This window comes from Diadema antillarum, unplaced genomic scaffold (genome assembly GCF_040938485.1).
Source record: "Diadema antillarum isolate AM-2024a unplaced genomic scaffold, OU_Dant_1.0 seq00000686_RagTag, whole genome shotgun sequence".
Lineage (NCBI taxonomy): Eukaryota > Metazoa > Echinodermata > Echinoidea > Diadematoida > Diadematidae > Diadema > Diadema antillarum.
The window spans coordinates 44,191-188,369 of NW_027271591.1; the positions used below are offsets into that span (position 1 = coordinate 44,191).

The following is a 144,179-nucleotide window of genomic DNA, read 5'->3' on the forward strand; positions in this document are numbered from 1 at the left end:
TCACTTATGACAATTGATCTCACTCACAGTATAATTACAACTGTAACTCAAGGAATTGAATTTGAAAATGAATTCAATTTGTTGTTGAAAGAAATTGATTGCCCCATCCGGGTTGGAAATTCTGTATCTTTTTTATATATCATATGTGTTAACCCCCTAGTAATTTGAAAGTGGTCCAAGATGGGATGAAAAATGCTACGTGGTTCTATGGACTGAATGGGTTTTAGTCTGACTAGGAAATGATGACAAAGAAATGAAAAGAATACCAGAATGCAAGATAGACAAACATATACAGTGGCTGATCCAGAGAGGGGCGCACCGGGCATGTGCCCCCTCTTTATTTTTTGTTTTAAACATAAGAAATAAAAAGTAAAAAATGGGGGGCATGTGCCCCCCTTTAATTCTATAAAGGCGCCTCCCTTTAGGGAATTCCTGGATTTGCCCCTGCACATACAATTGTACATGTATGTAGTATACACTTGTAGTAAAAGAATGTTTGAAATCTGAATTTGTGTTTTCCCCTTATCAAACTCTTTAAATGTAAATAATGCATTTAATATCACAAACTTCCATCAGAATTGAGAAATATTAAAGAACCCTTTTTGAGGCTGTCATTCATACAAATTACAATTGTATATTATCATGAAAAGGCAGACCGTTCAAGAAAACAAAAAATGTCAGTGTACAGTATATAATGCACATCATACAAATGCAGAGACATTTTATTTTTTCCACTGAAGCGCTACGACACATATTTGGATAGAATCTAATAGTTTCTTATACAGACCAGTTTACCATTTCATATACAGTATATTACATTATATATCTGCACTCATCAAGGAGCCTGATGAAATGACATAAGACTGCATTGTAAGAGCTACTCCATTTCCATTGATCTAGATCTATATCAACTACGTTTGTACAGTGTAGAGGTGACTGGTTTCTACATAGCTGCAGTCGTACACTGAGAACTTAAGATGCTGGACATCCTTATTCATCAATCATCATTAGTAGGGCCTACACAATGTATTTCAACTGTGTTGCTTAATCATGATTTTTTTTTTTTTTTTTTAATCATGAAGTTTTAAGGCAATGTGAGTAGAACATATCGATACAGAAACCAGGTCCACCTTTTCATTCAAAACAAATGGCAGGTTAAAACACGTACATGAGATACAAAATAATTGTATCTCATGTACGTTTATACATTACCCCAACACAGAATACATAATCATTGATCACACACAAACTGTCAAGTATTAATTAATCAATCAATCAAATATCAATGAGATCACTTCATTACAACGGCAATGATAATTACAATCGTCTTCTGCAGTATCAATACAATAATTCTCATATAAAAAGTGATGATGAAATTACAAAAACATATACAGTATAATATATAAACCTATTATCATCATCATCATCAATATCATCTCATCTCATTTTCACAATCTTAAATTTTCATTTGACAATGTCCCATATTGTCAAATTTTTGAAAATTTGAATATTTACTTAATTTTATTATCATCATTAATATTATGATGAGTAGTAGGTTCATACATGTATATGGTATGATGGTTGTTGTTCTTTGGGGTTGGATTTTTTTTTCCCCCTTTTCTGTTGCAGCAACACCGGATGATCCACATATGGGAATTCAGAGAATGACAAAGTATCAAGTGGTGGGCCCCCAGATGTCGTGGTCTGAATATTTTACAACTCAACAAGTAGTAGGATCTACCCTGTTATAAAACGAGAATTGTATGCATAACTACGATTTTCTGCAGGTTCTACATAAACTATTTAAGTACGATACGAATTGAATTGTCTAATCACGTTTTCCCATCTTGAAATGATGATGGGGTTGGTTTTGTACCGCGGCATTGGAGTTTCGCATAAGCAGCAGCACACTCGAACTCCTCCATCGGCCTACAGTGCGCATAGGGCTGCCCTGCCTGTGTCTGAGACACCGGGCCATCACCACAAACCTCTTCACACACACACACACACGATCACATACGGTAAGCAATCAGCCACCTGCACCTACGCAGAAAGGGAAGGAGAGACCGTTCCACCCACCTTGCATACGTTGAAGTGTTCGGGAGTGAGCGATTCTACTACATCTGAATCGCCTTTGGCCGAAGAACTGGACCCGACACTGGCTGTAAGCCCGTCGAGCACCCTCACAAGTCGCTTCATTTTGCTAAATTTCTCCATGAAATTTCCTCAAGAAATTGCCATAGCTCCACGATATACATTCCACCTATCCATTCCCCCGTTGAAATCGCCAGGAAAACACCGCAAAATCCACGGGAGGCTAGGGCGCTCGAGCTGCTAGCCTACGTACAGTCACTTTCGTGTGTATGCGCACTAATGCTGAGCAGGGTTCGTGTGGAAGTCTATGCAGGCAGAAGTGAGACACATCAACATAATGTGAAGGTTGAGGCTGGGTTTAACCTTCAACGCAAATCCCGGATGTGAATAGGAGCGAAGCTGCACTCGGGAGACGGCGCGAACGCAGAAGGATGGTGAAGTAATATTCCATATTATTAGCAAACTACATGTAATTAACCTTCATGTCAATAGGATAAGAAATTTGAAGGGAATCGTGAGTCATCTCTTCGTTTGTGGTAAAATATTGTTCGTCAGAATAAACGTGTCGTGCCTTCCTAAAATAAGTAGTAAGTAATGTTTACATCGGAAGTGCATCCCCACATGTGTCTTGACGCGCGTATTTTGAACGGTATCCTTTATAACAGTCCCATGTATTGAAAATTTTGTTACGAGCGCTGCTATGGGGCTAGATCAGGGAAAAGAAAATATACTTTCATCATTAGTAATTTTATACGGAGTAGTAGGTGATCATGTGTCAAAACTTTCGGTTATTCGATTGCATGTACTTTATTTTCTTTCACAGTTCCCGTCATGTTTTGTGGCTTTAACAAAAATGCAATCGTTTTAACTTAATTTAAAATAAAGCCTAAAGTAAAATGTAAATTTAATTTTACTTGTCTACAACTAAGTTAGTAAATTTACTAGTTGTTGATTGATAGGTCATTATTTCTTATATAGGAGTGTGTATGTTGTTTACTTCCTTGCATGAGCTGGGTGACAAGATGCTTACTTGAGAGTTCTGACCTTGATGTTTCACCACAAAAACAGTGCTAGGCCTAGATTCTATACACAGTTAAGTACCTTTAGTATTAGTAGAATTTTTTTAAATGATGAATAAAATACTGCATGATTCATGGCATGTGGAAATGCAATGTATGGCTGGTCAATGAGTGTATTTAAATATTATCAGGCTAACGTAGTGTGCGTAGGATCTGCTACTGTCTATGAAAATAATCAGTGAGGATTTCCTTATCCATACTTACAAATGTACCTGAGCTTAAGTTCAGCAGCTGAACACTAACCATGATTAACAGGCTTAATGAGAATGCCTTCCTGCAGGTTTACAACTGTACTTGTAGACTTTCCATTCATAAGATATTATCTTTTCTTTTTTTTTTCTTTTCTTTTTTCTTGTAGATAGATTAAGATGTTATCTTTGCCGGTTACAGTGTTTCATTTGAGAGATTTTCAACACGAACAGACTTGAGAAGTTGAAGTGTATTCAGGAATTGAAGTATTCGACTAAAATATGTCAAACAAAGTTTTTGCTGTCCCTTGCATCATATGCTACTCCCCACAGATACCTGGCCAGAGGAGTGTAGAGTGAGCCAGACTGGTACTGATTTATTTGCTACGGCAGGTCAATATGGCGGGGACCATCAGGAAGCTGGACGAGACAGTGGTCAACAGGATAGCCGCTGGAGAGGTCATTCAGCGGCCAGCAAACGCCCTGAAGGAAATGATGGAGAACAGGTGAAATCTAGCACTGATTTCAGTGCATTGTTTTTTCTTGTGGTTTCAGCAGGCTGATCTGGGCCCTGTTTTATGAAGAGTTAAAATTGATTATATAGTCGATTTCTGTCATAAGTCTATGGCAGTCTGTGTGTTAAGGAAATTCAAAATTGATTATATCTTTTGATAAAACAGGGCCCAGAACTCTTTTGGTTCATGGTGACATATATGTATCAAATGAGTGTTTCATGTGGAAAAAAAAGATTGCATGTTAATGTACTATCACAACTTATACATCAATCATTATTCACATTTGTATGTTATCAATAATTCAGATTGATTAATCTGCATACATTTATGTGTTACAAATTCAGACGTTGATGAATGATTTCATTTTGGTATTTAAATCTGATATTGAAAAAGAAATAAGTGAAATATTCTGAACCAGTCTTTTCGACAAATAGCTGATTGTTGTAAATGACCTTACTCATGATTAATCAAAACTTTCCAATCACGCAAACAAGACTGGGTGGATACATAACATAGTAAAAGGCTGAAGGACGTTTAAAACAGCCATACTGTAAAGATATGAATCTCTGACTACAGTTTGATCTCACTTTTAATAGGGTAACACATTTTCTGAACTTTTGTCCACAATTTTCCACTCCATGCTGCAGCTTGGATGCCAAGTCCACCTCAATCCAAGTCACTGTCAAGTCGGGAGGGATGAAGCTCCTGCAGATTCAAGACAATGGGACTGGTATCCGGGTAAGATAGCCTCCAGTCAATCTGATCATTTGAGAGAACTATACTTAAACCTTCCATGATGGGGTATTGAAAAATGCAGCGAAATTGCTAATCATTCCAAGTACAGGTGGGATTTTGATTTCAGTGAATTAAAGTGGATTTTAGAGTAAAAGAGACACAGCAGATATTTAAAGAGATGAGGAATACTCGCATTGCTCTCTGCATCATCTGAGAGGCCCACCAGTCTTGATCCTTTCTAACCAATCCATGCTCCCTTTTGTACAGAAAGATGACATGGACATAGTGTGTGAAAGGTTTACAACCAGTAAGCTTCGGGAGTTCAATGACCTCACCAGTATCAGCACCTATGGCTTCAGAGGAGAGGTAAGCCTATGTGTAGTAGGTAATGTAAAAGCGGTAATGTTTGTGTATTTTCGAACAACATGCACTTCGCACGAAAATAAAAGGATGCAAACATTTTTGTTTCCCATATGCAATACTAGTACATACTTTGATTAAAGCGGAATGAAAAACTGGTAAAATTCACTTTACCTGGTGGAGCACGAGATATTATTAAAGTTCTTGAAAATATCCACTTTTGCAGTAATAGAAAGACATTGTGGTCCAGTGGTTTCTCTGGCGGGCTTGTCATGGGATGGCCTAGGGTTTGAAGCTCTGTTCGTGACACCAGTGTCGCTGAAGAAGATATTCATTGATATGATTTTCTCCTCTGATCAGTGGCACATATTAGATTGGGGTCAAGGCTCATATAGAATTATGTCTATCTTAATGTATTGTTAATCCTGTAGTCTTCTTAGTTTAGTTCTATATTTTGGTATAATTTGACATATATGTTTTATTCAAAACTGTGATTTTAAACTATATTGTAAAGAAAATGTCCACTTCTAAACCCCTTGCTTTTGCATGATTTCCTCCTTTGACTAACACATCACTGTAAATATTTTGAATGTTATTTTATGGAATAAATGAATTGAATTGAATTGAATTATCTAGCCTCACTTTAGCAAGCAAAAAGTGGAGATGGTGCGCATCCATGAGCACTTTTAGGTGTACTTAATGACAAGGCTGAGAGAGGGATTAGCTATAGGAGTAAAAAGAGAAGAAGGAGATGAAGTGTAAGGATGTTGTTACACAATTTGATAGAATAGTGGCTACTACCCCAAGAATATCCCATATGTCATTGACCTTGTAAGGATCCTTGTCTGTTTTTTGTTTGTTTGTTTGTTTTTTCTCCAAAAACTTTCTTCTCTGGAAAGGACGTTGATCACCAGATACTTGCTGCATGTATGCTTTGTCAAATATTGAGTGCAAAAATTTCAGCCATTTACTACCATAGTGTTTAATTTTATCTTTGATTTGAACTTTAAAGGAATGAATATAGTATTGGTTGAGATGAGGATTAGGCTTTTAACTTTTTGCGAGATACCAAGAAACCACTTATGAAACGATACAGATCATACCATTCTAAAGAGGGATTCAAAGTTTATTAGATGAAAATCGTTTTTGGATTTAGAATGGCTGAGACATCCAAAAACAAAGTAAAATAAAGCAATCCCAATAAAAGGTGGGTCTCACCTTTTATTAGGTTTGCTCTGTTTTGGATATCTCAGACATTTCAAAACCAGTTTTCATCAGATAAATGTTGAATCCCCCTTGGAATTGCATGCTCTTTCATATTTCATATTTCATATTTCATGGGAGGTTTCTCATTATCTCACCAAAGAAATGTTAGAAATGTGAAGTTAGGTCTCAACCAGTGTTTACGATCCCTTTAATTATTGTCTTTCTTGTTCATCATGTGAATGTTAGAAGTCATCATGCACATTATATACAAACCGAACGTGTACGTATGTAAAACTCGTGTGTTTTGTGATCAACAGTGGTTGTACCATGATTGTAGGATATTTTGGGTTTGCAAGACCAATCAGGCTTCATGGTCAGGCATCTACAGATGTACTGATTCCGATTAATTGATTTACTCTTTTCACTGGACAACAGGCTCTGGCCAGCATCAGTCATGTCGCCCACGTAACAATCATCACGAGGACGGAGGACTCCAAATGTGCCTTCAAGTAAGTTGATAATGTCCTTTCTTCAGAAATCATGTTACGGCTTGCCAGGTCTGAACAATTACTGTAAAACCATAAATGTTTCGCATGCATTTGAATTTCTTCAGTTTGGCGAGAGATCCAAGATTCGCTAAGTTAAAAGTCATGCAAAAGTTTATATTTCTGCTACGTTATTCTTTAGTTTGGGACTATAAAACTAATGGGAAATTGAGTGTTTTGCTGTTTTTTTAGAACACTTTTTTTTAATTTTTAGAAGTGAAGTCTTAGAGGCCCCTTTTCATTTTTATGAAAGCCCTTTACACTCTTCACTTTCAACTCTAGTAATTTTTGATAGGATGTTGTTACTGCATTTAAAATTGGTGTTCATCATGAATGGAATGTGCTTTTAGAGTGTGCACAATTTCAGCTTAATATGATTATCCTGTGTTATGGAGTTTTGCTTCCTGTTTTTTGTTCCATTCCCAGCACAGAACCCAGCATGGTGCAAGATTAGCCACTTGAATAGACCCTAAACTTCAGAGACTATTCAATAAACTCTTCTCCAGAGTGTGTACTTTCTTTCTAGTTTTTATATAGGTTGGGAAAGTCCATTTGTATTGAATTATAATTCTAAAGCTTAGAGTCTACTCTTTCAGAATTCACCCTCAACTTAAAATCCGTACCTGGCTACTTTCTGTTGGCTTTGTGATGCAGGGTCACATATGAAAACTTTATGAACAAATGGTTTGCTTTCAGAGAGTGCTTTGGATTATATTATAAACTAGAAAAGATCACTACCAAATCACTACTAAGATTTAGTCATCTGTCCCTTGTGTCATTATCAACTTTTCCTGCAAGTTTCATTCAAATCCGTATACAACTTTTTGAGTCTTTTTGCAAACAGACAAGCAAAGCAACGCCGATGAAAACATAACCTCCTTCTTCCTTGGCGGAGGTAATTACATACCAATGCTGAGAGTTTTTTTCAGCACATTTGACCGCCCCTACAGTGTGTCTGTCATCGTCATCTCCGCCCCCCTTTTTTTTTGTCTTTCAGAGGCATGTATGCAGATGGCAAACTCAAGGCCCCAGCCAAACCGTGTGCTGGAAACAAGGGCACTCAGATTACTGTAAGTTATAGGCAGCTGTCAATCAAGGCTGTCAAAATCACTGGTGTCAGAAACAAAGAAGATTTGTTTTGTTTTGTTTTGTTTTGTTTTTGACAACTGACAAGATTTAATCAATATTGTGATATCTTTTCCGTAGGTCATGTGGCCACAAATGAACTACTGTAAAAGTGGTTTCTTTTGCGTACAGAAACTTTCACGGTTTCCATCGTTGCCGACTTTTTCGCCCGTGTTCAAATTCGTGGTCGATAATGATAGCATTGTAACAACCGACGAGTTCAAAACATTTTCGCGTGATGTTAAATTCGTGGTTCAACCTCAAATCGCGAAAAGCGCGAAAATAAAACCACCGCGAAAGAAACCACTTTTACAGTATGGTAATCAGTCGTCATCCAGTGCTTTTCATGCTTATGACATGGATAACGTCTCTTTCCAATCGTACAGGTGGTTTTGATGGCTTCTGATATTGATATCTATATTTCATGGCTACTGTTCACCTTCGAAGTAGAATTTATTACTACAGTCTGTTTCACAAGTTACTAGCTTTGCAGTCTTGTCGTATAGTGTATCAATTTGTTTGTTTCATTTCCATCTGAGAAGATGGCTGGGATAGCCCATTTTCAGCTGCAATAGCTGGTCTTCCATGGGGTTCAGTTGGATGTGAGGCTAGACTACTTCACCGGGTTAAACCTACTGCTCATTGCGATGAATAAATGAAGCAGGATTTTTTTTTTGTCCAAGGGACAGAGTGTTTTGCCTCTTTAATAACTAAAGGGGACGGTATGATTACACACAACATTACTCAGTAGGACTCTGGAATCGAACCCAGGTGCTATTGATCGGAGGCAGACGCACAAACGACTGAGCTAACTCACCACTAAGCTAACTCAGTGATGATACATCTCTAGAGATGAGTGGAAAACGGAGGAGCTGCCGTGTATGCATGAACTCGCCGTGCCTACAGCGTATTGACCTTGAGAAAAAAATGACAAATCTTGGGCATTACTAACCCCAAAAGCATCAAAATGGTCAAATACAATTGCTGTAAAGAGAGAGAGAGTAGATAAATAGATAGAGTAGACAGATATATACTGTAGATGTAGATAGATACATAGATAGGTAGATACATTAGATAGATGTAGATAGATAGATAGATAGATAGATAGATAGATAGATAGATAGATAGATAGATAGATAGATAGATAGAATAGATAGATAGATAGAAAGAGAAAAAAGGAGAGACCATTATGCTTTGTTTTAAATCTAATGTCATTACAGGAGGAAGCCTATTATCTGGAAAGGAATTGCAGAATATCATTGTTGAACCTTCTTCTTCTTCTGTTATGTGTAATCGTACCGTCCCCTCTACTATGAGGCAAAACACTGTGTCCCTCGGAAGGGACATGAAATGGAGTTCCCATGTGTGAGGGAATCATGACTCATGCAAGAAAAGAACTCACTGCACTCATTCCTTGCAAAGAACAGCATGCTATACCCGATGATCTAGGTGGTCCACCCACATACCTTTTGTACCCGCACCTGAAAACGGGCGAATGATGCCGACCCCTCGTGGTTTGCCCCAGGTGATTGGCAATAGTCAGCAAATGGTATCAACCAGGTACTTTTATATTGCACCATACAAAGAAGAAGAAGAAGAAGAAGAATTCTTGGACCATCCCCACCCCGAGAGTTGGGACGTGAAAAACAAAAAGTGTAGAATGAAAAGAAAAAAATGTATTGTAAGAATGTTTTTAGATAATTTGCTTATTGTTGTTGTTGTTGTTGTTTTTTTTTTTGCTTGCTTTTTGTTTTATATTTTGGTCCATTCACAAGCACAACAAAGGTACAGGGCACAAATTTGAAGCCGAGATCCTGCCACTGAAGCATATGGCACCACCACAAGTTCTTCATTCCAGTGTAATAAAGACAGAGAGAGGGAGAGTACTGGATGATTCATTATACAGTGTGATTGTTTTTACATCCCTTTTGACATGAGTCCAATGATTACGGATTGACACAATTAAATGGGCTTTCATTTTGAGAGCCTGTATGTTTTTTTTCACACATCAGGTGGAAGACTTATTCTACAATGTTGCCACTCGGCGGAAAGCGCTCAAGAGTGCCAGTGAGGAACATGGGAAAGTGGCAGAAGTGGTCAGCAGATATGCCATTCACAACTCTGGAGTTGCCTTTACTCTGAAAAAGGTATTATATGATTACTTTCAGGTGGTGATTTGCAGAGATTCCGTGTTGAACTCGAAGGGTTTTATTAAAGGTTCTTGTTGTGGGCTTGTATATGTCCCTCCTTCGTTTGTTCAGTCTTGTGTGTGTGTGTGTGTGTGTGTGTGTGTGTGTGTTTGTGTGTGTGTGTGTGTGTGTGACATCAGTTTTTACCGAGAAAGAGAGACGAGACATGCTTTAAACCTGTCAATCACTGGTTTGAAGTAAATGCTTAATCAATACACTTCTGCATTCTGCTGAAGTAATGTCTATGTGTTTTTTCGCTGATAGAAAAGGAATACACAGGACATGTATAGAAGTAATGAAGCTATATTTGGTAAATTTCACATTTTCTGTGGAAAGTGAGGCAATTTTTATTCTCTTTCATCAAAAAAGAAGAAGATAAAAAATCAGGTTCTCTCTGTTTTACGCCCTAAGGCAAGACCAATATTTGTAATTACAAATAGAAAATATCAAATGTTGCCTTGAATATAATCTTCATCTCCACAAGGAAAGGAAGAAATAATTTCTTCCTCTCTACCTGAGGATAGGCGGTGCAATGCACAATCTCTCCAAAAGATATCAGCTGGTTTTGCCATCTGTTTGGGATTAAAATCTCATAACAATCCTACCAGGGATATAGCAGTGAGCCATGCACGAAATTGGAGGGGGTATGGTTTTAGACAAATGTCAACGTCCCCGAAGATTATCCCCTGACGTTTAGGAGGCAGTGTACGTTTCAGGCCAGGGGGAGAAAAAACAGAAAGAAAGAAAATGCTTGCTGATTTCATGCTGTAGATTTGCCAAAGGGCCAGTCAATACGAGAATTTGATTACCTTCGATTCCTGGTCCGTTTCAGAGGTTTTGTTACCTTTATAGGAGGCAACCTCACTCGAGATCATGTTATTGAGGGCTGCAGATGGAAGAACTTCTTCGCCTTTGTCTTTGTTTTGATTTGTTTTGTTTTTCATTAGTAGGTAATTATTTACAGAATTCTTTAATATTTGACTAGTCAGTGGCATGCACATTGTGATGTAATCTTTCCATTTGGAGCTTGTTTTTATCCTTCAACAGCAAAACAAAACATCCAAGTGACCATCCAAACAAGCAAATAAATCTTGTTACATTCATTATGGACTCTACAAGTATCACAGACATTAGTGGCTTCAGTGAATAGTGTGTTATGATATATAACTGAAAGTAGATGCTTTGTTGAATTTAAATAGATGGGTTCTTAAATTTGATGTGGTTTATAGTATTGTGACACCTGGTCGGTTGATTAGTCCATCACAGTGTGGAAGTGTGGTTTGTTAGCTACGCCATGATGATTATTACCTCCGCCAAGGGAGGAGGTTATGTTTTCATTACCGTTGGTTTTTTTGTTTGTTTGTTTGTTAGTTTGTTTGTTTGTCCGTGTGCAAAATAACTCAACAAGTTGTGTTCGAATTTGAATGAAACTTGCAGGAAAGGTTTAGAATTACACAAGTAACAAATAACTGGATTTTGGTAGTGATCCAATAATTTTTTTGAAGTATGTGAAGGATTTTTTACATTTTGACAAGTAGGGTCAATGAACTTGGGAGTTCAAGCTGCGCATTTTTGAGGTTTTCAAACGCGCACTAAAGTGCGTGCTCTAGTTTCTGCTAGGGCAAAGCGCGCCGTGCAGCTGAGGGTTTATGACGTAACAAAGGCTTCTATATTGGGAAATCGGGCGATTTTTCAGCCATGTGTACCTATTGGTGGAAATCACTGATCTCTATAGAAGAGCCCAAGGAACTTTTCCCCAGTGGTGGAGAGGAGAAAAATCTCTTTGGGAAGAGCACGATCATCAGTGGAAAGTAGCTGCGTGGCGGAGGTCTGTGCTCTCAGAGTGCCTTTCTAGTTTATGCTAATATTAGTGGAACAAGATAAGAAAAAAAAAAACAGTATGTGTTCTATTCTGTTACCACTGTATTGAACTTATTATGGAAATTTTTACTAATGAAATCAGTCAATCAATCAATTAATCAGTTGGGAAATCTTTTCTCTTTATTGTAGTTTATTTGATAACTGGTGAAAGTCACCCTCTGTAAGGTCAAAGCAAGTGGAATGAGATGAAAAAAAAGGCTTTTGCAAACAAGAATAACTCAATGATAATGAGAAGTTCAATTCGTCGGGTGCCCGTGCATTGGCCGCTAACGCAATACAAATTGTATTGCGTTAGCGGCCAATGCACGGGCACCCGACGAATTTATCTATTCCAGTGTGTCATATCATAAAAATTACCTCTTTTTAATTTAATAACATCTCTTTCCTTTTCTCCCGCAGCAAGGAGAGAGTACTGCGGACGTCCGCACCTCGCAGAACGCAACAACCGTTGACAACATCAGAACGGTATTTGGTCCCACAGTTGCGAGGTAATGCAGGCATGGCCCAGGGGTGTACCTAACCTTCTATCACCAGTCACCCCCCCCCCCCCCCCCTTCACCCAACCTAAACCAGGAACATGGCAATGCAGATTGGCTTTATCCTCTGTAGGGAGAGCTGTAGAATTTGAAGTCATTCATGCATAGTACACTCATAAAACTTTAATCTCACTCTTCATGTGGCGGAATATTATTGTGAGAAACTTTTTAGCTTGCCAACTCTTCAAGTCTTAATTTTTTTTCATCACATTTTTGTGTCGTCCTATTGCTGCTGGAATGTCTGCATGATCAGAATATGGGAAAAATCAGATTTAATTGTAGAGCTCATGCTTTTTTTTTTGGGGGGGGGAGAGGGGCTTGGGGGAGAAGATGGGGAGGTGGGGAGAGTGATGTGAATCAAACATATTCTATTATCAGCTTCACGCTGAACTCCTGGATACTATTAACTATTAAACTTGCTGTGATCATATATTTCCCCTGAAATCAACATTTGAATGGGATTTATGAGAAATTTAATCAATTTAATCAGTATAAAAAAATTGCTTATAATGACTTGACACTTTAAACTTTTTCTTGCTCTTTCTTGTCAATGTCTGACAGGACAAATAGGCACCACACATGCATTTCTTCTTTCCCCCTCATGTTCCCATGCTCTCTTTGTAAATACTCCCCCCCCCCCCCCCCCAACTCCAATCAAGTATCATTTAAACTATTTGCAAGCATATATAGATTGTGTGCACGGGGGTTGCAACGATTTTCAAGCTTTAAGCTTGTATGTTGCAATTCCTTTGCGTGTTCGTTACCTTGAATAATGTAGCTCTCTTAGTGGAGTTGTATACTATCTTGTAACTGCTTCTTATCAATGTATACTTATTGTATATATTCTGTCTTGGCTATATGAGATGTACTTGCATACATTTGTATGCATTCCTATTTTGTGAACACGTATGAAATCTTGAATAAATAAATAAATAAATAAAATACAGCATCAAACTACCAATCCTTGCCATATTAAGGTTCCACTTCAAATATTTGATCCTAGTCTCTAGTCCAATTTTCAATTTCACAACTTCTTCCCTCAACCATTGCACATAATTTATTGTCTTTTGGGGCATTTTCTTTGTTCTCCCTTTGTGTTTGTGTGTGTTTCACCGATGAGCCTCAGAAGGGCCCTGGTTTCACACAAGTATTTAAATGTTTTTCATTTTATGTCAATGTAGGACTCCACCGCATGAATTGTTCTATGTTGCTTTGTATTTTTTATCTTTGTTTCTGCCACAAAACACTTGTGTATAAGCAGTGCTATACATCTCTGAATCAAAATACCCAGCTTTGAAAGAAAACGAATTCTGTAAAAGTGGAAATTTTTTGTGCATTTTGCATGACATGCAACTGGTGTGAAAGTATATACACTCGAAGATTTTTGTTTCCTTTATGTAATACTAGTTCATATTTTGATTCCGTGGAATTGAAAACACCCGATATTCACCTTACCAGGCTGAGGGCAAAAAATCACTCACATGAAACTTTCCACTTTTACAGTAGCTAAATATGAAAGATATGAGCCATATTGCTTCCAATGTGTTCAATTTTTCATATCTTTGGTAAAAAAAACCAATGCTAAACATACAAAGGCAATTACCAATTGTACTTTGCATTTGCAGGGAATTGATAGAGGTCAACCATGAGAATAAGAGGCTATCCTTTAAGATGTCCGGCCAGATCTCTAATGCCAACTACTCTGTCAAGAAGTTGGTCTTTCTACTTTTCATCAACCGTGAGTCACACAAGAGATCTTGATAACCAGTGTATGTTGGCAGTCATCATTATGCACCAGTGGGACACAGTAGTGCGAATGGACGATATTTAGTTTGGGATATTTGTTTTACATTATCTAATTTGATAAAATATGGTTGTCTTGATGCTAGCCCATGGCATGCTCTCAGTTTTACTTTCATTGCTTGCAAGCTTTGCAACAGTTCCTGCTCCCACCCATCCTTGTTTCTGTGTAGCAGAGAAATAACGTGTGTGTCCAGCACAACGTGTGTCAATAAACCTTCAGGAGGCAACCTCTTTTTTTACTTTTTTATTAGATATGACAAGCATACAGCTCCTCAAATTGTGTATGTGTAAGTCCTAGTTTTTAACATGACCGTGCATATGCATCTCGGAGTAATGACATAAAGATAGGTAATTCCTTGTAATTCGTGCTGTTTCAGAAGTGACAATACCTGAAAGCAGACTACATCTATACTGTAAAATGATAAATTTTCATGTGCATGAAACTTTTGCGAATTTTGCAAGGAGCCAAGATTCATGAAAGTCAAATTCATACAAAAGTTTTTCATTTACACAATGAATTGCGTGCGAATATAGTACATAACGTGGTCAGTCATTCGCAAAAGTTTCGTGCCGTGAAAAAGGCTGTCGGCTCCGACTTGCAGAAGTTTCATGTCGCGAATGATTCTAGTTTCACAGCATCTCTTTAATGTATTGGGTATTTCTTTGTTTCTGTTGTAATTTGTCCATGTATACAACCCACAATGAAACTCTTTGATGCTTGTCTACTGATGCTCTCTATCCTCAGATCGGTTAGTTGATTCCAGCAGCTTGAGGAAAGCCATTGAGGCTGTCTACAGTACTTACCTACCAAAAAATATGCATCCCTTCCTGTATCTCAGGTAAAGATGCCCTCATTGCAGTTCTTCAGTCCCACCTTACTGTTTGTGTGTTGGAACTATACAAAAGCCCCCCAATATTGATTTTTAATAGTGTCTGAACTGTATTACCCTCAGACACTGGCTAAATCTAGGGTTTGAGTTGTTGAACATAGATGTACGCATTGTGTTCTTGATTTATTTTACTGTAAGAAAGTTGTAGTAGAAGTCATGAATAAGCTTAAGACTTTGCATGCCAAATGAATATCACCAGAGATAAAGGACTCTTACTCTTGATGAATTTTATAGATAAATAAAATCAACCATTTGATTGTCAAAATCTCCCGCTGGTGATTCTGTACTCCAATGCATATGTTTCCTATTTGTTTATGCATGATTTGCTTTATGGCTTCTTGTTTTTAACACTTGAAAGTAAAAGGGAAATTGGGATTTTTTTTTTATTTTATTTTATTTATTTATTTATTTTTTTTTTGGGGGGGGGGGGGGGGTAGTTTCTATGAGCTGTGCAGACTCATGAAATTTGAAAGTCACCATGCTTTTAACCAGTAGGTTCTTGTAAGTTTTTCCCCTCAGATTTTGTTTCATGATTAGCTATTTCTCTCAGTTTTCTGTATGCATCCTACATTGTATGCTTGATAAGAATACAAAATGAATCATTGAACATATTGTACATATGTCATATTGATCAATACGTTTGTTAAATTTTTTGATGATATAACGGTATCGCTGTAGAGAAATGCAGAAAATGAATCAAATCAAACCATTGATTATATCAAGTGACATTAGAATGCTTTGATTTCTTTCTTTGTTATTATAATTTTTTTTGTATCATCGTTCTGATATGAGCATCTGAGGTTGAAGTAGATTGTCTCTTTTCGATCATCCACCACTAGACCAGTCAATTATCATTTTCCATCCCTCCAGCTTGGAGATTGCCCCCCAGAACATCGACGTCAACGTGCATCCGACGAAGCACGAGGTCCATTTCCTCCATGAGGAGGCCATCATCGAGGACATCCAGCAGTGTCTGGAGCAGAAACTCCTCGGGTGCAACACGTCCAGGACTTACTTCACACAGGTCAGACACCGCTGCAGAGATTGACAATGTCCAAGACACATTTCTTTGACTGCTGCATACAGAGAAATTAGTTCTCATTCTTTCTTTAACCCATTGAGGACGAGTCCCGAGTATACTCGTGCAGGTGTCTATGGGTAATGCGTGCTATAGCAAAATCAGCGCCCGTTCTCAACGGGTTAATACATTTGGTCTCTTTTTTCTGTAGCAAGGACTATTTAGATAGTGATGGGCTTATCACTATTAAAAGAGAGGTGATGTGGATAGAAAGTATTTGATAAAGATATTTGCAGACAGAAGCAAGCAAAGGAAACGTGCACTCACCAAAGGGCTACGTATGGCTACTATTAACCCTTGAAGACGAGTCCTGAGTATACTCGGGCAAGTGTCTATGGGAAATATGTGTTGTAGCAAAATCAGCCCATCCTCAACGGGTTATTAAAACCGGCTACCAGTGCAGCATGCGTGGTCGCAGGCGGATATTAAATATTATAAAATGGGTTCAAGAATGTAGCCAATAGGAAGCGCTGAAATGAGACACACCTCCTTCCTTTACTTCAGTACAATTGCACTGCCTGTAATCCTATGGTAGATTGCCGATCGTCTGTGCGCGCGGCGGCTCCTTTGATGAATTGCATGCATACGCGCTGTCAATCCTGTAAACAACTTCTAGTTCGGGCTGCCGGCCGGCCGGCCTGTCTTCCTTTGTGCATAACATGTGTGGCGTACGTACGTACGTATACTCTACTATACGTACACTTTGTACAGTACAGTAGACCAAGCGTTATGGGACCGGACGCGTACATGGAGTCACTTTGAAGAGCAAATCCAACGATTTAGCAGGTTAATTCTCACGCCGTTTTCAGAGTATGTTGTCTAGTAGGCCTAGGAGTCTACATCAAGTCTTTAAGGTAAAGGGTGCATATTCTATGTAAAATAAGTAAGTTTTCATGCGGGAACTTAAGTGTCCGGAAACCCAACCCCCCATTATACTTATACTGTATGTGCGGACTTCCGCGAGTGCGACGTGCGTAAATGTTTGGGACGAACATCTTCGGACGTCTTGACCCACAAAGGTACGTGAAAAACGCTGAAAAATGATGTTAGTTTTCGAATTTTCGACCCATTTTATAAAACAAATGATGCACAGGATTATTTCGTGGCGTTAGTGGAGGCGTAGCTCACTCTCGGGTATTTACAATGTAGTGCAACATGCACTCGGCTTCGCCTCGTGCATGTTTCACAATTGTAAATACCCTCGAGTGCACCACGCCTACACTAACACACTCTATCCTGTGCATCATTTGTATATTGATATATCTCAGTTATTGGCGCTCTTTGTGATGAGCAAGAAATTTCTCGGGTACTAAGGACAAGTTCTAATACCTCAAATCTAAATTTCAAGATACAGATACACTTGATAGCATCAGTCGCCTACTGAGAGGGTTAGAGCGCAGGAATGGTTGTTGAGGGAAAAGTTCCTGTACATTCCATCAAGCTTTAGATAAGAAAAGTCATTGATTCTGCTCTCTGTGGATGTTATGGAAAAAAAAATTCTGGACCGGGAAAAAGAAGTGTGCAATTATATATTTTCAGGGTCATTCAGTTAGTTTTGGCATATAAATAGAGGTTTGTGAATTTTTTTAAATAGTTCCTCTTTCTGTAAGCATGTTGATATGGATTCATATTATATCTGAGAAGCCTGCTGATTTTAAATGTTGAATAAGTGTACTCACATGAAGACAGTAACAACACAAATTTCTTTTATATCAGGTACAAATCAATCACAGTTTGGGTAGAACACTTGTGAGTCCTGGTGATGCAGTCTGTTTATTGCATTTCTTTTAATACACGTCCAGGCACTTCTTCCTGGGGCTCAAGTGTCTGTAACAGAGGTCAGCGATGGTTCCAAGGGTCAAAGGTCGGGGTCATCGGGTCAGGTGTACGCGCACCACATGGTGAGAACTGACTCCCGCGACCAGAAGCTGGAGGCTTTTTTCCAGAAGAATCCTGCCACGTCCGTTGCCCTTAGTAACCAGCAATCAGATGAAGCGCCCTCTGTGTCGGGAGAAGGGAGTGTCGATAGGGGTCAGAGGTCAAGTGAAGGAGATGGTGGTGCTGCGCTCATGGAGGGCGTACAAGATAGTGCGACATCGAGTAGCGCGTCAAGGTTTGTGTACGAAGTGTCTCATACATGTACACTGTATGTCCGGGGAAAATTATTCTTGTGCTAGGAGCAATGTTTTCTTCATGCTTTGCAATGTGCCTTGGAATAGCTGTACTAGATGGCGCAAAGTGAATGCATGGTACAATTGTACATGTATTGTTATCTTTATCACTATGCACAGATGCCCAATGCAGTCTACTTTAGGGATTTGTTGTTGGCGTCCATATTTAAACATCTTATGTCTACATTTCTACATGTACAATATGCATTATAGAGTACATTGATATTTTCACTAGTCTTGTTTGCTCCTATTTCATATCTTTGTTTATTGTAATCACTGATACCGATGCATTTAAAAGAGGAGGGGAGGATTTTGAACTTGCTTTTATCAAAGTTTTGCTTGGTCTGATCATGTGATGCAATATCTCAGTGATTACTTGAAAGAAGTACTGACACGATCAACGTAAGCTTCTTAAAGTACAGCTTGTTGGAAGGGAATATTTTTTAATGTCTTGTGAAAGCCAGAGAAGAAACTTCTTTAACAGGTGGGTCATAGAATATTAGGGAATATCTATATTTTCCCCAATTGATTTCAATTACAGCCTTGTTATCATCCATATTCCCCCTTCTACCTAACCTTCAAAGGATCGCTGAGACGTTTTGGAGCTATGCAATATTTGTCCTCTTGTTTTCCCAGGAAACGACCGATCCAAGAAGTAGAGATGGGGTCACACAATGTCCTTGCTGGGCCATCTTCTGCCAACGAGGAAGCTTCCGTGGTTCTGAGGAAATCTCACCACCGAGAGGTCCGTCTTACGAGTGTCCTCTCGCTGCAAGAAGACATAGAGAATTCCATGCACGAAGGTGATACAAGTCTTTGCAGAGCTTTTCAGTTTTTATTTCCCAAAAGTTGCTTTCCTAAATCTCCAATGTAGTGGACGAGATGAGGCTTTAATTTATGACTTTATCTGAGATAAGCAAGATGTAAACTGAAGCAAAAGTTGTGTAAATATTTTCACATTTGAAATTTGATAGTGACATATTTCAATACACAGGTTTAATGTTGCTTGCAAGCATAAAACTTTTCTAAGACTTGCCCGACAGAGCAACAACTAATACATGCAAACAGGATTGACATTGTTTGAAGAGTATAATAGTATGATGGAACACTTGACTTGCATAGCTTATCATTAGGGCCTATAAGGGGTTTGCCAGAGTTGTCAACTAGTACAAAAATGTTTGTGCAATATTTAGTATAATTTTCTGAATAAAAAATGACACAATTTTTTTTTTTAATGAAAAAAAAAAATGGGGAGGGGGGTCTAAGATTTGATATATCGTGCAAACTATGTGCAGTTTCCCATTTTTCAAACAGAATGTGATTTTGCCTCTGAAGCATGTTTAGTGTTTTGTTTTGTTTTTAGTTGTTCTTGTTTTCTACTCTGTATCAATATGTGCATCTGTACGCGGATGTGATGCTTCCTCCAAAATAAACTGCAGACAGAATCTAGGATGAATGTGGAAAATCTGTGTAACATTACTCCATAATGCGTACAATACTCATGCATTGTGAAATCGATGCCCTTTCCTATGGGAGGATACAGGATCTGCGACTGTAGTTTCGCTTTTTGAACTTTGAAAGATGTCAGAGAGTTGTGAAATATATACCTGCCTATGTGTATTTGCTTTCACACTCTGACTATTGTTGCAGGCTGATTTATAGCTATGACTGATGGTGTCATGTGGAATGCCATGCTAAGTAGTCCTGTATTGTCCTCGCGCTCATTATTGTGAGACTGTTTTTTATTTGGTTGTTGCTCTTAAAAATACATTTTGATGCAATATTGTATGACAGCTCAGGGAAGATTTTTATCATCTGCAGTTGCACAATGTTTTCATACTTAATGCTTTTGTCTTGTTAAAGGGCTGAGAGATCTCTTTAAGCAGCACACGTTTGTTGGCATTGTGAATGCCCAGTATGCGCTCGTTCAGCACCAGACGAAACTCTACCTCGTCAATACCACCAAGTTGAGGTTAGAGTTAAGCTTCATTTCTATCATACACATCGGTCAGTGACAGCCTAAATGATTTTGCTCAATATTCTATATGATATGCACTCAGCTAAAAAAGAAACTAAACACTTTTTCAAGTTCACATTTCTCATTTAATATTTGGCTATAAGTTAATGTATTATATACCATATTGAAGGCGATTTAATTGGCTATCAGCCTAGTAGGTCAATAAAAAGGGAAACTTTACGCATGAGTGAACACCTTTGTTTTTCTCTTCCAAGGCCCAAAGGAAAAAATTGCAAAAATGACCAAGTTGTCATTCATACGCAAGTGCTCTTCCATATAACAATAAGAACAAAAGACAAATTTAACACAATTAGATACATGAATTAAGTTGCAAAAATAAACCTTTGATCTCTATGATATCTTTGAAGCCCAAAATACTAATGAAAGCCAAAAATAAGGGAGAAAAATGAAGAATCTTGGGTCAAACCCAAATTCAAATGAAATAAGAGAAGAAGCAATATTAACAAAAATGTTAGAAATTTCAATTTGTTTTCAAATTAGGAAAATTCTAAATGATATGTGGTTCTTGAATCTATCTCAGTGGTTCTTAAATCTATCTCATGAATTCTTAAATTACTAAATGAAAAGGGTAAAATAAAGAAATTATGTTTATCATCTTTATGCCATTACTCCCTATGTCGTTTGAAGTTTAAGCTGACAGAAAATTCTAATTTCCCCCTGTAGTTTCCCATTTTGTTTTCATTTGAAGTTGTAAAGAGGTAAAGGAAACAAAAACGGGTTTTTGCTATTTCATTCATGTCTCTCATTGTGTTAAACTAGCTTTTTGTTGTCATTGTTATCTTGAAGGGCATTGCTAAGTAAAAGACAACTTGTCAATTTTTGCAATTTTTACTTTTATGCCTTGGAGGGCAAATATGAATGTGTTCACTCATGTGTAAAGTTTCCTTTTGTCTTAACCTACTACCTTGATAGCCAATAAAATTCCCTTTAGTATGGTACATGATACATCGGTTTTCATCAAAATCTTCTATGAGAAATATGAACCCAAAAGAGTGCTTACTTTCTTTTTTTGCTGAGTGTATATATATTTTTTTTTTTTGCGCTTGTGTGTGTAGAAGTTTCTGTCATATTTTTTTCCAAAGTAGATGATGACATAAATGCATTTGCTGTATTTCATGCCGTTAAACAAACTTATGTGCCTTGATAAGAAGGATTAGTTGTCATTCATACGAGTGCTATTTCTACCCTCTGATTTCTGTGTAATTTGTTTCTGTTTGGGACAATTTTGCATATTATCTCAGTTTTAATTGTGTCCTTTTTTCTTTTTTTTTACCCTTAATTAGCATGTTCTATGCCTGGATATGTACTCTCAGCATATGCCAGGGCCAGCGCAACTGTGGGGCTCAGCCCCTCCCCCACTTTTTGTCCCCGCCGAACGAGTTCGAGCAGGGGACTATGAAATGGGCTCCTTACGTGTGTGTGTCCGTGTGTCTGTCCGTCCGTGCGTCCGTGTGTCCGTGTGTCCGTGTGTCCGTCCGTGCGTCCGTGTGTGATCAAAATGTTCAAAATGCTACTCCTTCGCCATTTCTAACCCGATTTTGATTCTGTTTGCTTTATATGATAGCACTACATGGGAGCTTCAAAACTTCTACACAGAATTTCAGTTGTGACCTTTGACCTTGACCTTTGACCTATATTGTACATTTTGCTTCAAAATGCTACTCCTTCGCCATTTCTAACCCGATTTTGATTCTGTTGCTTTATATGATAGCACTACATGGGAGCTTCAAAACTTCTACACAGAATTTCAGTTGTGACCTTTGACCTTGACCTTTGACCTATATTGTACATTTTGCTTCAAAATGCTACTCCTTCGCCATTTCTAACCCGATTTTGATTCTGTTTGCTTTATATGATAGCACTACATGGGAGCTTTGAAATTTGTATACAGAATTTCAGTTGTGACCTTTGACCTTGACCTTTGACCTATATTGTACATTTTGCTTCAAAATGCTACTCCTTCGCCATTTCTAACCCGATTTTGCTTCCGTTTGCTTTATATGATGGCACTAGGTGAGGGCTTCAAAATTTTCTACACAGAATTTTGACCTTTGACTTCTTTGACCTTTGACCTTGATTTTTGACCTATATTGTACATTGGCTACAAAATGCTACTCCTTCGCCATTTCTAACGCGATTTCGATTCCGTTTGCTTTATGTGATGGCACTAGGTGAGGGCTTCAAAACTTCTACACAGAATTTTGACATTTGACTTCTTTGACCTTTGACCTTGATTTTTGACCTATATTGTACATTTTGCTACAAAATGCTACTCCTTCACCATTTGTAACTCGATTTCAATTCCGTTTGCTTTAAGTGATGGCACTAGGTGAGGGCTTCAAAACTTCTACACAGAATTTTGACCTTTGACTTCTTTGACCTCTGACCTTGATTTTTTACCTATATTGTACATTGGCTACAAAATGCTACTCCTTCGCCATTTCTAACCCGATTTCGATTCCGTTTGCTTTATGTGATGGCACTAGGTGAGGGCTTCAAAACTTCTACACAGAATTTTGACATTTGACTTCTTTGACCTTTGACCTTGATTTTTGACCTATATTGTACATTTTGCTACAAAATGCTACTCCTTCACCATTTGTAACCCGATTTCAATTCCGTTTGCTTTAAGTGATGGCACTAGGTGAGGGCTTCAAAACTTCTACACAGAATTTTGACCTTTGACTTCTTTGACCTCTGACCTTGATTTTTGACCTATATTGTACATTTTGCTACCAAATGCTACTCCTTCGCCATTTCTAACCCGATTTCGATTCCGTTTGCTTTATGTGATGGCACTAGGTTAGGGCTTCAAAACTTCTACATAGAATTTTGACCTTTGACTTCTTTGACCTTTGACCTTGATTTTTGACCTATATTGTACATTTTGCTACTAAATGCTACTTCCGGCGGGGACATATATTACGCACCGCGTAATTTCTACTTTTCCTTGTTCTACCCTGGAAGTGGCACCAGAAAAGAATAGAATGTGGCTAGGCTTTTGCCGATTGCAAGTTGTACCAGAGTGATTTCTTTTTTCTTTTTCTTTCTTTTTTTTTTGCCTATTGCAAGTTGTACCAGAGTGATTTCTTTTTTTTTTTCTTCTTTTTTTTTGCCGATTGCAAGTTGCACCAGAGCGATGTCTTTCTTCTTCTCTTTTTTTCCGTTTTTGCTTGGTAGGTGATGAAACCCAGAAGTGGCACCAGAAATATTGACTGGGCCCCCCACTTTTGAAAACGTGGCACTGGCCGTGTTTTTCAACTCATTTTGTAGAGATATACATATTTGTATTATTGAAGACTAGTGACTATAAATTTGCAATTCCTCTCAAAATTGTCTCTTTGTTCTCCTTTGATCTCCCTCCATGATCCCATCCAGTCAAGAACTCTTCTACCAGCTGATGATCTTTGACTTCAGCAACTTTGGGGTCATGCGACTTTCGGTGGGTATTCCAAACCCTCCTCTTTAGAGTCCTCCTCTCAATATAGATGTAAAAATTCCGTTGCTGGCGGTCGGGTCCGTACGCTGGCCGATCGCTACACGCTCATGTGACATGAGTGAGGTGATTTTGTGCACCTATGCACAACACGCAGCGGTCAAGTGGTTTACATTTGTTGCCTCGCTTTGACAAGCAAACAAAACTGCAGGCAAAAAAAAAAATGATCACCTGCTCACAAACTCAGTGGGATTTTGTGTGTAAAATAGCGGGCAATAAATGCAAGTGTTTGGTCTCATCTGTTGCGCAAATGTTTGCTACGTTTGTGAATTCTGGCTACACGTGTATGAGTGCGCAAACTCTTGCTACAACAAGTGCAAGCAGGAAATGCTGGTAATTTGCCCTATAGTCTTTGTTTTTCATCCTTTGAAATAAGTTTAAGATGTGATTGTACATTAATTGTCAATATTTTCAAGTTCCCTCTAGATATCTGATTTTTGTTAATAATAATATTAATGATTTTGAATGAATTCTTTCAAGGAATATGACATTAATTGCCCTCGCTAGAATTCTATCCCCCTCAAGGCCAGTACATATCATATTAATGATTATTATGTGTATGCTGTGTTTGGTTTTGTGGATAAAAGTTCATTATGTCACAATCAGTTGCAAATTATCTGTTTGATTAGAGTTTCGCCTCCTGAATCTGTAGGCTTCTTCAGATCGATGGCTGTGAGAGAGTTGTCTTCCCACTAGGCGACGTAGCTGGGGCACGCCGATCTGAGAGAATGGTATCGTACATTTAGGAAAGTAAGTATTGCCCCAGGTCTCAGGTGACAGTTTTTCCTTGTTGTTTGCGAATGTGAATGGCTTCCCTTATCCATCGTGAGGTTTTAACAGAGTCTCTGGCTAGGTCGGCATGTGCCAGCTACGTCAGTTAGTGGGATGACAACTCTCTCACACCGTTCGAAAGAAGCCTACAGATCCAGTAGGCGAAAGTCTAATCAAACAGGTAATTTGCAACTGATCGTGACAAAATGAACTTTTATCCAGTTGACATTCCAATCAGATGAATCTTTTCAGCGAAGTGTGTTGGTTTTGTGACACCCAGAACCCAGCCCCCGTGTATGAGCTGGCCATGCTCGCGCTGGACTCACCGGACAGCGGCTGGAGCGAGAGCGACGGTCCCAAGGAGCAGCTGGCCCAGTACATCGTCGACTTCCTCAAGTCCAAGGCGGAGATGCTCGGTGACTACTTCAGCGTGGAGATTGACGAGGTGGGCTTGTCGTCGCAAAAATGGGGGCTAAAAAGTTTTGTTGGGTTTTATGGGACACCCTGTAGTCATAATAATGTATTGGCATGCTTTTTTGTGGAGGCTTGCTTGTTTGCAGATGCTTTGGTGACAATGATGGTGATAATACTACTAATTATATAAAGTTATGTACCTGTGTACATTTATTCTTCTGCACTGCAAGAGCTCCCGATATGCTTGAAAATAAAAATGAAGAGCGAGTATTGCATACCTGCCAACCCTAAAATTCAGTGAAAAGAAATAGCTGGGAAACATAAATGCACAAATAGGGATTTTAATCAATCTCCAATGTAGCACTATTAGTGGGTGATGACAAGAATAGGAACACACGGCTAAATGAAGCTACTTTTTTTTCCCCCTATACTCAGATTAGGAATTTTCCTATCAAATGGAACAGTTGACAGGTGTGAAATTATGGAGACTACCAGACACGAGGTACATAAAAGCTTGTTTAGCCCTGCTTGGTTACCATGGAAACCTCTCTTTTCTCTCAACTCCAGGAGGGCAACTTGTGCACCATCCCCCTGGTCTTGGACAAGTACATCCCAGCCCTGGAGGGCCTACCGATGTTCGTCCTTAGACTGGCCACAGAGGTGAGGGGGAAGTTCGGACAAAAATGTGCAAAGAAGAAAATGAATGATCCATCTTTCTCGTGGTTCAGCATGGTTAATACTGTCAGCTTGTTGATATTTGTTTGTTGGAAAGGGTGTACCAGTGGGTGGTTTCGTATATTTTGCCAGGATATTCTACTAAAGGGATATTTCTGGCTACTGAACTGACTGTATATGCAGTGTATTTTGCTCTGTGTGTGTTTGTGTGTGTTTGTGTGTGTGTGTGTGTGTGTGTTTATTTTTTTTTTTTTTTTTCAAATTTGATGAGATGAATATTATTTACAACATTAATGACTGCAAAACATTGCTTCCCATTACAAAACTGTGTTGTGCATCATCTCGAAGGTGGGAAATTGCTAACTTTTCTCCAGATAAAAGGGATTATAATTTTTATGTATCATTTCGTCACAGTGGTTATTCATTACAAATTCAACCATGTGCGATATTTTCTTATAAGTTCTCATTGGCAAACTATATGGCAGGTTATACAGTATCTTCTCTCATATCTGTGCTGCAAGACACTATGGGGTCTTGTGAAGTAAAAGAGATTGTGGATCTTCTACACTTCCAGAGCACACCTATTTAGTGTCCAAGCAAAAAAAAAAAATGATTGAGTGTTCTGCCCCTGAGATCAGACACAAATTCACTCTTACTGAAATGTTTTATTTCTTTTATAGTGGATTTTTTTTTTTTTTGGGGGGGGGGCATGTAAAAGGGCTTGCCGTTTTGTGGTTTTATACCTCTCATCCCTCTCTGGTTCTGAATTTGGTCCTCCTAGGTGGACTGGGATTCTGAAAAGGAGTGTTTCCAAACCTTTGCCAGAGAGTGCGGCCTGTTTTACGGTGTTCCCAGAAACCTGAAACTCGGCGACAGGAAGGGGGAAGGTGGAGAAACGGTAATTTGATTGTGCCTTGCATGGCATTCGTTTCGACAGTCAGAATGTAAGATTTTTTGAGAGATGGGCCTTCCTTTATGTCTTCATGATGTTTGAACAGATGCAGAGTGTACTGCTTTGAACAGAATTCTTATTTTACTCATTTTATCTGTTAAAACATGATGGGGAATAAAGTGGGGAATAAATTGGCTGCACAATTCACTTTGTTATCACCTTTGAAGCCAAACTTCAGGGATCGTACAGTTTTGGTTGAGACCTACAATTTGTAATTTCAGGTTTCTAAAATGTTTTGGTGAGATAATGAGAAACCTCTTATGAAATATGAAAGAGCATGTAATTCTATGAGGAATTCAACATTTATTACATGAAAATTGGTTTTGAAATGGCTGAGATACATTGTATCCAAGAAAGAGAAATTCTAATAAAGCGTGGGACCCACACTTTATTACGGTCACTTTGTTTTACTTTGTTTTTAGATGTTTCAGTCATTCCAAACTCGATTTTCATCAAATAAACTTTGAATTCCTCTTAAAATGGTATCCTCTGTACTATATCATTAATGTTTTCTTGGTATCTCGCCAAAAGTTAAAAGCCCAATTCTCATCTCCACCAATACTGTACCATCCCTTTAAACTGTTTGTCTGGGGGCAGCCAGCTTTCTTACCATTTCTGATATGAGTTTTGAAAATACAGAAGGATTATTATGTGAGTGGAAAGCTCAGCATCGATAGAGAATTCAATGATACCAAATTCAATAGATTTAATGTTTGGAAACTGTTTCATGCTTTCAATGTGGTGAGAGATTATCAAACATATGATATATTTGTTGTAAAATACACACCAGGAATATGTTTGTTTTTGTTCTTGCTTTGACTTTGGTTTCGTAATTGTTCATAATTTGGAGAGGGCAGAGGTCTCAATTTCTGTTTCCTCTTTCACATTTTTCCTTCCACTCAGGAGCCGCCCAAGCAGGAAGCCGAGCTGCCGGACTATAACTGGAGATGGACCATCGAACATGTCATCTACCCCGCCCTCAAGTCCACTTTTCTCCCTCCCAAGGAGTTTGCTGGGGATGCCAGCGTGCTCCAAGTTGCCAATCTCCCTGATCTCTACAAAGTCTTTGAGCGTTGCTGAAACCTTACCTTTTTTTTTTCTGTGGACGAAGGGAATGGCAAAGCGACAATCATAAAATCTGACTGTAAACCCACCATAAACTCTCCGTATGCCCTCTACTGAAGACCTCGTATCTACAAAATGTCAAATGTTCAGGAGAGCCAAAAAACATGGCGGCCAAAGCACTATACCGAATGGGATAGCCTTTCCTTTGACATGCTTTGGTGGCTTCATTTTTGGAGTAAGACAGTTGGGATTAGGACAGGACATCACTTAACCCATTATTTGACCATTAATCCAAAAAAGTCATTTTCACCAAAATTGCAGATACAATGTCTTCTCATCCCAGCGACGATATGGATTGTATGCTAGCTGATAAATGATGGCTACATTGTAGACTGATGGTGGAATTAAGAAGAAAATTGCCATACCTGTGTGTTCTGGCAGAATGCAATGTACGTCATACTAGTACTCAGTGAAGAGAAAGAAAATCTACTGATAAACACACACAAATGCTGTCAACGTTTCACGACTACAAACACCCCAGAGGACCTTGAGATATACTCTCACTTAAGCTTAACTACAAACACCCAAATAATTTTGAATTTTCATCACCCTGTGGCACTCCCACATTCGATCAACATGTGCATTGCTATCTTTTGAGTGTGTTATCAATGGAAATAGTGTACATACATTGGTACACAACTTTTATCCCCGAAGCACCCTCCCCATTCAGTAGTAGGTTCGGAATATTACATCATGAATGATCAATCGTGCCCTAGCAGTCATATTTTCCAACAAGGTGCAAGTGATTCACTCTAGCATGGAAGATGGGAGGATACTGCTGTGGCCTGATATGTCGATTATCAGTAATTGATTATAAAAAATTATGTAGCAACAACATAGCATGATCCGAGACTGTAGTACTTCCGGTGAACCTTTTCGGCTATTAAATATTTTGCATATTCGGTATTGCCAAACTAAAATTGTGTAATCAAAGCATAATATCACACATTTCTTATGCGTATGTGTAAATTTTAGAGCAAAGATTGACACTTCTGCAGATATATGAGAACTATGTTTTTATGATAAGGCCCTTCTCCTTTTCGGCTGACAATAAGCTAAGTACACAGAGATCTCAGAAAGGCCGTCGAGTGTGATTTCCCCATCAGCTATATGTTGAGCTACACTGAGCCAAGAATTCAATATCTTGCAAGACTATTGGCACCTGTGAATAACATCATCTAGTTTTGGTTTTGTGTGTCCATCCTCATATACTTGGTGTGAATTGTTTAGGACCAACAAAACTGCAATTTACCCAGAGATACATTCTGGTATGATCATGAATGGAAAAGACTAAGATACTTTAGTCGTTATCAATGAAAATTGGTCGGTGTTTTTGTAAATTGATGTATAATTCCAGCAGTTGTATTGAAAGCTAAGTCTGTAAATACACGTGGCGTCAATTAAACTGGCAATAACCACACTCGGAGCAGCAGCCAGCCGTTTCATTTTGTTATATCGTTTAATAAATGCCAGCATGATATCATGTCAATACTTGCAATAATAACATTGTTAAATGTCGATACAATAGATACAATAACATAATTTATGTTATTCTCATTGTCATAGGTCTCTGCTGTTTGTATAAGTTCATTTCATCTAGCATACACATGTTTTACATGTTTCCTTGAAACAAATGAAGTAAAATATATGCTGTCATCAATTTCGTCTCAAAAAAGGAGAGAGAGATAAAACAAAACACACAAGGAACAGGTCATCTCCCGTTCTAAGAACTACCATTCTAGTTGAATCGCGAGGGCCAGATACGCCCCTTTGGATTGCAGCTTGCAGTAACACACTACAATGTTTTACACATGCATGCACACCTCGGTACGCCAGAGAACGCATAACAGCTTTACATAGTGAAGACTGATGCTCGGTCACTATACCATTGTTCTTACAGTTCCTTAGTTTTGTATATATAATACAGTGTATGTATATGAAACACTGAGATCATTTTTTTTTTTTTCTCATTGAGTTTTGTTTCGTCATTTTTGTCTTATTTATTCCTTCCTTTTGTAAAGCTTGCAATGTTTCCAATTATATCCAGTACACTGATCATCTAGCTGCAAAGTTTAGCACTTATAAAAGGTTCTGCTGTCGTAGAGAATGCCAGTACTTAATTTTAAGAACTACATATTGCATGACACCGATGCATTCAGGCCAGTAGAAACCCTCAAATGGCACTCAAGTACAAGTACTCAGAATTAAATGGAAGGGCTGATCGGAAAACTTTGCCTACCTTAGCAGAACAATTTATGACAGATTATGTGCTGGGACTCGGTCACACATTGATACACTTCTCCATCTGTCTTTGACATACTACATGACGAACAACGGGCAAAGAAACGCACTTTTCACAAGTACTTGAAATAGCTCGACATCTGACACTTTTTGTTGTCTTTCCTCAAATTCACCAGAAAAATAAAGATTTTGTGTCACCACATGTCTTTATGTACACGTACATACAGAGTCAATAAAATACACCACATGAGGTACCACGTTGAAATAATGTTCAAATATCCCGAGATTAATATTCTGTGCTAATTTTGACAATAATATTCATGATTTGGCATTTCATATCTCACATGCCTATTTCAGCTCTTATCTAGCCAGTTAATCTCGGGAAGCTACAGCACCGCTACTGCCATATGAGAGTACATATACACTTGGCTGGCTAAACGAGCATCAGAACACTTGCATGCATACAGTATAGAATCTGGACAATTTATCACGAGTACACTGTATCATAATTATGGTATTGGTGAATATGTCAATCAAACTTTGAGGAAGGACAAGAAGAGATGGGCAACTCTGCAAATTGCGCCTGCTCTTCCACAACTAGAACTGAACCATGCATTTCTCAAAACATTCATGCATCATACTACAGTATCACCTCGGTAGGAGGCAAAAGAAAGTGACCACAAACTATGGCCACATGAATGAATGAATGAATGAATGAGTGAATGAATGATTGCATGAATGAATGACCGACTAGACATTGCTATTTGAAATGACAAAACTGCTGGAATAAAATCGGGCATCACGCCAAAAGAGACCCTTCTGAAAAAAACAACTCCATTAATCTGCTCTTCTGGTTTCTGCCCCGTTCTGCCCACTGTGCAATAACTGAAGTTATCATTCTCCTATTGTATCACTGCGAGCAAACACGCTTTAATATGCTAAAGGCGAGAAAAGCAATCATGTCGCGTTCTCTGCACAGACTATAGGGAGGGGGACACAAGCCTGTGACATGGCTGCACCAAAATTTGCAGCATACCCTTGTGAATTTCTTGCCTGTATAGGAGAACCTTGTTACAACAAGCACCTTGGGATGAGAATTACCTCATTTTATCAGGGTAAAAAAAGAAGAAGCAATAACGGAGAAATATTTTAGAGAATTGGGATTAATCTAATGGATAACTCTTGTGTGCCTATCATTTCACAGTGGATACATTTTTCGCAAATCTTGTAAACAGAATGATCTTGGTTACATTACTATCAAACATGCCAAAATGATCACTCCAGTAACATCGATGCTATAAATATCACCTCCAAGGTGAAGAACTACTCTCTTTGCTACATGAGAAGGAATAATTGATGCTCATTCCGATGCTTGGGTTCTTCACTGCAACTTTTAATCAAATCTTGAAATTGTCTTACATGTTCGGATTTCCAAAACATTATGCGTGCAAACATATACATGTACTGTATACAGTATCTGGTTTAGTCGGGAGGGTGAGAGCACAGAATAATTCTTCTGTATCATTAGCCTCGGTTATTCTCGACAGATTATCCACGAGTTAACAATGGTGTGCATTTCTGATTGACATATCGGAGGCTCTGTTAGCATGCGTTTTGAGACTCTCTTGGGCTCCCTAAAGGTAAAATAACATAAAACTTTTTTTGCAGGCATACAAGCGGTACTTAAGACTCATCATACAGACACTTCATGGAGAGATTCTCAGCACAGTCGTAGACGGAAGAAGGCGGACGTACGGATATCAAGTGAGAGTCAATGTCTCAGTTCATAGAGTCGTATTGCTGTTGCTAAAATAACTGGACACATGTAAACACACAATCGGAACTTCTTAAAAATGCCTTCAGGCATGTACCATTCCACAGTGCTCACGCTTCCCCCCTCAACTCACAGTGGGTTGAAGGGCTCAACACCATACAAAGAGTACACAGACCTCGCTACCTGAATATATGCATTTCACTCAACAACCGTCCCAAACGTCTACGCATATGTAGATCCATCTCAGATACAAGTAGGCCTACTTTCATATTTGTGTAGGCTCTACGGCCAATGACACTATTACAGCCGTGACCGTATGTGTCGACCCGTTAGCAGGCGAGTATTCTTGGGATGGTACATGACTGAAGGCATGAACAGATGCACATGAACACACACACACACACACACACACACACACACACACAAACACAAACACACATCCATACTTATTCTGTACACATTCACATTCCAACACAACTTTCCTACTCGTAAGAAGGAGCTCATAAATAATTATTTTGTTGGAGTTACCATAAAATGCCATGCATGATGCGTATCGAGGAAGCATTTCTCACTACAAATCATTCATCCAAAGCACTGTACCGCTTGCAGACAGTACAGTGCTACAGTATTTCTATAGCTACAGTATGCATGTCCCTATGGAACGGCAACGCGTAGTAGATACAAGGGCAAGTGTGTTATATTCTATTCACAAGCTCAGCAGATTTACACTTTCTTTTACAATCTTTTGTTTTTTGTTCCTCCCCTCGTGCTGCTTGGTCTGTTTTCGGTTGGTGTTCTTGTAGCACCTTGTCTCATTTAGATGACAAGCTCCTTTCAAAGAGAAAAGACACAGCACCATTTGGGGTCCTGCATATTCAGAACTTGGTGATCAACGGCTAAAAATCATGGCTGTTTATCTGCCATCCTTGTGCATATTCTGTATGATCACACTGAAATAAAGACAACAAATAATTGCTTTTACTAAGGGATCGCCTCATTTAAATGTTCACAAGGCTTACCTTCTCGGAGGCCTCTACCTCACTATACCAAAAATTATTTATGAGTTTTGATTATATTTTCTGTCATAAAATATGACTGAGAATATGTTTAATGTTCGGGGGACATGCAAGCAAGGGAATGCAGCAAGCAAAGTGGGGGAAGGTGCGCGAGAGGGAATATCCCCGCCCCATATGAGGGGGACCTTTTGCACTTTACAAATTGAAATTCAATGATCTGGTACAAATTTGGTGAAGAATATTGGAAATTTTTAAAACCCAGAAGTATTCAAGAAAAAGAAATATGCAAAAAAACAAGGAAAAAAAACAAAACAAAAAAAAATGCCTTGGATGTTGGTTATTTGCGTAAGTTGCGAAAAAGATTGCAAATAATTTTTTTTTTGCATAACAAAATTATTTAAAAATCTTATATTTGTGTCTGAAAAAAAGAGGGGGAGGGATTAACATTTCTTGGGGGGCACTTGCCCTCATGGTGCTCAGTTGTTGCCAATCTGTGGCTTTTGCCAAGAATAACTTTCTGCTAGAGGGTGATTCCCCATCTTGGGTGCATGCAAGATAAAATCCAGCCAAAATTAACAGCTGAGGACAAGAACCTCTGAGTGAGAAAGAGAGAGTACAGAGCAATTACTGACCAAATATTCAAAAATATAATCAGTCTCCTTTCCACATGAGAAAAGAAAAGAAGAGAACTTCAATAAACATACATCAAAGCCATCATGCAGAATCAAAAGAGGAGAAAAGACATAAAAATACAGAAGTCTGATAAACACTTGAAATACTCCTTCATTCAGACAGGGGGGGGGGGAGAAATCTTGTAGAATCCCACATATTTTTCAATTGTTGAAGAATAGAATATTGCGTCACTTTAGTTATTTCTATTCTCAAAGAAAAAGTACATTAAAAAGCACAACCAAACTACAACTCTCTCTTCCTGTACGGCACTTGATTGCATCACATCAACATCCATTCGCAGCAAATCTAATGCTACGTTTATGCCATGTTCCTGGCAGCCACGGCAGTCGCGCTTCAGGCCCCCGCAGACAGAAAAAAAAAAGGAAAGAAAAGAAAAGAAAAGATGGACGCAAGACAAGACAGCAGGATGGGATAGGCTGACCGAATTGGTGTGGATGCTGTGTCAGATTTTTAAACTGTCAAAAAATTTGCAACAGCATTTACGGTGCTGATGAGAGACCCAGCAGGCCATATGAATATGGGGAGAATGCAACTAAATGTGTCAGCTCGTAACAGGTCGTAACAAAACTTGCAGGCGGCCCGTAGTGGGACGTAAAGGAAAATAATGTGTAGTCTAGCCTGACCAGATGCTGTAAGAACAGCTTCTGATAGCTACACGTTCACCGGAGCCAGGACTGGATTGAACATGACTAGAATTAGAACACAGGGGGGGGGGGGGGGGGGGGGGGGGGGGGGGGGGGGGTACAAGGAGAATATCCTACCTACACACGGTATACTACATTTCGCGCAAACAGGGCTGCCATGGCCGCCAGGAGCATGGTGTAAACATAGCAGACAGGTCCGAGGGTAGATTCATCAGACCTCAATAAAGTCTCCTGGAAGTTTTGTCTCTCATACCTACACATGTGAACCACTTGGCCCATTGGTACAGCTTTTCCAGACAGTGGCAAGCAAGCCACGCTTTATTTGTCTGTCGTCAAATTTTGGCACCTCTAACACGAGGGAATCTCTCCAGCCCACAGACTGTATGGCCGTACAGCCATGAACGAAGAGCACACGGGCATGGTTTGTGTCAATGGAACTCTGTCCGTTAAGCAAAACAAAACAACAAAAAAAAGCATACAGAGTTGCACAATCAATGTTCATCCTTTATCTGCAAGAGGGAAAGAGGGCACCATCCCGGCATGATAATTCCTAATGTTGCAACCGTTCTGAGCACCATTTAAATTCACCGGTCAGTGGCTCTTGTGTTCTTCCGTTTAATAGTTTGTATAGTGTTGTTTGGCATCGAAAAAACCCCATAGCCTTGTACACACTGTCCAAAGTCCCTGGCGCAGGATGGGTTAAATGAGATCCGGGGTATCATCCCTGGGTGATAAAACCTCTTCTGGGTCATCCACTGTCGTAACGTTGGCTCCATTCGTCCGTTCAGTTACACCCGTCAAAATTGGCCCAGCATACGGTACACATGGACACGCTTTACGGGCTTTTAATAAAGAAATGAAATCAAAAATACAGCAAAGAAGAAAGAGAGGTGAAAGTTGGTATCGAGTCGTGCAATGTTCTCTCATCATGTTTGGCCCAATGGGGTCAACTTGCAATTTCTGTTCCTCCAGTTTGATCAACGATGAGTCGAAAGAGACGTTTGCATTTCCACAAGACAATCAACCATTCGGGACTGCAACAAAGACACTGAAATAGTCTTTGGGTTATCGAGGAGGGATACAGTTTTCTTTTCATTCTGTTTTGTTTTTGTTTTTTTCTGCATTTTGGTCAGTGCCTCTTCAGGAAATTGCTGTTACGGGTTGTCTCGCGGCATTTCACAACACTCGCACTTGTCGAGGAACGGGTGGTTGAGAAACGTGCAGTGGGTGCAGCTCCATTGCTGGCCTTCATCGGGGTCCGAGAACCGAGGCTGGACATCAAAGGCCTGTCCTGTATAGCCAGAAAAACAAGAAAACAAACACACGCACATGATCAATGACTTCGATCAGCAGCACTTACAAGTACCCTACGGACAGCAGCATGCACTGACAAATACCTGAGTGGAGAAGCTATAGGGAAATTTCAAACAGCACTTTCTCAAATGAGGCTATCATTATTCAGACTTTCATCCCTCTGACTGAGATCATGGCACACTGAAACTGTATATCAATTACCATATTTTCAAGTGCACACATAAAATCAAGCTTTCGTGGTCAATGTGTATGTGTATGTATTTCCAAGCCTGACATATCCATTTTTTGTTTCAGTAGGGGTCAGTAAGGCTTTACAGGGAAAAAAAAAAAACACTTCTTACCACTACTATGTACATATTTGTAAATGCAACAAAATTTTGTAATGTGCAAATTGCAAAATAGTGCAAATTGCAGAATGGCAAATTTTTGCCTCATTTCCAACGACTTGCACAAATTTGGTCCAACATTGTCCTCTTAAAGGTTATATGTAATGCATTTTGGATACAGCAATTATATTCTGTGACAAGAAAAACCTCCACATATTTCTACATCTTTTATAAAAGAACAAAAGCAAAGAAAAATCAATACTACACTCAAATGGAGAAATAAAGTTACGAGCTACCAAGCGATGACCAATCAAAATGCTAACCAAAGCCTCTAGGGAGTGGCAACTTGTTTCACAGCTTTTTGAGTGCTTTTCATTAAATAATGATCACTTTCTGTTACTGTAATTCAAACTAAGTCTACTTATCTAACAACATCTACATTCCACCCCTACCCCGACTTCTATTCTGTGTTGCTAAAAATGCCTCCTGACGTTTCCTACATGAGAGCATATCACCACCACCTATACAGCCCTAGTAAGGCACCATGCGAGAATTAAACAAAGTGATGGCTGATTTCAAGTGTTCAAGTATTTGGATAGGAAGAATCACTTTCAGTCGTGGACTATGTCAATGTGAAACTGTGCCACCTGCTTCTACTACATGGTCACATGGCAACACCACACCATATAGATTTCTATTACCTGCCCTCCCATGTGAGATCTCATACTGCCAAAGTGTGTCTGAGATATTGGGAGCTCTATAACTATCTGCGTGTGGTATATGCCACGGTGCAGACTTACATTTAAATACAGTACCTACTTGTATGAAAAACTAACATTAGCCAAGACTGCACACTAACCTATTTTTTCTACTGGTCCAACCTGTCTGTCGGACCAGCAGGTACCCAGTTTTTTTTCCATGCTTTCAGGTCTATTCCTGAAAAAGTTACTGGTCCGAGAGTGATTTTTACTGGTTCTGGACCGTCGAACCAGTGCCAGTGTGCAGCGTTTCGTTAGCACTGATATAGCACGTATAAAACAAAACAGAAACACTCAAAAAATAATCTAATGGCGGGTTGAACTAAGCAATGATCACTCCACTATGACATCTCTTTTCAGTTCAATTACTCCTGATAAATCTGTTGCTGTTGCCATGGTTACCTGATGCTATGGGTGCCGGAGGAATGGGATCATTGCGTCCCGTTGTACCCATGTTCTCGTAGAAGTGCACACGCTGATTTCCGATGCTGATGACGGCTGTAGGAAGCAGCAAAAACAAAACTTTTCTCATTAGATGACACACGCACATACATATACACACATATATACAAATATATAACATACTCTTCCAAAAAAGTAATGCAAAAGTTAAAATTTCTTACTAATTATACATGTATGGGAACACTGTGCTCCGAAGGCCAAGTATGTGGTGTAACAAGCTGCATGTCATTCATTCTCACGTGCAATGGATGCTGCTATGGCCTGACGTATTGTAATCGATTAATAGAATGATATATAAAACATCACATACAAGTACATGTAGCAACCACCATTGGATAAGCTCTGACATTGTAGTATTTCTGGCAAACCTTTTTGTCTCTATTTCCCATTTTCAATGTTATAAACCCGTCTGAAATTGTGTTATTACAGTGTCATGTCACACTTTTCTATTGTATTTCAAAATTTTACAGCAAAAATGTACAAGTTCTGGAGGCATACGAGAACTATATTTTCACATGAAATCCTCCCTATCCCACATAAAAAACACACAGATACTTTGTGAGCATGCGATGGTCACCTACCTTGCTTCTTGAATTGCTCGATCTCATTGTTCATGCACTCAATGTCAATCTGGAGCTGTCTCTTCTCCTCCCGCAGCTTGTTCAGCTGTTCATGCTGCACGGCCAAGCAAAGCATGAAAATGATTAGGAAAGGTCCAGAAGTATAAAATTTTGGTGAGTTAGTTTATAAAAAAATAACAGCAATAATAAAATGAATAAATAAATAAATATAATGAGGACAATAATGATATTCATCATCATCATCATCATCATCATCTCATCCTCATCCTCATTAAATTGGCAACTCTGAATTTTACTGCATAATATCTTATGCTGGAAATAAACAAAAAAAGATTGATGGAACTGGATGAATTCAATCTCCACAAAAATCAAGGGGCATATAAAAAATTGCCAATTTGATACAGAAACAGAATGTGCTGCCAATTAAAGAAATCACTTAAAAATTTAGGAACTATGATATGGACGAGACTCTTCAAAATCCTGCAATCGAAAACAATTACTCAAGTGAACGAAAACGTTCCACTCTTCTTTACAACACACTAACAATGAAAAGTAAAAGAGGCAAGGAAAAAGATAGTCATCTTGGGATTGATGAGATAGTGTGCAATCCTATATCATTTTCAAGTTGACTGTAATGAAGTTAAACCAGACAAACAAAAGTAGTGGTGCCGCAAAAATTGGATCCAAAATATGAAAGTAATGTACTTTTCAACTTTCACAGTAACACATGTACATCACAATACATGGGTACAGTCGACAAACCTGTCCGTGGCGGAGGCATAAAATATTGAAAGAAAGAAAGAAAGAGAGCAACTGCTCCAACTGGGCAGTCGAAGGAAGATCAAGGACCTCCCGACTCACCGATATTAAGGTGGCTTTGTTTTGGGTCCTCTTGTTGTTCAGGTCCTGTTCCATCGTCCCAATCTCGCCCCGCAGCAGCTCCAGCTTCCTCTGCTCCTGGCTGAGATCTCGTCCTAGGCGGTCCTTTCTTGCCCTCTGGTGCATGATGAGAGCTGGGCGTGGTGCAAAATGAGCAAGAACAGAAGGGCTGAAAGCGCTGACCTCTCACCTGTACTTTCAGCACACTTTAGTTACATTCATTTAAACCAGCAATTGGTGTGAAAGACATTAACTTGTGATATCTAGCTGGCCATAACGGTACATTAACCTTGAAGCATGCATGTACAATCCTTGTACACTCTCAAGAATCCACTCACAAGAAAGAGCTGTTTACCTGCTAGTATTTGCTAGTATTGAAGTACAATAAAGGCTGCCATTGTAAATGAATTTCAAGTTTCAGACAATGACAATATTAAAAGTAAAATCTTCAAATTCGGGAAATCTACTCTCTAGATTTTTATCCAGAGTCAAAAATCCTTCAGAAATTTTAAATGCTTTCTGCAAAGAGCAATGCTCAACGGCATAGAACTACTTGTATCTAGAGTTCTATTTACAGATTTCATGCATCAGGCAAGCACTTAACCTTTCACTCCCTGGAAAGACCCTGAAAGGCTTTAATGTACTGGATGAGTCTCAGCGCTTTACGTTGGCCCCTGAACTGCCAAAAGACACCAATCTTGAACGTCGCTGCATCGCTCACGACTGTCAGACCTTCTCCCCTTTTGCCCCATTCTGATAGAAATTGTAGATGTGTCTATCACTTGGCATGAAACTTGACTTCAATACACAAACTGCTTCTTACCACTGCCCAACATGCTGTGTTTTTACCCTTTCACCCTTGACCTCAAGTCCTATGGCCCAATGACTCAAGGAAATCATCTCCATGTGTTTTCACACATCATTCTTGAAAAATGCTAACTTACTATGTAACTATGTCATTGTGGTTTCCAGAAATGATTGAGCACAGATGACCATTTCAATTTCTTTATAAAGCCATCATATCTATGACACTATCTGACACGTGATGAGGGCTATTACTATAGCTCCTCTACAGTATACTACAAAATTACCCCCCTTATGTCACCTGTGACAGCAAACAATGTGTAGGCCTTTAATGTTCACAAATTATCCCTAAGTCTAAATGCTCAGAGGACTGTTAAATCTATACGTATTCTGTTGAATAAATAGTACATGGTAGTCATCCTGGGCAATGATATCACAAAGAAAACATCTACGGTAAAATAGGTAATATTCTTGTTATATTTCCAAAATGTTTCATCCAGCAAATTAGCTAAATGGGATTTGTTGGTGCTACAGTGCTTTCCCTTCCGCTATGGCAGAGAGATGTTTACCTTGGTTGTAGGCCGCCTCATCTTGGCTGCCCATTCTCTTCCTGCCCTCCGGGCTCTCCATTGCCTGGGGGGCTGTTCTTTGGTGGGGTGGTGGAGACGTGGTGGCGTAGGATGTATGGCCCAACATCTGGGCACTGGACCCAGGACCTGCAGGTGTGGCACTGTACATGTCTGGATGCCTCTGAGACGCTGGGTCTGCCCATCTGACTGAGTCTGTCGGGTGTGTCGGTGTCCTTCTCCGCACGTCTGGACTGGGATTGTTCAGCTGGTGGGGTGCGACGGGGTGGGACGACACCACATTCGGCTGCACGACGGCTGCTGTGGGCAGAACGCCAACGCTATTTGAGTTGTAAGCAGCAGGAGCAAGAGTACTGGGTGAGGTGGTGAGCATGCCGTGACCAGGTCGCGACGAGGCACTATTCTGGGCCAGGTAGGCGACACCTGGGGATGACCGCCCCTCCTGAAAATCCAATCGTCCGTTTGACTGTGAGGCACGTAGAGCATAGTCATTTATGGGTGGGCCTGGGAAGAACGGGTTAATAGAGGGCGAAGGGGACCTATCCATAGGGGGCGACACACCGTGCAAGCTTATACTCCTGTCTAGGCCACTACTGTCCGGGGTGCCTGGCGTTGTATTGCCACTGCCCCTCCCATAAGTTCTCACAGGTGAAGTGTCTAAAGATTGAGCCTGTGCTGTGTTCGAGGAAGGGTTCCTGCCCTCGCCGCGCAAGTTTACAGATAATTTTGACACTTGCATGGGCGGTGGGTAATGATACAACTGTCGGTAACCCTGCCATCCCGACGACGGCTCTGCGGCCTCTGGCGTCCTATTGGAGGGATGCGGATGGTTTACGGTGGTGTCGCCTCCAGGATGCATTGTGGTAGGCCAGTCGACTCGCACCCAGCCGTCGCTGTTTTGCGTGGACACCAAGGAGTTGGTGTCCGATCCTGTATCTATGGGCTGCTGATGGCGGTGGGCCGGATCCATTCCGGCGGACGCACCACACATGGGATATGGCTGTGCTGCCACCAGACTTTGCTGGTAAAGCTGACTCATGCACTGGTCGAGGTTAGTGGGATTCTGAATGTGATTGAAGAAGAGCAACATGGGCATTGTAATGAAGCTTTTGACACATTCATATAGTCCCTTTTTATCATGTGCACGAATAAACACAAAATATCATCAAATGTCATCAAATCACAAAAAAGAAAGGGTTTAAAAGCCAACGTGACATACATGTGTATTGATGGAATAATTTTCATTTCACAATGTCATCTCTCTTTCACATGTCTTCAACATTATGCACCGAAAATAGAGAAAATAAGAAATAAGAAATTTTACTCGCTCTACAGGCTCCTAAAAAATGTATGAAGGTGAAATTTCAAACTGCATACAGTGATACATATTGTGACCAATTACCAAAATGGCTGGGAGATATAATTTTAATAAGCTACAGTACAAAAAAGGAGAGGGGTCATGATAACACCATGGATTCAATTTGAAAGATGCAAACACAGACATTTTCCACTGGATTTCCAAAGCTACAAAGATATGAAGTACTGTATACGCCAAATATTTCGCGAGGTTTTTATTTTCGCGAATTTCGCAAGTCAGGTGCTATTATCAGGTGTTATCAGGTGAAATTAAAGGACAAGTTCACCTTCATAAACATAAGGATTGAGAGAATGTAGCAATATTAGTAGAACACATCATTGAAAGTTTGGGGAAAATCAGACAATCCGTTCAAAAGTTATGAATTTTTGAAGTTTTTGTGCAGTAACCGCTGGATGAGAAGACTACTGCAGTGTACGAATAACTGAGATGTCACATGCGTACAACAATATAAGGAAAATATAAAGAGAATTTCACAAAATTTTATCTTTTGAAAAAAGTACACATTCCCCTGACTCGTTACCGACAAATGTTATGGGTAATATTATTCCCCCTGCCTTTAGAAAGAGGCAAGTCAAGTGCTCTTTTATTATGCGAGAAAAGTGAAAATATGTTGAATTTTCTTTTACATTTTCTTTATACTGTTGTACGCATATGACTCACAAGCTTTAGTAGTCTCCTCATCCAGCGGTTCCAACACAAAAATTTTAAAAATTCATAACTTTTGCATCGATTGTCCAATTTTTCTCAAACTTTCACTGATGTGTTCTACTAATATTGTTGCATTCTCTCAATCCTTATGTGTATGAAGGTGAACTTGTCCTTTAAAGACACACGAAAATATTGACTCTGATCCCAATGTGAATGTGACGTACGTGTGTACACTTCTCCGTTCAGTACAGGACTCCACGATCGCGAATTTAACCACTCGCGAAATTGTTGGGAATTCTGGATTCGCGAAAATTTAGACTCGCGAAATATATGGCGTATACAGTACTTGACTGTATATCAACATTTTTAGTGTTGTACATTTTGTACATGTATATGCTCTTTTCATCTTCTCCCTCTCCTTACATAACCCTGTCTGGCAATCACTAGGCATGAAGTCCATTGAACCATACATATGACAAGTACCACTTCTATTATGAACTACAGGATGTACCAACTAATTCCCCTACCAATATATTTCATTGTGTTTTACACACCAAAAGCCATGCCTGAAATCAAAGTGCAAATATTAAGTGGCCGAGACACTGAACACATATAATGTACAGAGTAGTACAGAATGCAGCATGTCATGATTGGTTTCTGTTTCTGACTACAATTTGTAAAAAGTGTTTCATTTTCTGTCTCTCTCATACTGTGTTCACACTTGTCCTCTTGTCTTTAAGATACAGTCCAGTGAAAGATAATCATCTTTTACTATCGAGCATTTGTATTTATTCCTCTCCCTATCTATAGCACAAAGGGTCATGTTCATACACTGCAGGGCGATAAGCTAATACCATTGTGAAAGTACACAAACAAACTGGCCAGAGATGTACAGTAAATCCGACCTCAATTATCCAGCCCTCTCTTATTCTGAGTTTTCTATTACTGTAAAATGAGGAATGTTCGCATGCATTTTAATTTCGTGAATTTCGTGAGCGGCAACTTTCGCGAATTTCGCGAGTGGCGACTTTCACGAAATTAAAATGCATGGAAAGTCCTTACCTACATTTTGTTAATAAGCATTGGACGCCAGTGGCAATTTGCGAAAATTTCATGCCGCGAGAAAGGGCGTCGGCTCCAATTTACGAAATTTTCATGCTGCAAATAGTATATCATGTTTTTTTAATACAGTATCCTGACATATCTGAGCAGTGAATACAACCAAAAAAAAAAAAAAGATTTCACACACACTGAAAACTCCTACAAAATTCAGGCAATCTTATATTCCTTATAGAAAAATGTTATGAATTCTACAGTAAAATATTTCAATTTGATTACAAAGTAGGCCAGCATAGTGTACGCTACTGTTGCAGTGTTCACTACTGATATTTCTCATAATAGCACTGGGTCTGCAGCCTACTTCAAGTACAATTTGTACACTTGTACATGTACATTGTATGTACAGTACATAAACAATTTTTCTTCCATCTCTGGCCAAATTGCTCTTTATATCGAGATGGGCGCTGGTCCTGACATGGCTGGATTAACAGAGGTCGGAGTGTGAATTGTAGTTCTTGCACTCCATATTGTGCAAACACCAGGGTGGTCCAAAACTTGAAATTTTAGCATGTTGCAAGCTCAGAATCTGAGAATATTGCAGAAATTGAATATGCGCGGAGCGCACACGATGAGTACGTAGTACGCAATATTTTGCTGCTTATCTCTCTTTGTGCTGCTTACATTCAATGTTCTCTCTCATGTTTTGCACACAAATATCTAAAGTACCTGGTAGTTTGATGTTAATATGTTATGCACATGTTTTGCACATTTTTGAATACTTTTACTTTGAGCTTGTTGCAAATTCTTGAGGATGTTGCATAGCATGTTGCTGGATTTTTAGGATGTTGCACAAGAATTTTAGCATGTTGCAGCGACATGCTAAAACCCCTCGTGGACCACCCTGCAAACACGTTGTACTGTACACAGTGTATTGCTAATTGCCCAAGGCTTCACTCTCCTAGTCAGATTTGTTCTCACATACAATGGACAACAAAAATGCATGAATTGAGCATACTGTATGTACTTCTAAAGAAAGACAAGCATCAATACAAAGGTGAGATATTGTATATATGTGACCGTGTACCTCAAAACGAACATAAAGTCGCACACACTGATTTTGCGTAAGGACTGAAAATACAGTGTAAGTGAAATGGGTCAACCTAGCCGAACTTGACTTTTTCATATTTTCTGAGAGAGCGGGTCTTCTTTTACATTATGCTAAAATTTGGTATCATAAAACGGGCAGGAAAGTGTGGTTTTTTAGCAGTTTGTCTCGAACATTTTTGGTAGAATAGTGTGATTAGGTGTGTCTTTAGAATCCCTTTTTCATTTCTGAAAAACCTTGTCCATACTCTTCACTTTCAACTCTACTAACTTTTGAAAGGATAGTGCTACTGCTTTGAAAGTTGGCATTAATTATGGACAGAATGTGTTAATGAGGCACGCTTAATTTCAGTTTAATCTGATAATCCCTTCAATGTTGTTACCCTGGTGGTTTACTTCCTGTTTTTTATCCCATTCATCGCACAGCCAGCACGGTTTGGTAAAGATTAAGCGCTTGAATAGACACGGTACTTCAGAGCCTCTTTTCTCAGTTCACACTTTTCCTAAGTTTGTGCTTTCTTTCCAATATTTAGATAGGTTAGGAGAGTCCATTTGATTTGAGTTATACATCATTTTAAAGCTTAAAGTCTGCTCTTTTAGAATATGGTCTTAGTTAAAAATTTATGTCTGGCGACTTTTTGTTTGTTTTGAGGTGCAGAGTCACATATAAATTATACTAGTATTCCATACAAAGATGAGATATTGTACCATTTGTATATTAACAAGTGATTACTTGACAAATAACATGAAATGTGTGTAAAGAAACTCACAGTTCTAAGGCATTCGTTGAAAACTGGTTCTGGTAACTGTGAAAAGCGCTGTCGCAATAGTTGAACATCTTCTTCAACAAGAGCCATACTGTATCAGGGTAACAAGAAACAAGAATTTCATGCTCAATTTGCCATCTTTGTGCAGTAATAATAGCCGAAATACTGTACATTTGTATGTGCTCATGCAGAGAAAAAGAAAAATAATCACACAATAAAGAAAATACTCCTACACTTGATTACAGATGATCAAGTCCTCACTTTACAAGAAAAGCTGCTCATACAATGTATATGGAAAATAAGACATTTGATGACACAAACGACTTTGTAATTAGTAATTTGTTATCACATACACAGCGTACCACAAATATCACAGTACACAACTTGATATCAATGTCAATACAATGTCAATATCTGTCAAACACTACATGTTATAAAGTGCAACTTGCACTGGTACCTTGATATCAATATAGTTTTTGTTCACATGAAGGCTACATGTGGAGATACAATTACACTGAAGTGTGAAGAACTTCCCATTCTGTATGAAAATTGAATGGACCAGCCCACAGTGCAAATACAGCTCTACAACTGCATGTCTTCTTTGTTCTTCCCATGCATAAACTGCATACTGTACAAACACACACACTTTTTTTCAGTAATCTTTATTTGATTTCTATTATTTCACATAACAAAAAACATTCATCTTGAATGTATAAACACAATATACATGTACAAGTGTTGTACACCCATGTACAATCAGCAATGTATGAATAGAAACCCCCCCCCCAAAAAAAAAGCAATCGGTGCGTGTCCCGAAATACGTATGTAACTTTACATTCAACACATACAATGTACACATTGTAGACTGACACGCACACACACACACACACACACATTTCAACCATATTCGTCGGCTTGCAAAATTAAAAGATCAAAACAGATGACTGAATAAACCACAACAGACATCACAAACGTCACCATATCAATTGTGCATTGGTGTCTGCAGTGTGCTGCAATTATTCATTGAGACAAACAGTACAGCAACCCGGGGGGGGGGGGGGGGGGGGGGGGAACAACTCTTTTTAAAGGTACCATAACAAAACAGGCGTAAATTCAAAGGAAAGCCCTCAAAACAGGTAAATTTCATGCAGCATGTTTCCATGGAAAAGACAAATAGGACAAGTTAGTGAAATCTTTGGCAAACTACAGACTCTGGTAGTCAACCCAATGCTTCTGAGATATTATGTGAAATTTGGGGGGAATTATACTTGTATCTTGGAGGCAACAGATTGTAAGTGTCATTACAGTGTACATGGATGCCAATAAAGTCTGTTTCCTGGAAGTGACTTCTACAGCAATCCTCATTTGCTTGTGTACATACAGTATAGAAATGAGTTCACCTTTTGTAAAACAACAACAACAACAACACCAACAACAACAACAACCTCAGTGGTGCACCTGTTAAACTTTTTCCTGAATCACAAATTGACAATCATAACAGCAAATCTCACAAGGACCTCATGCTGATGCAATGGGCTTCACATCACTTCCCTTCCATTTTTTTTTTTTGCTGCAGCATCAGCATTAAAAGGGACTGTACAGTTCTGGTTGAGGTGGGGATTCAGGTTTGTAACATTCCTATGAGATAATGAGAAACCTCTTATGAAATATGAAAGATCATGTAATGCTAAGAAGGATTCAACGTTTATTTGATGAAAATTGGTTTTTAAATGGCTGAGATATCCAAAAAAGTGATAATAATAAAAGGCGACAGGCCACACCTTTTATTAGGATCTCTTTGTTTCACCTTGTTTTTGGATATCTCAGCCATTTCAAAACCGATTTTCATCAAATAAACTTCTGATACCCCTTAGAATTGCATGCTCTTTGACATCTCATAAAGTGGTTTCTGAATATCTTGCAAAATGTTAAAAGCTAAATCCTCACCTCAACCAGAGCTGTACACACCCTTTAAAGAGGAAATTCAGTCAAAATATAAGTTAGTCTGATAAAAAAAAGAGTAAAATTTTACGAGTACAACGGTAGAAATATGACTGAAATCGGATGAAAAATAAGGAAGTTATGAAATTTTGAAGTTTTGATAATTTCTCCAAAATAGTTCTTGTACAGTGGGTATGAATGAATGCAAATGAGTAACCTAACCATGTCATACCCTCACAATTTTGCACTGATCGTGTACAAAAAATGATGAAAATTCAATGTTTCTGTCATTGAAGTCTGAAACATGACGTTATTCCTGATCAATTGAATAACTTCAGAATAGTAATCAGAATAGACATGTACAATGTATGAGGATTTAAGCCTCGGGCATAATTGCGTTTGAATGAAAAACAGGAAATTTCACAATTTTATGGACAATATATATGTATGGCAAGTTGTGAGGGAATGACATGCTCACTTTGCCATTTGCATATGATAATTCATATTGAGTGTTCAAGAATTGTTTCCCCCAAAAATAGTGAAATTTCAAAATGTCATAATTTAACTTCCTTATTTGTCATCCGATTTAGATCAAATTTATACCGTTGAACTCGTAATATTTCATTCTTTCTTATCAGACTACAGTTGAACCTCTCGTACCCGGACAAGTCGGGGCCGGGGCTCATCCGGATAAGGGATTTGGCCGGATACGGGAGACTCAATGCTTTATACATGTACATATACACATGTACTGATGTAGCCCATTGTAGTACCACATGTAGTAATGTGTATACTGCAACCTTTTCATTGTTACACTCAGTAACAGACCCCAAAATAGAGGTTCGTGTTTGCAAGAATGAAATCATTTTCTTTTATAAATTCTTGGGATGATTTACCTAAATAATTATTAAGAAATTTATCAAGTATATGTAATTCATTGTGTTTGTGTAGGAGATCTCAAGGAGTTGGGAATCCCCCTTTCCTCCCGTAATTATTAAAAAAAAAATCACGGCGAGATTGCGTCCGTATAATAGAGAGATCCGGATAAAGGGAGGCCGGATAAGAGAGGTTCAACTGTACCTTATATTGGGATGGATTTCCCCTTTAAGGTGTTCAAAATGTACGTTAGCCTGATAGATGAACAGACATGACAAAAGTGATGATTGTAAAATTAGGTGATCGAGCTTGATAATGAGAAATTTGGCCATTGTCTCAAATAATGAACAATTTTAATATCCCAACTTCCTCCTGTCTGGATTTTAAAGTCTAAGAATGTTTGATTTGTTCAATGTTTATGATTTTATGAAGCATGTACTTTGGTAAATGTCATAACCTGTGGTATTTAATATATATTGGCCCATGCAGAAATGCCTCGTAACAATAACAATGCAAGTTCCTACAATGTATGCTAACCTGCAACTTACATGTAACTTCAGTGCTGATTTCCTAAAAAAATCTTATTCATCTGGCGGAAAGTTTTTTAGTACTGCCTTTCGAAAATACAGAGGGGTGTGTACGTACATTGTCCATACATCTAAACATCACTGGAAAGCTTTTAAGTTTGGGAATTTAGAAATAAAAATCAGGAAGTAAATTGTTTGGAGACTCTATTGGGCTTTGTAATGACAGGGCCCCGTTGCTAGAAACTTTGCGTTTAAACGCAACTTGCAACTGATTGTCACTGGCCAATCAAAATCATTGTCGCATGCATGTCTTCTTAATAGGGCAGACCCTGAGCCAATCAGAATGGTTGTTTCAAAATTAGCAATTATTTGCAATTGATTGCAACTTTCTTGCAACTTGGCCCAGATCACATGACATTGACAGCACAATACTGCAGTGCATTTGAGAGAGTATACAAAAATGTACATCTGTAGGTACAAGTATAGGCCCTACTCAACATTTCAGCACTTAATAGAATGGCAAAAGACACTTTTTAGTACATATTCATTCCAGTAAATTACCACGGAGGTATACAAATGTGTACCTCCTTGAAATGACAAAGGAGGTAGAATTCTACGGCAGCACAAAATGCCCTCGGTGTCTCATCACTGCAGTTGCTATAAAAACTGCAGTCAATATCTTAATGTTGTAAGCAGGTATGTACACTAATAATATACAAAATATAGATTAAGAAATTATAAAATACATGTACACAAGTACAAGTATCAGCACAAGAGAAAGGCAAAGACCCCATGTGTTACACTGTACAAAATGGATATTACAATTGTAGGAAGCATGCAGAATTCAATGGTACACACTTTGTAGCATAAAAAACCCCTAGCATCTCATCACTGCAGTTGCTATAGAAACTGCAATCAATTTGTGTATGTATAAAGTGCTGCATGTTACGTACATGTACAAGCCTGAATGTGCACTTTGTATACATATGTACATGTGTAGATTGAAAGTAGTGTGTCCATGTACATTGGTAATTTGATTGTTACAAGGGAAACATGTACATCGTATGAGTAGATCAGAAAGCGGCATCCACTGCAACCACAAGTACTCAGGCACTTATGAAGCAATTATCCGCTGTTGACGACACCGCTCATCTCCATTAATATCTTGCTTGAGAATAGGACAATTACCGTGTCAAGCGGTGCATGCCACACAAACCTGGAGTGCGAAAGTACCTACATATAGATGCTGTACATTTATAGCGCAGCTGAGTCCGCTGCACAGGTTGGTGCAGTCTGTATATAAAGCTAGGATTGCAGCCAGGGATACATTGTACAGTACTGTACATGTAAATCCCCTCTGTGCAAGGCTGATGAAGGACATGGGGGAATTCCCAGAAAAATTGTGCAAGTTTCCCTCACATGTGGGGAGGCAGGATCAAAGGATTTCAAACTGATTAAAACATGATATCTACACTACATGTACATGAGCAGCACTTACAAAACAAAAGACAGCAATTGATGTACTTTTTGTAAAACGAGGCAATAATGCTACAGGCATGATGTTCACGATGTTTTAGTTGCATAAAAGTCGTTTTTGCTCAAGTTCAGTCATTTTCTTTCCCTCTTTTTTTTTTTGCAAACCCTTTTACACCACATTATAAGGTCTGCAAACAGAAATCTAATACCTTGTTGTCAAAGTCATCAGAAATTTGCTTTTGATGCAACACATCACTTCAACCAATTTGACGTCTTTTGATAAAAACATGTAATTCTTGTGTGAAGTGGTGTTAACGTTTTTAATAGGCTATTTGGGGTAGTGCACACGTAAACACAAAGATATTACCTTCTAATAGGGAAAAACAATGCCACAATGGAAATCTCAATCTACCACACTAGAGCAAATGGCTACTTCACGTTGCACCTGTACTCATATTGTAAAAATTCTTTCAATACTCCCCAGTGTCTGTGTACATGTACAGTACAAGCAAGTACCACAGCTTTGAATGCCATTGTTTACAAGAATGCATGGAATGCAATGTCATTATCATTATTTAGACAGCACAATATAATATGGTCACTTCACACTCAAAGAATGTCAAATTGCATACGTACACATGTACACTTGTAAGATTCGCGACAATCAAAAACTTAGAAATTAATGGTACTCTGAAATATGGTACGGGTCACAGCCCAGTCAATTAACCCATTAAAGACCATTTAATCTTGCTGCATCTCTCGTTCCTTTAATACAGCCCCCTGCCTCCAACTGTCTACAAATGCTCTGGAATTGGCCCTTGAGGGATTCTAGTGAGCGACAGAAGAGAGTGATGTATGCAAATTTTGCCACTTTTCTTCCGCAGTCCATGCATTAACTTTAACTGCAAAACATGTGAAGAGCCAACACAAGCCCAGAGGGACACACTGAAGTAAAAGCTTGACCTTTCTACACGTGTACATTTTTAGAATCACCCCAATATTACAAACACTTCTCCAATGACATGTACACATGTACAGTGTACATGAAGCGTGTTCTACATTTCTTCTATGGTATGGACTTTGGCCTACACTATGTACAATGTATAACGCTACCGTTGCTTTTTGCCGTGTTCAAATGCACATTTTACATTACATTTCCAATGATTTGGTATGGACATACTGGATGGAAAGAAAAAGAAGATGGTTACATATTGTATGTCCTCATCCTTAACAAAATGAATACAAAGTACATGTACTGGTACTTTTTTTTTTCAAATTCTGACGAAGGGAAACAGGGGCGTCACCAGCTTTTTTTCGAGGGGGGTGCGTTTTGACCCTAATGTAACAAGATTTTTTTTTGGACAGACATTTGGAATATAGGAAGCTCTCAATCCCTAGACTTTTACTGTCGTTGAGGGAAACCAAGCGGGGAAAGGGCACCGGCGTCGCTAGGATTTCATCTTTTACAGTAAAAAAAAAACTACCATTTGGAGCTATATTTTTCGCTTTGGAAATAAAGGGGGGAGGGCGCACCGGGCGCAGCTGCCGGCAATTACTGGCAGCAACATCAGGAGAAAGGCATAACAATTAAATGCGAGTGAGCGGAGCGAGTGAGCTTTAATATTTTGACATTTTACAGTAAAAAAAAAAAAAACCCTGCCGTTTGTTGCTATATTTTTTCGCTTTGGAAATAAAGGGAGGGGGGGGGGGCACCGGGCGGAACTGCTGGCAATTACTGTCAGCAACATCAGGTGAATTGCATAACGATTCAATGCGAGCGAGCATAAAAAAAATTTGCATTTTACAGTCCAAAAGCTGTCGTTCTTGGCCATATTTTTTTCGCTTTGGAAATCAAGGGGGGGGGGCGCAACGGGCGGAATTGCTGACAATTACTTGCAGTAACATCAGGTGAATTGCATAACGATTAAATGCGAGCGAGCGAAGAGAGCGAGCTTGAAAATTTTACATTTTGCAGTCCAAAAACTGCCGTTCTTAGCCATATTTTTTCGCTTTGGAAATTAGGGGGAGGGGGCGCACCGGGCGGAACTGCTGACAATTACTGGCAGCAACATCAGGTGAAATGTATAACGATTAAATGCGAACGAGCTTGAAAATTTTACATTTTACAGTCCAAAAACTGCCGTTCTTAGCCATATTTTTTCGCTTTGGAAATTAAGAGGGGGGGGGGGTGGAACGCATGCCACCGGGCGCAACTGCTGGCAATTACTGGCAGCAACATCAGGTGAATTGCATGACGATTCAATGCGAGCGAGCGAAGAGAGCGAGCTTGAAAATTTTGACATTTTACAGTAGAAAAACTGCCGTTTGTAGCTACACTGTATATTTTTTCGCTTTGGAAATTAAGGGGGGGGGGGCGCACCGGGCGCAACTGCAGACAATTACTGACAGTAACATCAGGGGAATTGCATAAAGATTAAATGCGAGCGAGCGAAGAGAGCGAGCTTGAAAATTTTACATTTTACAGTCCAAAAGCTGCCGTTCTTAGCCATATTTTTTCGTTCGCTTTGGAAATCAAGGGAGGGGGGGGGCGCAACGGGCGGAATTGCTGACAATTACTTGCAGTAACATCAGGTGAATTGCATAAAGATTAAATGCGAGCGAGCGAAGAGAGCGAGCTTGAAAATTTTACATTTTGCAGTCCAAAAACTGCCATTCTTAGCCATATTTTTTCGCTTTGGAAATTAAGAGGGGGGGGGGGGGTGGAACGCATGCCACCGGGCGCAACTGCTGGCAATTACTGGCAGCAACATCAGGTGAATTGCATGACGATTCAATGCGAGCGAGCGAAGAGAGCGAGCTTGAAAATTTTGACATTTTACAGTAGAAAAACTGCCGTTTGTAGCTACACTGTATATTTTTTCGCTTTGGAAATTAAGGGGGGGGGCGCACCGGGCGCAACTGCAGACAATTACTGACAGTAACATCAGGGGAATTGCATAAAGATTAAATGCGAGCGAGCGAAGAGAGCGAGCTTGAAAATTTTACATTTTACAGTCCAAAAGCTGCCGTTCTTAGCCATATTTTTTCGTTCGCTTTGGAAATCAAGGGAGGGGGGGGGGCGCAACGGGCGGAATTGCTGACAATTACTTGCAGTAACATCAGGTGAATTGCATAAAGATTAAATGCGAGCGAGCGAAGAGAGCGAGCTTGAAAATTTTACATTTTGCAGTCCAAAAACTGCCGTTCTTAGCCATATTTTTTCGCTTTGGAAATTAGGGGGGGGGGCGCACCGGGCGGGACTGCTGACAATTACTGGCAGCAACATCAGGTGAAATGCATAACGATTAAATGCGAACGAGCTTGAAAATTTTACATTTTACAGTCCAAAAACTGCCGTTCTTAGCCATATTTTTTCGCTTTGGAAATCAAGGGGGGGGGGGGGTGGAGCGCATGCCACCGGGCGCAACTGCTGGCAATTACTGGCAGCAACATCAGGTGAATTGCATGACGATTCAATGCGAGCGAGCGAAGAGAGCGAGCTTGAAAATTTTGACATTTTACAGTAGAAAAACTGCCGTTTGTAGCTATATTTTTTTCGCTTTGGAAATTAAGGGGGGGGCGCAACGGGCGCAACTGCAGACAATTACTGGCAGTAACATCAGGGGAATTGCATAAAGGTTAAATGCGAGCGAGCGAAGAGAGCGAGCTTGAAAATTTTACATTCCATTTTTACAGTCCAAAAACTGCCGTTCTTAGCCATATTTTTTCGCCTTGGAAATTAAGGGAGGGGGCGCACCGGGCGGAACTGCTGGCAATTACTGGCAGCAACATCAGGGGAATTGCATAACGATTAAATGCGAGCGAGCTTGAAAATTTTACATTTTACAGTCCAAAAACTGCCGTTCTTATCCATATTTTTTTCGCTTTGGAAATTAAAGGGGGGGGGGGGTGGAGCGCATGCCACCGGCCGCAACTGCTGGCAATTACTGGCAGCAACATCAGGTGAATTGCATATCGATTCAATGCGAGCGAGCGAAGAGAGCGAGCTTGAAAATTTTGACATTTTACAGTAGAAAAACTGCCGTTTGTAGCTACATTTTTTCGCTTTGGAAATTAAGGGGGGGGGGAGTGCGACGGGCGCAACTGCAGACAATTACTGGCAGTAACATCAGGGGAATTGCATAAAGATTAAATGGGAGCGAGGGAAGAGAGCGAGCTTGAAAATTTTGATATTTTACAGTAGAAAAACTGCCGTTTGTAGCTATATTTTTTCGCTTTGGAAATTAAGGGGGGGGCGCACCGGGCGCAACTGCAGACAATTACTGGCAGTAACATCAGGGGGATTGCATAAAGATTAAATGCGAGCGAGGGAAGAGAGCGAGCTTGAAAATTTTGATATTTTACAGTAGAAAAACTGCCGTTTGTAGCTATATTTTTTCGCTTTGGAAATTAAGGGGGGGGGGCGCACCGGGCGCAACTGGACGATTACTGGCAGTAACATCAAGGGAACTGCATAAAGATTAAATGCGAGCGAGCTTGACAATTTTGACATTTTACAGTCCCAAAACTGCAGTTTGATGCTATATCTTTTTTTGCTTTCGAAATTGAGGGGCGCACCGGGCGCAACTGCTGGCAATTACTGGCAGCAATATTAGGAGAATTCAAATGCGAGCGAGCGGAGCGAGCGAGCTTGAAAATTGTGACATTTTACAGTCCCAAAACTGCCGTTTGTAGCTATATTTTTTGCAGTAAGGGGGGGGGGCGTACCGGGTGGAACTGCCGGCAATTACTGGCAGCAACTCCAGGAGAATGGCATTACGACTAAATGCCAGCGAGCGAGCTTGAAAATTTTGACATTTTACAGTCCAAAAACTGCCGTTTGTAGCTATACTTTTTCGCTTTGGAAATTAAGAGGGGGCGGGGGGGGGGGGGGGACGCCCGGTGCGCCCCTCCCCCTGGATCCGCCACTGGTAGTCAAGGGTGTCGGTTTATGTTCATGACTGGGGGAGGTATGACCAGCGAGGTGGCGTCGAAGTGACCAAGTATGGGAAGGATGTCCAAAATCTATGTATATAGTCAACACTGTATAGAATACACTTGCACTATTAGATAATTATGTATAAAATCAGTGCTGCCAGAACCAGGGGTGCGAATTGCTTTTGCCCACGATTTTTTCTTTTTTTTTTTTTTTTTGTCCCCAATGCAAAATTTCAAAAAAATAAAAAAATAAAAAAAAAATAATAATCATTTAGTGTCCGGCGTTGAGGTCGCTCGCAGACTGAAGTTTTTTTTTTTTTTTTTTTTTTTTTAGGGTCTGAAGGGGGGTGCGTTCGCACCCAACGCACCCCCCCTGGTGACGCCCATGGGGAAAGAATACAATATCATTAATCACAGTATCCTTTTAAAATTTTCCCTTAACTGAAAGCAAAACTTCAATTTTTTTTTTTGGTATTTTATTTCATTCATTTATTTATTTTATTTATTTATTTTTTTTGGGGGGGGGTTACAGTTCATCACTGCCATCCATTTTATACACTGTTAAAAAAAGACAAAAAAAAGTTTTGAATAGATTTTGTGGCAAGTTCATGTACATTGTAGGTGCTGCTTATTTCATTCCATTTAATTCAACAGTTTTTCACAAGAAAATTTGCAAGCAAGATGTTCTGCACTCAATATTCAGTTGTACACAACAAGTACAATGTATAAAACACTGCATTCAGGGAAATTGTCCCATCATGTGTTCCATGCGTTACCTTTGAACACATTTTTGTACACTTGATCTTGCAACAAACCAGAAAGTTGTATTGACAAATTGCATGAAACTTTACGTTTAACTTTAATATTGATAAGATGTGCAAAAAAAAAAAAAAAAAATGTAACCAAGCAAATTATGATTTGCTTTTAAATTCAGAGAGTTTTGAAACCAAAGGTACAGTTTGAAAAAGTGCTCAGTACTTTTTTTGGTCCCATGCGTTACAGAAATTAATCAACCAATACACGATCCAAATGGTTGTCTTTCAAATAATGGTCCTCAGTATTAAAAGGGACTGTATCCAGTACTGGTTGAGGTGGGGATTCAGGTGTTCATTCCTAAGTGAGATAATGAGAAACCTCTTATGAAATATGAAAGAGCATGTAATTTTAAGAAGGATTCAACATTTATTTAATGAAAATTGGCTTTCAAATGGCTGAGATATCAAAAAAAGTGATAATTGATAAAAGGCGACAGGCCACGCCTTTTATTAGGATCTCTTTGTTTCACCCTGTTTTTGGATATCTCAGCCATTTCAAAACTGATTTTCATCAAATAAACTTTTGATACCCCTAATTAGAATTGCATGATCTTTGACATCTCATATACACTTTGTAGTGGTTTCTGAATATCTCGCAAAATGTTAAAAGCTAAATCCTCACCTCAACCAGAACTGTACAGTCCCTTTACCCAATCCCTTGAGTTTCATTAGGCCTATAAGATTTGTGAAAAAAAAAAACTTGTTTTTGCCTGATATCAAATGTGTTCTCCAGCTGCAAAGTAGATCGGATTTGTTCAATCACCTTTCCAAGAAAACAGTTCTTTTGAGAACAAACACCATCTTGTTTCATGGTCTGCAGTACATTGACGATAAATCAAAGTACGGTACCAATAAAGAAAGGTATTGCAATAAGGCAAAGAAACAGGTTGAAAGAAATAATTGTGATATTAACCAGATTTCCCAAGTGAGCAGACTAAGTGACATTGTTGTTGTTTTACTATTTTCTTTTCATCAGTTTCTCATGATCACTACAAAGAAGAAAAATTAACAAACTGGTACAATAATGTCTGCTCCCAGAAACGTGTGGGAGTCTGAAGGAGCCCAACACGACACAAACACAACAAATAATGCACAAGCAGACATACACTGTACATATCAAACAAACCAACCGAACACAGGAATTGTGCTGAACAGCTTTTGGCCCTGACTCTACAATGTATGGAAGTGCAGTGGTTTTATAAACTGGCACGTGATCTACAATGATATGTATGGCTCTGCTGTACAGTACATTTGTACGTCCTGCCAATGGAGGCTAGCGTCCTCACAACATTCCACACTGTGCAGAGGGTTCAAAGTCCAGCACTACATGTACACCTGACCTCAGTATCCCACTCTTCATTCAAGTGAATGAGGGGCTGCACTGCCAAACAAGTACAAATACAATGTGTGATCCATAACACATGTACTGTATTGCTATCCACTGTACAAATACATTGTAGATGATAAGCAAAATAAGATACATTACAGTGTACAAATGTATAAAGTACATTGTATGTACACGACTACAAGTTGTATGTACTGTATGTAGGACACTTCACTACAGGTACAGTCAATTTGTACATACATGTAGTATAGGCCCTACATGTAAATCCAAACCCAAACAATATCTAACTTATGACAAAAGATTCACACATTATGTGATACAAATATCGGAAGCCATCATACATGTACACTGTACATCTGTATTCAGTATTGAACACAATGACATGGGGGGATACTGTAAAGTTAAACAAATCAGGAAAGAGGAAGAAGGAACTCTTCAAATAAATTTCACGGCTACTTCCAATTCCTACATATCTTGAATGGAAACTTAGGGTTGGGTTACATGTAGGGAGCGGCCGTGCTCATTTACATCAAGGCCAAGTTTAGATACATATTACACTAGCTTACTGAATGTTGGAAAAAAAACACTTTATAAAGTCCATAGGCACATGAGAGTTTATATACAGTGCGTATCAAAAAAAATTTTGGAGGGCTACTATTTTATAATTGTCAGCTATGGAAAGCACAATGTTGGTTGTGAGGAAAGAGGAACTCTTCCTCTTTTCATTGATACATCTAATTATATTGACAAACGTCATGCATGACTGAACACATGAACTTTAGAGACAACAATGACAAATTGCACTTTTTTCCAAGTTTGCGTGTTATTGCGAAGGAGCAATGCATAAATGTCTCACTGCATGGATGAGATCTGTCAATGAAAGTGGTCAAATCGTCAGGCCAGCCTGCATGACTGCAGATTCGTGTTTTACATAGGGTTTCTTCTAACGTTTTATGGTTCATAACCTTCAACATGGCCACGTTGTCGATAACTTGGTCCTTCCCATTATCAGGCGAAACCATTATCCATTTTACATGTACAGTACTTTCCTCATATTCAAGACATGGTTTGTCACTGGGAGCTACATGTATGTGTCGAATATGAACAGAGAAAGATGGACTGCATGGGTTGGCCTCTGTGGGAGCGACCAAGTTATCAGACAAAAGGCCATTTTAAAGGTTATGGACCATAAAATGTTAGGAGACAACCTAAACACAAACCCTAAACACAAATGCTAAACACAAACCTGCATTCGTACAGGCTGGCCTATTGGCAACTTTCATTGACAGATCTCATCCATGCAGTGAGACATACATTGTTCCTTCACGATAACAAGCAAACTTGGAAAAAGTGCAATTTGTCATTGTTGTCTTAAATAAAGTTCATGTGCTCAGTCCTGCTTGACAATTGTCAACATAATTAGGTACATGTACCAATGGAAAGAGGAAGAGTTCCTCTTTCCTCAAAACCAACATTGTGCTCTTCATACACATTATTGTAGCTGACAATTAAGAAATGGTAGCCCTCCAAAGTTGGATTACCCTTTTTTTTTTTTTGATACGCTCTGTAGTTCAGCATCACTATAAGCTTTGAAAAACCAGGTAGTGTGGGAAAGAATGGTAGCCCAAAACATAGAATCGATCTTTATTCCCTGCCCAACACATCTACATGTACACAGCCCAGGACTGCAAATTTGCCTGTTAGCACATTTGTGCACAGAAAACTTTACAACATGTATATGCCACAAAGTCATACATGTTGTAGTCTGACATTGTAGCAACAAGCACTCTCCAAACCACAACAAAGAGGTAACTTGAAATTACACTGTAGTCTAGAACTGCCTCTCCCTGTCTTACAGATAATGTGTAAGAATGGAATGTGTACATATACATTGTACATTGTACTTTGCACTGGAAGTCAAGAAAATGTGAAACTACATTGTAATTACCATGTACAATGTTCTTCCAAACAAACAACAAAAAGAAATATTAAGAGTTCCAGGCAAGGGACAATATTGGTACATTTTAAGATGTATGTACAAGTACTCTACATGTTGATGTATCCAAGTTGGGTCTTAGAACTGGGACTCAAGCATGCCAAAAGTTTGACAGTAACCCTGAACTTTAAACTGAGCTGCCCTTTAAAAGTTGTCGTAATGCCTTTTCGAATGGCCATACAAATAATTGTGTAATGCCCCTTGAAATTTTGGGGTATCAAAGGCCACTTTGCCTCAAGCTACAAATGTAAAGTGCCCTTTTAAAATGGCCTTGACCTTCAGAAATCTTATTTCGAGCACGGAGTACAAGCAAGCACTACTGTACTGAATGTACAATTGTATGTGGCTACAAAGTACATTAGGTGATCTATCAGAGAGTACTGTATGCACATGCTTCAATAAGCACGCATTTGCATAAATATTACATGTCGCACACAATGTACACTGTACAGCCAAAGTCCCAATACACTGTACATTGTATGTATCAACCAATCAATTATAACTTTGCTACATTTTTGTACTCTGCTATTGCAGGGTCCTCGTGAGCGTATTGTACAGTACTCTCCGCATAATTGGGTAGGCTCGGGCAGAGCGTTTCTTACCCGATTAAGCGGAGTACCCGATTAACAGAAGAACACGTCTCATTCATTCACAGTTGACACATACAATGTGTGTATGTACATTATACATGCATTGTACACTGCACCAAACACCTACGCTGTATGCTTGAACACGCATGCTTGCACGGCACATTATACATACCTTACGCTTGCTGAGTCACGAGCAATAATTAACACTCTTTTTACGGACAAATATGTCTTCAGAAAACTCATGTTTAATCACTCCTCAAATGATTGGTCTTCTTTGCAAATTAAAGAGAACGCTGTATGCTTGAACACGCATGCTTGCACGGCACATTATACATACCTTACGCTTGCTGAGTCACGAGCAATAATTAACACTCTTTTTACGGACAAATATGTCTTCAGAAAACTCATGTTTAATCACTCCTCAAATGATTGGTCTTCTTTGCAAATTAAAGAGAATACGATTACCCGTGAAAAAAAATTGACATTCATGATTTCTTAAAGTGTTTTATCTGCGATGAAATGTGGGTAGAAATTATATTAGAAGAAAATCATTTACCCATTTATGCAGAGAGGCAACCCGATTATCAAGTAAATTTAATGTGCATTGGAACTGATTTTGACATTACTACCCAATTAAACGGTTAAAGTACCCGTTTAAGCGACACCCGATTATGCGGAGAGTACTGTATCACCCTTGAAGAAACAATCACAGACAAGTGTAAAACTTGCCTTCAAGGGTGACTACAATACAATGTAGTGTACACATGAGCTTGCAGTTCAGACTACTAGTACCCAACCAGTTTCACTGTCTGATTACTGTACCAGCACAGTATCTGGCCAAAAAGGAGCGAGAAGGGAGCAGCAGTTTACATGCAAAAAAAGTTACTCACCACCTGTACGTACAATGTATACATAATACAGTACATTACAACACCACGGCTCTACACACCACACACTCACAATTAAATATACATGTAAGAGGCAGTATACGATGTATTCAGGATCCACACACACATCATTCAATATTGTATTTCGTATGGATTTGGACAGACAGCCGCTCGCCTTGGCTCAAGTCTCGTGTTATGGACAAACGGAGGAGTAATAAGAAATGCATGCTCATTACCTCCACCAAGATGGTTGCGTTTTTTTGCCTGCTTTGGTTTGTCTGTTTGTCTGTCTGTCTATTTGCAAAATAACTCAAAAGTTGAATAGATTTGGATGAAATTTTCAGGAACCTAGTGACACAAGGAAAAGAAGATTTAATTTCAGTCGTGATCAAGATCACTGCCAGGGATCAACAGTCAGGATCAATGATTTGTGTGTGTGTGTGTGTGTGTGTGTGTGTGTGTGTGTATTTTCAAGATTCATATCAATTCTACGACACGTAGTAAGCTGGCTATCTGAAATGACATGAAAAGAAATGCGTCGAAGCCTGTTGGGTGGCTATGGAATCTTTCATTGCCGTACATTGGAACATGTGTACTTTCATCTTCCGTAAAGTGCTCTTGTGTTTTAATACATTTGTACTAGCAAATACATAGTACATAATGCAGAACATATTTGTTGGGTAGTCAATGATTATCTACAGTATGACAATTAAATGTCATGCATTGCCTTTGAGCATTCACTTTCCATGGGTTCGTAAACATCATTTGTGAATATTCCTTATTTCCTTTCCCCTGTGCCAAAATTAGTAAGTCTGTCACAACAGTAATCGCTGCAAGCCATGTCAGCAAAACAAGAACTTCTTTCAAGATCAATGTACTCTTATTGTAACATGCCACGTTTCTTGCTTTATGATAATGGTGAACGGTTTTACACGTGCAGAAAATCAATGACTAATCATTCATCACTGTTCGCAGCTGGTTTCCATGAGTGACATGGTACAACTGGTTACTGACTGGCTACAACCTGAAGGAATAGAATACTAGTCTCATTCCTTTGTCTGTCACTCCGCTTTCATAAAGCATTGATTTCAAGTTTTCCATGGCTGCCTAAATTGTCATCGTTTTTGTTATTCTTCATAAGGAACATTTTCCTTCAACTGAACACTTTCCTTCAACTTACAATCAACATAAATAACTTGGTTGCTAGCACATGGTTCGTTTTTGTTGCAGCGTAAGGAACTTTTGTTGTTGTTGTTGTTGTTGTTGTCATTGTTGTTCATCATTCATGGAGGAGAAAGAAGAGGAATGACAGGGGAGAAGGGAAATTTACAGAAAGAAACATCTGCTCAGCATGCTGTCTTTACACCAGCATCATCAGATAATAATTTATCACCACCATCACTAATCATATCATTACCTCTGCCAAGAAGGTTATGTTTTTGCCAGCAATGGCTGTTTGTCTGTTTGCATTGAAATGACTCAAAAAGTTCTGAACAGACTGAAAAGAAATTTTCAGGATATTTTGATGATGTACATATTAAATCTAGGTAGTGATCAAGATAACAGTCTGTATGAACACATAGGACTATAATGATGGAATCACAACAAATCAGTTATATTTACCTAAGCCAAAAACAGACAGTAAGAAACGTTCCTTCTCATACTCCGCTTGCAATATGTTCAATTCATTACCAATTTCCGTTCAATCATCCCCTTCATTACCAATTTTCAAGAAACGCCTCTGGCTTCACCAGTCTATCTTTTGATTTAGTTATTATTTCGTATGACCACCACTTGTATTGCGTCGTATTACATTTCCATATGTTTTCATTGTATTTTCTATTTGTATGTTACTTGATATTACAGTTGTATTTGTAATCTGTATTTGATTTTGTAACCTTTGTATTTGATGCAGGGCTCCCTTGCAAAGCAGGCCATTGGGGCTCTGAATGAGACAACCCTGCTTTTAAAGAAAATATGAATAAATAAATAAATAAATAAAATATGGCTGGAAATGAGCTAGATTGGCAGTAGTCTGTTCTATCTCTCTCTCTCTCTCTTTTCATGTTCGTATTACAAAATTGCTCAGTTGATATTTATCCTCCAACACCAATATGACGTCTGCTCTCCATTCCACTCCGTGCTGCCACCCCTTTCCTTTCCTATATCACTGTCAAGTTCTGTTGCATGAAAAATAGATCTGTTGGGTTCAGTAATACTTAATATTTCATATTTCATTTGTACTATTGAATGTGAACCTGTCCTCGTCATTAAGAATTACGAAAGAAAGGTGGTTTTTTGTTGTTGTTTTTTTAATTTGCTTTCCATGTAGTTGCCTCAAGGAGCTACAGTACACTTTTCCAGCATTAAATTTTGGATACTGTATGCACAGCTTCAAAGTCAAGGGCCCATATCTTAAAATAAAACAACCATTATTTTCCCCTAAAATTATTATTACCTAATATCAATTCAATTCAATTCAATTCAATTTTATTTCCATTTCCATTGAATAAACAGAAAAAATATATACAATACATTTACAGAACAAATTTATAACAATTTCAAAGAAAACGTACAAATGGTCACGAGTAACAACAGAATTTCGTTTCTAAGGTATATACCTGATACAAAGATTAGAATGGAAATGGAGGGTCCCACTTAAAAAGCAAAGCTTGTAGGGTATGGGACCCTCAAAAAATACGTACACAAGGTCAAAGAAACCAATGTCAACTGACATGAAATTAACTTCGGAAGGGGAAAAAAAGAAGAAGAAAAAAAAAGAACAAAAAAAAAAAAAATATCCTCAGCGGGCGCGAATTTTTCTTTTCCTTTGCTGTGTTTTCCCAGCACTACTTCTGTCTTCAGATTTTGAATTTCCTGTGCATCTGTCATGCACTTTTTTTGAGAGAGAGAGAGAGAGAACGAGAGAGAAATTTTGTTCTCTCAAGCAGAGCAAGCAAAGTCACATTGCGTAATAATGCAGTTTCGATTTCCAGATGACTGTACCAGTGATGAGATTATATGCTTCAACACAAGTCTTGACTACATGTACTTGTAGTAACAGACCAGTCTGTCAACCTATGCTCATCTGAGAAGAAGGAATGGATTTCTGAGGACCTAAATCATTGTGAACAATTTACATGTATAGACAGCTGAATGGGCAAGAAAGAAGCTAAACTAAGGTTTTTTGATATCCAGGAGATAGCCCCCTTCGAAGAAAACAGAATCTTCACCACCGACCTCTCTTTCATTTTACAAACAGCTGCCTACATGTATGTATATAGTCACTGAGTTTCTGTTCAAGTGATAGAGAATATGCCTCTCGCAACGCTCATTACATCTCGCACTTCTTGGTGAAAACGTCTCATTTTTAGTGGCATTTAGTGGAGATTTATCTGTGTTGTATTGAGCACTGTAAAGTCTTCAGTAACCATCCCCTTGTATAGGCCTAAGCACTGCGCGCCGCATGCCACTTTAAGCGCCTACTACATTAACGAACTATGCTTTTGCGCATATTAGAATTTTGGTATGGGAGGTCAAACCTTCCAATTGGTACAGGTTTTTTAGTCCTTACACTTCCACAGCTCGCCACTACCACTCAACACGCACATCTAGAGTAAAACCACCAGTTTACATGTACACTTTCTGCAATATTCATTCAACTCATATATTCATACAAAATTATATATATATAACAATGTATGTTAAATATATATCAAACTACCTTTTCCCAATATCGATTTTGTTAAATACATCAAAACTTTCACAAAGTCCCCAAATATTATCATCTTGACAATTGCCCAAAATTTGGACAGCCTCTCCAAAATTCGGACACACGCTAACACGCGTTCAATGTCAATACGCTTACAAGGCCGCTGAAAAATGAAAAAAACCGCGCAATACCTTGTTGGCGCAAGGTTGCATCGGGAACGTTGTGGCACCCGTTTGTGTCTGAATTCTGGTGACTCGGCACTTGCATTCAGCCCCTGTACATTTATTCACTGCATCGGCACGTACAGAGATTTTGTTTTTCTTTAGTGTTCTTGAGGATACCATCACACTCTGACCTTGCGATAAGTGAAAAATCTCGCAACAGAACGGTGTGATTTTTCAATTTTTAGTGCTTTTTCGGCGAGCCTCATTCCTAAGATGGGACCTAATTCGCACACGCTTTGGAAAAGTTGCGCCGATTCTGCATTTTTGACAGTGAAATTTGGGATTTTGGATGGATTTTTTGAGGTAACTCAGGCACTTTCCTGTGGTGAACGAGTGTGCCAGTATGTGAAACAATGTGATATGCGTGTGTTGTGACAGTACTGAGTAGAATTTGCTGGCTTGTGATAAGTGATACAAGTTTGTAAGTGCAGTGTCCGGATTCTGGAGGCCGGCCAAAAACTGGGGGTTTTACTCTACCTACAAATAGATCAGATGATGACTTTCACAGCTCAGGAAGCTGTAGAGAGGGTCTGTATCACAGATTCACAATCCAGTCTTGGCAGATTGAGGTCTACGATGCAATGTAAACCTCAGCAGTGCCCAGCATGCAGTTCGGAGTGTAATGTTAATCATAAATGATTGTTAGACGTCTAGTCTACCTGCTCCTCATCCTGCAACACGCAACAATCGATCACCATCACACTCACACTAATTACACACTAAACACAGACAGAGTTGAATTAGTGTCTACATGAATGATGAACATGAACAGCCATTCTGATTGTCTTATAAACATCTAACAAAACACTAAAGAACCTCACTAAACTGATTTCAGTTTAGATGCAAATCTCGGGATGGCGGTGGTGAGTGAATTTACAACTACTGTTAGTAATAGTAACGTTAGAACGATCTCATGTAACAGTTAACACCTTAGGTGATCTCCCCAGTCAGCCCAGAAGACCAGGCGACACAGCACAGCCACAGTCAGTCCTTCCAGCTCCAGTTGTTTTGAGCTTCTTCGTTCGGGCGGTTTCGTAGCACCTTACTCAGATTCAGTCTCCTCACAGACACAGCACAGGCTCAGCAGGCGATCTCCCACAATCAGAATTCTATGATTATGAACCACTCCACACAGGACTGCTTACAAAAAGTGGACATTTACGACTCTAAAAGATTATATTAACACTGAATTCCAAACTGTCTCACCTCATCATACGGTTCCAACTCCTTTCCGATGCGATAAAGCCATCGTTTCAAGAATTTGATCCAAGTTTCGTAGATAGGTCCCGTATACTTCCCGTGTTTGGATGAATAGCTCCCTAAAATGTACACATACGATTGAAGTCGACTCGAAACCCCCTCCCTAGCGTGAAATTAGACGACTACATACACCGTAAAGCACGAAAATGTGGAGCTATCGACGTAATAACTACAACGTATGGCTCACATTATTACGCATGACTATCAACCTTTGACCGTCCAATTCGGGACTTCCCAGTCGATAGATGGCACGCTTCATCAATTTTTTTTTGATGCTCTCACACTGTCATTGAAAACATTATCTATAAGCACACGGATTAAAAGCAACAGATATTACAAAATGTGATACTTGATCTAAGCACTCATTTTGTCTTACAATAAGGAAAATATTCAAAAGTAGCCATTACAAAATTACCGACTATGACACGCTTTTATTGGCTCCTAAAAAAGCAATAAAGAAGACTTAATTGTTTCTGATAAGAAAAACAAAACATCTGAGCATTCCATTGTTTCATGTGCATTGAAGGTTGAATTAAATGTTGCACATAAAACTGCACAGGGTTGTTTGCGATATGTCTTTAATGATAATTGTCATATATTCATTATATTACAGTCTAATTTGTCATCGTAATCATTATTGCTATTCTCTTCATTATTGTTATTAGTATCATTATGTATATTATTATTATTGTTGTTGTTGTTATTATTATTGTTATTATTATTACTATTATCATTATTGTTATTATCATTATCATTATTACTATTATGAATAATCTCATATTTCATTATCATTATTGTCTCCATCGTCATGAGATATTTTGAAGATCAATGTCATGTTAAGTTCCATCCTGGAACCTCAGACTTTTAGTCCTTTTTTGAGGATTCTTGCCGTCCCGAGCAACACTGCTTTTTTTTTTCTTTTCTTTTTTCGTAGCGTTAGCGTTTGAACTACATAGTTTACAAAGAGAAAGCAATCAGCCAGCAAATTCTCACAAGGGATCCCTGTCCAAATCAACGAGTTTGAATGTAAAAAGAGATAAATGCCATTTTCAGATATCTCAAAATAAGGTCATTATAAAGAGCATAATGAAATGTTTTTGATGATACTGCACTTTAACTACAAGAAACACTTTTGAAGATACTTTAAAGGGATTGTATAGTATTGGTGGAGATGAGAACTGAGCTTTTAACTTTCTGCGAGATACTTAGTAGAAACCACTTATGGAATAGTACAGAGCATACCTTTTTAAGAGGAATTAAAAGTTTATTAGATGACAATCTGTATTGGAATCGCTGAGACATCGAAAAACAAAGTATAGCGTAATTCTTTGATTTGATATCTCAGTCATTTTAAAACTGATTTTTATCACATAAACGTTGAATCCCTCTTGTAATAACATGCACTTCCATATTTCATGCGAGTAGGATTCTCATTATCTCACCAAGAAATATTAGAAACCTGAAGTTAGGTCTCAACCAAAACTACACGCTCCCTTTAATCTATCACGCATTTTTAAAGGAATTTCTGTGTTGTTGTTGTTTTTTCTGCAGATTTAACATAAATCAAGCTGATATGAAAATATATCGGTTTTTACATTTAAACTAAATAGTCTTTATTCATCATACTTATAGGGGTTTTGTTGTTTCTTTGATAGATCTGCCTCAGCTTAAAACCCTATCTGTGCATATACTTTGGTATATAATAACCACATAGAAAATCATTAGAGGAGCAACGACAAATCATAAGATAAGTTTGCATTACAGTAACTGTCATTATCATTTCTATTATCATCTTCATAAGAATAGTAACAGCGATGATTAGTGGTGGGCAAGAAAGTAGTGTCTTGCTGGACTGTAGTAAGTAATATATACGATTGCCGCTAAACCCATTAGTATCATAATCGCTATCTGATTATTGTTCCATTATGATCTTTCTTAACAACTCTGCTCATGCAATATTGCCTCGGTTTCTGAATCACGTATTCTGTAATTAGGTTTGATAAATACAACAAGGAAGACTGGCATCGAACAAGCTCAGATTCTTTTATGGATCTGGAATCTAGTTCTTTTGTTGTTAATGTTTATTGCATAATGTTGTTTACTTAAAAAAAAATAAAGTCAGATAAATGGATGATGGAAGTTATAGTCGATCAAAATCGGACATGGATTTAGAATGAAATTTAAAACAATTTACACAGGTTTTGACCACAATATCAATATATAGGTTGCAAACCACATACTCAAATTTAGCTGAGATATAATGAGTTGTCATCCATTCACAACCCTTCATATTAAACAGCACAACAAAATATCGCAAGCTTCATGCTTTCGGCTGATTGTTCAATATCTACAACCATTTATCCTAAATGTAATCATTCTTCGATTGTTGCAATAACTTACTGATAAATGCGCATCAGGAAGGGAATTATGTTTTTTTTTTTCTCTCTTTGACCTCACGCTAGGGCAAAAATGAAATACTTAAATTTATTTCATTATTTCATTTTATTCTAATATTATAAGAATGATAAAATAACAATAGTGTGGAATACAGTAATGGGATACCCATTCAATAAGTCTTTTGAGGCCATGACATCGATTATTTTCATTTATATTTTGGATCAAAAATTTGTCTTCCATTGATTGGTTAAAAGAGCTTCACGTGATTATAGGTATTTTGAACTATTTTAGAGTGTTGGTGTGTTTGACACTCCATGAAGTACTATTTGCAAAATGACGTCACTTTTATGACGACATTTTGCAAATAGTATATACTATTTGCAAAATGATGTCACAATCACCCTTCTTTGCAATCAAGTGTACGTGGTCCGTCCACGTCCGGTCCCGAATTCTAGTGTTCAGGTTTGCAGCGGCCATACGAGCGCTTGGATACATGCGACGGGCAACTCTGGCGGTGCCACGGCTGCTACGTTTTTCAATTTCCGGTCTCTCGCACTGTTGCGTATTGCAGGCGCTGCGCTGCCGCCGCAGCGCGGCTAAACTGCGACCAGCCCCAACACGCAGTGTTGCAGTGTGACTGTGTACACGGAGCGTCCCGGGGTTAGGCTAAGCTTATAATGATTACATGGGCGTCACCAGGGGGGGTGCGTTGGGTGCGAACGCACCCCCCTTCAGACCCTAAAAAAAAAAAAAAAAAAAAAAAACTTCAGTCTGCGAGCGACCTCAACGCCGGACACTAAATGATTATTATTTTTTTTTTATTTTTTTATTTTTTTGAAATTTTGCATTGGGGACAAAAAAAAAAAAAAAAAAGAAAAAATCGTGGGCAAAAGCAATTCGCACCCCTGGTTCTGGCAGCACTGATTTTATACATAATTATCTAATAGTGCAAGTGTATTCTATACAGTGTTGACTATATACATAGATTTTGGACATCCTTCCCATACTTGGTCACTTCGACGCCACCTCGCTGGTCATACCTCCCCCAGTCATGAACATAAACCGACACCCTTGACTACCAGTGGCGGATCCAGGGGGAGGGGCGCACCGGGCGTCCCCCCCCCCCCCCCCCCGCCCCCTCTTAATTTCCAAAGCGAAAAAGTATAGCTACAAACGGCAGTTTTTGGACTGTAAAATGTCAAAATTTTCAAGCTCGCTCGCTGGCATTTAGTCGTAATGCCATTCTCCTGGAGTTGCTGCCAGTAATTGCCGGCAGTTCCACCCGGTACGCCCCCCCCCTTACTGCAAAAAATATAGCTACAAACGGCAGTTTTGGGACTGTAAAATGTCACAATTTTCAAGCTCGCTCGCTCCGCTCGCTCGCATTTGAATTCTCCTAATATTGCTGCCAGTAATTGCCAGCAGTTGCGCCCGGTGCGCCCCTCAATTTCGAAAGCAAAAAAAGATATAGCATCAAACTGCAGTTTTGGGACTGTAAAATGTCAAAATTGTCAAGCTCGCTCGCATTTAATCTTTATGCAGTTCCCTTGATGTTACTGCCAGTAATCGTCCAGTTGCGCCCGGTGCGCCCCCCCCCTTAATTTCCAAAGCGAAAAAATATAGCTACAAACGGCAGTTTTTCTACTGTAAAATATCAAAATTTTCAAGCTCGCTCTCTTCCCTCGCTCGCATTTAATCTTTATGCAATCCCCCTGATGTTACTGCCAGTAATTGTCTGCAGTTGCGCCCGGTGCGCCCCCCCTTAATTTCCAAAGCGAAAAAATATAGCTACAAACGGCAGTTTTTCTACTGTAAAATATCAAAATTTTCAAGCTCGCTCTCTTCCCTCGCTCCCATTTAATCTTTATGCAATTCCCCTGATGTTACTGCCAGTAATTGTCTGCAGTTGCGCCCGTCGCACTCCCCCCCCCCTTAATTTCCAAAGCGAAAAAATGTAGCTACAAACGGCAGTTTTTCTACTGTAAAATGTCAAAATTTTCAAGCTCGCTCTCTTCGCTCGCTCGCATTGAATCGATATGCAATTCACCTGATGTTGCTGCCAGTAATTGCCAGCAGTTGCGGCCGGTGGCATGCGCTCCACCCCCCCCCCCTTTAATTTCCAAAGCGAAAAAAATATGGATAAGAACGGCAGTTTTTGGACTGTAAAATGTAAAATTTTCAAGCTCGCTCGCATTTAATCGTTATGCAATTCCCCTGATGTTGCTGCCAGTAATTGCCAGCAGTTCCGCCCGGTGCGCCCCCTCCCTTAATTTCCAAGGCGAAAAAATATGGCTAAGAACGGCAGTTTTTGGACTGTAAAAATGGAATGTAAAATTTTCAAGCTCGCTCTCTTCGCTCGCTCGCATTTAACCTTTATGCAATTCCCCTGATGTTACTGCCAGTAATTGTCTGCAGTTGCGCCCGTTGCGCCCCCCCCCCCTTAATTTCCAAAGCGAAAAAAATATAGCTACAAACGGCAGTTTTTCTACTGTAAAATGTCAAAATTTTCAAGCTCGCTCTCTTCGCTCGCTCGCATTGAATCGTCATGCAATTCACCTGATGTTGCTGCCAGTAATTGCCAGCAGTTGCGCCCGGTGGCATGCGCTCCACCCCCCCCCCCTTGATTTCCAAAGCGAAAAAATATGGCTAAGAACGGCAGTTTTTGGACTGTAAAATGTAAAATTTTCAAGCTCGTTCGCATTTAATCGTTATGCATTTCACCTGATGTTGCTGCCAGTAATTGTCAGCAGTCCCGCCCGGTGCGCCCCCCCCCCCTAATTTCCAAAGCGAAAAAATATGGCTAAGAACGGCAGTTTTTGGACTGCAAAATGTAAAATTTTCAAGCTCGCTCTCTTCGCTCGCTCGCATTTAATCTTTATGCAATTCACCTGATGTTACTGCAAGTAATTGTCAGCAATTCCGCCCGTTGCGCCCCCCCCCCTCCCTTGATTTCCAAAGCGAACGAAAAAATATGGCTAAGAACGGCAGCTTTTGGACTGTAAAATGTAAAATTTTCAAGCTCGCTCTCTTCGCTCGCTCGCATTTAATCTTTATGCAATTCCCCTGATGTTACTGTCAGTAATTGTCTGCAGTTGCGCCCGGTGCGCCCCCCCCCCCCTTAATTTCCAAAGCGAAAAAATATACAGTGTAGCTACAAACGGCAGTTTTTCTACTGTAAAATGTCAAAATTTTCAAGCTCGCTCTCTTCGCTCGCTCGCATTGAATCGTCATGCAATTCACCTGATGTTGCTGCCAGTAATTGCCAGCAGTTGCGCCCGGTGGCATGCGTTCCACCCCCCCCCCCCCCCCTCTTAATTTCCAAAGCGAAAAAATATGGCTAAGAACGGCAGTTTTTGGACTGCAAAATGTAAAATTTTCAAGCTCGCTCTCTTCGCTCGCTCGCATTTAATCTTTATGCAATTCACCTGATGTTACTGCAAGTAATTGTCAGCAATTCCGCCCGTTGCGCCCCCCCCCCCCTCCCTTGATTTCCAAAGCGAACGAAAAAATATGGCTAAGAACGGCAGCTTTTGGACTGTAAAATGTAAAATTTTCAAGCTCGCTCTCTTCGCTCGCTCGCATTTAATCTTTATGCAATTCCCCTGATGTTACTGTCAGTAATTGTCTGCAGTTGCGCCCGGTGCGCCCCCCCCCCCTTAATTTCCAAAGCGAAAAAATATACAGTGTAGCTACAAACGGCAGTTTTTCTACTGTAAAATGTCAAAATTTTCAAGCTCGCTCTCTTCGCTCGCTCGCATTGAATCGTCATGCAATTCACCTGATGTTGCTGCCAGTAATTGCCAGCAGTTGCGCCCGGTGGCATGCGTTCCACCCCCCCCCCCCCCCTCTTAATTTCCAAAGCGAAAAAATATGGCTAAGAACGGCAGTTTTTGGACTGTAAAATGTAAAATTTTCAAGCTCGTTCGCATTTAATCGTTATACATTTCACCTGATGTTGCTGCCAGTAATTGTCAGCAGTTCCGCCCGGTGCGCCCCCCTCCCCCTAATTTCCAAAGCGAAAAAATATGGCTAAGAACGGCAGTTTTTGGACTGCAAAATGTAAAATTTTCAAGCTCGCTCTCTTCGCTCGCTCGCATTTAATCGTTATGCAATTCACCTGATGTTACTGCAAGTAATTGTCAGCAATTCCGCCCGTTGCGCCCCCCCCCTTGATTTCCAAAGCGAAAAAAATATGGCCAAGAACGACAGCTTTTGGACTGTAAAATGCAAATTTTTTTTATGCTCGCTCGCATTGAATCGTTATGCAATTCACCTGATGTTGCTGACAGTAATTGCCAGCAGTTCCGCCCGGTGCCCCCCCCCCCTCCCTTTATTTCCAAAGCGAAAAAATATAGCAACAAACGGCAGGGTTTTTTTTTTTTTTACTGTAAAATGTCAAAATATTAAAGCTCACTCGCTCCGCTCACTCGCATTTAATTGTTATGCCTTTCTCCTGATGTTGCTGCCAGTAATTGCCGGCAGCTGCGCCCGGTGCGCCCTCCCCCCTTTATTTCCAAAGCGAAAAATATAGCTCCAAATGGTAGTTTTTTTTTTACTGTAAAAGATGAAATCCTAGCGACGCCGGTGCCCTTTCCCCGCTTGGTTTCCCTCAACGACAGTAAAAGTCTAGGGATTGAGAGCTTCCTATATTCCAAATGTCTGTCCAAAAAAAAATCTTGTTACATTAGGGTCAAAACGCACCCCCCTCGAAAAAAAGCTGGTGACGCCCCTGTGATTTTTACTCTTTATTCAAATTTTTGATCCAAAATATAAAACAAATATACTTTGCCTAGTTTCGAGTTTCTTGTTAAAACTATGGGCCTCGGTGACTCCAAACTAGCACTATTCACTTCGGGGCTGCGCCCCTCAGTGAATAGTACTAGTTTGGAGTCACCTCTGCCCATAGTTTTAACAAGAAACTCTCAAGGCCAAGTATATTTGTATACTATTAGACATGAATCATCATGGTGGCTGCTATATTCATGTCATTGTTCCGTTGAAGTCTAAAATTTCTTCTTTTCTTATCAGCGAAACTTAAATACCGTTAAATACAATTTTCTCCACCATTCTGTCTAATTTTGCTTTATCGACGTCATCTTGTGTATGGTATGTAAAAGCACTCCAGGCGGTGGTTGCAGGCATCAGAGGCATCAAAGCGTTAAGTACGAGTGTCTGTTTGTTTATTTGTGTGTACATTAATTGTGATGAACGTTTGTATGCAGGGTGACAGCTTAAGAGAGATAGAGAGGGCGGGGAGGAGAGAAAAGGGAAAGGAAAGAATTGACTGAGAGGATGCGTGGAAATCATGTTTAGAAGCTCGCTTTCTGCTGATAATTTGCAAACGATGAGAAGCTATTTTAATGCGTCTGATGAAAACGAAGAATATTATGACCATTAAAACCATGGGAGGTCTTAAATACTAGGCCCCATGCCATTCTCGTGGCACCGACTGAAAAACGACATCTTAAAGGGATCATATAGTTTTGGTTGAGACCTAACTTCAGGTTTCTAACGTTTTTGAGTGAGATAATGAGAAATCTCTAGTGAAATAATTAATATAAAAGAGCATGTAATTCCAAGAGGAATTCAACGTTTAATTGATTAAAAAAAAATGGTTTTGAAATGGCCGAGATACGCAAAATAGAGCAATCCTAATAAAAGGTGGGACTCACCTTTTATTACAATAGCTTTATTTTACTTTTTTTTTTTTGGATGTCCCGGAACCGATTTTCATCAAATAAACTCTGAATTCGTCTTAGAATGGTATGCTCTATACTATTTCATAAGTGGTTTCTTGGTATCTCACAAAAAGTTTAAAGCCTAATCCTTGCCTACACCAATACTGTATCATCCCTTTAGATTGTTGGTCTCGGTTACGTCACGTGGCATAAGTTTTATTGGCGTCTACAAGCTCTCAATCAGTTTGATTAATATATTTTGATACCTTTAATTTTCCCCCTCTGATTTAATATCTCTCCCTCCCTAATATATTCCGCCCCTGTCCCTATAATTCCTCTCCTTAAATTTCTGTCTTTTCAATCTCTTTTTCTGTCTTTCTGTCTCTCCTTTTCTATCTGTTCGTCTGTCTGTCTGTCTGTCTGTCTCTCTCTCTCTCTCTGTCTCTCTCTGTGTCTCCATTTTCAACCAAACAGCGGTTATTGCACTCAAGTAACATACAATGTTCATTTTTGTTTCGTTGATAAGTCACGTTTATTTTCCGAGTATTTTTCAGTTACCATTGCGGTTACCTTACTCGCCCTTTTGTATACAGCTATATTTTTTTCTGTTCCTTGATTTGACCCCACCTTGATCAGTAACTGCTATGCCTGCAGACTAAACTGCATTTGCTTTCTTGTCTAAGACTAGCTGACTTGGATGGGATAAACGTTAATGAAGGAAAATGCTGCATCGTTTGAACTCCCACCTGTGATTCACTGCCCCCTTCCCCCAGGTTGGAGGGACCGCACCAGGGGCGGATCCAGGAATTTCATAAGGGGGGGGGGGGGCGCAAAGCAGTTTAAGAAAAAGGCTTAAGCGCAACACAATTGACTGAAATACAAGGATGGTTTCTTTAAATGAAATGTAGCTGGCCTCCTTTCAATTTTTGTCCTTTTGTTTCTTTTATTAAAACAAACAAACAAACAAACAAACAAGTGGAACGGAATTGAAGGGGGCGCCCGGTGCGCCCCCTCCTGGATCTGCCACTGCGCATGTGTGTTCCCAAAATCTCCGTTAAAGAAGTACTTTTTGCTCGACGAAATCCGGCCCGAGAAATATTAAAGAAAAGGAGAAGAACGGAAACAGAAATTTGACCCTTCTCCCATAGATTTATGCTAACAAGGGATTTTTCCTCTCTCTCTCTTTGGAATGCTGAAAAAAAAGTTAAAAAGGGGATTATAAATCATAGAAAATTGATCGAATATCATGTCACATCCAGAGGGTTTTTTTAATAGTTGCTTAGTTTCTCAAGAGTTCTGAGATTCCATTTTGGACAAAATAGGACCTATACATATATATATATATATATATATATATATATATATATATATATACAAAATACATTTCCTATCATGACAGCTTATAACTGAGAGAAGAGAGGGATGTCTGGAATAAGATACGGGTCTGGAATGAGAGCTCAACCGAGATTGGGGTGCATTGAGCAGTATTCCGGATTCAGGGGGGGGGGGGGGGGGTTGAGAAAACCAGAGAAAGGGGTTTCAGAAATGTTGGCAGTCCATCAGAAATGGGGGGGGGGGGGTGATTTCCCTGACGACTCCAATAACTCGGCCATTGTGCCAGAATCTTTGTACTAGTCTTCTAAAGATAGTGGAACAGTTGCTCAATTTGTACAGAAGAGCACGTAAACCACGATGGTCATCTGCATACCTGTCAATATTACAGTCATATTCGTCAATGGTGTACTTCTCGATTCCATCGATTTGCCATGTGAGTATGAGTTGTTCCCGAATCGGCTTCTATCTTCCGTCTCCGGGCTCCTGACGTTTTTTTTATCTTTCTCGATATCTCCAATTATATAGGATATATTATATCACGAAGTATACGAAAATATGCAAAATGTGAATAACAGTTAATGTGCATAATAACAACCCGATACACTGTATAACCATTATGTGCGCAAAATCTTGGGTGCACCGGATGAACGATAAACATTAAAACAGTCGCGAATGACTGGACTGTTAAAAAGCAGAACAGAAAATGACATAGACTGCCACCTTTGAATTCGAATTCGATCTGGAAATGATCAATCGTAAGCCCCATTCCACTGACCATCGGAGGCTCATCTGATATCCAAAATGGTATATCTTCGGCGTTTCAATAAGTTCCGATGAAATCTGATCTGGCACGACTCGCACCAAGGCTCATGTCTGAGCCTGAAGGTGACTTCAGAGACGTAATAAGGTGATCATCCGGAAGTTGCGGAGACGTCTCCGTGACGTCTCCATGACGTCTCGGAGACCTCGCGAATAAGATTAGTCTCCACGACTTGGATACGACTTTTAGGGAGACATTGCCGAGACTTCGCGGACACGTCTCCGCGACTAGCTGGAGACTGGAAAGAATCTCGAAAAAAAAATATAAGCATGTTCGATTCTCTCGCGATTCTACATTCCAAGAGATGTCGCAGAAGACGTCTCCACGGCTAGCGAGACTCGAGTCGACACCGGGGTCACCAACAGTTTGAAGCCCAATGAAATGCCCACTTTAGTATCTCTTGAAATGTTGATTTGAATTGATATACGAGTTACGAGTAGTTTTATTCTGCTCTTCTTTCAATACAAACACGGCTAGAGGATAACAAGAAGGAAAACACTAGAAGCTAGTAAGCGAGCAAACAAGTAAACAAACAAACACACTGCCTGTCAATCAGGAGGTCGTGAATCAGTTCGAATCCAGCCACCAGAGGATGTATGCCCACGATTTTTTATTTTATTTTTTTAAATCTTTATTTCTATTTATTTATCTTTTTTAAAATCATGGCTACTTAAACTCAAAGCACTGAATGATAGACCGGTTTACTAACGTATTCAAATTCTATATGCACTCTTTGCTGACAATGGTTCTTAATTCTTGGCGACCTGAAAAGTTGCTCAAGGTTTGCCCGACGTATAGCAACGACCAATATGTGCAAACTGTATTTCAAATATCGAAAAGGGTTTTCCTATAGGCCTAGCTAGGGGGTGTCGAGTGGCTCTTTTACTGATGAAGACGGAAGGGACATCCATAAATTAAATTTGAATATGGCATCATTTTACAGTAATATATGCGGCAGTATTTACATCGATGTAGGGCAGCTTGTTAACCAATATTGCAAATAATGACACAGAAACAATGGATGATAATAATACTGTAAAAGATAGGGGCAGGTCCGGAGGTGAGCGAAGAGGGGTTAACAGGTGGTCCTTCGAAGAGAGAGGGGTAGAGTTAACACATTATGACGTCATTCAAATAGAATAGCAATTGACATAAAGATCTCGGATCGAGACGTACGGTGTACTGTACGAGAGATCCAGCTGAGAATGAGTCATTTCTACACAAACTATTTTGCCCGTACGCGTACGCTGCCCCTATCCAATAGTACAAGTACGTGTACAAACTACTTCGACTGCCTAATCTCCATCATAAACAAAGCTCAACAACTCTACAGGAGGTTGTAGTGTACTCGAAAATCAGGTCTGCCAACATTTCTACATTAGAGTCCGTCGGGGAAATCTTCAAAAATGTCTTTCTTTCACAAACCAAGTGACAAGGGTAAGTTTTGTGCCTCTGCAAATGTGGATATAAAAGTACTTTTCAAAGGGTCGCCTTCGTAACACAGCCCTTACCCAGTCCCATATATTGCAAATTGTGCGGTACGACGCGATTGCAGGTTGTATGACTTTACCAGACTGTTTAGGTCTAGAGCTCTCTTCTTCTTCTTTAAGCTTCAAAGGGCTAAATAATGCAGCCTGCCATCATGCTCATGAGCTAGACTAGTGTCTAGACCCTCTTCTTAGAAACAGTGTGCTCTCTATCTCCTTGCCACCGTGGTAAAATTTAAATTTAGATTACCAGTCACAATTAAAATTACCTCCTCCGTCCTTGCTTTAGTTTATTAAACACACATCACGGAAATTTTCATAGATAGCTTCTAACGAGGTCACTTGTAAGTTGTAAGCCTGTAGCCTGTGCGCTACTGTACCTGTAGGTCGACGTACAGTGTAGAGATAGTTTTGTAGCCTACCATTACAGACGATACAATTTGGTCAGACTGTAAATTTAGCTCTACTATACCTCTAGCCCCTGGTCCTACGCATAAACATACGATACGACGTCATTCCAATCTGACATTGTCTTTGATAATTGTGTGTTTTGCAGAGGTCTTAAGAAAGACAGAGAAAGACCTGAAAAAGACACAACGAGGTGTTGACAGAGATCGTGCTAAACTGGAGCGAGATGAAAAGAAACTGGTAAGTAATATTGGTGCAATTGTGTGTGTGTGCTCGGTAATTAACTGCGACCAGCCCGAACAGTAAATTTATGACTGTGTAAAATGGAGCGCTCCAGGATTATGTGCTTAGTTGGTGGCACTATATGTACATATCCTTTCCATCACATTAAGATTTTTTTTTCAGGACTTTTTTTTTTTACATAGAATTAGACAATTCACTCAAAGTTTGAAAGGAAAAATCACATCTGCAGTATTTCCAGTGAGCTTTTTTTTTCATATGAAAAGGTAGATTTTTCTGTTAAATATTCATGTGACCTCAACAATAGAAAAGACCCTAGTACCCCTGTCCTTTGAAGATATACATGTACGTGTCGGCCCCTACCATGTACATATGAAAATATTCAGATTTTTATCTACAGAAATATGGGCCATGGGCTTGAATAGCATATGCATGACATTTAGTACATGCTGGTTTGCAAAGTGATCAGGGGAGCATTTAATGAAGTGTTTTGCTCATTTCTTTTTTCTGACAAACTGTTATAAAGCTTCTGAAATCCATGCATCTGATTGAGAGCAAAATATCTGACTAAGCATTTCATGAAATGCCCCCCCCCCCCCCCCCGATCAATGCTCCTTGCACCAAGAATCATTTGTCAATTCTAAGGAATAATCTATTCTATTAGTGTGAATATTTTATCATTTTGTTGGATTTGTTTCTTTACTCTGCCATGCAGGAGAGAAATTGGGTCGGACACACTGTGAATTTAATCCACAGCTCACAGGACTACAATTATGCATATGTACACTGTATAGTCCTAACCACTTTAAAAATGGTCCAATGTCCACAGGCTCATTTTGTTCCAGTCAGGATCATGGATGTTTGATATCTATTTGATTAGGAGTTTGTAATTTGCTAATTGATATTTTGCCTATCATTATGCAGGAAATGGAAATAAAGAAAGCTGCCAAGCAAGGGAATAAGCAGGTAAAGTATGATAATGTCCTCATGATTTAAACTTAGTCATCATCATATTCATCATCATCATTTTTGTTGTCACAATCAGTTATTTCTTTCTTGATTCATGTCTTAGGGCATGTTTATGGCATTGTAGAAAGTGTTACAATTGAGTGATTTATCAGTAAGGATGTGATATCCATTTTGTTCCCACAGTAATTACTTTCAGCCTCTCTTGAAACACAAATTAGGGGTACAATTTCCAATTCCTGCTTTGATTTAATATTTCATGTAAACTGTAATCAGTTTTGCAACTCTTGTCTGTTATTGCTGATGCTTTTGTGAGGTCTTTTGAAAGCATAATTTGTAACAAGATCAATAATTTAGTTGAATCAAGAAACTGGAAAACATACTCACTGTTGCGACATTTCGCCAATTATCAATTGGCTTCTTCGGGCGAATGATGCTCCCGATCATGGAATGGCCCTTAAATAGTGTGAGATTGTGCAGAGCGCACTGGACCTTGTCCAGAGCGCGAAAGACGGCTTGTAACAGCATTCTTTTTTTTTTAAACTACATGTATGTTGTTATGCTTGTGATGGAAGCCCTGATAAAGCATGTAGATTTCATGCATGTAGCCCTGTTTCTGTCTATGTCTTTCCCATGTAATAGGCAGCAACAATCCTGGCCAAACAGCTCATTAACCTCAGGAAGCAGAAAGTCCGCTTGTATGGAGCCAGTGCCCAGATATCCTCTGTCAACGCTCAGGCAAAGGTGTTGTACAGTCATTTAAACATGTGATAAAGTATAATCACAATCCCTCATATTTCTCCAGTGCGTTGATCACCCAGATTTTCATTTCCCTTTCATTGTTTTCTTTTTGTATGAAGAGAGGTTAAGAGGGCTTTCCTTTGAATCAAGGAAATGTGTCTTACAGATGTAAATTTGTTGTTTCTGAAGTTCAAGGTTGAATTAGCATTTGCTGTGTTAGTGATCTCATAATTTGAAATGAAAGAAAATTTGATGACATGATCACACATACTTGTGTTTATAATATTGACAAGACTTATGAGAACTCAATAGTTTTCCCCCAAGTCCACCTTGCTTGAGTTTGAGGATTATGACTTATTCTGATGTGCTTGAGTAGATTGTAAGATTGAAGATGCAATTTACTGCAGAAGAAGCAAGATGCAAGTGATTTAGACTGATATACAGTTTGTACTACCAATTCGAAAAGAGGAAATGAATACACAAAAAGAGAGAGAGTGAGAGAAAAGTTGGAATAGATGCATAATATAGTATTGAAATGGGTTCAATATTCTGCACCTTAGGTAAAAGAGTACAAATTGCAGTGAAACCCACATTGTAGAGTGTACACTTCTCCCCACAAGTGAATCTCAATTTAGATGTGAGGTATGTATGCTTTGTAGACTGACGGCTTTCATTAAAGTGAGACAATTGCTGTGAGAATGTGCATTTTTTCTATTATACTATGAATACCTGGTGTAGTTTTCAGGGACCCCGTGGTCAGTCAAGGCACCTTAACCTCCCCTAAGGTCAATGTAATGGAACTATGAATGCATTGCATTCAACAGATAGATTGTACGCATTTTAGCCAGTGCGATGCTATTCTTTCTTTTCTGATGCAGACCATGGTAGCAAACAAAGCCACTGCTGAGGCCATGGGCAGGACAGCAAAGGTAAGTTAAAAACAAGTGCAGTACACTGTACTTTAGTCACACCAATTCCATAGGTTTTCAAGGGACCATTGGGCATGCAGACCCTTACAAGGCATCTGGCTTCTGGGTTGGGGGGGGGGGGGGAGGGGAGGGGGAGTTTTTACGAGGTCACACTCTAGTGCTGTTATACCTGCTCGGGAACACCTCTGCAACAAACGTCTGAAAGAGGTCTGTGCTTATGTGTGCGTGGTCCGTGCGGAGCTAGCAAGGAACCTGTACAAAGACCTAATCGACCTAGGGGCCAGTGCTGACGTCTATGCAGACATGCGCATGTCCCTGCATGGGCCATTCATGACGGTCTGTGCATGGCCTCCAGGGCAACAAATCAACTGGGAGTCTGTGCCTGAAAAATTTGCACAACTTTCAGATGTGGGCTCCTTGTTGTACATATGGGTCAGACAACATCTACTGTACATGCATGGGACGCCCTGCAGGTCTGCACAGATTTCGCAAACTGGCTTGCAAGCATGGGGCCTATAATCAACCCAGAAACTTCATTATAACCTGTGCATTGTTAATGATTATCCTCTCTCTTTATCCAAAATAAGAGTTGCATTGTATATTTTGGAATATTATCAAAGTGATGAAAAAAAAAAAGGGCTATGATGTGGTATTTTCAGTTCGACCTACATTGTCACCTTGCTTTACATGTATGCCATGCAACTAAATGTCTCTGTGAATGGGATAAAATTTCCATGTATTGTTGAATATCTCTGTAAGCAGGATTAACTTTTTAATTGCTTTGAAAATTTGTGTCAGGGAAAAATTGAAAAAATGGGGAAAAATTATGAAATATTGAATGCCTTTCTCTACATAGTTATATTATTATCTTCTATTTCTGTCATCATTACATATGTGCATATTCAGAAGAATCCCCGAAAACACTTTTGATGCCAAAAGCTATTTCACCAATCCCCCAATATTACAGGCCATGGGAGCAATGAATAAGCAGATGAACCCACAGAAAATGATGCAGAACATGAAGCAGTTTGAAATGGAGTCAGCCAAGATGGAGATGAAGGAAGAGATGAGTGAGTATGGAGAGGGAAAAGGGATTGATGGGAAAAGCAAATTCAACCTCAATTTCCAACAACTTTCGTTTGGAGTTTACAGTAAAGATATAGCATTCATTTGTATCTCTGTTCACAAATACCTGTGTCTAAATCACATGTTATTATGTTCATTACATTGTTGTTGTGATTTTGTGACATTATTTGTATACCCAAATATTTCATTGTATCCTCAATTTGTTGGAGATGAAATAAAGCAACTTGAACTTGAAATGCAAAAGAAACCCCTTTATAATGAGCTGCTTGGACACATTGAAATTTCCTCGTTATATCAGATATTTCATTGTATCAGGGTTAAAAACAAAAGAATACATGAAAGAAGAGGGACCTGCAAAATTACCTCATTATATCAAGTATCGTGCTATATCTGACCTCTATATAAACAAGATTCCACTGTACTTGCAGTAAAAAAAAAAATCATACAGAGGTAATGATGAGGATGGTAATGACAAAATCAATGATGATAATGATGATGAAGAGATTGATAATGCACATTATGATGATGATGATGATGATGAATGTATGTGATGTTGGAAATGAAATATAAACTTAATTGAATTGAATTGAATTGGATTGATAATCATTCACCAATACTTTACTTTGCTGGCCAGTTGACACACCTGCTGACCTGCTTCTGTCTTGTTTGTTTGTTATCTTTTTCAATTTTCCACCAAGCAGCACAAATATTCTTAATCTAACTCTAACTTTTTATGGCCGAGATACGATTCTCCTAACTACCATTGTACCCCAGCATGTATGGGATTTTTTTTTTTTTTTCACGTCATTACACTGTATGTGGGCTTGTCATATTCAAATGGACACATAGTCAGCAGAATTATGTGGCATAGCAATGTGAAAGATAGCCTTGTGAGTGACAGCTATTTGCAATTGCACGTAAAGGTAATATGGTGACAGCGATCGTGATGATGATAATGATATGTGATGACTGATGTTTAGGAGGACTGTGTTAATGAGTGCAATGTGGCTGCGGCTGATTTGTATCACTGTGGCTGCTGCTGATTTTTATGACTGTGGTTATGATTGAAAGGTGGGAAACGGAAATTTGAAATGAGGGGTAAGACACAATTAGAAAAACACAAACATGCCCACAAAATACCCAATTTAGTTGGTCTGGGGGGCAATGTCATGATAATATTTGAAGTGACCAAAGTGGCAATTCTGATAACAGTTTGTGTGTTTGTTTTATTGTTACTGTACCAGTAAATTATAAGTGTGTCGAGAATTTGATGTGCAAATTGTGGAATACAGCAAAAAGGAAAAAAAGTACATGTGAGATATTAGGAGTCTACGTCTCGAGCATTGCTCTATACATTTTCTGAGACCCAATGATTGTCTTTCATCCAGTGAATGACACCCTGGATGACCTCTTGGGTGGATCTGACGAGGAGGAAGAGCAAGACGCCATCGTCAACCAGGTCCTGGATGAGATTGGAATCGAAGTCGCTGGAAAGGTACATCTGGGAAAGATAATGAGAAACGGAGATAGCGGATTTAGTGGCGAGATTCATTCTTTCTTTGCCCCTGGCAGTGTTCCCCTTTTGAAGCTTGATGTGCAATTTTCATCTAACTCCCCCCTTTTAAGTAGAAATCACTGTAATTTCAGCCCCCATCAAGTCAAACCATATCCTGCTACAATGCACTACAAAAGCCACAAACAGTAGCCAGACAAGATTGTTTGGCTTTGGTCAGATTCTAAAAGCAAAGATTCTCATACCACGGTACATACACATCAAAATCTGATATTTCAAGCTCACCAGAGTAATGGTTTTTAAAATTGAACCCTTGTGGTTTTGGGTTGTATGAATGTTTTTTTTTTTAATTTTTGCACATTAACATGCACCTCATAGACGGGAAACAAAGAACATGAAAGTCATAAACAGAAAAATATGATATATTTCTACCAAGAAAAAAAAAAGTTTCCGAAACTAAATTTTATGCTTCCAAGATTCAGATGTAGATTTTCTGGAAGGTCAATTCTTTTAGGAAATATCAAAATGGCCAAAATTAGTGTAATCGATCCAAGGCACATATTACTGCAGAGACTGGACAATCAGCCAGTGGGAATTTTGTGAGTTTTGTGATGCATAGTCACTCAGTGTCATCATCAAGCTGTGGTTTTAAAAAAAAAAAAAAAATTGGATGACAAGATATATGCACTCTGTCAGTTTGATCAATGTAAAATCTAAAGTAGAGGTGTGTTGGTTCGTTTGTCCAAACATGAGTGATTGCAATTGTTTCATCTGTGGCTCAAGGATCTGTTGTTCCCGGCCCCCCACTCAGGTGGTCATCCATACCGCAAGCCTGTTCCCTATTTTTCGGGAAAGGGGTATTTTTTCAGGGCTCAGCTTGTGGGGAAAAAATCCTTAAAATAGGGTGTCTTTTATTATTTTCCCCCGAAATATTTCTCATTAGAGGTAGTTTACAAATCTGTTCCAACATCATTCAGACATGTCCATCGGTAAAAATCTCAGCCTGGGCCCTGAGTGAAGGAAAAGTGCTCCAGGAAGTACATCTTCTCTGGTACATCCAGCATGAGAACATCTCTAAATATATTCCTGTCTATGCAGGTGCTGAAGTTGTGGACACTCTTTACCTCAGCACTCTTCCTTCATTTAGGGGGTAATTTTGTTAGTTCCCTTCCAAAAGCATGCAATAGGGGGGCAATTCTGCTGGTCTCCCTTCCAAAACCTTAAAATACGGGGATAATTTTTGGTGGCTCCCCTTCCAAAAGCCTGTGATAGGGGGTCAAAATCCTGCCCATCTCCCTCCGTAAAGGAGGTATTTTTAGGAATCTGGAACAAGCATATGTGTATGGTTGACCGCCTGGCAGGGGGGGGGGGGGGGGGGCTGTTGTTGCTCAGTGAATAAGAATACCAGAGCTCCGTCAATCAAGAGATCTCTAGTTCAAGTCCCCTTGCCGCTGTGGTGGTACCCTTCAGGAAGGGACTTATCCTCGTTGCCTAGTCCTTTGTAGGTGACATAAAAAAACCATCTGTTCTGTGTATTGCCTGCGTTAACATAAGCAGTCAATGCTTCCTTTTGCATTCACATCAGTGAGATCGATTTGACTCAATCCAGTCTTTGGTTTTCTGTGTTTTTTTCAGCTTGCCGATGCACCAACGTACAGAGGATCCCTGGCCAGCAAAGAGAGCGAATCAAAGGCAAAGGACAAAGCTTTAGAGGACCAGCTAGCCAGACTAATGAGGGAATGATACAGCTGGAAAGTGCCCACAGGGTATTACATTTTGTATATATCAGAGTCGCATCAAATGGTGTATTAATTCCGAGTGTTGGATATTTGAAATAGGCGCAGACGTACCTTGCCATGGAGAGAATGAAACAATATGATGGTTTTGACGCGATCATTGTGTCCCAGCTACCAGTTTTGTACGAGGAAGCATCTCAGAGAATACAAGGTGTGTGTGTGACAGACCATGCTGCAGGGCGAAATAATGTGGCTAGGAGTGTCTCCAGTGAAGTAATATTCCTATCATACCTGTGGGGGTTCCTGTGACAGAGATGTCTGGCTGTAGCAGTGGTATGCTGTCTCAGTGGTCACATACTGTGTGGAAAGAAAGACTACAGTACCTGCCTGAAAACAGGGAGTGTGTGAGACATGAAATGTTGCCCTTATGCATAATCAGGAGAAAGAGCTTTTCTCCGCTCATGATGATCTGGAACTGGGACAATTTTTCTTCAGCAAATTTTGTTCACCAGGGTAGCAATGTCTCAACCCATTGAAGACTACATGTAGTCCCAAGTATACTCGGGCATATGTTCTATGGGAAACATGAAAATCAGCTCTTCCTCAATGAGTGAAGACTTGCTTTGCATACTGGTATTCTGGTGGAAAGGATACCCTGCCCTGTTCTCCTAAGGTGCTGTTTACCATTGGGAGCAGTGATTTAAACAAAGTTCAAGATACATATATCACATTTGATGCACATGTGTAGGTCAGTTATATCAGAAAACATCATACCATGTAAAAATTTTGCAATATTAGTATAAAGGAGATATCACTATTTTTCTCACTAAACTGTAACTAGATGGTTTAGTCTAGAAACATTTTTATTATAACTATTGTTCACATTTTTTATATTTATCAATACTTGAAATTGATTATACTGATTCAAATTTTTACTTTGGTTGTTTCTATCCCTAATATTTTAGAACTATTTTGAAGTGCTCACTAAAGCTGTTAAATGGTAAATAATCCCTTTAAACCAGATTGATATAGTGCACTCCCATTTAAATGGACACAGTTATGACAAAACTTTTGTTTTCAACAAAAACAAAGTAAGAATTCAGATCACAAAATTATTGTCTGTCCATCTTTATATACTTTACTTACTTGGCTATAACAAAATTTTGATATATGACGAAAGTTTGATATGTGCGTGTATAACGAAAGAAAACTGCTGGTCCCAAGGACTTTGTTATGACGGGATTTGCCTGTACAACATGGACATTCATGCTTCAAATTTTCAGTGTAATTGTATTAGTTAAAGTACATATGTAGCTTGTAATTTGCATCTGCATCTGTAATCTGATGAAATGCAGAAGCGGATCATTTTTTTTTTTTAAGTAGGACATTAGTGTGTTGTGCATGTAAAAGTCTATGGATGTGCTGCAGTTTGTGTATAAACTTCAACATGATGGACTGAACTGAATATGAATCAGTTATAGATGAGATGTATTTATTTTGAAACTGTTGTAAGAAATCTTTAAAAAAAAAGGATATTGAAATTTTCTTAATTCTTGCAGCTTCACTATCTTTGAAAGAAAAGAAATCAAAGCTACTTAAGCGTAATATTAATTTTCCACCCGGTGTGTTTGCAAAGTGATATTTTCGGCCCTACAATATGTTGTGTTCATGTACTGTAAAAGTGGATATATTCGTGTGATTAATTTTTCACGCTTGGCCGCGTAAGATGAATTTCACATGTTTTTAATTCCGCAGAATCAAGACATGACATAGTGGCACATAGACAAACAGAAATAGTTGTGCGCTTTTATTTTGGCACTAGTTTCTGGTAGCGCAAAATATGCAGACATTTTTACACCACAAAAATTGTCACTGTTACCAAGGAGCTTTTAACACATGCAGTATCATACATCTCTGATAGAATGCCATGGTCACATGTACAAGTGTGAAGCAGAGTGCCATGTTCGTGCAATAGGCACAGAGTATGATATGCCTATTGTTTTGTTTGTAGTATATGACTGATTTCTACTAGAATTGTAGCACACTAAATAATGTACCTGTGTACTCTGTAACTGCATTTACAAAACTGATTTTATTTGGGTTGCCACATCATCACTCTGATACGTGGGATACCCAAGTAGAGAACAGCGTGGATACAAGGAGGCCATTATTGTATGAGATGGAGAGAAAGAGAGAGTCAGTGGGAGTGAAAGTATTGTCTTAGAATTCAAACCTCGATATGGCATTATCAATATGAATATCCCACAAATCCTCCCTTCTCAATTGTTTCCTCTGTTTGAATTAATGAATGTGTGATGGGAAATATTGATCAAGTGAGTCCATTATCCAGTTCCATTTACAATTTACTTCGTGTCAGCATCCGTTAGTATAATATTATCTCAGCTCGAATTTCTAATTCAGAGTTTCAAAATCCAGATCCAATGTATGCTGTCTTCGTGATAGATATGCTAGTACTTACAAGGTTTATCTACATGTTGTCCATTTAGAAATTACTGTACCTCTTTGATGTGGTTTAATAATACAATGTACAACACAATATATTACGATGTGAGTGTTGCTTTTATTTCAACTTATTTATCCATCAAATTTCTTTTCTAACTACAATTTTGTATACGTATTGAGTTTATGTTTTTCCAAAATTCTCTCTTTTTTTTTTGCTTCTTATAAACACTGTAAATCCAATCATACATGTGCCTAATTTTATCAAAGAGGTACTTTCCTTCTTTAATGAGTAACTAACCTACAATCTGTATTTACATAATTTGACACAGGGGTGGACTACCCTGGTCAAGTAGTCATCATAGGAGATTATTCTGCCCCTTTTAGTTTTTAATGAAATATGACTTCCTAATCTACAAATTCAATCTGCCAGGCAGTTGCCGGTGTCTTTCCGATTGATGCAGCATTAGTGTTGCAGCTTCTTCTGATTGAAGTGTTGCTGGTGTTGTAGGTGTTTTGTTTGCTGTAGCTGTTGTTGTTTCCTCATTTGTCTCTGTTGTGGTGTGACGCTTTTTGGAGGTACGACGTATTTTTGGCTCAGGAGCTTGTTGCTGCTGTGTTGCAGATGTCATATGATCAACGTGGGGCCTCCCCGATCCACTCTAGATTTGACACGACGTTGACCTGGTATGATACTGGGCCAGATCTTAGACAACCCAGACTGGTTCGCCAACATCGAACTGGCGCACTAGAGTGTTGCGGCGTGTTGCAGCCATTCTTGTCTACTTCTCGTTGACCTGTTTATTTGCGCCCGTCTGGTTTCAGCAGGTCTAATCTTGAGCGTAGAGAACGATTGTTCAGCAGCATAGATGGCGATTCCCAAGTTGTGGGGTGAGGGGCATTTTGGTATGCCATCAAGTACATTTGTACGTACTGCGAAACTTTTCGTTGGAGTGTTCCCTTTTTCCCTCTTGCAGAACTTAATGCAGACTTCAGTGACTGCACAAAGCGTTCGGCAAATCCATTTATGGATGGGTGAAATGGAGCGGAAGTGATGTTTCACTCCATTGCATGTCATGAAGTCCTTGAATTCGTCTGAAGTGAATTGTGGCCCGTTGACGGAGACAATTTGTACGGGACACCATTTCTTGCAAAGATGGCACGAAGAACACTGATTTTTCGCTCGCTAGTTGTGAACTTCATGAGTGTAACTTTCGGCCATTTTGAGTATGCATTGACGACCACCAGGAGCATTATGTCCGTCTACCTGCGTAGTCGACCTGCACTCCCTGTCATTTTCCTGCTGGCCACTCACATGGATGGAGTGGGGCTGGAGGGGTGGTGGTTTTTGTGATGCTTGGCAACCGGTGCAGCGTTTAGCCATCGCTTCAACTTCTTTTTCTATGTGCGGCCACCAGACATAGATGCGTGCCAGCGCTTTCATTCTTACCACGCCCACATGTCCACTGTCAAGTTCTGTCAGCACTTTCTTTCTGAGTTTTTCAGGGACTATTAGGCGATGTCCCCACATGATGCATCCTTGGCACAGTTCATTCAAGCGATGATAGAATGGTGTCAGGGAGTTGGGTAGATTCGATTTCCTTCCTTTTTGCACATTTTCATACACCATCGACAACTGTGCATCGCGACGTGTTTCAGTGCTCATCTGAGTGCTGGTCACGGGCGGATTTGCCATTTCTTCCAGATGTTTGATACCGAGGGTATCTGGAGCAGTTGGTTCCTTTGATTGTTTCACAGGCAAACGCGACAGTCCATCAGCATTTCCATGCCTCTGAGTGCAATGTATTGTGGTACTCAATGCCGTAGGAGACTCCAGCTGAGAACAAAAGCGTAACGCTGTAATCTAGCTGCGGTTATTGCAGGTAGGCCCTTCAGATTCAAGATGGTACAGTACTCTCCGCATAATCGGGTAGGCTCGGGCAAAGCGTTTCTTACCCGATTAAGCGGAGTACCCGATTAACAGAAGAACACGTCTCATTCACAATTGACACACACAATGTGTATGTATATGCATTGTACACTGCATCAAACACCTACACTGTATGCTTACGGTAACACGCGTGCCTGCACGGCACATTAAACATATACCTTACACTTGCTCAGTCACGAGCAATAATTTACACTATTTTTATGGACAAATATGTCTTCAGAAAACTTTGTCGTTTGACTAGAGACTCCTCGCTATTATTAAACACGCAGGAGTTTTCCGAAATGAACACGTCTCTTTGCGTGCACAAGTCACGCAGAACGTCGGGTTACTTTTCGAGAAGTGACTGGGAAAAACAAAATTAAGGAGCTGGTGCATGGCCTGATTTTCGTTGCAAACTTCTCGTATTTTGAATTTGTTGCGGATCAAGGGAGGAGCGCAAACTGTGTGTTCAACCCCTGTCTGTCTATGCAGCTGTGAGTGCCAGCTTTAGTGTACAAGTGTAATGTTCCTTTACGTGTGGCAAGTCGGTACTGGTACATGTGTTTTCATGTCTAATCAATCCCCAAATGATCGGTCTTCTCTGCAAATTAAGCAGAGAATGCGATTAGCCGTGTAAAATTTGACATTCATGATTTCGGAAGTGTTATATCTGCGATAGAATGTGGGTAGAAATTAGATAAGAAGAAAATTATTTACCCGTTTATGCGGAGAGACAACCCGATTATCAGGTAAGTTTAATGTGCATTGGAACTGTTTTTGACATTACCACCCAATTAAACGGAGTACCCGTTTAAGCGATACCCGATTACGCGGAGAGTACTGTATTACAACAAGGGATTGATGGTCTGTGATCAGCGAGAAGTTCCGTCCAGAGAGACTCATGAAGAATGTTTAGTGATGCATAAAGAAGTGTTTCAAGATTTTGATTCACGTGATTTGAATACGTGTAGTTGTTTGGTTTCTTATGAATTTTAAGATCCCATTCTGGACACACACACACACACACACACACACACTAGATTTCGTATTGTTTCATGACAGCTAAAATCTAAATGAGGTGGGGCATCTGTCTTGAGATTAATATAGGGGTTTAGAATGAGAGCTGACCTGAGCGAAAGAGGGCTCAGGAATTTTGGTAGTCCAGAGAGAGAGAGAGAGAGAGAGAGAGAGAGAGGGGGGGGGGGGATTTCCCTGACGACTCCAATAACTCGACCATTATACCAGAATCCTTGTACATTATTTGGAAGATCGTGGGACAGGTGCTTGCATTTGCACAGAAAACACTTATGATGGTCATCTAGTATAGCAATCAATTACAGTGATTTTCTTCAGATGGTTTAGGCCTTACTTCCTCGATTTCATCAATTTCCCAGATGAATTAAAGTTCCCAAATCGGCTTCCTATCTTCTATCTCCCGGCTTCCGTCTTTCTTTCATCTTCGTCGATCTCTCACTTTATATATATAACTGATATAGCATACCATATATCATACCAAAGTTATATATATATATATATATATATATATATATATATATATATATGTGTGTGTGTGTGTGTGTGTGTGTGTGTGTATGTATATAGCGCGAGAGATAGTTCCCTTCCCAAACGTACGCGGTGCCTCATTGTAGGTAGCATATAATGAAAGAAATTAGACTGAGGCTGACCTTGCTCTCGATCTTGTTCTCCCTTTTAAACAATCAATCTTTTAGCCTGTCATCAGACCTTCATCAGGATCTACAGTGTATATATCAACAGAACAATAATATCTAAATGACCTAATGTGTCATAATACATGCATAATGCAATGTCATATAATACCAATCTGAAATATTACCTTTATATACACAAATCAATCATTCAATTCAATACAAAATTAAATCTACCATCATCTCATCAACAATATGTATCTCATATTTAAGTGTATATAATTTGATAAATGATATATATTAGATTGTTGATGAGGTGATGTAAGATCGTAATTTTGTATTGAATGATTGATATGTGCATCGGTTTTTTTTTTCTGCTGGTGTGTGTGTGTGTGTGCATTCTGTACATTTGTGTGTGTGTGTGTATGTGTTTGGGTGTCTGTAGGTCTACATGTCTGTATGTTCTTCTTCTTCTTCTGATTAAGTCTGCCTCCTTCAATAGACTGAAGATTCTTGCAGACTGGTGCTATTTACATTATAATACAATTTATTTACAGATATTTACAAGCACATAGAAAATTTGACGAAAATACTAGCCACTCTGATCAACCGTTAGACGGTTTCGAAATGATCCCACAGATGGCGCTGAAACAATTTCTGACGACAGGGAATTCCAGTTCCTTACAGTTCTTGGGAAGAACGAATGGCGATGCGATTCAGTTCTCGAATATGGTACCTGGTAGGAGTGTGGTTGCGAGGCTCTCGTTAACTGAGTAGCCTGTTTGATGATATAGTCCTGTGCTGAAAGAGGAGTGAGATTATTGTGTATTTTGTACATCATAATTAGCCTGTCATTTTCTCTGCGCTGTTCCAGAGTGGTCCAATTAAGTTCTTGTAGCATTTTGGTGACACTCGAGGTGTTATGGTAGCGATTTAAAGTGAATCGCGCAGCTCTTCTCTGGACCATTTCCACTTGGTGGATTAGGTTCTTGGTAGATGGGTCCCAAACTGTGGAAGCATACTCAACAATTGGTCGAACCAACGTTTTGTAAGCTGTGGCTTTAACATCAGATTTTATGCGAAGATTGCGTTTTAGAAATGCAAGCACGTTATTGGCTTTATTGACAGTATTGTTAATGTGTTGGGTCCACTTCAAATCAGAAGTGATGGTTACACCCAAGTACTTCACGGATTCAACAGATTCAAGAGGGGCGTTATTTAGATGATACACGTGTTGCACCTTACTTCTTTTCCTGGATATTGTCAAAACCTTACACTTATCTGTGTTCAAATCCATCATCCATTTTTTCGCCCAGTCACCAATTTTGTTTAGGTCCTCTTGAAGATTTTGCGTATGATGTTGATTGTCGATGGTCATGTAAGAAATTGCATCATCGGCAAATAGGCGAACCTTTGACGCGAGACCATCAGGCAAGTCATTGATGTAAAGTAGAAAGAGGCAAGGCCCAAGAACCGACCCCTGAGGCACTCCAGATCCTACCGCTACTGAAGAAGATTTAATACCATCCAAAACAACCCTCTGGCTTCTTCCATTGAGAAAACTTTGAATCCATTTCAGATTTTTCCCCCTTATACCATAGTAGTCCAGTTTACGTAAAAGCCGCTCATGCCCAACCCTGTCAAAAGCTTTTGAAAAATCCATGACTATAACATCCGTTTGACGTCCTGCATCCAAGTTCCTATGTAAATCTGTTGTGAAACCAAGTAATTGTTGTTCACATGACATGTTCTTACGGAAGCCATATTGCAGGGGGAAAATGATGTTATTTTCGTCCCCGTGCTTCATAATTTTGCTGGCTAAAACGTGCTCCATTAGTTTACAGCAAATACATGTCAGCGAAATGGGGCGGTAGTTTACAGGAGTAGATCGATTACCTTTCTTGTAGACTGGTACAACATTTGCTTCACGCCAATCATTTGGTATTTCACTTGATTCATATGACAACCGGAATATATTGCAAAGAATTGGAGCCAGAATTTTTGCCAGCTGCTTCAAGACTCGTGGAGTTATACCATCCGGTCCAGGGGCCTTATATGTCTTCAAACCACAAAGCAACTTCTCTACACCCTTTGATGTTGATGTGTCGAGTAACCGTGTGTGTATGTTTGTACATTCTGTGCATTTGTGTGTGTTTTTATGCATTTGTGTATGTAAGTTGTATATAGTATTTGTATGTGTTTGTATGTCTGTAGGTCTATGATGTCTTTATGTTGATGTCATTGTGATGTGTGTGTGTGTGTGTGTGCATTCTGTGCATACTGTGTTTGTATACTGTCTTGTGTATATGGTATATACATAGATGTGATAGTATGTATGTGTTTGCCTGTTCATGGAGCTCCATGGTATGTTTGTAGGTCTACACGTTTGTATGTTGATGTGTTATTGCGTGTGTGTGTGTGTGTGTGTGTGTGTGTCTACAATAACATGAGTGTGAACACGACCAGCTTTGTTGCACCTTTCTCACCTACAAATAGACTGCAGCACACAATGACACAAAAGAAATAAAACAACACATCTATAGGGGATTTCCCCCCTCCAGCTGCCGTGCATCTAACATACCCTTGCCTCCTCTCAACTGCCTGGTGTAAGAGTCGCATATATCTACCCAGAGGTGTGGTTTTTGGGGGTTTTTTTTAATTTTTTTTTTATTTGGGGGGGGGGGGGAGGTGTGAGAAAATGAGCATTTAACTCAATTCAGTTGAATTTATTTAAAACCACAAACCAAGCATAATTATAATCAGAGAATACATAAATCTTTGCTAACATCAAATTTTGCGAGTTACATGAGTTTATTTTCAGAATGCGAGTTTGTGGGCATTTCCCACAGGATTGATACACAGATAAGATATTTGACAATTTTTGAAAGGGGTAGTACATGTATAGTAATTGTCTCCAAGCGCCATTTATAAATATCCTTTTAAGGGCTATATAGACCTACACTGTACTTCATATCCCAGCGCCTATGGCCCGCGCCTTGGTCGACCGTAGATGCGGACTGCGGACACGGGCTGTACGTACTGTACATGTATAGACTATGGAATGATACGGCGCTGCACCAAGTCCACATGTATTTGGTGTAATTAACGTAGGCCTACACACCAATGGGGTAAAATCGATATTTTTCTTTAGCATACATGATGGTATATTAATATAATGCATTCATATTTTACTCCTGCTCCTTCGGACCCTATTTCAGCTCTTATTTCCACACACATCATGGTACATGTGTAACACACTGCCCTACTACTGCTCCCCCAACCTCTTTCCCAGCTCTTATTTTCATACTGTGCATTATGGTCTAACACTCATACCCTGTTTTCTTCTCCTCAACCTCTAGTTCAGCCCCTTATTTTCACATGTATACATCATGGTTTACCACAGATGCTAGATGAATGTGGACATCACTCAATTTTATTTCACTGTAACAATCGTGTTAGACCAGAATTAAATTTACATGTTCTCATTCAGAATGAAGGACAATGTATGCTTTTGTTCCAGTTTGCGTAGTTGCTTAAAGGGGCAAATCATCATGCATCCTGTTTGGGTCTTGGATGAGCATATATATTATAATATATTATATTAAGTGTTTTAACAAAAACTGTTAAGTAATTGGAAGGTGATATAACCACTTTGCGGAGTGAATGAGCCATATGGCCTCTTCTGAACGCACATTGTGTTGAAATGTTGTTTGTATTTCGTTTGCAGGCGAATGATGTACATAAAATTCTGACGTCGAAAGCTTCGTAACGGTAAATGTTAACAGTATGCTCGAATGCTTCATTGTTTCCTGCTAAACTTATTCATTCATTGGGAAGAAAAATAAAAAGAAACATAAAAGAAAAGAAAAGAAAAGGGAATTCCCGCTTCATGGCAAACATTGTTTAAGGATGACAATGGGGAGGGAAAATCTCGCTCTGTATCACAATGGATGACTAAGGTGGAGGTGGGTGGGACTGGGAGGTATAATACAAAGACTCGCGCTCCAAGGAGTAGAAAACATATATTTCTATTCTCTTCTTCACGGTATCGAGGTATCTGAAAAGCATTTAATTGATTTCCTCAGTCGACCGTGCATTCGATACTTGACAGTCTGGTATACATGATGGTATATAACACACTCATGCGTACCCACTCCTGCTCCTCCAACCTGTATTTCAGCTCTTATTTTCACACACAATTGTGATGGCTATATCTGATCATCCATCCCTTCCCTCAAGTCTTCGGTACGGATTTACGCTGGTGAGATGCGATGTCCATTTTGTTCCCATGGGAATGGCATTTCATGAAAAAAAACTGAAACCACCGTTACTTTCAACCTCCCTTAAAATCTAAATTAGAGATAGTTTTTCCCAATCCTGTTTTGATTGATTATTTCATGTACACTGTAATCAGTTTTGCAACTGTTGTATGTTACTTGATGTTGTATGTTTTGATGAGGTCTTTTGAAGGCATCATTATTTTGTCACAGTATTCTTCTCTTCTTTCCTTTTAAAGCTAAATGTGTATATTAAGCTTGTGATAGGAGCCCCGATAAAGAACGTGTAGATGACATGCATGTAGCCCTGTCGCTTGTTTCCCTTGTAACAGGCAGCAAAAATCCTCGCCAAACAGCTCGCTAACCTTAGGAAGCAGAAAGTCAGCTTGTATGGAGCCAGTGCCCAGATGTCCTCTGTCAACGCTCAGGCAAAGGTGCGGTATACACTCTTAAAAAAAAAAAATCCGGGTCAGAACTGAGCCGGGACCGGGTCCGTTGGGGTCACATCCCGTTCTGGGTAAAAAATGACTTGGAATTTGGCCATAAAGACACGGAATGGGGGGTCACCCTGACCCAATTCATGACTCTGAATGGGGTCATATCTGACCCCATTCCTTGTCATTTCTGACCCGGAACGGGATGTGACCCCAACGGACCCTTTCCGGGTCAGTTCTGACCCGGATGTTTTAAAGGGCTTTTTACACTTGTAAATTTTTGCTTAGCCCCGGACCGACGGTGGGGCTAGGGGGGGGGGGGGGGGGGGGCTTAGCCCCACCGTTGGTACGGGACTATCCTTAGCCCACTTTCTGTTTACACTCGTTTTTGCCAAAGTGGGCTAGCCCCACCGATAGTACGGTACTATCTGCCCCTGCAAAATAGCAGGGGTTAGCACCGCACCAAGCAAGTGAGTGTAAACAGAACGAAAAAATAATCCTGGGCTAAGCGACGGAGACGAAGTCCGACCCTCACTGACCAATCAGAAACGAGGTAATCAAGTGCTGCCGGTGCGTGCGTGTACGTGTACAGTACACAGCGTAATTATGAATATTCACGTGGTTTGGAAAGTCCGGGGCTAAGAAATACGAATGTAAAAAGGTCAGTTTTCTCCTTAGCCCCGGACAAGAGATAGTAAGGGACTAATTGGCGAGTGTAAAAAGCTGAAAAAATTGGTACGGGACTAACGATAGTCCTGCGTATGGGTCAAAGAAAGTCCGGGGTTAAGAAACACAAGTGTAAAAAGCCCTAACGAGTGTTTATAGTAATTTGAACATGTGATAGAATATGACCCCCATATTTCTCCAGCAAGATTAACCAGATTTCCACTTCTCTTTCATTATGTTCTGTTCATGTAAGAATGGTTATAGAGAACTTTCCTTTGAATTAAAGGAAATGTGTCTCAATTTTGTTGTTTCTGAAATTCAGTGCTGAATAAGTATTTGCCATATAGATTATGTCATGATTTAAAATAAAAGAAAATTTGATGAGATGATTGCACATACTTTTGTGTATTACGTTGACTAGGCATATGAGACCTCAACAGTTTTTCCCACATCCGCCTTGCTTGAATTTGAGGATTTATTCTGATGTACTTGTGTAGATTGTAAGATTGAAGATACAATTTAGTGTATGATAGAGGCAGGATGCAAAATGACTCAGACTAATGTACAATTCATACTACCAATATTAAATGAGGGAAGAGACACCTAATACTAATATATCAAAAATGAAAAAGAAAAGCTTGAAAAGATGCATAACATAGTGGATTGAGTTAATTATTCTGCACCTTATAGGTAAAAGAGTGCAAAGTGGAGTGAAACGACAAATTAGACAGTGCACTTTCCCCATAAATCTTAATTCAGCTATGATGTATTATAGGTATATATGAAGAGTTTGTTCGCAACAAACCGATAAGTCCATATTTGCCAAATGGAGATATTTACGATTAAAGGTCAAGAAAAATAAAGAGAAAAATGAGAAAATATTTGCTTCTTTTGACCATAACTTCAAAAATGTACCTTTATATGTAGGGACCAATATGTCATTCAAAAGGTATTATTTTGTACTTTGACCGAGACCGTACTTCAAAATCTTCAAAAATGGACTTATCGGTTTTTGCGAACAAACTCTTCATATGCTCTGTGAACTGACACCTTATACATTCAAGTGAAATAGTTGCTGTGAAAAATTGCGAATTTCCTAAATTTCACTCTGATTACAGTGTTCAGGAACCTCTGTTGTCAGACGATACACCGTAACCTCCATTAAGGTCAATGTGGAAGTACAATACTATTCTCTCTTTTCCATGCAGACCATGGTAGCAAACAAAGCCACAGCTGAGGCCATGGGTAGGACAGCAAAGGTAAGTTAAAAACAAGTGCAATATTTTTGTCACATCAATTCATGGATTTTTCAATAGACTACGATGCATCCAGATCCATAAAGAAGAAATCCACTCAAGAATTCTATCAATTCTATGAGAAAGAGAAAAGAATCCTTGCACAACAGTGCAAAAATGATCAAAATCGGATAAGAAATCAGGAAGTTATGACAATCTGATATTATAAAATTTTTCTGAAAACAATTCTTGACCAGTCATTATGAATATTCAAATCAGCAATATGATGATGTCATGCTCTTACAAATTTCTTATTCATTTCATATACAGAAACGACAAAAATGTCATATTCAGCTGGATAATCTAAAACTTGCCTTATAAAATACCACCCAAAATATGAAAAGGAGAGATGTTAACTTTAATTTATTTTGGTACGGGAATATGCTTTTAAAACTAACAATTTTCCGAATTCCATAAACAACATATCTGAAAAATTGTGAGGGCATGACATCATCATCTCCGTCATGGACAAGTCAAGAAATGTTTTACGCCCGAAAAAAGTGATATTTCAAAATGTCATACCTTTCTTATTTCTTATCCGATTTTAGTCATTCGGTAGGGATTTTTCCTCCTTCTTTTGGAGTTTATTTATTTTTGGGTAGATTTCCTAAGGGGGCATCTTTTTTTTTTTCACGTAGAAATTTTTACGAGGTCACACTCCTGTGATGCTGTGGTCACATGCTTCACAAACGGTCTACAGACCTTCGAGGGAATCGTGCATGTTGTTACATCAACAGCACCTATAGCGCAAGGTTGTAATACCCCCGGCCTGTAGAAAACAGCGTACAGATTCAGCAAGGAACATGTGTGGGCACTTTGCATGCCCTTGAAATTTTATATATCTGCTCGGGGACACTACTCGGGGGAATCTGAAATCTGTGCCTATTTGTGCGTGGTCAATGTGGAGCCAGCAAGGAACCTGTGCAAAGACCTTTATAGACCTATGAACCTGTGCAGATGTCCATAAAAACATATGAGCACGTCCCAGCACGGGTCCTCCAAGACGATCTGTGCATGCTCTCCAGGGCAACAAATCCCAAGAGTCTGTTTGAAAGTTTGCACAACTTTCAGTTGTAGGTTCTGTGGTGTAGACCTATACATAATATGGGTGGAACTACCTCTACATGCATTGAACACTATGCAGGTCTGCACAGATTTCACAATATTGGCTCTGCAAGGGGCCGATGATAAATTTGACCTATACTCATAAACGATTATTCTCTCCCAAAACACTACACAGAATACTAGTAAGAGTTATATTTTGGAATATTATTATAGTGATGAGGGCAAAAGGGCTATGACGTGATTCAGTTACTCTGTCATCATGCTTTTATGTTATGTGATTAAATGTGAGTGGGATGAAATTTCGATGTATTGTTGAATATCTCTGTGAATAGGATTGATTTTTCAATTGTTTTGAAAGTGTGTGTAATTAATGGGAAAATGAAGAAATATTTATCTCCTTTCTCTATGTATAGATATATTATTATTTTCCATTTTTGTCATAGTCATTACATATGAGCACATTTATAAAAGACTTTTTATGCCATAGTTATTTCTCCAATACCTCAATATTGCAGGCCATGAAAACAATGAATAAGCGGATGAAATCACAGAAAATGACGCAGAACATGAAGCAGTTTGAGATGGAGTCAGCCAAGATGATGATGAAGGAAGAGATGAGTGAGTATGGAGAAAGAAAAGGGATTGATGGGATGATTGCAAGCCAGGGAAACCTCGTTATAATGAGCTGCTTGGAAACATTGAAATTTCTCGTTATATTGGATGTCTTATGGTATCTGGGATAAAACAAAAACCACACACAATAGAATATTAAAGAAGTGGGACCTGCATAATTACCTTGTTATATCAGTATCTTGCTTTATATTCCACATACTAAGAATCTTGCAAAATGATTGGTCAAGAGCTCATCACATGATAAAACGTATAGTTTTGCCCATCACATCACCTGAGAAGAAAGTTCGTTACACTCTTTAGTGATAGTCATTCTTGTTTCGCTGATCTCTTCAGTCCATACAGTCCTAACGCGAGATGAGTAAGCGCGAAATAAAAATGCGTTGGACTGTGGACTGTCACTTGACTAGGCCAAGTGATAGTCCACAGTGCAACGTGAATATATATATATATATATATATATATATATATATATATAATTCTTATTATATTCCACATACTAAGAATCTTGCTATAGGATTGGCCAAGAGCTGATCACGTGATAAAGCGTAGTTTTGCCCATCACAACACCTGAGAAGAAAAGTTCGTTTCACTCTATGATGATAGTCATTTTGTTTGGCTGATCTCTAGTCCACACAATCCTAACGCGAAAAAGTTGAAAGTTGAAAGTTTATTTACTCACAACCCAAACTCTGGGTATCGGAGTCCAATGAAAAACATATCGCACATTATAACATCAATAAACAATAATTGCAAATAACTCTGAAAAGTGTACAAAACAACTATAACAAAAAATAAGAATGAAATGCGATTGATGAAAAGAAAATAATGTACAGAAATATATATATACACAATATATGGTGAAAAAAACAAAACAAAGAAAGGGTAATATGACAAGAGATAGGGAGAGGAGAGAGAGAGATGGGATATGGAGGTGAAGAGGGAGAGTGAGAAGGACACAAGACTGGTGAATTGACAAAAGATATACGAGTGACTTTTGGTTCAGGAAAAAAAAGAAAAAATAGAAACAGAAAAAAGAAAAACGCAAAGACATACAGAAATGAATTCATACGCTAAGTGAACAAGAATGAAGGAAATATGGAGACGGGAACGAGAAGAAGAAGAAGTAGAGAGATGGAAGAAAAAAGGAGGAGAGATATAACCTGCAAGATATAGCCTACAATTTTGAGTATGCGCGAAATAAAAGTGCGTTGCACTGTGGTCTATCATTTGACCTGGGTCAAGACAGTGTAGTGATAGACCACAGTGCAACGCACTTTTATTTCGGTGCCACGCGCGGGGCGCGGAGCAAATTCGTTGTTTTGTCATCTACGCGCATACGTCTAAAGTAAACTATGTACGTAGCCTAAGCCCTGGGGATAACAGCGAAAACGGTTTCAGATGTGGAATAAAATAGAAACATCTAGGACCCTAGATGAGGAATATAAAGCAAATAATCAACTTTTAGTTTAAGGCAATGAGACAAACTATCACGTCCTCGGCGATCTGAATGTGTACGCTATCTTTTCGAAGCGCACATAGCTACATCCAGATCGCCTCGGAAGTGATAGTTTGTCCCATCACCTTCACCAACGTTGATTATTTGCTTATTACAAGGAAATAAAAATGTAGGTTCCAAAATCATAATCTATTTTTCTTTCTATATTTCCTATTTATCTTTCTATACTTTACTGTTCGGTTATAACGACATTTCGATGTAACGAAAGAAAACCGCCAGTCTTAAACTTCGTTTAACGGGAGTCCACTGTATCACTAATTGGTGTATATGCCAGGAGTGTCACTGTGTTATAATTAAAAGACTTGGTTATTAGTAGTATTGTCATTATTCTTACTATCATCATCATCATCATCATTTTCTGTGACTACTGTCAGCACTTCGCAGAAAACACACAAACAATCGAACGTGGGAAAGTTTGAATTGCCATTTTCTGAGGCCCAATGATTGTCTCTCATTCAGTGAATGACACCCTGGATGACGTTCTTGGTGCATCTGACGAGGAGGAAGAGCAGGACGCCATTGTCAACCAGGTCCTGGATGAGATTGGGATCGAAGTCGCCGGAAAGGTATGTCTTGGGAAGATAACGAGAAACTGATTAGTGAGGTTCATCCTTTTTTTTTTCCCCTTGGCAATGTTCCCCTCCAGTGCTCCAGTCACGCACTGGAACGTCCCCGGCGGCTCCGGGAGACTCACGAGGAGGAACCGTTGTGTCCGCATATTGATCATAATTGGTTTCTTTGCATACGGAGAGGTTTTCTCCTTGATTGTGACCACATATTATTGCCTATGAAATTGATAAAAAATTTCACAAAAGTTAAAGTAAAGTAATTAAATTTTCCATTTGAAAATCACTCCTGACCAGATATTCGTCACGAATGAAAGTCCTCATGCGACAGGTGAACAATATTTTTCTCTTTATTGATTTTTTTTTACTTCATCATTAACAGTTCCAGATATTACTGAATGATTATCCACATTCATTTGAAATTTTGAATTTAGAAGGTGTAAATCAATGTGGATAATTGATGGTCTTTCAGAAATATCCTGAAATTCGGAGCATTGGTCAAGACGAAGACAAAAGTCGCTTTGAAATAAAACAAAGACAAGCTTGAAAAACCCCTTTTTTTAACTAGTGGAGCTGGAGGTCATTTATTTATGTTATGCAGAATAATCAATAGGTAGGCCTGCAGTATTGTATTCATTGGAATTTTATGAAATATGAGACATTTTATCACCTTACATCAAATTGAGCTCCTCAAATATCGCAGGAGAGTGATTTTAAGGACCTCAGTTGAGCTCCTCGAAAAAATAAGGAGTGTGATTAATGGAGCTCCACCAAATTCTACACGTTAAGGCCTGCCTCATTGCCTAGTCCTTCGTAGGTGACGTAAAGCCGTCGGTTCTGTGAATTGCATGATTATAAGCAGTTCTTGCATACTTCGCAGTCAAATCAGACAATGATCAATCCAACCTCTGGTTCTCTCTGTTTTTCAGCTCGCCGATACACCAACGTAGCCCTACAATGGATCCCTGGCCAGCAAATAGAGCGAATCAAAGGCAAAGGACATAGCTCTAGAAGACCATTATCCCTGATGCCTTTGGGGGTCCTGTGACAGAGATGTCTAGCTGTAGCTATGGTGTGCTGTCTCAACGATCACAGACTGTAATACTATGCGTGGCAAGAAAGACTGCAATACCTGCCAGGAAACAGGGATAGTGTGTATAACATGAAATGTCCCCCTCATGCACAATCAGGAAAAAGAGCTTTTGTCGGCTCATAATGGTGATCTGAAACTGGAACGATTATTTACCGTGATTCCTCAGCAAATTTTGTTCACCAGGGTAGTGATGTCTCAACCTCTTGAAAACTATAGTCCCAAGTATACTCGGGCGGATGTCAATGGGAAACATGTGCTATAGCAAATTCAGGTCGTCCTTAATGGGTTGAGACCTGCTTTGCATACTGGTATTCTGGTGGACAGGAGACCCTGCCCAGTTCTCCTTGAACCAGATTGATACAGTGTACTCCCATTATAACGAACACCGGTTATAACAAAACTCTTGCTACAATGAAGTGAGAATTCAGGTCTAGAAATTATTGCCTGTATATCTTTATATACTTCATTGCTGAGCTATAATAGTAATGAAAAAAATTGATATATCGAAAGAAAACTGCCGGACTTCGTTATGATAGGAGTTGCCTGTGCTGTTCGCGCTGAATTGTTTTTGCAATTTCGGCTTCCCATACGTAGGCTAGTGTTAGCGCTTCAAATGTAGCAGTGATTGTGTGTTAAGTGTATGCGCGCGCGCAATATATAGTAGTGTGATTTTCGGCCTTCCATAATGGGCTAGAAAGATGGCGCACGAACCGACGGTTTGCTCGTTCGTGAGTCTAGCCAAAATGCAGAAAATGTGTAAGATTATCTCACGATAGTCACAGAATTCCGGGTGGAAGTTCTTCCTCTGATGGTTCTGCGTAAGTTTACGATTATTACGTTGTTCACAATTCGTGATAAAAAAGAATTTAGATGCCTTTTGTGTGTCCGGATATCATGAACGGTCTAGCGTAAGAGACGCTGGTGTAGGTTATGTACGGTGCATATCGATATAGCGTAGGATTGATAGCTTCGCATTGTGCATTGTACGTTGCGTGTAGAGTTACTGTAGTTGTAGCGCCGTAGACTCGCATTGACTTTGTGTTATCACTTGGCCGTGAGCTGATATGATGTGTAGAGCAGTATTCAGAACTTGGTTTATATGGTGGTAATACATTCAGAATTAATTCACAACTCCTGTAAGACAGAATTTGATTTATACAGTTAAGCAACTCAGTTTGTTGAGTAATATTTCCAGGTGAAGATTCAAAAGTAGATATGAGGTTGGATTCGATATCAGTAATGATGAAGATTAGTGATAATTTTGCTGTGTGGACAGTTTCAGTCTAAATAATGCATTTAGACGTCAGGATGAATAAAAGACTGTCTTTTGTGCTTTTGTGTTTTGACATACGTGCTTTACGTATTACATTCATAAGTATGTGGTTTGATGTATGGTAGCGTACAGGCTGAAATATTGTTACATTTTTACGTGGTATGAAGTGTACGTTATTAAGGCATCTTCAGCAGCTCTGGCTTAAGGGAAAGTATAATTTACCTTGCTTAAATGTACGAAGGCAAGCGTAGTGCCACACATGTAGGCATATAATGTGTGATGTAAGTTATTTTGCATTTTCCATACAATCCTTTGCAACTTACTGTATTATTTCACAGCTTGGGACAGGATCGCAATCGGAATGCATCCAGAAGGGTTAAGCTTCTAGGCTTGGAAGATCACAAGTCTGTAAGTCTGGTATAGGGTCTTTACATGTATATTACAGCCTTTAAGCAATATTTTTCTTGTTGATATTGCAACAGAAAATGGATATTGCAACAGTGTACAAGGTGTATAATTAACATTGCTATAGTGTAACAGTGGATGGATAATGACATTCAAAAGCTGCCATTTCATAATGTGTAGAGAATACATGCATGGATACAAAATGTGTATGTATAATGACGCAGTACAAGACAGTGTACTATTGTTTGTTCAGAAGAAGCAAACCTTTTTTTTGTGTGTGTTAATGGAGCATTATATCCATATACATTCAATTTATTGTGATCCAAAGAAATGTATGTTTGATATATTCATACAGTGTATCATTCATTGTTTCATTTGCAGTTTTACCGTTCGTTCATCACATACATGCGCACATGCACTTGGGCTTGCGCATGCACAGCAAGAAGGATAATTCAATAAAGACAAGAGTGCAACGTTCGACTCGACTGTCTGCAATTTTATTCTTGTTGTACATTGTGTGTACGGCGGTTAGCTGACTGGATAGGATCTAGTGCTACTGGTACCTAGAAATCTGAGGCCAGCATATTGCCTGTATAAAACTGGACATTCATGCAACATTTTTCAATATAATCCTAGTGGTTAGAGCACATTATGTAGCTTGCAATTTGTATCTGCCCATCTGTAATCTGATGGAACGTAGATAAAAGGATTAATAAATAAATTTGTTGGTTCCACAGATTGAAAAAAAAGGATATTGGTAAGTTGTGCATGTATACGTTGCATGTACTGCAGTTTGTGTAAAAACTTCATCATATTGGACTACTCTAAATACGAATGAATCAGTAATAGGTGATAAATGTATTTGATTTGAAATAGTTGCAAGAAATATTTCAAAAAAATATCCTGAAATTTTCTTTATTCTTGCATTGCAGCTTTGCTGTCTTCGAATAAACAGAAATCAAAGCTATATATGATGAGTAATACCAAATTATTAGCTGATATGTTTTCGAGGGATATTTTCGGCCTGCAATACGTCATTTTCACGTATCATACATCTCTGATAGAGTGCCACGTTCATGCAATTGGCAAGAAGTATGATATGCCTATCATCAGTGTTGATGTTGCTCTTTGACTAATTCATTGAGGACTAGGGTTGAGCATACAGGGGAAGATGTTGAGGAACAACGATGTGGAAGTCCTGTTCTTGTCACGCCGCCTTTGGGATTATGGTGAGAGAAGGATAGAATGGGCTGACATCCAGAGTTTCTTTCTACCCATTACAGCTTTGTTTTAGTAGCGAGTTGAAGAGTTTTGCAACATGTCTTACCGTGTATTTAGTAGCATGTTATGGCTGGTCTGAAAACATGTTTTCCACAGTGAATGCTTTCCATTATGCCAGCACTACCGGTGTAACCCCCTTGCCCACACCTACTGGCCGTAGATTAGGATCATTCCCTTCATTGCTGATTTATTGTTGTTTACTTATTTGTTTATTTTTTTTCGGGGGGGGGGGTGGCTTCGGCTTTGACAACGTATAGCATATTCCAGGAAAAGTAAATGTATGCATTTATGTCGTGATATGACATATAATTATCGCATAGAAATATAAAGGTGTCTCAGCTTGTGAAGATGTGAATCAGGGATGTGAATGTGAATGATGAGATGTGAATCAGAGGCTAGGCATGGATATGAATGTGGGTTTAGAGTCAACTTCAAAACATGCCTCATTTACTTCGGTGGTAAGTGCTGGCATGTACAAAATTTGGGTACGTGTTTTGGCCACAATTCAGAAAAGTAGAAAACGCGGTGTTTCCAATATGTCAATGACATTTCGAGGGTCTTTTCCTTTAAAAAAAATGCAGTCTTTTAGTTGTAGATTGCAACTCTCCTGCATGTTCAAGAAAACTTTAAAATGTAGATTACAATCCTTGAGTGAAGGGCTGTAGACTATAAAGAAACCCCAATTTTATTCCTGTGGCAGTTTTGATATCGAAGGAGTCAACATATAAAAGACATGAAATGGACTTCTCTCTTAATCTTAACTCTTATCTTTTTAACACTGTCAACATCATACATGTATATTGTATGTGCATATACATAGCTCTAAGAATATTAGTACACGTTCATGTTCATTGGTCAGTGTCAAAATAAGCAGTAACAGATTGTAGTGCACGCAGAATATCCCATCTTTTCAGTTATCTATATGCATATTTGTATCATTAAAGTTTGTAAATAATAAATGAAATAAGTGGAAGATGATGATGTACATTAATTCCTTTCTCTAAGTTAGATGAGTTATTGATTATTAACTTTGGATCCAGTGCATTGGCATGTGTTCAGCACCATAGATGATACATAATTATATGAACACACATGTCCTGAAAGAATCCTTGAACTTTACACAGGGCCTGAGAACGGAGGGATCAACCTTCCCGCCACACACACACAAACACAAATTTCAAGAAAACTCAAGATTCTTCCCATCAAAAAAGTAATAAACATTCTGCAGCCCCTACCTAAAAAGAAGTATTAGTTCATTCTTGCAACGGTTAGTATGATTTAATGGCAGAATAGGACTTAAGATGATTGTTGCATTGACGCCATTTTGTAACCTTTATAGTCCAATACATGTATTCTTACACTGGCACTGCATAAAATGTGTTATACAAATAGTTGGAATACAGTGTGTGTGTGTTTGTGTGTGTGCGTGTGTGTGTGGACAGATAGATACATGAGGGAATGTATTCATAAATGCACACACATACAACAATGCATGCCATACACACACACACACGCACACACACATTGATACGCGTGTGCGCTATTACGTAGTTCTGTATTTGGTTTCTATAAGAGATTCTCAGCAATTCGTCCCTCGTGTATTCCACTCTTCTCCCTCTAAATACAACACCAGTGCATTCGTTGCTCTCTCTCTCTCTCTCTCTCTCTCTCTCTCTCTCTTATTCTTCAATCATCGTATAATGTCTCTTAAACCTTAAGTATCTAATGTTATCATTTCACCTGCTTTTTTCGTTCATCGTATCTTTCTCTTTCCAGCTATCATTCAGTTTGGGTGTATGGCAACCCTTTTCTTCACCGTACTTTCTTGATATTTGTTTTGTTCTCCACATTTCTCAGCATTGGCTCGCTTGTGACAAAAAGAGATACCCAAGATCTACACAGGGAAACAGGTGTAAATTTGGGTGAAATGTATATAATATCTACATTTTTTACTAACATTGACTCGCGTTAGCTGGTCATCATTTTTTCCCGGCATCAAGAAATTGATATTACTTAAACTAAACCCCCCCCCCCCAAAAAAAAAAACAAACAAACAAACAAAAAAACCAAAAAAAAAAAACACCAACAACAACAACAAAAACAACAACAAAACAAAAAACAAAAAACAAAACAAAAAACAAAACAAACAAAACAACCCCCCCCCCCCCCAATGTTTCAAGATTCTTATCCCTTTTCCCGGCACTTTTGGAATAATCTAGGATTCAGTTTTAATGTTTTTCTCATGATGCCGTTTTACATTGTTATAACACAAGAGGCAATGATTCTTTTTGTAGTTTGATATCTTCTGGATTTGTTTGCTTGTAATGCAAAAAGTTTCATATGAGCAAACTCTTTAGGGGTTATTCTACATTTTTGATAGACGATTTGAGTTTGTTCGCCAATGTAACTAAAAAATAAACCAGTAGATTGTGACTTTTCATTCTTAACACGAATTTCTTCAGTCCGCTAAACCTGAAAAGAAAAGCTGTAGGCCTAACATGAATGTTAATACATGGCATCGAACGAATTCCTGCGCCATCAATTTTGTATGAAGTACATGTATATTATAGTCATCGAAATTTCAACCACCGATTTGGCAACCTCGTTACATTGTTCGCTGTAACCAGACAATGATAACACCAAACGTGATTTGTTGACACTCGCATAATAATCGTCATAGGTTGTTCCACTTGAATTTTTGGGAAAAGGAGAATTCTAGGGTTTTGTTTGTTTGTTTGTTTGTTTGTTTTCTGAAACCATTCAGCTGTTGGTGCCGTGTTTTCTTTTCTGTCGTTCAATTTAAGCACAGTCTTTTTAGTTGATAATTCATGACTTCATTGATTTCTTGTAATATTTCACTGGGTATAGCATATTAGCTCTTGAATGAGTCTACATGCTAAGTATCACCTGCTGTTGTACAGATGTTTATAGAATTACTTGATAGACGATCAAAATTGTTTTACATTAATGTATTTGCGAACGTAACAGTAGGGGATATTAGAATGACATTTTTAGCTTGGATCATGTAATTTTGTGTGCTTTGCAGGTATTTGCTAATGCAAGTCACTACCTGAACAAAGGCACAAATTTGTCACACGCAAGAGTGTACACTTCCTTTTACAGTGTACACGACTTCTCCGTGATTGACAATAAGTGTTATGATTTTTCTTTGCACAGAGCTTATTATGATCATTATAATAGTCTACACACATGACAAAGAACAAAGAAAGCAAACGCTGCACCATCACCGTCATTATCATCATCATCATCTGAAATCAATCTGAAGATGACGAATATCAGAATACATCGTCTATCAATGATTGATTGCCGATGCAGGAACAGAGAGAGTTAAGATTGATTACTTCTGTCATCGACAAGGACTATGAGAACCACTTCGTCCTCGAGACGTCTCGGTTCGGCCTTTAGAAGAGATCGATCGACCGTTGACAAGAAGCTCGGATGTGTTACCGACGAGACACCTGGATATACGGATGTCCGGGGTTTGGAACGTTGCTGGTATATTTTAACGGCCATCGCAAAAAGACATGATCATAACCGGGAATACACACGAAGAAAGAGCACAATAGGAGGGGAGTAACTGACTGCAACTCGATACCAAACTGATTGAGATTCAACAAGTATATCAGTTCGATTCGATTCAATTCAATTCAATTTTATTTCACACTTCTCATATAGATAGATCAAAAGTAATATCACAAGTTCTTGTGCCTTGTCAATAATGTACAAAACAAACAAAAACAATATACAATGTACATACGTGGTATATTCAGTAGTTATAATGATAATTGGTCGAAATCTCGGTTTGGGCTTTATACAAACAGAAATATGACGGGACCTACACAGGGGCGTCACCAGCATTTTTTCAAGGGGGGTGCGTTTTGACACTAAAATGTTTACGAGATTTTTTGGACAGACATTTGGAATATAGGAAGCTCTCAATCCCCAGACTTTTACTGTTTTTTGGGGAAACCAAGCGGGGAAAGGGCACCGGCGTAGCTAGGATTTCATCTTGGGGGGGGGGGGGGGGTGGTATGCGAATGCGAGGGAGCGAGCAAGGGTGGGGGAGGGTGAGGAAGTGCCGGAGGGGGTTGTACCCCCTATAAATGGATTATGGAATGACGGTGTGAAACAACAAATTACTGGCAACGATATCAGGAGAATGGCATAACGACTACATGCGAGCGAGCGGAGCGAGCGAGCTTGAAAATTTTGACATTTTACAGTCCCAAAACTGCCGTTTGTAGCCATATTTTTTTGCTTTGTAAATTAAGGGGGGGGGGGGGGCGTACCGGGCGCAACTGCTGGCAATTACTGGCAGCAACATCAGAATGGCATAATAATTAAATGCGAGCGAGCAAAAAGAGCGAGCTTGGAAATTTTGACATTTTACAGTCCAAAAACTGCCATTTGGAGCCATATTTTGTTCGCTTTGGAAATAAAGGAGGGGTGGGGGGCGCAACGGGCGCAACTGCCGGTAATTACTGCATAACAATTAAATGCGAGCTTGAAAATTTTGACATTTTACAGTCCCAAAACTGCCATTTAAAGCCATATTTTTTCGCTTTGGAAATAAAGGAGGGGTGGGGGCGCAACGGGCGCAACTGCCGGTAATTACTGGCAGCAACATCAGGAAAATTGCATAACAATTAAATGCGAGCGAGCGAGCGAGCGAGCTTGAAAATTGTGACATTTTACAGTCCAAAAACTGCCGTTTGTAGCAATATTTTTTTGCTTTGGAAATCAAGGAGGGCGCATCGGGCGCAACTGCTGGCAATTACTTGCAGCAACATTAGATGAATGGCATAACAATTAAATGCGAGCGAGCGAAGAGAGCGAGCTTGAAAATTTTGACATTTTACAGTCCCCAAACTGCCATTTGGAGCCATATTTTTTCGCTTTGGAAATAAAGGAGGGGGGGGGGGCGCACCGGGCCCAACTGCTGGCAATTACTGGCAGCAACATCAGGAGAATTGCGTAACAATTAAATGCGAGAGAGCGAGCGAGCTTGAAAATTTTGACATTTTACAGTAAGTAAGTATATTTCTTCGCTTTAGAATTTAAGGGGGCGCATCGGGCGCAACTGCTGGCAAATAATGGCAGCAATATCAGGAGAGCATAATGATTACATTCGAGCGAGCGGAACGATCGAGCTTGAAAATTTTACATTTTACAGTCCAAAAACTGCCGTTCTTAGCCATATCTTTTCGTCTTGGAAATTAAGGGGGGAGGGGCACCGGGCGGAACTGCTGGCAATTACTGGCAGCAACATCAGGTGAATTACATAACGATTAAATGCGAGCGAGCGAAGAGAGCGAGCTTGAAAATTTTACATTTTACAGTCCAAAAACTGCCGTTCTTAGCCATATTTTTTCGCTTTGGAAATTAAGGGGGGGGGGGCGCACCGGGCGTAACTGCAGGCAATTACTGGCAGCAACATCAGAAGAATGGCATAAACATTAAATGCGAGCGAACGGAGCGAGCAAGCTTGAAAACTTTGACATTTTACAGTCCCCAAACTGCCGTTTGTAGCAATACTTTTTCGCTTTGGAAATCAAAGCGGGGGGGGGGGGGGCGCACCAGGCGCAACTGCCGGCAATTACTGGCAGCAACTTCAGGAGAATGGCATTACGACTAAATGCGAGCGAGAGGAGCGAGCGAGCTTGAAAATTTTTGACATTTTGCTGTCCAAAAACTGTCGTTTGAAGCTATATTATTTTTTTTTTCGCTTTGGAAATTAAAGGGGGTGGGGGGACGCCCGGTGCGCCCCTCCCCCTGGATCCGCCACTGTAGTCAAGGGTGTGGGTTTATGTTCATGACTGGGGGAGCTATGACCAGCGAGGTGGCGCCGTGGAAAGGATGTCCAAAATCTGCACTTTAGAGCATTTCCTAAACTAATTGTGCGTGTTTGTTTGTGTTTGTGTATTATATACATGGAAAAGTTAGGAATTAGCCCAGGTCAAGTCTTTTTATTGGCAATGCAAGACATTTAGTATGTAAAGCAACACTGCAAAATCGATGATCTAGCTTTGATATAACGAAGCGTGAGGTACATTGTACAAAGGTGTACATTCTACATCACATTGCGCAACATTGTAGCGACTCTTCGTTCGGATGTACTGAGTACACTGCGCACATCCTGCTTATAATATGCAGAATGCCAACCAGGAATCACGCTGAATCACAATCTTTTGTCGGGTTCGGGTTTTTTGAACAATGTTTCACACTATATACCTATTTAATTATGGTTAAAAGAAATCATAGAAAAAATATCTTATTTCTTGATCACCCTTTCATTCAAAAAGCAGTTTACTAACACTTGAACTACTATTTCGGTAAGTTTGTTGTTTTTTTTACCAGCGGATTGGGAGGGGCGCACCCCCCCCCCCCCTCCCGTAGTTACGCCACTGCTTTTGGGTGAAATAATTGGACAGATTTCTTAAATTCTAACAAAAAAGCAAGAAAATCTTTTCATCGCGGGAATTATGATTATGTAGGGTGGGGCAAATGGTGCGCTTGCCTTCCAATGTTTTTATGGGGGCAACATTTTTGTTTTCTTTCAAAAGCAAGAAAATCTTCTCATGACGGGAATTATTAATTATGGGGGGGGGGCAAAATCAAAATATGCTTGCCCCTCCAATATTTTTATGGGGGTAACATTTTGTTTTTCTGTCAAAAAAAAAAAAATCTTCTTGTCTCTGGAATTATGGAGGGGGAGGGGGGATGGGCAAAATGATATGCTTGCCCCTCCATTTTGTTTCCATTTCTTTTTAATGAGGCTAAGGCTCGCTCTTGGGCTGGCAATATGGATTGGTCAGAAGTAACGAACATAGACCCTACATAGGCCTACTTGTAAGTAGCACACGTACGTGCAAACGTGTATAAGTGCTCCGTATCGCACGGATGTACAGTACGGTCGATAAATAGTAAACACTGTAGAATACTAATAGATATGTACAAAATCAGTGCTGGCAGAACCAGGGGTGCGAATTGTTTTTGCCGACGATTTTTTTTGTGTGTGTGTGTGTGTGTGTGTGTGTTGTGTGTCCCTGGTGCCAAATATTAAAAAAAAAAAATAGAAAAGAATAATTATTCAGCGTCCGGCGTTGAGGTCGCTCGCAGACTGATTTTTTTTTTGTTTTTTTTTTTTTTTAAGGATCTGAAGGGGGGTGCGTTCGCACCCAACGCACCCCCCCTGGTGACGCCCATGCTACACGAAGCAAGCTTGTTTGGCTGTAAGCCCCGAGTAATCAGTGTTTGTGAAAGAGAAACGGAGAACGGATAAAAGTTAAGACAAGACGATTTGATTATACCAAATAAGGGAAGCGGGGAATGCTTATATGATTTTAAAAAGAGAAAAAAAAAGTATACTAAAATTTGAACTGTAATTGTAACCGAACAATCATTTTTGTTTTTATATGATTATATACAACCTGCTCTGGTGTTACATTATTGAACTATCACATAATGCAGCAAAACACAAAAAAGTGACATTTACAACAAATCACACCAATTAAAAATAAAAGCACAAACACTCACGCACACACATACACACACAGACACACACACACATACAAGTGACATGTACAGTATATGATCCATATGATAATGCCAAGAAGTTTGAGACGGGTCAACAATCCAGCGCAGATTAATATATATATAGTTGCCTGAAAAATAGAACAGAGCAAGAGATATAACTGAAACTTTAAAGAAAAAAAGACAACAACATAGACCTATGATATCAATGTCAAAAGGTATATAACCGCCATAAGTTGGAAGCACCTTGACACTGAACTCTCTTTCGCGGTACACCGCGAAACCTTTACTTCACGAAATAATTTTTCTGTAATGCATCATAATGTGAGAAGTTTAAGTTAATAATTCATTCAATATACAATTACTTTTAAATCTTTCATCAGTTACTTTTTCAGTCATTGGTCTTTGCGAAACATATTTACAAATTTATCTCACGTTGCCCATAAAGGAATCATTGTTTCTGATATATCGGATCACTCCCCTATATTTGTGACGTCACCTAATATTTTTTGAAAAAAGTAAAACAAATTATAATAAAAAGGGATTTCGAGTAATATCACAACAACGTGGAGAAAGTTTTAAATTGAGTCTTGATCATACCGTCTGGTCTATTGTTTGTAATACGAATGACGCTGACATAGCTTTTGATATATACAATGAAATTGTTTTGCGTTTATATGATACTCATTTCCCTGTTTCTTTGGTCAAATCGAATTACAAAAAAAAAAAAAAAATCCCAAGATGTCCTTGGATCGCCAAATCAATTTTGAGATCTATAAATCGTAAAAATAATTTTTTAAGTCTAGTGGCACAGAAGAAGCAAAACGCAAATACTCAGTTAACCGAAATACTTTGACTTCTGTGCTACGTAAAGCTAAAAAAGATTATTTTTCTGCACAATTTCAAATCCATAAAAATGATATCAAGTCTACCTGGAAAGTTATAAATGATGTTTAAAAAAATAATGACGGAAAGAAACTGGAAATTGATAAAATAATACAAAATGGAACGACAAATGATGACTCCCATGGTATTGCTGAAGCATTCAACACGTATTTTGTAAATATTGGGTCAAATTTGGCCAGAAATATTCCACTAACGGAAAAAAAAACATTTCATTTATATCTAGTGAATCCCAATCTTATTTTCTACGTTTTTCATGCCCGTAAATGAATTGGATGTTATTGATATTGTAAACAATTTTAAAGCTAAAAAAAGCTCAGGATATGACGGTATTTCAATGTTTCTTCTGAAACAAATTATCCATCAGGGAAGTAGCCGCACCTTTGACCCATGTATTTAATTTATCTTTAATGACTAGTGTTTTTACAAGTAAAATGAAAGTTGCCAAGATTATTCCTGTTTTTAAGAAGGGTAGTCAGGACGACCTGGGCAATTACAGACCTATATCTCTTTTATCATTATTCTCCAAAGTACTTGAAAAAGTTGTCTACTCCCGAGCTATCAAGTTTTTAAATGATCACAATATCTTAATAGACACTCAATTTGGTTTACGGAAAAAAAGCATTCGACTTCTCACGCCGTTTTGTTGCTACATAGATAAAGTTGTTAAAGTTATCGAAGCTAAATCTCACACTGTTGGAATTTTTCTGGACCACTCAGGGCGTTTGACACAATTGATCATGAAATATTACAGTACAAACTGTCTCATTATACGGGATTCGTGGCAGCGCCTTGGAATGGTTCAGAGATTACCTCACAAATCGATCACAATTTTATTTGTACACATTAATGATTCAGATTCAAGCACAGCAAATGTAACATGCGGTGTTCCACAAGGCTCCCTTTTGGGACCACTTCTTTTTATTGTGTATACATAAATGATTTGCCCAGGTCGTCCACACTCCTTTCTTTCCTCTTGTTTGCGGACGATTCAAGTCTTTTATAAATTATCAATTGTACAAATTATTTAGCACCGACAAGCCCACTTTTCAAAAGTGACAACCTCTTAAAGATTTTTGATATAATATTCTTACTCCCTTTGGGATATTTATGTAGGCCTACCAGTTAACTAAAGACGAATTACCTTATGCTTTCACTCCCATGTTTGTAAAAAATAAAGTTATACATTCCTACCCTATACAAGACAGGAAAATTCAGTTCACTTTTCTCCCGTAAGAACTGCATTTGCTCTTAAAACAATAGTACATACAGGTCCGACATTCTGGAATAGCTTTGACTCTAACATCACGGAATATGTTGTCACTGAATTGTTTTACACGTAAACTTAAAAAAAATCCCTCGTGCAGGCTTATGTCTAATCATACAACGTGCAATTTTATTCGAACTCCCTCTTCTTTATCAGATTCGTCGTTTATTCGGTATTCCAGGTTTGCTTTTCTTTCTTTTTACTGAGTCATTTGTGTCAAGGATATTCCTAAATTGATGAATCATTATGTATCATGTGCATTTTTGCGCGTTCTTACAGTTACGTAACTATGTTCTCGGGTGACAAGGAATCTTGTAAGCGCAATACAGGTGGCTACTTAGTATTTCGCTATATGCTCTCGTTTCTTTCTCTTGCTCTTTTTGCTCTCTTTTCTTTTACGTCCCTTTCCTTCCTTTCATAATTTTCGTTACTAGATTGTTTAAGAAGACGAACATTTTCATCTTTACAGGGACCTATACATTAACAAGCTTGGCTTTTTAGTATAGGTCCCAACATTTCATGTTGGTAAAATTGTCTTCTCTTGTATTCTTTGTAATTATGACGCTATGTCCAGTCTTATGTCAATCGATTGTATCATGTTATCTGTGTTTTGAGATGTGGAACAATTAAATAAAACAAAAAAAAACTGTTCCCAATGAACCCGAAATTTGGCATCAAAAGCTGAAACTCTTTCGCAAGTTCTGCCGTTTAAAACTGAGTTAAGAAAGTCATGACAAGCCTGTCTGCACTGAATGATCTCTCTTTTAACAAATGTATTCCAACTGTTCCTCATTCCGAGTCAACCACTATTTTGTTTTCGTCTTCTTTACACATCCTAAAATTTTCAATTACATGATTAAACTTTTGAACTTTTCCTTCTGGCACTGAATATAAAAACAATCCAATGAGTTTAACGAATTCCCTGATATACCTGTATAAACAAGTTCCCAACTCATATTTCCCATATATCTCTTCATTCAAATTTTGAATAATAATTTGTCACAATTCCTGCACTATAGTACAATCCTAAAATAAATGTGAATACATGTATACCTCAATTCTTCCATTGCAGAAGGAGCAAAGTTCGTTCGAAACAAACCCAAATTTCAACAAATTTTATTCAAATTGAACAAGGAAGAAGATTAAACTGATATTCCCAAGCTTTGGGACAAGAGTTGATAACTGTATTGCAGAATAATATCTTGGATTACTTTTGGTGAAAAGGAAAATCTAATGCACAAAAAAAGTTCACCTGACAAAGAATAATTAATGACGGTGTCTATAATAACGATCACTTTTATCGTCTCCCTTCGATGACCGCTTTGGACAGGTTTGACTGACGCACACACACACACACACACACTTGTGTGTATGTTCTGCTTCACGGATTTTAATCACACACATCGCATCGCTGATGAAGAATGCGATATACCTGTTTGGTGTCTTGTTTCAAAAACATGCGCTTTCCTCGCCAGGATAAAGCGTTTTAATGCCATTTTAGGTTTTAATCTCATATATATATATATATAGCACGTGCAAACATTTGTTCTGAGATGATAATCACGTTACTTATACAAGCATGAATATTAATGAGCCAAACTGCAATGATAAAAGAAAAAAAGAACGAATGTACGACTGAACTCAATTGAAGTGCAAGAAGGTCGCTACTGACCAGCATCGATTCCAAACTGATTGATGACCAAACAAGGTTTCCGTGTTGATGGGCGATCCATCATGTCGGCGCTTGTCATGGTCAAGTCTTGGTCAAGTCGTGATAAGTAGTCAATCCTGTGTAGAATGGTATCTTTGTGTAAAAAGTAGAATGGAACAAAGGGAGCATCAGAATTACTTCTCTCCTCAACAATTTTGTGGGGATATAAAAGCCAGGTCAAAAGGTGTTAAGTCGCCTCTGCTTCCTTCACGGTGAAGTTAGAAACACCTCGCTCCTGAAGTTTCTCTCATCGTCTTCCAGGGCTTTGAAAGTTGCAGCTCTTTCTATCATTTTGCTCTTTGCATCTGAATAAAAAAAAATATGGCAATCCTTACAGCGGTTATTGTCGCCTTGGTGGCATGCCTGTCGTCGGCCAGGCTCGGGGAGGGCAGGTCTTTCTGGTGGAATCCAGTCTGGTAAGATCATTATGATTATTATTGGAATTGCTACTACTATTATTATGATAATAATTATTCTTACTACTACTACTGCTACTGTTATTACTATGATGATGATAACAATGATAAAAGATAATAATGATAATAATGATAGTGATGATAATAATAATAATAATGATAATAGAAAATCATCACTATTATCAATATTTGTTTGTTTGTTTGTTAGTTTTTATTTCTGCATTCAATCAGATGCAATTTGAATGCAAACTTCAAAAAGTACAAAGACAAAGAATAACAAGTGCAGTGAAATAAATCGATAACAGTACATACATTTCTTATTTCTTCTTCTTATTTTTATCATTATCATTATTACGTCATTGAGGGATTATTGGCAAATAATTATTTCCTGCGTAATGTGCACTCACAAGAATTAAGTGAACTAGCGAAAGTTAAGTCTTTGGCATTTGAAAGGGCGAAATATCAGAGCATTAGCCACTTGTAGAGACCATAAGGGAGAAGAAGAGAAGGCCATCTTTTCTCCCCCCCCCCCCCTTGTTTTTTAAACAAAAATCATCGCACCCCATTATGCTGTTAGAAACCAGTTTCATAACATGCAAGTTCGATGCGTTTGTTTCTGCTCGCTAGACTATCACCCCATGATATGACCCTGGCCCTGTTTATAAAGAGTTAAAATTGATTATAAAGTTGATTCCAACTGTAAGCCTATGGCAGACTGTGTGTTAAGGAAATTTAAAATCGATGTTATCTGTTGATAAAACGGGGCCCAGGGCCCTGTTTTATGAAGAGTTAAAATTGATTATATAAAGTTGATTTCAACTGTAAGTATATGGCAGCCTGTGTGGTAAGGGAATTTAAAATCGATTTTATGTTTCGATAAAACGGGGCACTGATGTATCATCATGTTGCTCTGGTCAAGTCAACTTGGACATTGTGTTTCTTTACTCTATATGGTTGAACATTTCTTGTCCATTGCTTTGATATAAAGCATCTTCATGCCAACGAAGTATAAATGAAAAAAATATACGACGACGACAATAACAAAACTCAGCCTTTTTCTCGTCAATAACAAAACTCAGCCTTTTTCTCTCTTTTCCATGCTCATTCTTTCCAATAGCTACGATAGTAATCATACTGTATTTCGTCATATCATTCATGCATGCAGGGAAGAAATTGCATCCGACATGTTCATTCTCACTGAGATGTGGCCGCCATCTTACTGCGCAAGTGTAAGTAAAACTATGCAGTAACGAAGTTATCGCCGTTCACTAAAGATTTCTGCATCGTAGGCCATTTCTATTATGCTGTCTTTTCTTTTTTTTTTCAAGTAAAACAATGTTCCTAATATTCACATCGAAAAAAAAAATACAATGATATTATTTGTCGGGGCATAAAATCATGTTTTAGGTCTCTGTATAATATATATATATGTACATTGCTCCTTTCGTGTGTGTAACTATGTGTGTACCGCGAAAAAAGAACGAGAAAAATGCAATTGTATCAAAAAGCGTATGATTGAATGGTAGTGTCGGACATGAACTAAATTATACTCTGTCTTTATAAATGCAGAAAACCTGCACCTATCCCGCGGGTGCGGAGAAGATCTGGACCATCCACGGACTATGGTGAGTTTGACTGGCAGCTGAATTTTGACTCGTCTCTTTTTTACCTTTTCTGAGTGTTTTCTACTTCTTTTTTATCTGCAACGCAGTTATAGCCTCTCTCTTCCACTCAAAAGGGAGCACAGCAACGCTGTTGTAAATTGAGGATATCATCATGAAATTGCCGACAAAGGAATTCTTTAATCATGTTTTTGGCTTGAAAGATGTGAGCTGTACGGTCGTATCATGTCATAAAATAGGCATTTTATAGTAAGTTTATAATTTCTGGTTGAACACGATTAACATACCTTAATCAATGTTAATTGTTAAAAAGGAAAGATCTGTGTAGAGCGGATTTACCACACTCAAATTCTAAGAGCGTGAGTTTGTGTGTTTCTTGATACATTATTGATCGCAAGTTTCTTCGTCTTCCTTTTATATCACTTGATACGGTAACCATATTCTAGATCACCTGCAGATAATTCTACCTCGAGTACCCGTTTTGATATTTTTCAATTCCCCTCCCCCCCCCAAAAAAAAAAACCTTTTATCATTCGTAATATTATATGCTATGTGTATGACCATCATAATTTAGATGGACATGAATATCTACATCATCGGAATTTGCAATGTATCGATCTTTTTTCGTATAGATGATATTTCAACCTACTTAAATTAGCCCTCTGGTATTGTCTCCAACTACTATATTATTTCTATTTTAAGATTTATTTACATCATTTATATTAAATGTTTTTATTTATGATCTATATTTCAGTTTGCTTGGGTTGCCACAGTTTCCATGCAAGTTTTGACATAAACCACTTCAGCTGCATATCTTTTGTTCATTGTTATGTGCTCTGTTGGTTAGATTGTATTTGATGTCTCAATTTACATTGGATTTGATATCTGGATGTACACCTTAATTAAAGTGAAATAAAACAAAATGAAACGAACTTTGTCTCTCTTTCAGGCCAGCGAAGAACGGGCAGAAAGGTCCAGTCAGCTGCGACAATTCACTCACTTTCGCTAACAGCGATCTGGCGGTATGAAGTTTGCATTCCATGAAATGATAATATACATGGCGCCGCTTTTACGTCATTATCCACGCACTCGATGCCTAAGAAACAAACAGACAAACTAATAAACACACACAAAACAAACCTGTCATTGTTAGCAAAGTGTCAGTGCTATAAATGTATTTTAACATGCGTTCGCCGAACGGCTTGCTTAAAGACCTAACTAATCATTACTGGAAGAGACTAGGAAGTTTGTACAATGTCATGACCAAGAGAAGGTGTAAAACGTATAAAGACCCCTGATAGATGCTGCATGGGTGATGGTTGAACTCATTCAATATGATGGGAGCATAAACCCGCCCGTTCAGTACTTGATGTGCCCATTCAGTGGTTACTAACATTGCTTCCTTCGAGACCTTGGAAAAAATCCATCCAATACGAGGCTGTTATATCTTTACCAGTTTTGTAACAACTATATCCCTTTAGACATGTTTTGTCTTGGTTGTACGGTCACTGTTTTTATTATTCTTGGAGGTAGGGCCTATAGATGTTGAAGAATTTCAATTGCACACCAATATTTCTTTATGTATTTTTTGCATGTTTATCAGTATGAATATGAATGTATGGAGGTTTTAACCAAACTCCAAATTTGTACCTTTCGTTTAATGTTACAGTTCCAAAACAATATGTGTTTTTCTTTCTTATTTTTCTTTCCACCAGAGCATTATAAAGATTTAGACTCTTAAGCAGATTAAAATGCTCGAGTTCAAATACGATGCTTTGTGATTGCCTATTTTTTTTCCCACCAGAGCATGAATGCAGACCTGACGAAAAAGTGGCCATCTTACACTGGAAGTCACGCTGACTTTTGGTGAGTAATAATACATGTATCATTCTACAGGTTTCATATTGCCTGGAGACCTCTTTACCGCTGTTGTGCAAGTCATGAACGCTAGAAAATTGTTGACGGGAATATAAATCAAATACAACCCCACTGATGATTACGATAGGGATACATGTGTTATGTCTTTACAACAAAATATGACAAAATAAAGATTTGACCATCGATTAGTATACAAAGCCTTTCTTTAAGTTCATTCATTCATTCATTCATTCATTCATTTTTCATTTCCAACAAAAACATATAGATATATTACAAAAATTGAATACAGTGCATAAATTTCATTATACAAAGTAAAGGATAAATTTACAGAAAACTTGTAGGTATAGGGAAATGTTGGAAATGGGGAGGAATGCTAAAAAGCTGAGCTTGTAGGCTGCATTCCCCCCACACGTAATACAAAAAATTATATGATCGATTGACTAATAAACATTGATTTATCAACACACTAAATCATGCAGTAACCTAATGAATTATAATGAATTATGCATTTGTAATGATGTATGTGTTTACTGTATTGTGAATATAAATCATGCTTGTATAATTTTGTATATATTGAAAATCGTATTATTTGTATGTGTGTATGTACATGTATGTATGTATGTAGATATTCCTATGTGTACCCCCATATGCCAACAAAAATAATTTCTTAAATGAACAATAAATTAATCTGAATATGAATATGGAATTCCTTATCGTATTGGGGCACTGAGTGCAAGAGGGACATTGTTACAGAGACCAAGAATCATGTAGAATTCTGTAGTTTGGTGATGTATACTTTAATCGCAGTTCTTGGACTTTATAGTGTTTCCTAAAGTATACTAAATATTTTTCAGTACCCCGCTACGATGAGGAATTTGATATACAAAGGACATCATGAAGTATGCTCAATATTTGTCAAAGTTACTCTTGTTTGGTTTCCGTTTTTTAACTGAATAATTCTGATCATCAAAAATACCAAGGATACGTATTATAGGACTGAGAAAAAAGAAGACTAAGTGCACTTTATGACGTCATTATGAACAACAATAAAAAGAAAGATAAGTAAAATTCCATAAGATTTAATGTTCATGAAAAGAACACATTCCATCTACTTGTCATTGACTTAAAGTTAAGGGTTATATCATCTCCGCTGCTCCTATTGGTATAGTGTTGTTTTATAATGTAAGAAAAGTGAACTATGTCAAATGAGAGTGCATATTCAATCTACTTGTCACTGTCATAAAGTTCAGGGTAATATCATTTCCCCTGCTACTAAAAAACAGGCTAGTAATGTGCTCTTATATTATGCAAGTAAAGTGAAACTATGTCGAATTTTCTTTACATTTTCTTATTGTTGCCCATAATGACGTCGGGAAGTGTACAGTAGTCTCCTTATCCAGCAATGACGGCAATGCAATTTCAAAAATATATAGCTTATTAATCGATTGTCCAATATTGCTTCAGCTTCACTTTCACTGATGTGTTCTACTGCTTCCACTCAGTCCACAAGTATATCAGGGCTTTCCTGTAGAAGGAGTTAAATTTCTTATTTGTCATTTACTTTGACTCACAGGATGCACGAGTACAAAAGACACGGGACGTGCGCTACAGACGTGGCAGCGACAAACACTGCAGTGAAATACTTCAACAAGACTCTTGAGTTGTACGGACAACACGACCTGAAAGCGTAAGATTAATGATTCATTGGTTTAGTTCGCCTGAATCGTATACATATACTTGGTAGTCTATATAGTATGGAACGATTCTGTGTCCCCGGTAGACCTAACATGAGATTAGAATACAAAGAAGTTAGATATCAACAACAGTACTATCGCTCACTCCCTCACATGATTATTGTGTGTAAGGATTGTATTGTATACATAAACTGATATCATATAGTTAATGTGCACATCTATATCATTAAATTTAACGATTATTTATATCTTACCGCAAGCAAAGAAATTATGTTTTAACGACAACAAGTAACACGATTCTACAACTTTGAAAAACCATGTTTTATACTAAGGAATAACAAATCAATCAAGAGAAAATTGGATCGTAGAAAATGTGTATTTCATTTATCAGCAGCACATGTTTTTAAAGGTATATACCTAGTGTGGACACCTGATTGCAAAATGTACACTGTTACAGAGGATGCCCGTGTAGATCATGTGATGACAAGTCAAACATAGATGTTGAAATGGAATATTCCTCCATGCTCACGTTTTCTCCAGAGTGTTAATAGAGTATGATATTAACAGCGTGTCAGAGGATGATGACGTCACTATCTAATTACCATACAAGTCATGTAGGCCCTATCATTTTATTTGATCGCGACGGACATTTAAAGGAGACCTCCGGATGCTTTTCAAATTTTTACATTTGAACAACTATAAATTAGTTATACTGAGGACAGAGTTTCAGAATTTGTGATGATTGGAATGAAGAATAAGAATATTTTCAAAATTTAGAACAAATTACAATGAACAAGGATGATGACATGGCAGAGTCACCATAGGAATGCGTGAGTTGGGTCTCAAGGAAGCAGAACAAAAGAAGAAGGTATGCATAGATTATACACAGGTGAACTCGCAAGCAAGCGGTATTGTAATGGAATTACACTGCTACATTTCTGAAATATGTGAACCTCCTATGTCATCATCCTTGTTCAGTGTAATTTGTTTAAGGTTTTTCAAAGTATTTTTCTCTGCTCAAGAACCACAGTAAATTCCACAAACCTATACATGGAGTTGTCGATTTACGTACTACATGATGTGAAATTATGAAAATCGTCTGGAATGTCCCTTTAAGAATTTATTTTGTCTATATATTATCATACCGATTTCTCGAAGTGGCTGAAGTGTAAAGGTAAAATATTTCTGTTAAAATGTATTTTCTGCTGAAACCTGTTGTTAGTAGGCCATACATGTATCGCAGTCTTCATGACTACGATTGATAGTATGGATTTGATTGCGTTATAGTAAATTAATGAATTTGTAAGGACTTTATGCAAAGACAGGCTTTAGACTAGGACTTAAAGGTACTGCGGAATTACTTACTAGGTTGTGCATTCTGTAACAGAAAATCCCAAGTTCGAATCCCGCCCTCGAAAAAAGAGGTATCAATCCTTATGCCTCTAATTATATTCTAAACTTTGTTAAAAACGCCTGGCTTATAATAATGGCAGGACCATTTGTATGGGAGAGCATTGTTAACCTGTGAAAACGTGGATACGCTGGCAAACTGTATTAACCGACACTTTCGCTGCAATGTTTGCCTCATTTTTATAGAATCCTGAACACGGGCAAAGTCGCTCCATCAAGCGTGCTGTACTATCCACTTGCTGACGTCACAAAGGCATTGAAGGATGGACTTGGGGTTGCACCAGGAGTCTTTTGTATAGTAAGTGGATCTCGCTCGCTGATTACCACCTTGTAAGACAATCCACGTGATTATAAACATTTTACGTATATGCTCTTGCCAAAACCTTATTTTGTTTATTATCTTTTTTTCTTCAGCTTTATTATCGCTAGGCCTCTACGTTACTTCTGACAATTTATCAAAGTTTATGTTCCCTTATTTCGTATCTGAAATTTTCCTGTGATATATTACAGACCTACATACATACATGTTTTACACAATTTATATATATATATATATATATATATATATATGTATATATATATATATATATATATATATACATACATACATATTATTATATGATATATCAGGGCTCGACACTTCTTTTTCTCGTGGGCCGTGGCCCTAGGGAATCTATGAATTTGATATTTTGGTGGACTCAAACAGAAATTTAGCGCATTTAAAACAATATCTTTAATTTCAGCTGCCCAATCGGGCCACCAAACTATAGCCCTTTTTTGAAATGTGAATGGCCCTATATCTGTTATTTCTAGTGGCCACGCGAGCCCTGTATACCTCTTGAAAAGGAAATAAAAATGTTAAGATGTCGGATCATAACATTGATGACATCACAGTCACGTTGTCGCCTATGTGAGATAGTTATAGATGGAAAGAATGAAATGAAAGATTAAAAATAATAAATAATCTGTGGATTGTGGCAAATCATTGATAAAAATGAAGAACAGAGTGGGTCGCAAAAAAGATCCTCGTGGAACGCCACATGTGATATATCACAGGGAGTCGTGAAACACTGCATCGTCATAACGTTTTCAGATTAAAATTGGTTTGATAAAATAACTGCATGAGCATCCATTCTAATGGTATCCCACGTATGCCATAGTGTTGTAATTTACAGAGCAGAATGTCATTCTTCATTGTATCGGAAACTTTTGTAATCTAGAAATAAACAAAAGTGTGTCCCAATTTTCATCTTTGCGGAACACCACATGCAATCGGCAGTCGTGCAGATATTACATTTTCATAACATATTGAAATCGGCTTGATAAATGAGCATCAATTGTAATGGGAACCCGCGTAATAAGTCATAATTTTGTAATTTAGGGAGCAAAATACCATAAATGGTTTACTGTATCAAAAGCTTGTGCAAAGTCGTCTTAGAAATGAACTAACAATGGATTACCCTCATCCATTTGTTTTGCCAAGTCATCACTTATGCGTATCCGTATGCCTATGGTGTTTATGTAATATTTTTTTTCATCCAAAACTTTAATCAGACTACTGTATGCAAGTTTTTCAAACATCTTCCTGATTATGGGAAGAAGTGAAATACAGTGTAGGCTGATAATTTAAAGACGAATCTTTATCTCCCTTTCTAGAAACAGGTGTCATTTTTACATCGGGAAATACACCAGTAGATAATGAAAAATTTATGAATCATGCTGAAGGCTGAGCTAGCAGCATTATGTGTAATAGTTCTCGTATGAATTACGTATGTCGAATAGCCTAATGAACTAAGAGTTGTTGGGAACATGATTTTTTTTTTTAACTTTATGTGAACCTGGTGCTTTGATCATGACGAACAACTTTGTCCACAGAAACTTATGAAAAACTTATTTGCCAGGATAATATTGACTGCATATGAATGGATTGCTACAACATAATCTTCATTTGCTATACCCACAGGACGCAGGCACGTACCAACGTTTGTGGGAGATCCGTTTGTGTTACAGCAAATCCGAATTGAAATTGATCGATTGTGGTTCAAACCTTCCCGGAAAGCAGTGCGATTCTGGGAAGAGGCTCATGTACGCCCCTTATCCATCGTCCGTCAGCACAAGCTCCTTTGGGGCCAACGTCGATCTGGCACTCGATCTGCTAGTCGACATCGCTGAAATGGTGGTGGAGAAGGAAGAAGAAGAAAGGCTGGAGCTCGCCATGGAGGAGGCCTTCCTGGATGCAGGAGACGAGGACGAGGAGGATTTCGACCTCTACTAAGAATAAAAGGGTGCATGTCACGAGATCTACGCCCACGAGTCATACAACCCATGAGTTATACAGCTCACGAGTCATACAGCTCACGAGTCATACAGCCCTTGAGTTCGGCACTGCTAAGCTAACAAGATCCACGAGACCGACACATTAAGCCTCGTGTTGTATCTGTCAAACTCGTGGGCTGTTTTTACCTAGTGCCGAACTTATGGGGTTTATTTGCCTGGTGTCGAACTCCTGAGCTGTATGACTCGCGAGCTGTATGACTCATGGACCCTCTTTTCAATGTCGAACTTGTGGGTCGCATGAATCGTGGTTGTCGGTCTTGTGGGATGACCCCGAATAAAAGAGTCGGGCATAATTAAGATTTCACTTTTAGTTGTAGGCTGCTTCCAATCATGAAAAGTGTTACTGCAAGAGTTTCTTCCTTTCCTTCCAAGGTGTGATAGGACGTACATCTCTTTGTCTTTCAGTTTCCCCTCCCTCCCCCCCCCCCCCCCACCTCCACTGGAAAAAAAAATATATACATTACATCTATTACATATATTTATATTTACAGTAGCGACCAGTTCACAGAATTGAGGGGATAAAAAAAAAGGGAATCAGAATGACGAAAGAAAGCTTTATGTTGTCGAAAATGTGAACACATAAAGACCTTATATTTCTATATTATTATTATGACCTTTTATCTTTGGAAGAATGTGAAGACTGAGAATGATTTAGAATAATTTAAATCGTACTAATCGACCTGCTACAAAGGGCATCGAATCAACATTAATTCTTGAAATGCATGATATATAATGGGTGAATATCACCATTATTCCACTTGTTTTAGAGTTCTTTTTTTTTCAATTGCTGATATGAGGAATCAATAAAAACTCCTAAGTTGTCATTAGTTGAATGATCTAATTGCGTAGTTTATTGTGTATCATACCTAATGTTCCACATTAATGACGAAATCATCGTGACAGAATACAAAAATAATAATAGTAATGATACATACACACATACATGCATACAGTAACTACATACAATTATTTTAGCGTCATTTTCCATTCTGATTAAATGTTCAAGGCACTTTACACCGAAGCAAAAAGAGCAAAAAGAAGATTTAAAAAAGGAAGAGGAAAAAGAAGAAAAAGAAGCGGAAGAAATGAATGTCTGACTTAAAAAAAAATCCGCACAGTTAAAGAAGTAGGATTTTAAGTTACTCCTTAAGGCCGTGTCACACCTTTCCGGGCAAGACTTAGTGCGACTAATTAGGAACAATTTTTTTTTTTTACTGCCCGGAGGTCCCCGGAATGAGCCGCGCGTGACAGTACCTAGCACGTATCTCACCCGTAGTCACCCGGAGGTGTGCACGCAAATCTTTTTACCGGCAGCCATTTGTAAGCCCTGTCACACCATTCCGGGCAAGCCATATGCAGACTTGCTGCGTGTAGGGATTTTCCAGCATACCTGGAAATTTCTGAGGGCGAGTCAGTGCATGTGTCTTACTTGTTGGACGCGTTCTACCTAAATTCTACTTGCGGGTATACTGTGTGACCTTTGTACCAGTCGCGTGGGTGGTGGTGGTAACTCAGTGAAAGAATACCTCTGAAGGAATGGCAAAAGTCCCACCAGAATGTCATTATCTTAGCTGCATACAGGGTGAAGAGCCCACTTATGTCAAAACAACCACTAATGCCATAACACGTCGACGACAACCACTAATGCCACTACACGTCGACGACAAATGTCATAACAACCACTAATGTTATAACACGTCGACAACAAATGTCACAATGACCACTAATGTAATAACACGTCGACGACAAATGTCAAAATGTCCATTTTTACTGCAAATGTCATAACACTTCGAAGACAAATGTCAAGATTTCCAACTTTACTGCAAATGTCATAACTCGTCACAGGGACGGATCCAGGAGTTCCGTAACGGGGAGGCGCTTTTACAAAATCAAAGGCTGGCGCGACCCTCCACCCTCCCATTTTCTTCTTTTTATTTCTGTTGTGTTAACAAAACATAGGGTGCGTTTATCAACTCTTTTTCTCGGCAGAAACAGGTTTTCCAAACAGATTTCAAGGAATTTTTTCGAGATGATAAACGCAAAGCTGTTTGAAAGCCCTTTCGGAAAGCCTTTTCGAAAGCCGCGAATTTGTGCTTTCCGAAACAGGTTTCCTAAACAGGTTTCCACAAACCTGTTTCTAGAAGCCTTTTGAAGCGAGATAAACGCAAAGCTGTTTTGAAACGGCTTTGTACTGCAGTTACGAACCATGCACGCCTTATATGACCTCTTCTCCTCGGGTCGAATTGCGCAATGCAGCTGTGCAGTGACAGGCCAGTTATCGTGTTCGCGAAGAGTTGATACACGCAACTACTGTGGAAGCCGTTTCTAAAGGGCTTTGGAAGCGGCTTTCGAAAGGACTTTGGAAACGGCTATTGAAAGCCGTTTAAACAGGGGAAAGTTGATAAACGCAGCTATAGAGAGGGGGTACCAGAGGGGAATCATTCCCCTTTCGATCCGCGATTGCGTGGACCACAAATGTCATAGGGTGCGTTTATCAACTCTTTTTCTCGGCAGAAACATGTTTTCCAAACAGCTTTCAAGATTTTTTTTTTTTTACGAGTTGATAAACGCAAACCTGTTTTGAAAACCCTTTCGGAAAGCCTTTTCGAAAGCCGCAAATTTGTTTTTCGGAAACCTGTTTGTAAAAGCCTTTTGAAGTTGATAAACGCAAAGCTGTTTTGAAACGGCTTTGTAGTATTGTACTGCAGTTACGGACAATGCACGCCTTATGACCTCTTCTCGGGTCGAATTGCGCAATGCAGCTGTGCAGTGACAGACCAGTTATCGTGTTCGCGAAGAGTTGATAAACGCAACTATTTTGGAAGCCGTTTCTGAAGGGCTTTAAGCCGTTTAAACAGGGGAAAGTTGATAAACGCAGCCAAAATTTCCAAACTTACTGCAAATGTCAGAAACGCGTCACAGGGGCGGTTCCAGGAGTTCCGTAAAAGGGAGGCACCTTCACAAAATTAAAGCTGCCGCAACCCTACCCCAATTTTTCTTTTTATTTCTGGTATATTAACAAAAAATAGAAAGGGCACCAGGGAGGGATGCGTCCCCTCTCCATTCATGATTGCATCAACCACAACTGTCAAAACTCAATGCTTTCATTACAGGAGCGGATACAGGAATTCCGTAAATGGGAGGCGCCTTTATAAAAGTAAAGCTGCCGCATCCCCCCTTTTTTTTTATTTTTTTCAATTGTCTTAACCAAAGAGAGAGAGAGAGAGAGAGAGAGAGATAGAAAAGGGGGGAGCACCAAAGGGGGATGCACCCCCTTCTCGATCCACGATTGTGTGAACCACAAGTGTCAAACTCATTGCTTGCATTACAGGGGTGGGTCCAGGAATTCCGTAAACCATCAATTGTTTTCAATTTCTCACCATTTGGAAGGAAATACATGGGAATTTCCGGTTTGGGCGGCCATTTTGGCGGCTATCTTGAATATCTCAAAACCCTCAAGGATGCATGAGTTGCATCATCCAGATTCTGATTCAGCACCCCCGAAATAGGGTAAAACTATCAAAAAACATTGGGTGGACGGTAAAACAAGGTTCAACCTTTGGCACCCAGACTAAATTTGTTGACACTTGCTTATAATCGTCATAAGCTGTTCCACGTAAATTTTTGGGTAAAAGAGAATTCTAGATACCATTGGTGCTATTGGTGCCTTCTTTGTGTTCTATTCTATCATTCAAGCACATTCTTTCTAGCTGATAATTCACGATTTCATTGCTTTCTTGGAATATGTCACATATGGGTTTCACATTATGCTAATTAGCCTAATCAAAGATAATTGCCCACGGTTAAAAGGGTGGCAACAAAGCTTCTATATAGTTTAGTATAGCCTATATATTGCATTTTAAGTATCAATCTAAAACACTGATCTACAAAACCATATACATACCAATTTTTCCAGGTCAAATACCGTACATGACATATAACAACATCTACTGGACTATTGTACACTGTACATACATAATATGCTAATCATTTCATTATGCTAATTATCATCTTTTTAACTATTCCATTGTTTCAACAAATCGGTGTTATAAATTAATTCCTTGTCATAAAGAAACCTTCAAAAGTGTATAGTAGGGACTACCCGTGTTTCCAGACATTCTGCGATGAATTTAACAACATAAAATTGCGCTGATTAGCTGAATATGCTAATGAGACTAATGAAATGATAATAATAGAGAGACTCTTATAAAGCGCTCATTCAAGCAAACAATATACGTACACATATTATATATACATACAGGTAAAATGGCTGCTTAAGGTTGCCAAGGTACCAAGCAAGCTCAGTTTACTTCAATATCCATCTTAAAATGAATCAACCACAAGGTCAACAAAGCGTTATGCTTAACAACATTTTCAGGTGATATACATGGTATATTTCACCATCTATTTCACTATTGTATGTATGTATGTACGCTTATTATGCTAATTACGGTATTTATGACACTTACATCATAACATTACAACATCATGAATGGATTCATCGATATAGAAAACCCTTAAAAAGTCATATTTCCATTGTTTTCAGGTTTCCTGTATTGAAATTAGTAGTATAATACATATTTGACATATGCTGATTACGTAATTATGCTAACTAGGCTAATAAAAAAAGTTGCCCAAGGTTGCCAAAGTAGCAACCAATCTAAATTTACTCCAATACCCTTCTAGAAAACGAATCAAAAACAACAACAACAACTAAACTTGTACTTAAAAACTTTTCCAGGTCTAAAAATTTTCTACTCGACTATCAGATGATATCAATTTGAAGATGAATGTCAGAATACATCGTCTATCAATGATTGATTGCCGATGCAGGAACTGAGAGAGTTAAGATTGATTACTTCGGTCATCGACGAGGACTATGAGAACCACGTTGTCCTCGAGACGTCTCAGTTCCACCCTTAGAAGAGATCGATCGACCGTTAAAAAGAATATAGGATGTGCTACTGACGAGAGACCTGGATATACGGATGTCCGGTTTTGGGAATGTTGCTGGTATGTTTTCACGGTCATTCCATGTGCTGGAGAAAAATGAAAGAAAAAAAAACAAGAACAATATAACAATGACTGACTCTCAAATACAACAAGACAAGAAAGCAAAAAGACAAAACAAAAAACAAACCCCCTTCAACTTGAAACATTCCATCATCAGCTTTTATCATATTTATTGTATGAGTACTACAAGAACACAATGACATCACCGAGACATGGCGTGCATAATAGATCCTATAGCTCGAACTATGCGGTAGTGAAGGCAGTAAGCTTTAGGATGATACCAAACATGTCAAATGTTATTCTAATATTACATAAATATGGGCTTGATCGAGCTTCATCACCATTTGTGTAAACATTTTCAAGCTTTAAGAGGACAATATATCATACACATGATAGATATAATATGATAGATAGATACTTTATTTTCTGCAAATCAACATAAATAAGTTACATAATCATGAACATGTGGGAAACATACAAAGTAAATTTAAAACAGAGTCGTTTGACTTGCATAGACAACGATATAAAAGGAAATTAATGATTTAATATACAGTATGCATGTCTATGCAGCAGGGATTACAATAACAATTGTAGTTAAGAAGCGATTTTGCAGAGGGCCGCCATTGTAAGCATTGCATGAAAAGATGGCCGGCCCGAGGAAAAAGTAGGGACGTACTAGATAAGTAACAATACAAATTCTGCTGCGAAGATAGCAGGGGAAAATAAACTCTGATGTGTGATGGTGGTGAATGTGCGTGCAAGTGCTTGAAAGTGCACAAGTGCAGATAAGCTGGAGTTTAGAATAATAGAATTGGTTTTCTGGAAGAGGGAACGATATGCGATGTTGCTATCGGGAGACCAACATTGGTCTTATACATTATTTGCTTTTAGTTCGTATTTGAAGTATACTGTAATAAAATGTGCTTCTTTAAGTTTGCTTTTAATGAAAACAAGGGGGCACACTGTTTCAACTCCTCAGGAAGAGTGTTCCATGTATCAGGACCGTGATGTCTGTTCGACTTTTGAGCAAGTAGAAGCTTTGGATTACTTAAATGAAAATCATGGGAACGACGGGTAGGGTATGAATTAATATGGTTATTGGTTACTAGTGCATTGTGAAAAAAAAATGGCAATAAATTTCGAGTGTGTTTACACATAAATATGGCAGTTAGGTATAAATGTATATCATGGGCCTTTAGAGTTTTTAGGCGATAAAATATGGAATCAGTGTGAGCCAATAAATTTGAATGTGTGCATATACGAGTAGCCTTTTTCTGGAGAAGAAAAATTGTGTTCAATTTAGTTTTGCTACAATTCCCCCTACAATATTGCAGTACATTACATATGGTAAAAATAAGATGTTATATAACATTATCAATATTTGATCATCAGTATTTTATTCTCCTTAAAACACCAATTGCTTTTAACTAGATATTGCTGTTCTAATATTCTGGACATGAGTATTCCAAGTTAAATTGCTATCTAGGGTCACTCCTAGGAACTTGGTTGAATGTTTCTCAGCAATGTTTGTATCATCAATAGAAATACTTTGAGGAAGGGTGGGTTGGGATTGAAGCGTATGAAAATGTATAAAACATGTCTTATCAATATTCAATGAAAGTTTGTTACTTCTAAACCATTTCGAGATATTGCTTAATTCCATATTTAGTGTATCAACCAGTGTAACAATGTCCTTGTGGGAATAAAAAACGTTGGTGTCGTCTGCAAATAAGATGAAGTTTAAACGAGGAGAGGAATTGATAATATCATTAACGTAAATCAAAAAAAAAAAGTAGGGGCCCGAGGATAGATCCCTGAGGGACACTACATGACACGTTAGAATATGATGAGTGACTGGATTTAAGTGCAACATATATGTTTTCGATGACTTAGATAACTTCTGAACCACGACAAAGTAATCCCTCTCACGCCATAATTATGTAATTTTTCAAGTAAAATGTCATGATCGATAGTGTCAAATGCTTTACCAAGATCCGTAAAGATTCAAATTATGTGGTCCTTTTTAGTAAGCGCATCAATAATATTGTCGACAGATTTGATTATAGCATAATCGGTAGAAAATCCTTTCCTAAAACAAAATTGAATCGCATTTGATATTGCATTTTCAATCATGAACGAGTAGAAACGCTTGTAAACTACTTCTTCTAAAATTTTCGATATTGCAGGTAACAATGAAATGGGGCTATATATTTTTTTCACCATTAATGGATCTTCTCTTTTATAAATGGGGATAACTTTGGCGATTTTGAAGGAGTCTGGATACTTACCGTTAAGTAGGGATATATTGAATATATGGCTGCTGGGTGTAATTTTTTTTTCTCAACAAATTCACCTTAACTTATCAGGGAAAGAGGAAGAGAGGGAAGCGAAGTAGAATGTGGAATTGATAATGATGAATTCGGAGAGCCTGACAGCATGACCCAAAATGGAATCTGCAGCGTGTTGACAAGAATGTTTGATCGGACAGTAACATACCACAATATTACATAAGACATTACAATTATTCAGTTTCTGCAAGATAACACTCAATAAAGACTCTTTTAGTTTGCGTTTAAAGGAATATAAAGACAAGCAGCTTGTTATTTCGGGGGAGAGGTCATTTCATTATCTAGGGCCCGTATACATTATCGTTTTTTTAGCGAAAATTGTTCGAGTACGTGGAAGGTGAAATGCGTCACTTTGGCGGGTAGGATAATTATGAATCAAATAGTTTTTCCTGAACATGCGAGTGAAAACATCCGGTAACTCCTTGGCAGAAAATTTATACATAAATATGCCGACGTTGTAACTAAATAAATCTGATGTTTTCAGTATCTTATTTTTGAAAAATAAATCATTCGTGTGGGACAAATATCCAATTCGATACCATACTGACTGAGATTCAACAATTGGTTTATGATCCACATAAGAATGCCAAGAAGTTTGTGACGGGTCGTCAATCCAGTGTAGAATAATATATCTATAGCTGCCTGAAAAAAAAATAGAATAGAATACTCGGATCACCTAACAAGAGATTAACTGAATTAAACTTTTAAAAAATCCAACATACATCTTTGATATCGAGGTCAAAATGTATCTAAACACAATTCCTTTGCTTTACAGTTAAGTTCGAAGCACCTTGACAGTTGACACTTAACTCGCTTGCGGCTGTTCCCAATAAATCCGAAATTTGGCTAGGCCGGGGGGGGGGGGGGGGGGGGGAGGCAGAGATATCCTGATGAATCCATTCTGGTGAGACTGTTTTTGTTTTCTTTGAAAGTTGTTTATTTGGATTGTATTACTTAAATAATGTGCATAAAAAATGAAGTGAGTTTGTGAATACTCAGTCCTCAGGTTTCAGTTTCTATTCACACTTACAAATAAGTGAATAAATATAAATATGGCCTAATTACGATACATCCTATTAGTGATGTGGAAGTGATGGAGAACAATAAAAGAAAAATAAAACAAGAACAATGAAACAATGACTGACCCTCGAATACAACAAGACAAGACAGCAAAAAACAGACAAACAAACAAACAAACAATGAATAAAAAACCCTTCAACTTGAAACATCCCATCATCAGTTTTTATCATATATTCTTTCTTTTAACAAATGCATTCCAACTGTTGCTCATCCAACCGCTGTTTTGTTTTCGTCTCCTTTACATATCCTAAAATATTCAATTACATCATTAAACTTTGGAACTTCTTATGTCGCTGAATATAAAATATATTGAACCGTTGATATATTATTATTTCATTCTTTGAGTTTACCAAAATCTATAATGTACTCGTATAAACGCGTTCCCAACTCGTTTTTCCAGAATTTCTCTAAATTCAAACTTTGAATAATTTGCCACAAATCCTGCACTTTAATATAATCCCCAAATTGAATGCGAACATATCTTAATTCTTTCATTGCAGGAGGAACAAAGATCATCCGAAACAAACCCACATTTCAACAGTGAACTTTTGTGTAAAGTCTCCTATGACGAAAACTTAACAGAAATTCCCAAGCTTTGGCATAAGAGTTGAAAACTGGATCGCAGAATAATATCTTGGACTACTTTTTGTGAAAAGGAAAAAATTAATGCAAAAAAAAAAAAAAGGACCACCTGACAATTCTCCCTGTAGAGAAAAATAATTAATGATGGTGTCTATAATAACGGCCACGTTTGTCGTCTCCCTTGGATGACCGCTATAGACAGGTTTGACTGAAACACACATACACACGCGCACACGCACACACACACACGTGTATATATATATATATATATATATATATATATATATTTATATATATATATGTATATATATATGTATATATATATATATACATATATATATATATATATATATATATATATATATATACTTATAACCACAAACATTGATTCTCAGACGATTATCATGTTACAAACATGAATATTCATGAGCCTAACTACAATGATAAAAGAAAAAAGAACGAATGTACAACTCAAATAGATGCAGGGCAAGAAGGCTATTATTTACCAGCATCGATTCCAAACTGATTGATGATCTGACAAGGTTTCCGTGTTGATAGGCGACATCATGTCGGCATTTGACATGGAGTGTAGAATGATATCTCTCTTTGCGTGAAAAGTAGAATGGAACCAAAGGAACACCATGATTACTTCTCTCCCCAATATTTGAAGGGGTATAAAAGCCAGGTCAAAAGGTGTAAAGTCGCCACTTCTTTCTTCACGGTGAAGTTGGAAACACCTCACTCCTGAAGTTTCTCCCGAAATTCACCCGAAATTCGACTTCGAGAGTTGCAGCTCTTATCATTTTGCTGTTTGCATCTGAATAAAAACAGTTATGGCAATCCTTACTGTGGTTATGGTCGCCTTGGTGGCATGCTTGTCGTCGGCCAGGCTCGGGGAGGGCAGATCTTTCCTGTCGAATCCAGTCTGGTAAGATTGTTCTTATCATTGGTATCATTATCATTATTATCAATATCATTCTTATCATTTTTGGTATTATCATTATTATTATCATTATTATTATTATTGTTATTATTATCATTATCATTGTTATTAATGTTATTTTTTTGTCGTTGAGGAATGTTTATCTTATAGATTTCCTGTGTAATGTGCACGGAAGAAAAAAGAAATTAAGTGAACTAGCGAAAGTTAAGTAATTGGTATTTGAAAGGCAAAATGTCAGAGCATTAGCCACTTTTAAAGACCATGAGGGAGAAGAAGACAAGGCCATCTTTGTTTTTGTTAAGTTAATAAATATAAATATGGCCTAATTACGATACATCCTATTAGTGATGTGGAAGTGATGGAGAACAATAAAAGAAAAAGAAAACAAGAACAATAAAACAATGACTGACTCTCGAATACAACAAGAAAAAAAAGCAAAAAAAAAAATGCCCAAAAACCCTTCAACTTGAAACATCCCTTCATCAGTTTTTATCATATATTCCTTCTTTTAACCAATGCATTCCAACTGTTGCTCATTCAACCGCTTTTTTGTTTTCGTCTCCTTTACATATCCTAAAATATTCAATTACATCATTAAACTTTGGAACTTCTGATGTCGCTGAATATGAAATATATTGAACCGTCGATATATCATTATTTCATTCTTTGAGTTTACCAAAATCTATAATATACTCGTATAAACGCGTTCCCAACTCGTTTTTCCAAAATTTCTCTAAATTCAAACTTTGAATAATTTGCCACAAATCCTGCACTTTAATATAATCCCCAAATTGAATGCGAACATATTTTAATTCTTTCATTGCAGGAGAAACAAAGATCATCCGAAACAAACCCACATTTCAACAGTGAACTTTTGTGTAAAGTCTCCTATGACGAAAACTTAACAGAAATTCCCAAGCTTTGGCATAAGAGTTGAAAACTGGATCGCAGAATAATATCTTTGACTACTTTTTGTGAAAAGGAAAAAATTAATGCAAAAAAAAAAGGCCCACCTGACAATTCTCCCTGTAGAGAAAAATAATTAATGATGGTGTCTATAATAACGGCCACGTTTGTCGTCTCCCTTACATGACCGCTATAGACAGGTTTGACTGAAACACACATACACACGCACACACACACGTGTATATATATACATAAAAAGTATATATATATGTATGTATATTATATATATATATATATATATATATATATATATATATACTTATAACCACAAACATTGATTCTCAGACGATTATCATGTTACAAACATGAATATTCATGAGCCTAACTACAATGATAAAAGAAAAAGGAACGAATGTACAACTCAAATAGATGCAGGGCAAGAAGGCTATTATTTACCAGCAACGCTTCCAAACTGATTGATGATCTGACAAGGTTTCCGTGTTGATAGGCGACATCATGTCGGCATTTGACATGGAGTGTAGAATGATATCTCTCTTTGCGTGAAAAGTAGAATGGAACCAAAGGAACACCATGATTACTTCTCTCCCCAATATTTGAAGGGGTATAAAAGCCAGGTCAAAAGGTGTAAAGTCGCCACTTCTTTCTTCACGGTGAAGTTGGAAACACCTCACTCCTGAAGTTTCTCCCGAAATTCACCCGAAATTCGACTTCGAGAGTTGCAGCTCTTATCATTTTGCTGTTTGCATCTGAATAAAAGCAGTTATGGCAATCCTTACTGCGGTTATGGTCGCCTTGGTGGCATGCTTGTCGTCGGCCAGGCTCGGGGAGGGCAGATCTTTCCTGTCGAATCCAGTCTGGTAAGATTGTTCTTATTATTGGTATCATTATCATCATTATCAATATCATTCTTATCATTTTTGGTATTATCATTATTATTATCATTATTATTATTATTATTATCATTATCATTGTTATTAATGTTATTTTTTTGTCGTTGAGGAATGTTTATCTTATAGATTTCCTGTGTAATGTGCACGGAAGAAAAAAGAAATTAAGTGAACTAGCGAAAATTAAGTAATTGGTATTTGAAAGGAAAAATGTCAGAGCATTAGCCACTTTTAAAGACCATGAGGGAGAAGAAGACAAGGCCATCTTTGTTTTTGTTCTTCTTTTTGTACAACAAAAATCATCGCTCCCCACTGTTAGAAAGCAGTATCATAACATGAAAGTTCGATGTGTTTGTTTGTTTCTGCTCGCTCGACTACATCACTCCATGAGAATGACGCTCATTCCCTTCTTCATTCCCATAACGAATACACTTTTTATAATGTAACTGTCGATGCGTGGGAGAACGGCGCGAACGCAAAGTATTATAATACGCGCTCGAGTCTTTCTCCAGGGCACCGCTCCCTTGAATAGCTTGCGTTCGCGTCGTTCTCCAAGGCACTCGACGTATGATTGGTCTGATGGGGTCTAGGAACACTACCCCCTGGAAAATCACCCTCCGGATAACTACCACCCGGATAATTACCCTCCGGATAACTACCCCCTCCTCCGACAACTAGACCCCAGATAATCTTCCACCCGATAACTACCCCCTCCGATAACTTCCCATGGATGATTACCTCGGATAAGTAGGCCTACAACTCCCCCTCCCCTATTTAACTATCAAAAGGAAAATTACCCCCAGGACAGTGCACCACGTCAATTACCCCCTGGATAACTACCTCCCGGGTCATTCCCCCCCCCCCCCAACTCTTACTGTTAATAAAAAGAATATTATTACTACAGGAAACGAAGTTCTTTGTATCATTTGCCAGGAATCACGGAGATGCCATACTAATACTTCATCTTATAAAAACAACATCTTAAGGATTTACGATTTGTATCGTTTGCATTTAGGACGATTTATGTACAAGCTTAATTTCTCCCTCCTGTATTTTGACTCTATGTTCATCAAAAACGAAACTGTCTCTGCATATCCTACCCGGTAATCCAGTAAATGTCAATGCCTTTAACCAAAACTATTTTCGCTAAATCTGTATTTTCTTTTACTGTTCCGAAATTTCGGATTTCTCTTGATAGTAGTATAAAAGAAGTTTTAAGTTTGAATGCCTTTACCATTGAACTAAAGACATTTTGAAGAAATGTTACGCTTCACTTTTTGCAATATTTTTTTTAAACCACAATCGTCTATCGTTTACCACAACTCCATGTAACACTTCTTTATTTTGAGGAGCTTATATCTCATGCCTCACGTGCCCTGGTTTTGACCCATCTTCTTCCTCTTCCCTCTCGCTTTTCTCTGTCCATGTACCGTAAAGGTAGTCTATTCCTGTCATTCATTACTCACCTTTCCTCTTTCTCTCATAGCAAGGATTTACCTCGTGTGTTCATGTACAGTGCACTCCCGATGACGAAATGCTCAGGACCGGCAGATGATTTTTTTTTCGTTTTAACGAAATATCGTTATAACCGAACAAATATAATATGCAATGTATAACGAAAAGAAGGAAACCACGCATAAAAAATTATGTTTGTTGAATCCTCATCATACGCTGGAAAGCTATGTGAAATGGGAGAGTACCTTTTTAATTTCGTGTAAATATTACATTTTAAAAAGAGCATAAAGTTGTTTGTGTTGTCACACATGTGTAGAAAATGACGGTGTAGGATTTGGTTATATACAGTTCGCTATTCCAAAGGTTCTTTTCTTACTTCAGTACGTTACTCCGAAGGCTCCTTAATTCCGAAGTTTCGCCATTCCCGGGATCCCGATGGTTTGTTTATCTGAAGGTTCGCATTTCCGAAGAATCATTATTCCGAAAGTTCATAATTTAGATTAAAATAATATATTGTTCATTTTCCGAAGGTTCGTTGATCTGAAAATGATATGAGGTTCGTCATTCTGAAGGTTAATTATAAATTTAAAAAAATGAGAAAGGTTCACTATTCAGAAAGTCCGTTGTTCCGAAGGCTTTTTCATCCGAAAATGAAATAAGGTTCGTTATTCCGAAGAAAGTTTGTTAATGAAAAAAAAAATGAGAAAGGTTAGTTATTTCGAAGATTTATTTATCTTAAGACGATTATAAGGATTGCAATTCATAAGTTTTGTTAGTGTACTCACCTTTTTCCACCATGGATTAACGATTCTTTTTGTAATGTTCCGATTAACGAACGTTTTGAATTCCTATCATTTTCGGACTAACGAACCGTATAAGAATAAGAATAAGAACCATATTTTATTATCGTATTAACGAACCTTTGGAATAACGCCTAAATGTGCTTCATATTTCATTTCCGAACTATTACGGACATTTAGTTGTATCAGAATCTGTGTGTTTTGTATTAAAGGACTTCGGAACAATGAAACAAACCTTATCTGAATTCAGATTATTGTATTACAATAACGCAAGTTCCCCTCTGAAACTGTGCGTGATACACGGAGTGAACATACAATGATGTGAAGCATTCGCTCATGCATGCAGAGACGCTATAAAGTGCTTGTTTCGCTACGCATTTTCGAATGCGATCAGCATTTCGTTGTAACGGAGCACATTTCTTTTGTTTTTCTTTGTCTGTGGCGCTCAGAAAAGACTTCGTGATAACGAAAATTTTGTTGTAACCGTCTTCGTTATAAGCGAATTTTGTACCATAGACTTTAATTTTGGGACCAGAAGTTTTGCTTCGTTATAACGAAATTTCGTTATAACCGTGTTCGTTGTAACGGGAGTACACTGTATCTTTATTTGTGTACTTCGTCTCTGTCTTAATTTGCTTTCTTTGCATTGTTTCATCAGTTTTGTAACTGTTTTACTATTATACCGTTAACGCTCATTTCAGAATTGCCCTACTGCATCATTGGGCATTAACAAGGAGTATATCAAGGATGCGGGAAGAGATTGTCACATCCTTGGTATGATCACCGCAGAGCATTACCTCCCTTGACAATTACTCCTTATTAAAATTAGGCTCCAAACAATCACCCCTCTTGCAATAACTCCCCCCCCCCCCAGAAAATTACGTCTCTCATTGTCATTTTCGAACAACGTTTGCTATTTGAATTGAAAAAAACAACAACAGTTTTTCATATCGTCTGGTTTTGGTCGAGACCTAACTTCAGGTTTATAACATCTTTTGGGTAAGATAATTAGAAACCCCTTACGAAATATTAAAGAGCATGTTATTTGAAGAAGGATTCAAGTTTTTGTGAAAAAAAATTGTCTTAAAATGGCCGGGATAAAACAGAGCAGCCCTAACGTAAAAAGGATTCTGTCAACTACAACTCTCTAAATCTATTCAAAAAGAGGGTGCAGGATAAAAGACTTCGTTAACAACTAGGGGTGTTTAAAAAAAAAATACCGTTGAACTCGTAATATTTTACTCTTTCTAATCAGACTAGCTTATATTTGAACTGGATTTTCCCTTAAAGTGTCGAGAACATTTAATTTGAAAACTAGCACAATTCTACTTGTATGTAAAATAAGCTGTAATTTTACTCAAATGACAGCTTAGGGCAACGTTTGATAAAAGTTGCCAGTTATGACATCTTGTTAGTCTCTAATAATTTCAATAAAACCATGGGTTCTGCTTGATTGATAAGCTCGAGTCACTGACTTGTTACCATTTACCTGCTTTGATCGACCTACAACGATTGTTAATTGTGTGGAACTGACAGCTTGTCAGGACTGATAACTTTCATAAAACCGTGCCCGGATCCTATTAGAAACTATGGCTTTATATCGAAGGGTCCCTCGCTAATGTTAAGGGAATATGAATTGCAGTGAAATCAACTCTCCTTTTCTTATGTTTATCGTCTAATGTGCTATAATGGTAGAAAATGACAAGCCAAAAGAGTAAATGATGACAGTGTAAGAGAAAGGTGCATTAATGTAGGGCCTATACATGAGCTTAGTCTTCTGATATGGTGTTATGAACTTATGGAAAATTACAACGGGTGTATGGTAACTTTCGGGGTGGGGGGGGGGGGTTCGGGGTATGGTTATGGGGGTATCTCGGGGTGGTAATCCGGGTGGTAGTTATCCTGGGGGTAGTTATCCTGGGGGTAGTTATCCTGGGGGTGAGTTATCCTGGGGGTAGTTATCCAGGGGGTAGTTATCCGGGTGGTAGTTATCCTGGGGGTAGTTATCCGGGGGGTAGATGTCCTAGGGGTAATTGCCCTTGGGGGTAGTTGCCCTAGGAGGGTAGTTGTCCGGGGGGTAGTTGTCCTAGGGGGTAATGGCCCTGGAGGGTGATTGCCCTAGGAGGGTAGTTGTCCGGGGGGTGACTTCCCTAGGAGGGTAGTTGTCCGGGAAAAGGATCGAGATGACACAAAATCTCTCTATCACGTTACATCATTATGGCTCTCATCATTATTTTCTTATTGTATCATCGCCATCAAATCGGTAAATTTATGTACTGACGATTCAGAACAGATTCTAATAGTCAAGTGCTTTGCCTTTACACTGTCCGGTTGAGAAGAGTTAAGTCTTAAGTTAAGTCTTAAGTTGATTTTATGATTTAAATTGACAGATTCATACTCACATTATAACCGTTGAGTATATATACTTATAATATAAGTATATAGTTAATAAGCTCTCATAGATGTATTTGTAACAAGATAAGTTAAATCATTGGAGCAATTATATTTCTGTTGTTACCATATAAGCGCCTTGTCTTCTTTTATAATCATTGTTATTTCATATTACGCATACGAATTTACCTCACCAATGTTAAGTGTAGGAGGATTCCATTTACTTTTGTAGACATAAATTTAGCGAGACTATATGATGTAACATCTGTTCTATTGTATAACGTAAAAATGTATCATTATTGTTATTGTCAACTCACATGCACTGCACACCCCCACACATGCACACACTCACATTTACATTCACGCACAGACATTGGAACGTGCTACACAAAAATACATGGCCCCAGATAAGCCATTCTCAACTTTCCACTCAAATCCTCATAATGACTCATAACAACTTTCATCCTGACCAGGGTATCATAAGTAATCACAGTAAATACTACACTATTTCGGATATTAATAATATGTTCAAATCTTCACTTGATTCCAATGCAAGTTATGTTAATGATTCCCGTAGTAATTCCACAAATAGGAATGATGACACTAATTATAACCCGATTAAAGATTTTAGCTTATTCCACTGGAATGCTAGAAGCTTAAACAAAAATTTTGATTCATTTGAACTACTTCTTCTTTCTTTACAAAATTTTCCCTTTTCCGCAGTCGGTATAACTGAAACTTGGCTAGGGCACACGTCTCCAAATTTGTTTAGCCTTGATAGATATAAAATATTTCGCTCTGATCGTAAGAGAGGTAGAGGGGGAGGGGTAGCCCTATATTTATGTAAGAAATTGCGTGTAAAAATAAGAACTGACATTGATATTGAAGGTTGTGAAAGCCTGTTTGTGGAAATTATCAATGATAAAATGAAAAATAAGATAATTGGTGTTATAAACAGGCCACCAAATCATAAAACTGAAACGTTTTTAGAAAATTTTGATGAATGCCTCAGCACAATAACACAAGAAAATAAGGAAATTTATATTATGGGCAACTATAATATTGACATGACGAAAATAGTTACTTTAGCGGTAAAATTAAAAACTACTCTTTTTTTCATATGCATTCCATTCCCATATTGATAACCCACAAGAATATCCCAAACATCTAAAACCTTGTTGGATAATATTTTTTCTGATAACTTCTCTGTTAATAAATTTATTAATGGTATTTTATATTATGATATATCCGACCATTTACCGATATTCATTATTCTTCGTTATTCTGAAAACGTCAAAAGTATTTCAAAACCCAGGCCAATAATGTACAGAAAAGAATCAAACAAGAATATTGAATTACTTAATTCTGACTTAGCGAAGGAAGAATGGCAAGAAGTGTATCTCCAAAATAATGCCGATAAAGCTTATGACATTTTCTTAGATAAACTTTTATATTATCGAAAAAACATTCCTTTAGTTAAGAAAAACACGTAGAAAGAACAAACATCCCTGGATTACAAAGGAAATCATCAATTCAATAAAAACCCGTAATAAATTGTACAAACTGGCGATTACTA

The 144,179-nt window shown here is 38.6% G+C and overlaps 5 protein-coding genes across 5 annotated transcripts; 4 read left to right on the forward strand and 1 right to left on the reverse strand.

Moving 5' to 3' along the window:
- Positions 1-2,471: 2,471 nt before the first annotated feature.
- On the forward strand, positions 2,472-27,821 carry LOC139737214 (DNA mismatch repair protein Mlh1-like). Its single transcript, XM_071647890.1, has 19 exons — positions 2,472-2,528; positions 3,695-3,867; positions 4,524-4,614; positions 4,879-4,977; positions 6,613-6,686; positions 7,720-7,792; positions 9,860-9,994; positions 12,317-12,405; positions 14,079-14,191; positions 15,002-15,095; positions 16,017-16,170; positions 18,027-18,337; positions 19,032-19,198; positions 20,259-20,367; positions 23,812-23,875; positions 24,981-25,145; positions 25,682-25,774; positions 26,571-26,687; positions 27,645-27,821. Exons 2-19 carry the CDS (start codon positions 3,761-3,763, stop codon positions 27,819-27,821), a joined length of 2,232 nt encoding a protein of 743 aa, XP_071503991.1. The 5' UTR covers positions 2,472-2,528; positions 3,695-3,760.
- Positions 27,822-36,953: 9,132 nt separating this feature from the next.
- Positions 36,954-65,554, reverse strand: LOC139737226 (uncharacterized). Its single transcript, XM_071647902.1, has 6 exons — positions 65,435-65,554; positions 44,905-44,992; positions 39,928-41,008; positions 38,537-38,688; positions 37,676-37,769; positions 36,954-37,130 (listed from the first exon to the last, which is right to left on the reverse strand). Exons 1-6 carry the CDS (start codon positions 65,440-65,442, stop codon positions 36,994-36,996), a joined length of 1,560 nt encoding a protein of 519 aa, XP_071504003.1. The 5' UTR covers positions 65,443-65,554; the 3' UTR covers positions 36,954-36,993.
- Positions 65,555-77,018: 11,464 nt separating this feature from the next.
- Positions 77,019-85,106, forward strand: LOC139737227 (uncharacterized). The gene is made up of 8 exons (XM_071647903.1): positions 77,019-77,155; positions 77,762-77,853; positions 78,778-78,819; positions 79,462-79,563; positions 80,439-80,489; positions 81,457-81,559; positions 82,964-83,070; positions 84,724-85,106. The coding sequence occupies exons 1-8, from the start codon at positions 77,125-77,127 to the stop codon at positions 84,829-84,831; spliced, it is 636 nt and encodes a 211-aa protein (XP_071504004.1). The 5' UTR covers positions 77,019-77,124; the 3' UTR covers positions 84,832-85,106.
- A 9,725-nt stretch (positions 85,107-94,831) lies between these two features.
- LOC139737218 (charged multivesicular body protein 2b-like) lies at positions 94,832-102,361 on the forward strand. Its single transcript, XM_071647894.1, is given in 6 exon segments — positions 94,832-94,846; positions 95,491-95,592; positions 97,467-97,517; positions 99,134-99,236; positions 101,227-101,333; positions 102,263-102,361. Coding segments are annotated over 6 exon segments (477 nt in total).
- Positions 102,362-117,179: 14,818 nt separating this feature from the next.
- On the forward strand, positions 117,180-126,115 carry LOC139737219 (ribonuclease T2-like). The gene is made up of 7 exons (XM_071647895.1): positions 117,180-117,236; positions 118,806-118,861; positions 119,808-119,880; positions 120,663-120,724; positions 122,310-122,423; positions 124,027-124,138; positions 125,804-126,115. The coding sequence occupies exons 1-7, from the start codon at positions 117,180-117,182 to the stop codon at positions 126,113-126,115; spliced, it is 786 nt and encodes a 261-aa protein (XP_071503996.1).
- Positions 126,116-144,179: the final 18,064 nt, after the last annotated feature.

What these genes read in the sequence shown, in the direction of transcription:
- LOC139737214 (XM_071647890.1), top strand. Translation starts at nt 3,761, where the DNA reads ATGGCGGGGACCATCAGGAAGCTGGACGAGACAGTGGTCAACAGGATA. An exon ending in TTTGGTCCCACAGTTGCGAG is followed by an intron (nt 12,406 to 14,078) that starts GTAATGCAGGCA and finishes TTGCATTTGCAG; the next exon opens with GGAATTGATAGAGGTCAACC. An exon ending in CTTTCTACTTTTCATCAACC is followed by an intron (nt 14,192 to 15,001) that starts GTGAGTCACACA and finishes CTCTATCCTCAG; the next exon opens with ATCGGTTAGTTGATTCCAGC.
- LOC139737226 (XM_071647902.1), bottom strand. An exon ending in ACAAAGCCACCTTAATATCG is followed by an intron (nt 37,770 to 38,536) that starts GTGAGTCGGGAG and finishes TTGGCCGTGCAG; the next exon opens with CATGAACAGCTGAACAAGCT. An exon ending in CGAGCAATTCAAGAAGCAAG is followed by an intron (nt 37,131 to 37,675) that starts GTAGGTGACCAT and finishes TGCTTCCTACAG; the next exon opens with CCGTCATCAGCATCGGAAAT.
- LOC139737227 (XM_071647903.1), top strand. Translation starts at nt 77,125, where the DNA reads ATGTCTTTCTTTCACAAACCAAGTGACAAGG. An exon ending in CCAAGCAAGGGAATAAGCAG is followed by an intron (nt 78,820 to 79,461) that starts GTAAAGTATGAT and finishes CCCATGTAATAG; the next exon opens with GCAGCAACAATCCTGGCCAA. An exon ending in CCATGGGCAGGACAGCAAAG is followed by an intron (nt 80,490 to 81,456) that starts GTAAGTTAAAAA and finishes CCAATATTACAG; the next exon opens with GCCATGGGAGCAATGAATAA.
- LOC139737219 (XM_071647895.1), top strand. Translation starts at nt 117,180, where the DNA reads ATGCCTGTCGTCGGCCAGGCTCGGGGAGGGCAGGTCTTTCTGGTGGAA. An exon ending in TTCTGGTGGAATCCAGTCTG is followed by an intron (nt 117,237 to 118,805) that starts GTAAGATCATTA and finishes TTATAAATGCAG; the next exon opens with AAAACCTGCACCTATCCCGC. An exon ending in TCGCTAACAGCGATCTGGCG is followed by an intron (nt 119,881 to 120,662) that starts GTATGAAGTTTG and finishes TTTTCCCACCAG; the next exon opens with AGCATGAATGCAGACCTGAC.